The following is a 144,179-nucleotide window of genomic DNA, read 5'->3' on the forward strand; positions in this document are numbered from 1 at the left end:
CTATCTGTCTACATTGTGAATAGAATCCATTTTCTTCTATTAATCCGAACTGAAAAAAATTTTAATTCCGCGCTTATACAAGTCAAGACAAACCATAACGTATCTCCTTTTAATACAAAAAAAAAATTAGAAACGAGCAGCGACCTTTCACGCTGCTTTCAATTTCGGGAGAAGATTCATTCATACGATTTTGTCGATAATGATAAAATAATTGGACAGATATCTTTGTTATACAATATAAGGTGAAACTTAATCAACTCTGCAATCGAAGTTCGTGGTAAATGAAAAAAAATTTAAAAGATCAATTTTTTTAAATCATATAAAGGTTATTGTCTTCTTGGGTAGCAAAATTATTTTTGCACGTAGACGTTCAACTCTTTTTATCTCTGGATATCATAATAAGTAATTTGTGAATATTCGAAAATATTACAAATCGCAAAGGGATAAACTTAAAATGTTCGTGGTATTAAACCGGCAGTAAAAACGGTCTTACAAAAAATTGATAAAAAATTGTATTATTATATTTTCTTAGAGCTTGCAATTACTACTCTTGTATTGTATCGTCGTACAAAGCTATGTCATACATGAAGATGGATTCACATCGACTGAGCAAACAGAAATAAAAACAGAATCAGAAGTATCCAAAGAAACTACGACGAGCGCTAATCAAAATTCCAATGAATCCTTCCAGTCTGATCAAGTAAAACACTTTTTTTTCCCCCTAGGACCTAAAGCTAATCCGATAGGTAAGAAAAAGATTTTTCTTCTCCATAGAAAGGCGCGACATTGTGTCAAAATAAAAAAGAGATTAATTTACAAGAATTTCGAATTGTTACACAGGTCATATTAGAATATCAAGCAATGCATTTGAATTGAAAGAGTGGCTTTCGAAACTGCCCATCGAATGGCAAAATCCAAAGCAAGAATCACTTAAGAAGATTATTCCAGATAATAATGATAGCTCCAAAGAAACATCTGATAAGACTGAGTCTCCATTGCACCCAAAAGACGACGGTCCGATAGGTAAGAAAGATCTTTGTCTTATATGCAGAAAAATATCATTCTATTACTAAGAAAAGTGATTACTTAATTTATTTCCTCCCTTTTAAATAACGGTTATCTTTAACAAAGAATATTTTTTTATAATAACCTTAAAATATACTCATTTTTTATAAAATTTTAAAAATATTTATTATTGTACTTAAAACAAGAATTTCTTTTCTTTTGGAGAATATTATAAAATTGATTTAAGACACGAACTTTTCATAATATAATATAAGCAAATAAAATTAATTTTAATTTAATAAACTTGGTCAAAGTATTAAACTTACTAGAATGCTGAATATATTTTGAATAAATTTAATGTTTGTGATAAACTTATGATAGATTTACAGATATATAAACTTTTGAAATACTTGAAAAATAAATAATTATTATTTGTCTAAATTATTACTAATTATTACTTGCCTATTTTTTGTGTGTAGAACAATATGATGTCACGTTAAAATAAAGAAATATTCAATACAAATAAGTGGAAAATATCATATTTGGTTAAATGAATCTTTGTGCGTATTAATATTTGTATAAATTTATACAATTTCCAGTTTAAGCAAACTGTGTGCCGATTATTTGTCGGTCTTGAAACACTAATATTTAATTGCTTATCAATTTAGTTTATGTTATTACCAGTTAACCATTCACTTCAGTTTCAGTTTAAGATTGTGTCAGTGTAAGATTGTCGGCGCATAGTTTGCTTAAACTGGAAATTGTGTAAATTTACAAAAAATATTATTAAGTATGAAGATTTGCTTTGAATTAATATGGCGTTTTTCATTCATTTAATATTTTATCAGTTGATTTTCACAAAATCTTATTGAAAATAAGAAAATATTTTACAAGAATCTCTATTTTTTACGCAGAGGAAGTGGCAAGCACAATGTTCCCGGAAATCGAAAATCCGGAAACCAAAAGGAATCATACAGAATTCCATTTTGTTTTGTATTTATTTGGCCGTCCAGTGATAACACATCATGAATTCAATGAGCGAACTGGCAGGAAGACCTGGCACGACTACCAAGTTCCATTCACACCATCTCAGTACATCATCTCAGTAGTCGACTATGGATTTAAATGGATTAAAATTTTTATGCGTCTTTTAAGAATATAATTGAATCCAATTGAATCCTGTATTTAAAAAAAACTTATTTTATTCAATTGAATTTTTATTCAAATGAATTTAACTGGATTAAATTGGATTGAAAAATTGCATTTTCTATTTAGAATTTTGAATTGAGCAGTTGTTACGATGCATAAAAAAAGTTAATATTATTTTATTAAATTAAAAGGCATAGAAATGTGCTTCATATAATTCCTATAAATGAATAAAAATACATTTGAATTAAAAAAAATTTATTTTAATGTTCGCGAAATGCGTATTTCTGAAAATTTGAATCCATTTCAATTCATAATTCTGGTTTACTAGGAGGACCCAGTGAGATCTCTCGTTTGATTACCAAAAGGGACCGGTCGATCAAACCATTTCATAATTTCTGCCATGTCGTTTGATAATTATTATCAAATTGTGAAAAACAATAGCACATTAAAAAAGTTTCACATGGAAAACTATACCCCATATTTGTACCCCATAAACTCCATACAATACTTTCAATTACCACTACTTAGGTTCAGTTTTTCACAACTCATGGTTAATTCTTAATCGAGATTTAACTTATTCCTCATCTCTTTCTAATGCTAGAATTGGAAAGAAATGAGAAATAAGTTGAACCAGGCTGAATTAATCATGAATTGTGAAATTGAATCTTACAACGCTTCAAACACGTATGTATATAGCAAATCCTTTTATAATTCCAGAATGTCTCTAACTATCAAATCTCCTGTTAATTATCGTCAAAGTGCAAGAAGTAACAACACGTCAGAGATGCATAAAATAACGCACATACTCGCTAATTACTACAAATATTATTTCATAGTACTTTCGATTACCAGTCATATCGGAAATTTATACAACGTAGTATATACAATCCCAAGTTTTTTTATAATTATAAAATATCTATAATTGCTATCGCCCAATAATTATGTATAAACTGTAGCAAATCACTGCTTGCCAGAAATGTCTAATCTTAGTAATGACGAAGATAGTAATGATAAAGTTGATAAAATCGATCCATCAATTCATAGAACTATCGACTTTCATAATATTACTCGAGATGAGGAAAAAATGTTTAAAATAAATAACATCTACTGTAAACACAATAAAATGGAAATTTATTCTGAATACTCAAAGATTGTAATTTAACGATACGATAAGTATAGGATATAATGTTATTAGAAATTAATTTAATGCTTGACTAATAATTATATGCCATATTTGCAAATGTAGATGATTTCTTTGTACTTTCATTTCGCGGAACAAAAAATTTGATTAATTAAATAAGCATTTATCGTTAATCAAATGAAATCGAACTTTCATTTTATAAAATTTATATTTTTTTATATTAAATAAAATATTTTTCGAGCAATTATTGATGAAGTTTTATATACAAAACTATCAATACATACAATCAATTTGATTGTTAAAGAAATTATTCTGGTTGGAAAATTTTATAAAAATTCAATGAGATACAAAATCGATGTCGATCTGAAATATGATATTCTGTAAACATATCTTATTTATTTTCAAAATTTTAAAAGAATACACACACACACACACACACACACAAATATATAGGGCCCTCAAAATAAAAATAAAATAAAGGAAGAATATAAAGGTATTTATACCATGTGGAAGTAAATCGAAACGTAGGAAATTTTTGTATGTGGAGAGACATGATAATATAATATATTAGATGAATTAATTGAAATTCTTGTTATAATTAATCAAATCAATTTCCGCGCTGTATTTTGGCGCTCTCATTGCCTTTATATTCTTTTATTGTTGTATGATTTATTTTCCCCAATTTATTTTTCCAAAATTTTTTTCTAGCTTTTTTTTATCTTATATTACAATTATATAAAATATTTAAAAACATTTTAAGTATTCACAAATGTAAGTATAAAAAGAAATGTAAATATTTAGAGTGTTTCAATAGCTTTTGCTCAATCCTTTTAAATTAAATAAATACAGATATTTGAAGTGAAACAATATATCGTTGAGCTTCTTTCACATTTAAGCATTTCTTTCACACTTAGCGACTTAATCTTACCACATCGTTTTTCTGATGCTTTCGCAAGTTTTAACGATGTTACGCTCGCATGGTGAAATTTATGCGATGAAATGCGTCCGTTAAATCGGGCACGATGGAGCATTGCCGAATAGGTGACCCGTTTTACAGATCAGATAATTCGTGATACTCGTGATACACTCAGATTGGATGGACAAATGCGCCAATAATGACGAAAGAAACAGAAAAATCATCCTTTTTGTCAATAATGCAAATTAATTTATTAATTTATTTGTATTAATATAGATTGTTTATAATTGTAAATTATATCACCGGAAATAAACGATTGCGTGTATAGAATAATTTATATATGTATAATATCATACGCATAGAATTTATAGCACAAATCTAAATCTCTGTCATCTATTATGATTAGATGCAATACATATCCAATATCGCAGTATTTGTTAGAAATCTATTTTAGTTAATTTTTCGTACTTGTTAGATAATTTTCGCTATAACTGCAAGATTACTTTTTTGAGTGATGAGATTCACTTTAAAAGTTTTAGAGCATATATAAATTAATACCTATAAATTCTTATACAAATTATATACTTACCGCAAGGTTGCTCCGCCGTCACCCGATGTCTCTTCTAGACCTCTTCTCCTCCTTTCAGGCAGAAAAGATTGTCAACTTCGTAGGAGTCCTTCGACGAAACATTCTCCGCGTCGTTATTTCTGCATCATTCGAATAAATGATTCGATTAAGGTTGCGTTCGAAAATTTCACCCAAATGCGGCTTAGTGCGTCATTCTATCTTTATCGTTCATTAGAAAACGTAAAACAAGGATAAAATGACACACTCGGGTGAAGTTACCGCAGTCTAAAAGCTAGGCGATACTTCCATATATATATATCACAAAACATTAATTATACTCACCACTTTATCTCTAAGGTAATCTAGGTTGTCAGTTTCGTAAAATTCCCTCGACGTGACACTCGCGAAAACGCGAATAACGATGACGCGACACTTTACGTGGCATTTGCCGAAGTACAACGCGAAATTAACTGCGAGTCGCATCAACTGCCAACTGAACCGAGCTAACTATCCAAAAATGTAACGCTCGAAACACATTCACGACACAACTTATACCATGTAAAAACCTAATCTACAATGTGCTCTTTATTTCCTATTTCTTGCTTTCTACCACTTTTTACTTCTTTTTACTTCTCTTTTAGCCTCTTACCTAATTTATCGTTTCCTGTCGACCGAAATAAGAGTTGAACTTCGAAAAATGAGACAAGAAACACGTAAAAAGAAACACAATTATCGATAAAATGGTTACAAAAACAAAAAGGTACGAGGTAAAAAGCAAGAAACAAAAGGACATATAAAGAACATATTAAAGAATAGGTTTAAATTCCACGAGAAACCGAATGCAATCGATACGTGAACACATTACTGCATTTCATTGTTTAAATACACGCATATTCCACAATAAGACTGCATTCCATTTGCTGCTCACAGCTCTCTTAAAATTTTTTCTCATCCTTATTATTTATCAAGTGAATAAGGAAATGATGCTCCTAAACGTCGTGATCACCGAATAAAACGCACCCTATATAACGCGGTTCAACTCGTTTATTACTCCACGCTCTCATGATAGTAATGGCAAAATTATTCAGATTAACGAATAATAATTCGTTTGGCTTCAAATATTCTTCGATAGATAATCGTCCGACAAGTAAATTGCGACGAAACATGAATCCAACCATTCGACCTGTACAGATAAACCGTGCAAGATATTCGCTGCGAAATGAACGACCATCGCGATGCAGCGTCTCGTGAAGTACGTCGCGAATCGAACGAATGCTACGAATAAATCAGCGTATACGATAGTAATCTTACAGTAATAAAGAATGCTACGGATGAGAATTTATTCGTAATATCATGATCGTGATATTCATCGCGCAGCCACGATGTTTTTGACGGTATAATCGTATTACGCACAAAAAGGCACGGCCAGGCACGGCCGAGGGTAGCAACGGAATGCGCGGCGACAGTTTTCGTAAACATCGCACGACTCGGTCAACGGCTGATGACGTAGACGCACGCCGGCAGCGCGCCGGGCGTGCGACGTATATTTATGTACACACAACACAATGCCGAGTGCGCGCCGCGTATCAACCGTCTCGTCACCAAGAAAATAATAAAATGTAACATATCTAGAAACTACAGAAAATACAGAATTAAATCATATGAAATATTCTGTTTCCTTTACATTTTCTTTTCTCGAAATGTGATCATATTTTACGAATAATTGAAACCCATCGGCATTTAGAGAAAATAATTAATTTTTCGGATCAACGATCTGCAAGTGACGAGTATTTATTGAATCGGGATAATGACAAATATTTCACACTGAATAATGCGTTTCTTAAGTAGAAAAAAAACTCACTAACGTGAGCATATAATGAGAATAGGGATCATAAAGTTACTGCTCATTAATAATATTTTTAATAATATATTTCGTGAAATATATGAAATATTATTAATGAGCGGAAACGCATTTAATAGATGTCAAAAATGCTGTGCAAAACGCTTGTTGCATTCAAATGTATTAGCATTCATGCGATTATATACGTAATTAAATGTAAGTGGACACTGGATGCAAGTGAATACGAGTGATCACAACAGAAGAAAGTTTTAAAAGACACAATGAGACAACTATAATTAATTCTATCACTATATACATCGTATCATTAAATGCCAAATTATTTTTTATTTCAATTTGAAATGTTGGCTTCATAAATGTATACTAATTTTTATTTATTTTTAAAGTTTCAAAAATTAATGCATAACTTTTAAATTTAATTTTAATAGTGTCAATTTCAAAATTTATTTTAAATTTATATTTAAATTGCTATTAAGATATGAGTATAAAGATATATAATTATATAAAAAATTGTTATATCATTACGATCTAATAAAGATACAAAGTGTTTTAATTAAATGAATCACTGTAAGTGAATAGATAACTTAAAAATCAATATTACATTAAATAATGTATTAAAAAATTTACTGTACGCTAACGCCCTCGTAGGAAATATTGCGGTTAATGCAAGAACCGTTCAATCAAAAGAAGCACCGTTGGTAAGAGCAGAAAGATACACACACACATATATATATATATATATATATATATATCTACGAAAAATAGAATAAAAAATGTAACAAAAATTGATAAAGTAGTGATGACTCACTACTATTTTGCTGTGAATATTTTTTCAAATCTGTCAAAATCTATCGATAAATTTCATTATTAATTACTATAAATTGTGGTTGTAAATTTTCACATAAAGTATAAAAATGCAAATCATTAGTACTGTTTAACAAATTTACAAAATCTACTCATTATCAGAAATAGGAATAAAATAATTTCTTAATCTTGATATTAATGCGAATAAATGACGTAATTAATTAAAATCATTTATGTAAATCATAAATCATTTTCTAGGTTTTTTTTAATTTACTATAAATATTCGCGGTTTATAAATATTTGTAATAAAATTTAAAAGAAATTAAAATTTTATTAAGATAACATAAACGATTTTAATTAAAATTGCGTTGTTTATTTAAATTTATTTATAATTGAGTGATATATTGAGTAATCTACATATAGTGAGCAATAATATTATCTAATTTTCATGCCTCATTTAATTGTATTATTTGGGATTTAATTTTAATATGCAGACTCTATAATTTTCTATAAAACGAAACATTGCGAAGTGAATTAAAATACGGTGTGCGTTGCTGTAAAATCATCAGAGAAAAGGCTGCATTACGTGGCAACTTGAGAAAGAGGATTGTTAGCGTGACATCTTCGCTAATTAGAAACTTTAAACTTGATGAAATCACAGATGGTACAACGCCGACATTTAATTATGCGAATCGAGCTTGTCACGGATCTACGCGTTTCTCACCGAATCTCTAACATTCATATAAAAGTTTCATAATATTGTTACATTAAAAGAATGTAAGTCGAGATGTACCAGTTTCTTCTTATATTACATTACGCACGCAAGCTATATGCATTACAAATTATCATTTTAACGAAAAGTGAAAGTGCATTACAAATTATCATTTTAACGAGAAGTGAAGAGATTATCATTCCTTAAATTCTGGCATTAAACATCTCAATAATTAAATATCTTAGTATGCTTTAAATTAAATTTCTTTCCTAAAGAAAAATTTATATAGACTCAACAAAAAAATTTAACTTCAAATTGTTTTTAAAATTTTTCAATATTAAATAATTTTGTAACTAAATTTGCGAAAACTATTTTATTTCAGACACATTACACAAAAAGAATACTTTTACTGAAATATCTAAAAATTTAACTAGATACAAACATTTAAAACTTTAAAAATAATTTGTTAAATCATAAAAATAATTATATGACACTCAATAATGATAAAATTTTGACTGCAAAAATTTTGATTTTTTTAATAACTAGCTTGAGTGTTATATATGTAATTATTTTGATGATTTAACAAAATTATTTTCAAACTTGTATCGAGATGAATTTTTAGATATCTTAACAAAATCATTGTCTTCATGTCTCTATACATAGGTAACATTTTGAAAAAAACAAATCTGCAAAAAATTAAACAATATCAATAATCCGGTCAGAAATATCGAATTTTTATTCGATCATTACTTCTCAGAAAGTAATGGCAAAAAAGTATTTCTGTCATAAATTGACATTAAAATATATATAAATATGTAGATATATAGGTTCCATATATAGTTCCATATATCTACAAAAAAAATGACGTACTTTACTCTCTAAAACTCAGAGAATAAAATCACTAAATGCAAGTCAAATGTAAGTGTTACTAAAAGTAAAAATTGAGCTCGCACTTGGAGTGTTTCATCACTCTAATTAAAAGTTAAATTACGTTCCATAAGTTGGAATGAAATTGAATTTTATTTGAACAAACTTTTTTTTAGTGCAGTAGATCAGTGTCCATAGAAGTTAATTATGCACTCAATACTTTTAATTGAAAAACTTCATTCTAGAATCATTTGTCAATCAATCTTTTATGAATTGTGTGATTCTATAGTTTTATAGTAAAATCGTATCACTTCTAGAGTAAACTGATTTATTCTTCACAGAATGAAATTCCTATTTATTTATTTGCAATTTAACGGATAATCCGATGTGAAAGGTACAAAGTTGTCATACATTGATTACCGGTTGAAGGACAAGTAAAAGCAAGAGAAAGAATGTGTGATATAAGTTAAATATATAAACGGTGTTCTAAAAGAATTAATTAAAAATTTTTAATAATTAAGTTAATATATATTTTTGTAAATAATTAGATAAATACGTAAAACTGTTCGACTAAAGTTCCAAAATTAAGTTATAATCATTTCCTATAGATTTTTGGATGCTGAATACGAGCCGATTTCCAAATTACTCCATCACGTTAATTTTAAGAAACGTAATTAAAGTTACAAAAAAGGACTATATTTTGTCATAATCACTATATATCTGACATACTGGAGAAATTTTATTACAAAATTAAATATGTTTACTAAAATTAAAAAATTAAATATATTTTGTTAGGACTTTGAGCCCAGAAGAATTTTTTAGTGATTATGGTTAAGATATTTATGATTAAGTTAGTTAAAATATGACAGAGAGAGAGAGAGAGAGAGAGAGAGAGAGAGAATACGTGAAAGTAATTATTTATTATAATGTTTTTGTTGAATATTATAATAAATAATAAAATATAAAGAAATAATAGAAATAATAATAAAAATTTGTAGAAGACAATAATCCTATATAAATTTATATGTAAAAGAATAATTTATAATATACATATTTTACACACACAACACACACACACACACACACACACACACACACACACACACACACACACACACGCACATATATATAATAACATGTAAGCACATAATAGGAAAGAACAGTTCTTGAGGAAACTAAATATATGCTTAATCCTAGGTAGATACGAACTAAAAGATTATGCTTACTCGTAAAACGTTAGAAATGGAACGTCGTTGCCAGTGCAGATATTTCTACATCCGACATCGCCGTGTGAAACCGCAAGCAAAGGGACCGGTGCAACGAGAACCTGGGAGTGCCTTTTTAATGTCACGGAAGAAGTTACCTTTAAGTATCGTCGATGTCGAATCACATGAATCGTTAGATTGGGAGAGAGTCTCCGATAATAAGAGAGTCGGAGACAAAGCTGCGGCATTCTGCGATACAAATTTTTATACCGAGGACCCAACGTGAGATGGGCCTGATGATCTTCGGAAAGCAAAGAATGCTGCTTCACTATTGGCAACTACTATTCTCCTCTCATTCGTAAACGATTAAATTATGATCTGTGTAATCGTAATTATATGTTTCAACCTAACATAATTTATAAACGCTAACATTAATGCGCTATGCGATACCCAGTAATCATAATTATAAATTTTTGTAGAAAATTTCATTACATTTCTGATTTTTTTTTCTTAGTAGAAACACATTCTACTTAAAAGAAAAAAAAAGATATTCGATAAATATATATATATTCGATATATATTTATAAATTTTTGCTACAAGCGAGACTCTCTGTTTGAATAAAATAAATTATTGTCAAATCATAATATTTCCTAAATAATATTTAACACCAAAAACACCAAGTCATAATATTATCACGTTTGGAAAACAAGAGAAAAGACAACTAAAAAGAAGAAAATAAAGAAAATTAAAAAGAAAAAGAAAAAATGCAAAAAATATCGGCAAAGAAAGAAATAAAGAATAAAATAAAGAAGAGAAATGAGAAAATAAAGAATGAGAGCTACGAAAAGAAATTGAAAGATCATCTATTGCATCATTGAATCATATTAGCTGCATCAAGTCTTATATGATATATGTTATATACGCTATATGATATACATTATGTTCAATGAAATATATAAATCGCATATTATTATCAAGATTATCACGAATCCCGGCAAAGAGCGAAACGCATAATGATCGAGATATATCGAGGGTTGCGAAGTACTTTGACTTCTTTTACGAGAAGACGGTTTACCTGAAAATTAATTGCAGCTGCACTGTTGCAGTCGAAAGGGTTGCCCGCGCATCTTCTGCACCATTATCCGGGATGTATCATAGGCATCGTCGGTATCATTGGAGAAAGGAGGGGTTGAGTCGGTGTTTGTTTTAACCTTCCTCCTCGATGACCTTACCCAGCCGTTCATCAGTTCACTATGGCGTGCCGTGCATTGCCCGGACGATTTGCATAAGATCGGAGTACCGAGCGGGAATGTGAGGTTGAATCGCGCGCGTAGAGATACACGTATATGGTTCTTCGACAACGACGTAAGGTCTCGCATCACGGAGACGACCGGCTAATGCATGCATCCTTTACTCACCGACAGAATACACCGTGAAACCTTTTCTATCAGCGTCTTACAAAGATCAAATTAGCGTAAGATCTTCTTCTTGCACATTTGCTCCACTATAAAAATAGTTGCTAGTGCTGGAATAATCCTCCGGATAAAAGATCTAAGATAAATGAAGATAAATAATGAGTGTTAGAAAAGAGAGTCGAGATCGAGCGCAAATGTTGTTGTGCATTTCATTTAGCAATCTTCGTTATCGAATAGAAGGAAATAAATAATTTTATCTATACAGAGAAATCGTGATCATAATATTTTTATTTCCTATTTTGTACCTGTAATATTTGTAATTGTTATGTAATAATTTCTATTCTTTAGTTTCCGTTTTGTTTCTGGAATATTTATAATTATTTTATTGATAATATTTTATTTAATTCTAAGAGCTACATCTAATTTTATCGGGATACGTAATAACCATGATATTAAAAAGAAATGTAATAATTGCAATGTCATGTTAACATCAAAAAGTTTCAAGTACAATAATGAAGCTTGTCAGTACCATAAATAATATTTTGTATCTGATAGAAACCTTTCTCGCAATGACCATATTTAGCCATCGCATGTTGATACTGACGATAAATAAATCACGATGTGTTATCTAATAGTACTTTTTGTTTTAAGTGTTCCTACAATTAAGAAATCTCCATTTTCATCTTAAAAAATTATTTTAAAATCATTTCCTATCGCGCGCTAATATAAATAATTTTATAAATAAAATGTAAAATTAAAATAGAATATTTGGATTATACACTATTAGAAATGTTTGTGAATTTACAATACCTTTACAATAAAAATGTGCAGTAAATTTACCATGTAACGTTTTGCTGTAATTTTACAATATTTGTAAATTTACAATAGAAATTTGTTGTGAATTCACAAAACTGCGTGCCATATATTAGAGATAATGCGTATTAGAAATTTGCATATATAATACTTTACCACAAAATATTATTGTAATTTCACAATATAACCGTTTAAATTTATAGCACATTTTTGTTGGATAAAAACTTCCAACACTTTTGGAAATTTACAACAGAAATTTCTTACAGTGTATTACATTTTATATCATCATTAAATTATTTATTTTTAATGATAAAAATTATCTCTCAAAAATGTTTTTATTCGAATCTTTCAAAATCGTTTAATTATAAATCATAAAGTCTTGAAGTATTATTTAGGAAATATTATTCAAAACACATTAAATTCATCACTGATCAAATGTATGTCGCACTTATTGAGAAATTTGCTATTTAAGGCTTTTGATTACATCTTACCTCATTGATCATCTCTAAACAGAGTTCTAACATCTTCTCCAACGTTTTAAACACAATGGTCTTTTGACAGAGGTCCAATCGTTAGGGCCCTTTTCTTCACAAGCGTTTACTTCACAAGCTCCATACACGGCGCTATTGAGAAAGATGATTGCTTCGATAGATGGATTGCATTAAAGATCTGTTATAATCCGTGATATCTCTATAACAAGCCGATCTTACAATTAGGTGAATGTTGCAATGAAGATCTCCAAATTTAGATTACATGTCGCGATTAATTTTCCAATGTTCATAAACATTAATTATGATCAGTGCGAAATGTCTAAAGTCAGCTATTATATGAGATGATGTGTATTAAATTGTTTGCGTTAAATGTGTGTTATAAAAATTTAGAGATATGTATTTTTTGTTAATATTTTTTTAACTTGGATTGGAAAATTGTATAATCCATATCTAAATATATGTTTATTTCTTTGGTTAATTTGGTTAATTCCAATTATTGTTGATGCTACACAATGCAATTTTACATATCAGCAAATTTTTTAACAATTTTTCCTCTTTTCTCTTTTCGAACTCAGTTCATTTTTAAATACATCTACTATAGCGTACGCATTTATAAATATATTATTTGCAAATTTTTAGAGAAATTAAATTACGAAAACATTTTAGTGATTCAATTTACATAATTGTAATTTAATTAAATTATTGCATTTTTAAATAGTAATAAGTATAAGAATATTAATAAAAATAATTAATTTTAAAAATGCAATAATTTAATTAAATTACAATATAATATTAAATATAATATATTATATTATATATAATTTATTAACTGAATTCAATTATACATACATATATCAATACTTGTATTAGCTTTGGCTAAATCCATCTTAAGCTACCTTTGTATAATAGCTAGGATTTACAATCTGCAAGAGTCATAAATATAAGCGAAGTGTATGGAGTAGCAAATTATTATGCAAGTACTTCAACGAATTAGCTATTAGGCTAATCTGTGATGCCAGAGAAAGTTAATTAAGATTGAATTGATTCGACCAAAATTTTATTAAGTCTTCTTTATGATATAAATTAAAACATTAGACTAATATAAATTGATATATGTATATATTTTTATTACTTTTGCAACATATAAAGTTAATACAATGCAATAATAAATGTAATCAAGAATTAAAAAATTGCATCACAGTAAATATAATACTATTATGAAATATTATATACGTGAACAGTTACATATGATGATACATATAATTTCAAAATATGACATTTATTACAATAATAATGATAAGAAATAATTATATAATAAAAATATTTTTTACATAAATTCAAAAATTATATAATAAATATCTTGAATAAATTTTGTATTATTTACTTTCAAATCCATTCTACTTTAAAATGGAAAATATAATATTTTTATTAAATCTGACCCTGTACACATAAAGATTTTATTAATTTCTATTAGAAGTACCAATTTACTCAAGATGGATATCCATCATAATTAATTCACCTATCGTAATGTTAATAACCGTTTCCAATAATCTTTTTCACTCGTTGACATTTCCGATTGTATCATAAATCAGAAATTAGATGCGATTTCGTGGCGTAACGTTTCGATACGTGTAGCAACGTTACGGTTAATTACAGCCTAAGTCAAATCCGTCGGTTTATTAGCGCGTATACACGTACGTGATGAAATAATGTCGGTCTATCTCGCGTGAACATGTTCAACGTCTTCCGTGGCTCGTAAAATTTTCTTCTCACCTCTACAGTCTGGCGCCGTTAATATCGGCCGCAGTTGACATACCATCGTTGAATTATATTCTAGCATTAATCCTCACGTACATTCATGAAAAGCATGATGATTCAAAACACATTTGCCATACTTGCGAAGAAAGGTCGCGAATAACTTGCGATTGTCCAACTCACGCGCGCGAATACATTGTAATTTTAATATTATTAATGAGAAATATCCTTCATTAGACAAACGTCACGCTACAATCTGTCTTTGTTTAATTTTAAGTCACGCAATCGTATCCTCGCTACTTTAATCCGTGCTGAACATTGAAAGTGACATATTGAAAGTACATCGCGTACGTATGTGTACATACCATCATTCAAATGAAATTCAAAAGGGTATAACATGTGATTCTTGAGATAGCATTTATATAAGAAGATTAGATCTTAATGTTTCCTTATATATAATTTCTATTATATATTTGTTATATATAGAATTATAATTATAATTTTTAAAAATTATACTATTTTTTTAAATTACATTCTACTATAAACCATTTCATGCGGACTAAATATTATAAATGACGCAATATTAAAATGATTTTATGAGTAGTATTTTTTAATTTTATTTTTATTCGTGTTATGTTTATTTTTTAATTGCTCTTCATTAAAAAGTAGTTTGAAAATTCTCTGTGGTTATCTGGATTATACAACTTAATTTATAAACTAAACTTTATCAATATATAGACTTGACGCACTATCAGTATTTTTTTTTAAATATAAGATGTAACAAGGAACAATTATGAAACTTTAAAAAGGAAAAAGTGATTAGACAGTTTTAATTCTTAACGATTACATTTATGATCGGAGCTTAACAATAAGAATTACTCGATGAACTCCTGATCAGGCATCATGACATGCTTATTAAATCCTTGTCAAAGCCATTTCAAAATTTCTGCTCGGAATTTATTTGGTGTGTATATATATTTATATAATATGTTGTTTCTGCTTCTTAAAATATTTCTCTTGAAGATTAAATTTTTTGAGGTATGTTTTGTGCTTGAACAGAAATAATTATATTTTATAGATGTAGATTAAAATCGCAAATCTCAAGATTTTTAAGTAATCTGAATTAATTTTATCTTTCATCTTCATTTATTTACGTTAATTATAGTCCATACTCCGTTTTTGCTCTTTAACTTAATAGTCTTTTTATCTTGAACTCTGTTTGAGTAAGTCGTTTTGTATGGATTGAGGCCGACGCAATACTAATAGTTATTGCGGGCGTTTAGTGTTTGGGACAGTACGTTTTGCAACGGTGTCGTGCATATCATTAGTGCAATCGGTGTGATCCCACGTGTATTAATAGCAGATGCGATCTCGTCGAAATTCGCCGGATGTCTTGCTATGTTCTTTGTCCGCCTGCAATGAAAAAGGCTTCTCCCTCCTTTCGTCACTCTTTCCGTACTTCTGTTCATTTCATCATAGGGCGATGGGAACAATTTGATATTTCGTTCGGTTTCGTACACAATGTGTATCCTCCCATGTTACGGTATATTGCTTGTAGTCGTACTGTCAGAGACGATAAATTACCGTATCCCATTAAGTATTTAAGTATCTCGATTTAATAGTGTTCAGCAACGGGATTATCGATTACGCTTCAAGTAAATTTTAAACCCTAAGTGTTTACAAAATAACCGAAGATTGATTTTGCAATATGGGAAGTGTTTTTTGTTTTGAAGTTATAGATCTTTTCTCACATATCTAAGCATATTTTATACTCTTCTTTAATTATTGTATAAAAAAAATTATTAAGTAAACGGCATAAATCATTGAATCAATTGAATGATCAGCTGATTTAATACATGTATAACTTATATATATTAATTTAACTTCATTTTGCTGTAAATTCGAAAACTATGTATGTAAGTATAGTACTAGTATAAGATAGATGAAGTCATTTATATGCGTTTCTCAAGATTTTATGCATTTCTCAGGATGCATATTTCACCTATCATTGCATGTGATCGCGAGATAGCAAGATCTCATTTGTAACAATGCCAATTGCTACGATTGCAACTGCAATAAATTTGTAACGGAAAGCACAATAAGTGGACGCAACATGTATACAACATATGATTGATCGCAAAGAAGAACGTTATTTACGAAAAATCTTACACTTATTAAGAATCACAATTTCTTTATAACAATAAAAATCCGCGAAATATAAATAATATAAAATAAAAGTACAAATATAGTTTTTATTATAATTATTTTAACTTAATCTTATTTTTCAATAAAAAAAAAGATAATTTTAAAAATTACGGAAATCTTATAAAAAAATGTAATAAACCAAGTTCACAGTTTATAATTAAATCTTTTTTAATGTTGTTTCTGAGTTTTTTTTTATTCAAAATTTACTGTTTCTAAAGTGCAAGTAAACATTTATTTTCGTAATATAAACGTTTATAAATAGGGACAATTAAAAAAAAATTCACACGGTTTTCTCACTCTCCTTTCTCACGTAATTTAAGTAATAACTAATAACTCCAAGCCTTCCGTCTTAAATATCGCAATACATCATGCTCGATCGATGAAACATTCGATTTTTCAAATAAAAGGCTTACGTATCGTGATTAATCGCTCAATCGAACAAAAAGGTTACAGTCGCAAACTGAACCGATGCCCATTCTTGGCATGATGCTTTTGATGTACAGGCCTTGATCTCATAGCATGTTCTGCGATCCTGATGTCGCAAATATTCCTGCGTCCAAGTATGCATCGAAATCTCTTCTATTGTCGCTTTATGTTGTGCGCCGGAAAAAGAAGATCATTAAGGTCGCATCGCAACCAATCGCGTAACTAATTTCTCTTTCTCCGTCTGCCAAACTGCCTGAAAAATTTAAGCAAACCTCTTTCGTGCGAAACTTCCAGCGCGTTATTTTAGTCACTCATATTGCAGTTTTATATGTCGCCAAAATTATACATTCGAGCTCTTCACAAATATTCTTAATATAATGGAATTCTATTGTATTTAGACTAATCAAAGAACAGGATATTCGGATAATTAGTTCTTCCTGATAATTAAAACGAATATATTTCGGTTAGCTGAATATTCAGCTAAACAATGTTCAGATAAAAAAATTGAAAGAGTTGAAAGATTTGTTCACAAAAAAATTTAATAAGAAAAGATAATAAAAACAAAAACAGAAATTATCTAAGCTTTTTTTAAAAACGCTCTGAGTATAAGCACAGATTTTTAATAAATAAATTTTTATCTGAATTGCTGTCAAAACAGTGACAATAAGATTTGAAAATAGGAAATCATCTTTTCTTCCGGATAAAAAAACATCCAATTTATAACAATTGCTGTTTAATTATTAAAGCAAACTTTAAATTCAAATTCTGTAAAAGTAAATTATATACAAAACTAATCAAAGAATATGATTTTATCTATTTGCATTTTTAATGACTAATTCATGAAACGGTCTTTCTTTTTACTGCTATATGCTATAAAGTCTTGAACAATTTTTGTAAAAAAAAATTAACTCCTTTTCAAATTCTTTCTTTAATTAACTTAATATCAAAAGTTGAATGTTAACGACGTTATTAACATATTAGTATAAGATATTCTGCATATATGAATTATGCTGTATGATTAATAGTTACACGTTTCAGAGTTAAGTATTACTTCATTTAAAGTGTTGTAGCATGTTTGCGAGTAGCTCCTGAGAAAGTTAATTTTCCCTTGATGAGACTAGCAAAAGTGTACTACATTCTTCGCGAATGATGTCAAGTAACGTACGGGGGTTTCAAAACGCACGCACGCACACGCACGTACACGTGCAAAATGTGAATATATACTCGGCAGGTGTGCATTCAGAAGCTAATTCTACAAGTATGAGTATGTAGCAGTAGATCTAATGGCATAATTACAATCCAAAGATGAAGTAATCAGGCGTGTGCAGGATTCGATAGTGTTGCAAGCTAGGATATCTTCATGCAACGAAGAAAAACTATGAGAGTCGGGAGTGTCTTGAAGAAACATTTAAAACAGTTTTAAATATTTCTTCAAGACATTCCCGACTCTCATAGTTTTTTTTTCGCTGCTTAAAGAAAATGTTCTATCTTGCAAAATTATCGAATCCTGCGCATGCTTGATTTCTTCATCTTTAGATTGCAATTATGTCATTATGCCGACTGCTACATGGTCATACACCTAGAATTAGCCTCTGCGCACCTGCCAAGTATATTCACATCTCACGTGTACGTTTAATATATAATTACATACATAACGTACATCTGTAAAAAAAAAATGATAATATTGCGTCTTTAATTATTTACAATATTCTTTATTTATTAGGTGTTGGAATTAATTCGTAGCGTTTTACAAGTGATGGGAAGTACTTTCATTAATGTATTTTTTAATGCTCATGTGAAATAAATAACATTCTTTCATTAAAAACGCTACGAATTAATTCCAACACCTAATATATTCAATGTAACTTATTTAAGCGATTTAAGAATTTCATGAGATAATAGAAAATGAATTTGATATTAATTATTTAAATATGGTTCTGAAAACTTAAACGTGATATAATGATTGTTTTTAACTGTATTTCTGCAAACAAAACAATTCAAAGTGCGATACTTTCAAATTATTAAGTACATGAGAAAAGATTTGAAAATTTCGTATAATTATCATTGTAATTATACTTCTCAGCAAATACTAAATTATATGTAACGTACCCATCAGTCCCGTAATTTCCCACTTAACAATTATAATTGTAACATAATACATGTGTTATATTATAATTATATTGTTAAATAGGAAATTATAACTAATAGGAACGTTACATATAACTTGGTGTTTGCTGAATTTACAGATTGAAAATTAAATTTTATTATTTAATTTTTATTAAGCATATGTCTAATACGTTAATAACTAAATTAATTTTGATTTCAATGTTGATTTCAATGCAAATAATATTTTTTTATTTTTGTGAATTATTTGAAAACAATTACAACCACAGCTATATTTGCTTTTTACTTCCAATTTTCGAAAATAATTTCCATTTTGCAAAATTATCTTCTTCGAGTACTGAAAACAGAGAACAAATTTAATGTGATTCATTTTACCTCGCTATAATTTGGTTGTCCAACGTGTAACGTAAATGAGGATTCAGGGCGGGGGAAGCAAAGAAGAGTAAAATGAATAATGTCACAGCGCCATACGCGATGGAGCACCCAGATTCTCGGCAAGCAGTAGGTCATGTCTCGAGCAGAGCGAGGGATTTTCACTTTCATCGCGACCAAGGGAATGCCTACATAGATCCGTTCAACAAAGGCATCGCCGAGCGTAGCGGCGGCTTAAGTATGACACGCGGCTTCGACAAGAAGATCGAGTATTCATAACCTTCCATTGAATTCGCGCAGCCGTGCGAATTCTACGTTCCACTTGGCCCCTTCCGTGCCCCCACCTGCAGAAGATCATCTTATGGTTTTATAGGGAAGAAAAAGTGTTGCGCGAGCGTCCTCCGTATTTCTTTCTTCTTCTTCTTTTTCGCGCCGAAATGATGGGAAGATTCGCGAACAAGAATTGCGTCAAGGTCGATGTCGACAAATGTTGACTAGCATCGATATCACTTCGGTAAATCTTCTGTTTTGTTATTATCAATTTACATTATAGATAATTAAGGATCAAATCCTGAAAAGAGCGACAACAGATCATAATTTAAATCAATTTTACTTAACTAATATTATTGCCACAAGTACAGGTTCTTTAAATATCCTCTGTACGTTATTATTTTAATGTACGTATAGGTAAAGATCAAATCCTGAAAAAACAGAGATCATAATTTATTATAAATCGATTTTACTTAACTGATATTACTGTCACGAGTAAATTCAGATGTCCTCTGTAATGCATAACAAGCAAAGTTGTGGATAGAATTTTATTCCGAATTCCGTAACGAATCTTCGAAAGACAGGAAGAGACAGTAAAAAACCATCGATAATTTCCATTTGTTTCTTTTAATTAAGAATTACATGGAATGATATCCGACTATTCGTCTTCTTCTCGCGTGGATACACAGCATCCTCCCGCAATTCACGGTAGGGCATCGCCACGGCGAAAAAAAAGGATCGTGGCCTCCAACTGCGCTCACTTCTTACGTCACATGATAATAAGCGCGCTCGGCATCGAACGCGCCGTCTAGGCATAGCAGCTCCTCACAGCAGCTTCTCATGGTGCAATCTGGGATGCATTTCTTCTCGTAGGATTTAAACGGATCGGGAAGGAGGAGGTTTACGGAAGATCTTTTGCCGAGACCTCGAGATCACGAGAGGCAAAATTTTAAAGAAATAAATGATTAAGATCAAGAATGCAGTTTAGTCAAAAAGAAAGGAAATATGTATCTAAAAGAATCGTCTCCCGAAAGATCTTTTTAGACACATAAATGTATAAAATTGCTTTGATAATTAATAAATAAAATTAATTACTTAACAAATTTATGATAATAATATTATTATTATGCGCATATATATATATACAAATCAATATGGCTCACAATACAAGTGTAAAATATATTGAGTATTGCACGCAAATGGCGAAGCAACATTAAATGCTGCTTAATGTCTGACCCAGAAAGAATCTTATAACCATAAACATACATGTAGTAATGACGAATATAACGAACACGTAAAGAAAATTACAGAAAGTGACGATAACATGAGGATAGTAAGTCAATCATTGAATTAAAATGAGATGTAACATAAGATATACTTCAACACTGTGAAAAAAAAGAATTAAGAGAAGAGTAGAAATAACGTGATGAAAGATATAGAATTGAAATTTTAATGAATGTGTGAATAATTATCATTGATGCTTATTACATCTCTTACCTTATTATTATTATTCAATATATACACTTTTTATAGTAATTAAAAAATGAAAGTAAACTGAAATAATTTGTTTAATAAAATATAAATATCTATTATTCTAACAAAAAATAAATGGATATTTTTATTAAATAATTTTTGCTACTGTACTTTTTAAATAAAAATAGCAATGTATAATCAATCTAAACACACATACACACACGCGCGCGCGCGCGCACACACATATACATATACGACAAAATCTATTATAGATTTATTGTATATTTATGTACGTACAAAATGAACATATGAAATATGAAGGTAAACATTTTTGAAGAAATATTAATCGCGTATTTAATGTAACGTTTACAATGCGAGCAATGTTTATAATGCGGCAAAGTTGCAGCTCCGATAACCTACGACCAACGGCGCGATCTTGGTACTCAGACTTTAAGATCAAAGAGAATGAAATGTCACGAATGTCTTCGAACAATACGTGTGCGAACGAGAAAGGGAAGGACGAGCAGCAGATGAGAAATATATCGCTCTCATGCCATGGCTAAGGAGAAAAAGAAGAATGCGGTCCATTTAGAAGGGCGCAACCACTCGATCCAGAAGTGAGGTGTTAATGCCACGCACTTCGAAATCAGATGGAATCCGATTCGACAAACCTTGATCTTTAAAGTGCGGCTGTCGAAGTTGCCTCGCGAGAAAGAACATCTCGGTCTTCGCAAAACGCCGACAAAATACCGAAGAAGTTATTTATTGAACAAGAGGAATATCTTCGATATTATAAAGTTATATTACTTTATTGTCTGTAATGAAATTGTGCAAGGTCCTTGACTTCCACTTGTTCACTTCACCTTTCGGGTTACTGCAGTTTGAGATGCGTTTTGTTTCGTATATCCTCTATCAAGAGAAGGCGCCCAAGTATATTGCTAAAAGTAATTAAAAAGAAATATGCATGTGCTCGTATCATACATGCAATAAAAAGTTATAAAGGGAGATCACATTCCTCTTACCTTTAAGCTTTTTCCTTTAGGCGTTTAATTGCGTAAACAACTTTCCATGAAGCTTGATTAACACATTAATTAAGTTTAACACATTAATCATATTGATGACTTAGGAATAAAAATTTTAAAAATATATTTATATTTAGTAAATATTTACTTATGTTAGAATTTTTTTAATATAAAAAATATCTATAAACATATAATCTTTTTCAGTATGAAGTTTCCAAGGAAAGCGATTTCAAAATTTGTTGCCAAATGTCATAAAGACTTGAATCGAGACTTTTAGAAAGATATCTCAAAAGCAATTAAATAATTATAAGCAATCAAAAATATTAATAATAAATTATCAATTAAAAATGGTGAGTCGGCTCTACATATATATATATATATATATATATATATATATATATATATGTTCCTGTGACTGAAACAACTATGCCGTTCACACGATAACGCGACAAGGAAAAGATGGCACGAAGAGCATGTTCGAGCGAGTGCTTGCATTGCTCGTTCCTCTGCGAGTCACGCGTAAATCCGCGGGCAGAAACAAGTAGGCGTAACCGCGATTTCTAATTATTCGATAATTCGTACAACTGCATTCCAACAAAGTAATACGTTTCACAATCGAGAATGCGATTAATCCTACAGTGTCTTCGTCATGTCTTCGTTACACATTCGACTAGATTTAAGCGTTTTTGAAATGTACGTTATTATTCTTTTTTTTTTCCCCGGATCATTTCCCACGACAGCCACTCCACGACAATTCAACGGCGACCTCAGAGAACGTTTCAGCACGTATGATGCATTCGACAATCACATATATAATTTCATACTGACGATCGAAGGCATCATATAACTGTCATTGTGTAATATCGCGGAAGTCAGTGAAGTCAATTCATCAAATAATTTTTTATACCAATTACATTTTGAATATATTATCTCATTTCACTTCACTCAATCAACTTATTGTCAATATTTTCATACCAACGTCATTAAGCGATATTAAATATTATTAACAATGAGAGTATAAAAAATTATTATAAAATATTTTAAATATATTCTTATATATATGTATATTATTTTTATTATTTTAATTATACTAAAAATATTTTATATTATATATTTTAGGTATGCTATTATTACAAAATATTAAGTAGATTCTTTTGGTATCCAGGATACTTTCTATGTTACATATATTGATATCACGAATAACAATTGTTTTTTGTAAGATAACATATTGAGTTTACTTAATTATTTTTTATAATTATTTAATATACAATACTATAAGAATTAAATAACTTGTTAGATTAATTGCTCAATATGGTATATAACATAAAACGAATTTCCATACTTGATAAGCAATAAAAACCCCTAAATATATATATATATATATATATATTGTATACTGATATTTACATATTTAGGGGTTTTTATTGCTTATCTTTATATATATATATATATATATATATATCATATTAATAGAATCATAAATATTTAATTATACCTTTTTGTGGAACTGCGGTTTTTCGTGAAAGACGGAAATGTAGATAATAATACGAAGAAAAAGTGTAATTTCTCTTCGTGCACCTGCTGTCATGCGCGCACGAGCATGCTTGCTTTAATTAATCGTGCCACATTCACCATCATCACGGCGAAGACTTGAGGTAATCTTTGCACTGTGCCCTGCTCTGACCTGCTCTTGCTGAATGCGCATTGAGTGATCAGGAATGAGCGAGGCTGGACACAATAAGGATTCGCTGAACAATCTAGACCGTGCGTACCTTTCTCCGACCATTCGCCGTCGATAACTTCGTGAGGATGCGAAGACAAATTCTACGAAATAAATTTTTCATATCAACGCTTGTCCACTGTTGCATGATAGTTACTAGACTCTACAATTGCCGATTTCGTAATTAATTATAGCTATATTTAAACAGACTTGAAAATATTATTTTATATGCATGCATTTAATTTTTCATTTTACGCTATTGGAAGAAGTGAATATAATATAAATCTCATGAAGAAATATGCTTCATTATCAAATTGCAATAGCATTTATTTATACATTAATAACAGATAATCAATACTTGAATATGGTATTACTTTGTTGCGCTAAGTAGATGTCAAACAAGATTTGTAAGCAAAAATTTTAATTTTCCAAATATAAACGGTGAAGATGTGTGAATAAAAAAATTCTTTAAGCGAATAAATTATGCGATCTATCAATAGACACCATAAAAGACCAATCGGCATTCTAGAAATTCTTTGCAATAGAAAGATATAGCAGATATATCAATCAAAGATTATCATTTTATATTTTATATTTTGATATAGACATAAATATTTTGATGTTTGACAAGATATATACATAAATTATCATACTATATTTTTAAAAGACAATTACTAAAATATAATTACAACATTTAAATATTGTGTGTAAATAGATTATATATGTACATGTACACACACGTGCACGCGCACACACATATATAGGTAACACACTATTTTAATCAATCCTAAAATAATTCAAAATCTTTGAGTTTAAGATAAAAATATTTCAGACAAAAGTTATTCAGTTACTAGGAAAAAAGAAGATGGTAACATCGGTTGGCCTTGGGAAGATGTTCTTAAGGTCAGGTAAAAGTTATATAAAATTCTTTAAATTGAAACCTTCATTTTTAATATTCATATAGCTGATTTAAAAATCCTTTCAAAACACTATAGTAAAGTAATGTTTCAACAAGTACTTTACAAGTCACGGGACTTAAAAGTTAACAAATCAACACTTAGTCAACTCACTACCTTAAAGCAATTAATAATAAATATGAAGAGAAAAACGATGATCTTGGTTAACATGTTTTTCTCAAGCTCAGATATTGAGAATACACTAAACTTTTTCACAATATATTTTTTGTCAAATATGTCGTTATTCGTATCAGAAATTTTCTGGAAAGCGCTAAAAGAATGTTCCGCATTTTCTGGCGTTAGATAATACCGGAAAGCTGTCAATGAAAAGCAATATATATACATACATATATATATATATATATAAAACATATAAATATATTTACTGCACATGTCAAACATTTCGCGAAATGGGATAATTCTCCTTACGTAGACTACGTTCCGTTTCACACATGATGCATCATTTATCCTTATTCAATGAATGTTAAACAAGGATAAATTATGCATTATGCGTGAAATGAAATGCATCCATAATGAAGTAAATTTTACGCGATACTTATTGATAGATAATGTTCATTAAAAGATATTGACACAGTAAAACAGAGAAAGCAAAAAAAATGTATTAAAAATGTAATTGATATCTTTCCATCACAAGGAAATATAATTTTATAAAGATTGAAAATTGTTTTTCGGGAACATAAACAGTTTATTTACATTCGCATCAAAAAAATAATCAAATTAATGGTTTCTCAAAAAATATGTAATACAAATGAAAAAGCATCTCGCTATTCTTGATATTCCATTTTGATTTTAATGATCAAAGTAATGTCAATTATAGATGAATAAAAAATTACGAAATAGAAAATTACATTCATGATATATGATGACGTATCAAAGTAATTCTCATTGCTTTTGCTGCATTCAATTATTAACACCGTTATTTTGCTGAATATATCTATAACTTTTATTAAATTATAAATATATCTATAACTTTTATTACTGATTGCGAACAAAAAATTGCTAAAGTTTACAAAAATATTTTTTTTAATATAAAATTTTTTAGAACTTTTAAAAGATTTCTTTTTCGTATATAAAAAAGACAGTTTTTCAAATAACACACACATAATTAATATTATTTTTAAGTCATATATTATTCAGCAAAATTCAATGTAGATAATAATATAACATATTTATACATTTATAAAATGAATTAAAGCAGGAAAGGAAATTTAATTAAGTATAATCAAAAAAAATATTTTGCATTTTGCACTACATAAAATTAACAACAAACGGAAATGAAGAAATATATTAGGTGTTGGAATTAATTCGTAGCGTTTTACAAGTGATGGGAAGTACTTTCATTAATGTATTTTTTAATGCTCATGTGAAATAAATAACATTCTTTCATTAAAAACGCTACGAATTAATTCCAACACCTAATAAATAAACGCGCTCGCGCAAATCATGATTTATCCTCGAGCGAAGCAACTGCAGATCGAATCGCAATATTTCTCATTATTTACATGTGCGTTTCCCATTTTTCATCAGAGAGCTATTGCCAGTTTCGTCGATTAAAAAAAAATCAAGAAAGAGAATGTCTTCCTTATCCGTTCGATATCATCCTGGCGCTAGTAAGCTTACTTTCTCGTCACAAATCGGCATTCCATGGTGTCATTTCAAGCACATCAGTTATCCATATATAGATAATCATAAAGGATCTATTATGTATTTTTAAACAATTGTAAGATGCTAAATGTAGTTGTATATAATTTTTTATACATTATTTTCGACTTAATCTTCTTTTAAGTATTGTATATTTTATTGTTATGCATTTTCTAATCTAATTAGCAAAATTATATTGATAAGATAAATCGTAATTAACATTTAAATAATTATTTTTAATCAAATTTACAACTATTCTTAAGTATGCAATGCAATAAAAGTCCTCTCAAAATTAATTTGCATCATGTAATAAGCAAAGTATATCTAGTGCGATAAGAAGATAAAGCAAAGTGCGGAAATGTTTTAACATTTTTCAAGATTCAAATGATGGAAATAATATATTCTATTTCTTCCAGAGAAAAATTTACAAAACTTTTATCAAATATTTCAATGATTAGCAATTTATAATTGAAGGAAAAAGAACTATTTATATTTTTATTTATAAGTATGTTTAAACTGCATCCTAAATATAATTAACGTGTAAATATAAAAACGTGTTATATTATAAAAATAAATAACGTAAAAAAATTGTAATATTATTTTAGAAAAATAGATATATTCGATTATTATAATGCATGATAAAAGATAAATGATGAAAGATAGATTGATAAAAAAAGATAAATCAATTTTTTTCCTTATTATAATATAATCAAGTTATTTTTTTAAAGCTAATTAGTCAACGGTAATGATATAAAAATTCATGTATATAAGGAAGCGATTTTATAGCGATTGAATATGATATGGGAATTTCTCTTCGGATTTGCGGAAGAGTTATGAAAGGGTTAAACGTCACGGGAGAAGCACGGAGTCTCAGTGCTCGGTAAATTCGAAACCTCATATTACGCCATCGATTACGCGGATGACCGTATTGGAAACTCCTAGAGCGAACGCCGCGTGCATCAAGTGGTAAAGAACTGTCTTCTTTCGCAGAGAACTAGGCGAAGATCGCCATTCACTGCTACAGAATAGCTACGACGTGGATCTTTGAATCTTGGTTTAGCAACTTCAAATGTTAAATAACTGACAGCTGACAGGAATATAAACAAATCTTACATTACAAAATTCCAATAGCGAATTTAAAATGAACAATGGAGTACATATTTCGACAATAAGGGAAATAATCTTTATTCGAAACAATCTCTTTCGTGAAGATAAAAATGAGATAGTTGTGAAATTAAGATCGTCTCATTTATAATCGAGACTCCGCAATTATTTCAACATCTGTTTAATATTTATTAGAATTAAATGCTGAATATATTTCTGTCAAGAATTGAGAGTAAATGGAATATGATTTCTATGACAAGAATAAGACGTTTTAAAATTAAACTAAACAAAAGAGAAAGTCATAAATATTAATTCACACATACAAAACATTATATTTGATAACTACTGAAAAATCATTTAAAAATAACATTTCTAAAACATTGTTACACAATCTCCTTTATTCAAAAAATCTAATTATCTTTAATTTATCTTTATCATATATTTTGTCTATATTTCAGTTTTAGCTGCAACACAAATTGATATATTTGAATAAAATTAAATTGTGACAATATTAATATACTATTATACAGTACTAAAAAAAAGACAAATGAGATAGAAAGTATGTGCTTGTAGTATAATATTGTGTGATTAGTTGAGAAATGATCATATTAGATCTAATCACGATGATGGACATTTACAGTCTAATGAATCGAAATGGCAATCTTTAATCTATTTAAAGGAATAATAAAAACTAGAAACTGTATAAATATATAAAAGTAGTAAACAAATTTTTTGCGCGTATTAAATGCGAAATATTTATATAAGAGGATTTAGAATAACATAATTTCTCATTAGCTGCCGCGTATTATATGCGGATAACTGCAGAAATCCTCGATCCTCCGCACATAGTAGTTATGTATTATGTCTCTTGTTGATGAAATACTTATTCATCATGTAAGTTTATTATTATAATATAATTCAATAAATACTGCGTTGCATAAATGGGTCGATATAGCAAATAATACCATATATATATATATATATATATATATATATATATATATATTTCTAAGCTGTTTATTGAGTATTTATTTTTTGTGTTTAGTTTATTTGTACATCTACTTATTATATTTTACAATTATCCATCAAGATATTATTTTGTACTATTTATTTGTGTATACACACACACACACACACACACACACACACACACACACACACACACGCACACGCACGCACACACGCACACGCACACACACATATATACATATGTATACCATTTTTGCTTGACAAAGAGTATGTATAACGTTATGTTATTGCATTATTATTTACAGTGTTAAATGAATTAGATCTTGTATTAAATTGTATTTTATCACATGAAAGATGTTTTACATTTTCCAATTTAGCGTACATAATATGAATGCTTTTAAAAAATATCTCCAAATAGAATTATTATTTTAATTACATAGCGATTACAAAGTTTTAATATTTAGTGCGAGATATGCTATTACTTTTTACAACGAGATACTTTTATTTTCCAAAAAGTAGATAATTGTATGCGTTCCCTTCTCTCCTTTTCCTAGTCTAATATCATTGAATGAAATTTTTTTCTGATGTGAATTTGTCGTATACCGAGGAAACACTCTTTCCTAGACATTTACCCTCGTTCCTTACGTTCTCGACATAATATGAGAAACCAGGATCTCGTTATCTCGAGGGAGCGTCTCGAGCGCGTTTTGCTCTCCCGGATCACTGTGAAAGATTCTAAGGCAAGGTAAATAATGAAGCAAGGGTGAGACAAGACAAGGCAAGGCAAGACACGACAAGGTAAGAGACATGGCGAGGAAGCCGCCCCTCCGTATGACGAGGGGCCCCTCTACTTGATCTACCGCCTACCTGTGAATCCCAACACACTGTTCAAGAATCATCTTATTAGAGACCCATGCTATATAAACCCAACGTGCCAGCATACCGAGTAGTTACGTACTGACTTTATTCATAGTCGTGCCGGAGAGTGCATCGACGACATAACAGCACAACACATTTACACGCATCCCGTTCGTATATACATACGCACGTGTACTACATAATGCCGATTGTATCACCTCGTTTTTGTGAAACCCTCCGTTAAAAGTTGCTGATCGCGTAAAATCCTCGAATCGACACGAACGATAGGCGAGATCCCGGTGATATATCTCATCGTGTCTCAGTGATGTATCGTCACCGATTATTGAAATTGATTTATCGAAGTTTTTTTTTTTTTTTTTTTTTTTTTTTTCAAAACAATGCAGCAGTGCACAGTCAACCGAAGAGTTACACGCATGATGTAGTTCTTTTGATTGAATAGTTAAATTATTTGGTGTTTTCGGAAATGAAAAATATGATTTTATTCATATCTGTATAAAACATCGTCGGGTAATTTCTATGTGTGTTATTAAATTAAAAATGTAATATAATTCGCTCTTAAAAAAATGTTGATACAAATAATATCTTTGACTTATTGGAATATTATTCATAAATATTATCTTTTTAAAGTGTTTTTTAGGTGATTTTTTTCTTAAAAAGATAACATATTAATATATAATTAGTAATTTAATAGATTACATCACATAAAAATAATAAATAAAATTTTGTAAAATTTTGTAAAAAATAATAAATAAATTTTTATATTAAAAAAATACATTTTCAAAAATATTAATGGAAATTTTTTTTATGAAAGAACAAAATAAATCATTTTTTTCTAAATGAGTGTAAATTGAGAAAATCAATTTATATGTATTATTTGGATATATTCAAGTTTTGTTATATTAAATCTACTTTAAATAATATATAATTCGTATCAGACATTTATTTACAATTTTACATATGTAATATGAAAATTTTGAAGACTACGTAAGATTTCAGAGTATATAAAATATATATTAAAACATTATACTATATAAAACGTGTCGAAAATAAAGAAGTACAAAAGATAAATATTCATAATCAAATTTTTTTTTCTTGTTTGTACGTTTAAAAAAATATATATAAAGAATTAATTATCTATTTATTGCAAAACCGTCATGTAATATAAAAATAATCATCATCCAACGCATTCGACCCTTTTCCCCGCGCTCATTCGCTCACAATCATAAAATATCTTTCGCGAGCACATATTTTGCGTAAATAGCGAAAGTTGCCGTATCTCTCATAGTGTCCATTTGAAACTTTTTCAGTGCGCGTTGATTTGTCTAAAGGGTTCTCTCGTTGTTGTTTCCGCTAACGAGTACGCGAATTAGCGTGGTTCCAGCACGATCGACTTGTATCACTCGGCCAAAAGATGTATTATTTACAGGTACGTATGAGATCGGTTTAATTTGTTTAGTTTTAATTCGTCTTATATATTCATAGATTTATAAAAATTAAAAATTGATATTTTTATTATCACGGATCGCGTGTATTATTTAGTAAGTATAATTGCAATCACATTACAATAAGACGCGCGGTATACCACCCACGTAGTCAGCATATTCACATAATTAAGCACCAGACATCATAAACTTCAAAAATGGCATAATCAAAATTTTACAATTACGTAAAAAAATTATAAAATTGATTATTAAATTAAAAGACAAATTATTAGAAAGGCCTTTGCATATAAATCCTCACTTCACACTTTATTGTTCATAACGATTGCACTCCTCGTTTATTATCATTATAATTCTAAATAATTTATGATAATTTGTAGCAATAAAAATCAATTGTTAATTTATTGTCATAAAAATGATGAGATATTTCTTGCCTGTCTGAAGAAAAGACAAGTGATCTTATCTTGATAAGATATAAGGTATAAGTTTTTGATACGCATGAAACATTTAAATCTTCAATTGTCAATTATAAATATCGTTTATTAATTAAGGAAGTATAAAATTGTCTTGCACAACGCATTATGCATAAGACAATAAATCAATCAAAGTCTTTCATTTCTTTCCTTTCCGTGAAATAAAAGACTCTGGTTGATTTTTTTATATTTTATGCATTGTGCATTATGTAAAAGTCTGTGCTCCAACCTTATCTTTGCAAGAAAGTATGAAAGAAGTACGAACAAATTCGCGGAGAGAAGGTGCGTAGAACTTGTCTTGTTATACGTGCATTGATTAGCTAGGATTATTCTCCCTCTTTATTCCGTGCGACCTTTACATCATTTGTAAAACTTCACTACGACTCAATCCTTCCCCTCTGCTACCCAAAGAATGAGCGCGTTGACAGAACGGTTTTGTTATAAATCATTGCTGCTGTCGCCTAGTTAATTCACTCGCTTGATTAATCAAACGATCTCTTATCCCTGCGGCAAATCGATGATCATTGCATCTACGTTAAATGCTGTTTCTGATAGATCTAACTAACTGTCGATCATCTGACATAAAGAATTATGATCACGAGATTTAAAATCATCTTATTTGACGGACAAATTTCATATAAATAAGAGAGAGAAAGAGAGAGAGAGAGAGAGAGAGAGAGAGAGAGAGAAACAGAAAAAAGAAAAAAGGGAAAGAAAATGAATTTATTTCACTTTCACTAACAATAACTAAATATCTAACAATAAATTATGTGCAATATAGAAAAAACTCGTGAAAAATTTAGATTTTCCTTTCGAAATTCAGTTCTGCGGGGATCAAAATTATCCGTAAATTCACAATCCAGCTGCCATTGTCATTAGCGTGTCTCATTATTTCTTCTTATTAAAATATGAAGAAAAGCGATTACAACAATAGTCGGTGATATCATCGCCGGGCATAAACGTCAGATACGCGCCCACACGACGTATGCATCGACATTATGAGATATTAATGAACTAACGGGCACATGCAATCGCATTTGTCAGTCCCGCTGGAAGCTTCTCACGCTTCTCCACATTTCGATTGACTACTGGAACGAAGTTGCGACATCTCACGAAGTGTTGCACTGCCGCAGTACAAGTCTTTAGATGCTCACTTTCTTTCTCTCTTCCACAATCCTCTCTCAATCTATCTACATATCTATCTTTCTCATTCTCTTTCTTCCTTTTTCTCTCTCCCTCTCTCTCCCTCCCTCCCTTTCTCTCTCATGTGTGTTTATATTTTATATTTAATACACACATCTTTTCTAGCGGCGCATTGCAATCGAAGTACAGGGTTAAGAGCATAATATAAAGGTCTTGACTGTTGCAATAGAGCACAGATTGCTTGCTTGCTTGCCGCATCTCCGAACAACATTAACGTAACACCGCCAGTATTATTGATTCTGTCTGCTCCTTTTTCACATCGATTTTCTTTCACGTCGTCGGCCGAACTAATGGCAGCGATGAATCGCACGTATTATCGCGCGGTCTGTTATTCCGCGCCGGAAAAAAGATTTGCGATAGAACTCCCGTTGCGTTTATCGTATGCGAAATCGTGGTCTCATCGTTGCGTATGAACAACGTTTGCTAACCGTTCTTTACTTCTGTCATATTAATTAATTCTTGACACTGCGCAAGCGAGTGATCCTTTATGAGTTTACGCGAGCACATTTCTATATTTTTGATTTACAATTAAAATCTGATAGAAAAAAATCGCGATGTTCAATTGCAATGTATGTGAATAACTTTAACACATATACTTATCACGTATTACGTAAGAAACCATAATTATGAAAATTAATAAACAATTTATAAAATTTAACATAAAACTTATGTATTTGTATGTATGTATTATATTCATTTCAAAATTTATTACGCATATCCTTCAAATAAATGCATTGCAATTTGTAATAAAATATATAATTGAAAAAAATTTCTGATTGAAAATGGACGAATCAGAATTTTCTGGTTAAATTTATTAGAATTTTAGTTGAGATAACTGAATTCTGATACAATATATCTGGTAAAATTTACTAAAATTCTTAGACCAGAATCTTTTACCAGAATAATTATATCAATCAGAATTCTAGTTATTAAAATTCTAGTAATCAGAAAATTCTGATTCGTCTATTTTCTACTAGAATTATTATTTAATCTAACCAAATCATTTTTCTCAGTGTATATACAAACATTTTGAAAATAATTAAATGACTGTTAACTAATGGCAAATTGAATAATCTTTTCTTCAAATTTATTGTTAATTTTCGTATGTTATTTTATTGCTTATAATTCATTTCATTTATAATTCATCTCTTGAGTCATGTAGATAAAATTATTGTAGTCATCACATAATAAATAATTCTCTTGTAATAAACCTTTGAAATCTTAATAATATTTATTTTATCTCTTTTACATAATTAAGTGCTTGATATAAAATTAAAAAATAAATTTGTAAAATAATAATATTAATTATATTTGATGTTAATTTATATCTAACATCAATTATCAATATATATGATTTGAAAACGTTAATATAATTTTTTATTTCAAAATAAAACATTTTTTTTCTCATAAAATCACAAAATGTTAATGTCAATTAAAGTTATACAACAGATCAATATCAATTAATATAATAAAATAAATATTGGGTCATTTAAAAAGTATCCGCGGTTTTTTCATTCAAAAATTGAACAAAAAACCGCGGATACTTTTTAAATGATCTAATATATTAATAAAATAAATGCGATATCGAAATATTTAAAAATTGAAAAATTATCAAATATATATTTATGTACGAGTTTATATTAATAATAATTATCAATTTTAAGATTTATGTTATCACTGTATAAAAATATTGTTTATATCTTAACTTATATAATTTCGGAACAAATAATGTAATAATATTGATGATAACTGACATTGAAGATGATAAATATACGATAGATTAGAATTATTTCATCCAACTCGTATGTTTCATCATAGACTATAATTATTTTCATCAATCTCATCAAAAGTCGCAACTCGCGGGATATGTTATACTACAGAAAAAATATTTCCCTGGCATCTTGACGTACTAAATATCAAATCCAGTACTAACAGAGGAGATGTTTGATTTATTAAAATTACACACCTCATAACATGATTCACGGTATGGCTCGTACCTGATAAGCTACGCGACAAATGTCAGTTTACACATGAGAAGATTGTAGCAATTCAACACCGAATCTGAAAGTTGAAGAGCATCTATTGTATATATAGATCTATTGCATATGTGTATGCCGGTGTAATACAGACACAAAATCCTATGGTATTTGACACGCAATACGGTGGATCAACCCGATAAAAAATTGTTCATGCATGATATAGTAAATATGTATAAACATACACGTAGAAATATTCATAAATATAAAATTATATATGAAATACGTCCATATTCATTCGTATGTTCTTCTTTTTTTTTGTAAAATTATTTTATAAAAATTACGCTGGAAAGAGTAACTTTACAAAAGAAAGAAAAATGTATGAACATGTATGGACATATTTCATATATAATTATATGTATATGTTTATGAATATACATGTTTATGTATGTTTACGCATATTTATTATATTCATGCATGACAAATTTTTTATCGGGAAGGCTCGACGAAAATTTGATTTCCGGCCATATGCTAATCTGTCATAAAAACATAATCATTTCGATTTATTTTTGTAATATTTACGTTCAAAAGTTATAATATCAGATATTCTTTCTACGTAATAAAAAAAAATGAGGATAAAATTATGCGTAATATACTTTACATGCTCATAATATAATACTTTGCCTATATATTTAATTACTTAATACTATTTTTTAAAATAAAAATGTTCCTCTATATGATAATATGAAAATATACACATATATGACACTTTATGTTGCGTATATTATGAAACGATGACTGAAATATATCATAAAAATAGATTTTAAAAATGGTCAAACTTCTGCAATAATTTGCATGATAATTAGAAATATAAAAGTAAATGTGGAACCTATGCGAATGTCAATACGCATTTGTGCTTATGACACACTATAAGTTATCTACATCAGTTTACGACATCCTCACAGCTTATTATGTTCTCATTATATAGACCTAAACGATTTCTCAAAATGTCGACTGCTGACATATGTTCCGGTTATAAAAACACGTCTTGGTTGCGCATTCGTATCGCAAATGCGAAATAATGCATTGCCACGATAAACTTGCAACGTCTTCAACTTCATGAAATAACTAATAGCCACATTTGTAATGCTTTATTACGCATCAAGACACGTAATATTACATTTATTTCAGTTTCATTACACTGAAAATACAAGATGTTATTTAAAGATAAATGAGTCTTTTATAAGGTTTGGTAATATTTTTTATCAATAATGTAATACATAACGACAAAATAATAAATAAATTTAAAAAAACTGTGAAAAAAAATAATTTATTATATAAGATTATAAATTCCTAATTTTTTAAATTAAAACTGTGTGATCTACAAATTTTTTAATTTATTTCTATTTATTTCTTTCTAGTAATTTCGAATCTTCTTCTGACGTAATAAATAAAAATTAAGAAATTTAATTTCTTAATTAAAATTATAATATTAAAATTATAAAATTAGAACAAACGATTATTATATTATCGTTTGTAAAAAAACAAATTCGCTAGTGTAACTTAATTTTCGTCAAAATTAAAAATCTTTTATGTCAGATTATTTCATAGAAGTATTTTTTTAATTAAAAAATTTAATCTCACAAGAAATTCCGATCATTTTGTGAGCTCTATTTTCATGAAATATTTTCTTAAATATGAATGCAAAGAATTCATACTTTCTCTCACGTAGTAAATTATACTAAAGTCCTTCAAACTTAATAAAAACTACCCATCATAATGTAAATATAGCAGCGTAAGAGAGATTTCTATCCCTGACACTTCAACAGCCATAACAAAGAATATATCCATTGATTTAAGATCTAAGATTTCACAAAAGATGATAATATTCAATAATATTCAGTTTAAAATTGCCAACATTCTTTTCTCATTATGAAGAATTTCTCATTAGAATAATAGCAATATGCATATTACACAAACTTTACGAGATGCAACTTTTTTCTTAACCGTTTAGATCATTTTCGTGACAATTCTTTAGTCTATTGATGCTCGTTTTGATCAATGCAGATTTAACTTTAATCTTGATTTTAACTTAATATTTACTTTTTTCAGTTCTAAGAATTAGAAAAGGATAAAAAATATGTTAAATCAAGATTATATATAAAGTTATATTGGCAATCTATATTGGCAGAAATAGACAAGACACTCACTTGTTTCGATTTGAAATCAAGAATTTATATTTTTTAATAAATAGTATTCTTTTACACAATTCAATAAAAAAAAAACATTAGAACGAGGCTAGTCTTTCCCAAAATTTTATGCTGAAAATGAATCTGGTTTTCAAATTTTCATTGCTCTATTACGTCACAATTTTGAGAAATTTGCAGTTGCAAAAAGAGTTATTTTTGTATATGTTGTCATAGTATAAATACAATATGTGATCTGTTGAAAAAGTTTTTATGCAATCAAAATTAAATATATCGTTAGGACTTTCAGCCTTCAAAAGAAATGTATTGCGTCGGCTACAGTTGATAAGATATTCATGATTAAATATTGCAAAACAGCTCTAAATTAGATCATTTTACCAAAGAACTTTCAATTAAGATAACTCCAGTATATAAGCCGCACCTAACAAAAACTTAATTTATAAGTATTATTTATTATGTTTAAGATAAATAAACTGACCAGTAAAAACTTTGCACTGTCTACTACTTTTAAAAAAATATTAGAAATCCTAAATACTTATTTTTCGTATTAAAAAAAGAATTTTTTGAAACTCTTGCATTTTTGCTATATATCCCATAGGGTGGGATATTACTCATAGATGAGATGTATGGTTCACAAAAAATTTACAAATAGTTGCTTATAAATAAGACATAAAATGGTATAATAACTTAAAATATGTTTCTAAAATTTTATTAAAGAATGCGAATAATAAATATATATATGAAGTAATAAATAATGATTATAATCTTTTATATACATATATAACAAGTGTTATGTTATGAGGTACATATTTCATGTAATACATTTATTGCATTTAGTGCACTGAATCTAATCTGCGCACTTTGTATATTTTGGGCATAAATCCTATACGCTAAAAATGCGTATATCCCCCTCCCCCCCCAGGGAGAAACAGGTGAAATGTCATCAAGCTGAATAATAACTAAGTTGTTAGTTTGCCATTCCATTCTCTATTATCCTTTTACACGTATGTATCACCAAATAACCATTAAGCCTTTCGCAATCTCTACAATAACCATTTTATGTGAATTATGATATATGATTGCGCTATTCACTACGTTGACAAATCGATTCAACTGATAATAATTTTATTAATACTAAGTAGGAAATCATAACACAATAATATTTAAAAGCGTATAATAGAATGGTTACATGCATATTATTTCCACTCCTTTTAGTTTCTCTGACTTCTGCGGTATAAATCCTCGTGCGGCATAAATACTGGAAGTCACGCCTATATTTATTTAAACTTAAAGATTTTTTTTAATAATTATAAATCAATTATGTCAAAATTGACAAATTCAAAATAGTGCAATCAATATGGCAGATAACAAAACTTAAAAAATATCCGAAAATTTATATAAAAATATAATTTGTATAGATTTTTTTTCATTATTTTTATTCATCAAATTTTTACATCAAGTTCATATTCAGCGATCTAAAAAATCTTTAAATTTAAATGAACATAATTGAAAGCTATTTGGTAAATTATCAATGATCTAAAATTCATAACTTTCTACAACATTTAACTATGAATATTTTATTAATCACAGTCAACACAAAAAATTTCTTGAGAGCTAAAAAACTGAATAACATATCTAACTTTGATTGCAATAAAGTTTATGTAGCACGTAATATCACGTTCATACATATGTAATTATAATACGACAAAGTACAAAGAAAATAATCCTTTTTTTGCAATTACAAGTACAAATTCTATAAAATTATGACGTGATAGAGCAATTTGTAAACAGGATTTGTATTTAACATCCGAAAAAAACTATAATATAAGAAATGGCTAGTCTTGACCTGATGTTTGAAAAAAATTATTTTTTGTTAAACTGTGTTATATAATTTAAACAAGAATATATATAAGCCAATATTATGAGCTGGCAGCGCAGATGTCTCTCACATCCAAAGCATGGTATTAACTGTACTCAGAGTAAATAGCGGTTAATTTCAATCTCTATTCAGATTCTCTTCAGGCCAAATGTTGACCTGCGTATTCTAGTGAGCAAACTGCCTGCATAACGACAATTACAGATTAGCAACAGATTTGCTTGGATGTTGCAAGAGATCATCCATGTCCGCATTAAACTCATTTTGTCGGCAGAATCTGCTGATATAATCTAATAACAGATTGTCGACCGGAATTGAATAAAATTGATCATTTTGTAAACTATGTTAATTTAAATATACCATACAAAACGGTTACAAAATAGAGATTCTGATCTATTCTCTTGTTTCTATAAAATCTGCCATTATATTTTATCATATAGTAGTGTTATATTTCTGTTGCATTCTATCGACAAAAGTTAAGTTACCGTGTCTCCAGATTTGTCACAGATCTTTCCTAAATCTCAACAGATTTAGCTATCCGAATAATCTTTGCTTCGATTTTTTTTTAAGCGAGAGATCAATCTTTATTTTATTTAATTCTACTCCATGATTTTTTCCGTAAAATACGTTCCGAGAGGATATACATCTCACTAAGTGAACTAACGACCCGATTTCTTCTGCGCAGCTGATCGTGCTCTGCGTGACGGTAGCCAGTGTTATTGGTGATCTGCCACCGGGCACACGGCGCAACACTTACTTGCCACCAGAGCCGACGAAAGGTTACACGTACAACAAGCCGCCGGTGTCATTTCCGAAGCCCACACCGACGGGGCCGTTTCCTACTCCGACCTTCCCTAGACCTAGGCCGACGCCGTCCTTCCCCCCAACTAGGCCAACACCATCCTTCCCCGGACCCAGGCCAACCTTTCCCGGGACCAGACCAACGCCCTACCCACAACCTACCAGAACTCCAGGAACTTTTCCGCCGTCAACGGGCACAGGATATCCCAAAATAAGACCAACACCTCCTTTCCCAGACTATACCGGCCAACAAAGCGGTGGTGATAGAACACTTATTGGCCCTGATGTAAGTATACATTGTACTAAACAAAAAATCTGTATCTAATATGTAAGTGATTTTAAAGAAATATAAAACAAATACATACTTTTTTGCTTATAAAAAATCTGCAATTTAGAAACTGTAGCTAAAAAATTAATTTTTCTTTTTTCTAATATAATAGATATAGATCTCTAAAAATTGATAGAACAAACTCTCAAAACTGCGAAAAATCCTATTGCAACAGTTTAAAGTAGAAAGTTCGAATTCCATTTTGGATAAATAATTTAAATAAAACCGTCGATTTATTCAATTGAAAATACAAATATAATTTTCATACACTAAAAAAAATTAAATTTTAATAAATATTTGTTTGAATAGTTCTAAATCAATATTTATTTCGTATTATTTAAACAAATATATATTAATATTTAATAAATTTTTTAGTATTAAATAGAAAATTTTAAATAATTCGGACATTAAAGAAAATTCAAGTATAAAAATAATATAGTACTTATTTAAAAAAAGGAAATAAACAACTCTATTTCTCTGTGCTTACTCCATTTTAGATTTGTAATTAGATCTAATGAACGATCAGATCAAACAGTTCGAAGTGTTCTTAGGCTTGAATTATTTAATCTTCTTACTGTGTTTAGGTTTAATATATCGCAAAAATTGATATTTTAGTTAGCAATATTATGAGAAAACTTTTTAAAAACACTCGGATCGAGAAAGACACAAACACGGTTAGAAAGTTAAATAATTAGGACTGAATTATGTTAATAATACATTGAATTATACATATTGTTACAAATATTATTTGGATTTTAGGATTGAATTATTTAAATAATTCTATCTTAAAATTCATATTGTTTCAATTGTTCACACACATATTTGTATGTAGCGTTGCAGAAAAATGTAAGACATACCATAAGATATTTAACTGGTATAATCTTTCAATTATGAAAAATAAGTACTGACTTAATTCAAATTAATAATTATTTTATACTTTTTATTTTTATCCGAATGAGATGATATAACTGAGGTTTGTATGTATAAAAAAAAGGTTTGTAGGTATAAATATTGCACACGTATTTAATTTTTTAATTAATGAATGCATTGCAGCATGATCATCATCATCACGAACCTGGCATGCCCTTTGACTTCAACTATGCTGTGAAAGAGGACGCTTTCGGCAACGATTATTCACACAATGCCATTAGCGACGGTGAAGTCGTCCGTGGTGAATATAAGGTACAACTTCCGGACGGTAGAACGCAACTTGTGCGATACACCGCGGATTGGCAACATGGTTTTAGCGCACAGGTTTCTTATGATGGAAATCCTCGCTTCGACGGTGGAAATTTCAATCGAGGCTATTAGCTTTAGCGTCGGGTTCTAGGGCTGTTCAATTTCTGTTAAATCAAAAAGACTACAGAACACAACGTCGCATATACTGCATGTAACAATATTTTTAAAGATATTGAAGATTAGTAAGGATATATCATGAAAGTATGATAACTTATGTAGAAGACAAATGTTCGCTATACATTTCTTAATATGATACCGATAATAACGTATTCAGCGTTTTAAAATTCTCACATAACGTTATTCATAAAATTTCAATTTAATTTCTTCCTTATTGAAAATGTGGACAGATAATTTTTGTAACTTTTGAATTTTGTTTTGATATCGATATCTATATATCGATTTGATATTTAAAATTCAAAGGCAAAATTTTACTAAATTCTATTTCTATTTGAAAGATATGAATAATAATTGTAATGTTTATATGCAATTATTAGTCGTGAAAAACTTTTATTTTTCATAGCTCATAGCTGAGGCAAATTATTAATAGAATTTATTGTTATTATTATAATAAACAAAAATCTATTTTTAACACAAAATTTCGTAGTGCTATGTATCTATTCAATCAATTTTACGACAAATTATATATATATTAATGTGATCCAATTTTCCTTTTTTTTTTAGACTTAAATAAATAATTTTAAATAACAAAAAATGATAAATATTTAAGAAACTTAATTCATCTGTGATATACATATAATCATTATACTACAATAATAGTATTATCTACTTCATCTTATGTTCATTAGATCACAAATCAATTTCAACAGTAAATCATAATTGTTGCAAATTGTTGGATCACATTAATCTATACTATAAATAAATCTCCTATATATTTTATTATGCAAATTATATTTTTTAGCACTGCTTTGATAAAAATCACAGAATGAAAAAATAGACATAAAATAGACATATAGTACTCTATTATTTATATTATTCTGTCTTGCTTTATGCACCAAAATCTATTGTTCTCTCTTCAGTATTTGAGAAATTATCACATAAATAATTTAAAACTCTAAATAATTAGTATAGATAATTATCGCTAAGAATATAATATTATAAATATTATAATATAAAATTAATTCGCAATTGAGCTATGTAACAAGGTGGCTACAATCACATACTTGAGAAAAAAAATTTACTTACAATAAAATTTAAACACAATATTAATATCCTCTTTTTCTAAAACACTGCCAGATTTATACAGGGTGTCATGGATATACGGCCCCACTCGTCCCGAGCAGATAGAGTGGACTAAATTAAGTAGAAAAATCCTCTATCATTTTGTAATGCTCGCAATAATTAACGAGATATTAATGTTTAAAGAGAGCCGAATACGCGCGTCCGTTCGACTTACTATTGTCGAAGGTACGACCCACCGAGCGCACGGCGCGCGGGCCGCGAGGAGCGGGATCTAGCAGGCGCGCCGCGTCCTTTGAGCTTAGATGCTCACGATGGGAAGTCCCGCTTCTCGCGGCCCGCGCGCTCGGTGGGACGTACTTTCGGCAATAATTGGTCGGGAGGACGTGCATATTCGGCTATCTTTAAACGTTAATATCTCGTTAATTATTGCGAGTATTACAAAATGGTAGAGGACTTTTCTACTCAGTTTAGTCTACTCTACCTGCTCGGAACGAGTAGAGCCGTATATTCATGACACTCTGTATATAAATAGAAATATTTCTGCAACCAACACCTAGTTTCAACTAATATATAAAATATTTTTTTTTACTAATTTCTGTACTAAATAAAATTGTTAAACTTTATTCCATCGATTATCTTTTACTTGACTATTAATAAAACTAATATCTATATACTTAATAGTTCATTATTTAATACACATAAACATATAAAATTATTTTATATATATATATATATATCTATATATATATATATATATATATATATATATATATATATATATAATTAACATAAAATTATTAAAGCAACTTTTCTATGTTTTTGCTATGAAAAAACAACGACTAAATGTGAATAAAAAATAGAATCATATGATGTTAATTTTAATAAATATTAATAAATATAATCAAACAAATGTGTAATCTATTATTGCATTTATACTATTATGTATAATTTTTTCATACAATTTTTTAAATATTTACATGTCATATCCATATAAATGTCCTTCTGCATATGCTCTCGGCATATCAAATGAATTTCTACGAATTCTTCTGCCAATTGGTTCTAAATCATTATAACACTTTGTAAAAACTCTCTCTATAGCTGCTTCTGCAACTTCTTTTGATACTTTGTGCACAGCCATTACTGATAGTCGTGCTTTATGCTTTACACAATTCTGTATAAAAATATTATAAAAGTACATTATAAAGTAAACAGTATAAAAACATTAGAAATTAGAAATAACGCTCATACAAAAATAAATATATTCTTAAAGAAAGAGAAGAGAGAGAGATATATAATCACTCCAATCAATCTCCTAATCTGGTAATATCTACCTGATGTGTCGCTTTTATATTAATAAAAGATGAATCGCCTTGTAATAGTGAACTCATAAAACTACAGTGTCCAAGATTTGCTGCTCTAATTTCTGTACAGGCTAGATGATCAATATTTTTCATATCTAACTTATTACGGCAGTAATCAAACATATGAATCATTTCATGTAGAAGAACTCCTCGAACCATGTCTTCATTATATGCTGAATTTTGACAGATAACTATCTGTAAAGAAAATAATTTTGTGTATAGCATACATAATTATGGATAATGTATTGCAAATTAAAAGAATCTATTTTTTATAGAAATATAATATAAAATATTTCATTAGTAAAACATTTAGCAGTCCAAAGAAATTTAGTCAAGCAATTTGGAAAAGTATTTACCTGATTAAATTGTGAATCATATCCACCAGTTACAATCGGATTACATACTTCACAAGAAATGTGTCGTCGAATATCTATTTCACTGGAATATCAATAATAATAATCTAATAAACAATGTCTAATAATAGTCTAATAAACAATAATAGAATAAAATTATAGATTTATCCATATAATATATATCATAAAAAATAACTAACAAACCATCCAGAACTCCTCAGTGCTCCCATCATGAGTTTTATTATAGGACCTAGAAATGACATATAATGAAAAAAATGATATTAGATTTAATTAAAACAAAAAAAAAAAATATTATATTTATACACAATAAAAGCAAATTAAATTAATAAATTCTATTTATGAAGCATCAAAAGTAAGTTTATGAATCACACTTTGATTTTTATTTTTTCTTGCATAAGAGATATCTTACTTTCTTTTATACATTTATAAACATTGTGTTCGCATCGATTTTTGTCTATTGATTCACGTCCCTGAGTGCCAATTAATATCTTAAACCAACTGTGCTGAAATTTTCTTCCTCTCCTTTCTGGATACATATCAGATCCCCATAAATCTTCATTATCCAAGGCTGTTCCTTGGCTAACATCACTTTCATTTTTTTTCCCTTCATTCTCATTCTTAACTGTCATGGTCGCGCGAATAGGAAAATTGATACGATAGAAATAAATCTAAAAAAATAAATACTAATCACACTAAAATTTATTATACTATCAATCAAATATTTTCATGCAAATAGTGCATGTGTATCAATGTATATTTTCTAATTTGAGGTTATGGTGAATTACATCATCTCACGTGGTTCATCCACACTGGACACTGTCCACAGTTGTGAAACCGTGAAACCACGTGATCACAATTGTAGCCGAACAATTGATAAATATTTAGAATTGTAGAATACAATTAAACAGGGGGAAATTACTTTACGAGTTGCTCACATATTTTATTTTTTAGGTTACCTTGTATGTATTTATTTTAGAAACTGAGTACAAAAGTTTGAGTATTTTATTTTGTTAATTTTATTATGTTTTATTTGTTCAAATTTCATATTACTTTTTGTACTTAATTTCTATAACTAAATTAATTTCTATAACTTAATTTCTTAACACATACAAGGTAACATGTAATATGTAAAAAATAACTTCCATCCCTGCAATTAAATGTAATTGAATGATTAGGTCCAAAAGCATAAATTCATTATATTCAACTATTATTCATTAACAATATAAATTATAATAGTCGAAAAAATAGTACTTTAAAAAAGTATAAATAGAAAAAAATTGGACAATACTCGATATTATCTCTATTATTTTAAATTGAAATGAAAATCATAAACAAATTCAAAATATTTAAAATACTTGATTTAGAATATTTATAATTTCATAGGTCTAAAAAATTTGCTCACATTTATAATTTCTCCTTCGTTTTAAAATAAATCGATTCCCAATCTTGCAACACTTTTCACGTTTGTTCACCAGACGGCGTGTCGTCATGTAAGCGTTGCGTGTATCGACGTGGCATGTTTAGGTCGGTAGGTGGCCGGTTGGAATTATATTATTGGCGTACTTGGCGCACGTTGGAACTGTTGGAAAGCGCATATTCCAACCAATACTTATAGTGGACAGTTGTCAAAATTGTTAGAAAGAACATCAAAACTTACAAAATGAACAAGGTTTTTTTCTTGTGCGCGTTAACGAGTTTAATTTCTGTGGCTTTCGCTGAGACCTGTCAAAAACCTGAGATTGTCGCATCGTCATATGTGACGGAAGATGCGACGGTCCTCACGAATGTCGCTTTTACCATGCAGTTCGTGTTGAAATGCAACAACGGTATAAAAGGAATCAGTTTGTATGCCGAAGTCGAGGGCAAGACGTTGCCGGCAGTCAGACTGAGCGCCGATAATAAATATCAGGTAATATATACATACTTTTTAACATTGCTTATCTTAACATAAGTGAATCAAATATACATTTGAATTAAACAAAGATTGTAAATTAAACATGCGACAAAATCGAACAAAAATAATAACATTTAGAAATATTTAATAATTTACTTATTTTGATTTCAAATTGTTAATTGAAAATTTCATTTGAAATCATCTAACTTCTATACTTTAATAAAAATCATCAATGATAACACGACACTCTAATCAACATGAAAGTCATCAATGATAATTTAATACTTGTGAAATTATTTTGCCTGTGTTATAGATATCCTGGACAGAAGATATCAAGAAAGCAAGGTCTGGCGATTATTACATAAAACTGTATGACGAGGAAAAATATGTCGCTGTTCGTAAAGCAATAAGGAATGGAGAAGATCCTGATAGTGTGAATCCCTTGGCAGTAGTTGTTCTAAATAATCCGGGAATTTTCCTCGGTCCTTGGGTGAACTCCGAATTCTTAGCCGCTTTCTTAGCTATTCTTGTTTCCTATTCGGCATTTTCTGCAAAATACAAACTTCTAGCGTAGAATATTTTTTGTTATTAAAAAATAAACATTAATAAAATATTTGAAAAGTATTATTTATTTCCTTAGAAATAAAACTTAATAAAATAAAATTATTTTTGTATATTTTTATATATTCACCATAAAGTTAAATTATACATTATGTATATAGGATGCGTTTTACTTGGTACTCACAAGGCTCATGTCAATTCCTTGTTTAATATTTGATAAAAATGAAATGATTTCAAGAGTGTTACGAGTGCCAAGTGAAATAAAGCTATAACTACTTTTATTATAATTTACTGCATTCATATCTAAACCATAGGAATTAAGTTTTTTTTTTGAACAAGTAACCGTTAGTTTTTTTTTTATAAATACTATAATCCTTTTCATATAAATTATATGAAAAATGTTCTAAATTATATTATATTATATATTACATTCAAATATACACTTATATAGCCATAGCAAAAATATTATTATTTTAAGATTAACAAAATAGTACAAAATATATCCAGATACAATCAATACATATCCTGTGATGGTGGCTTCCCAAATAAGTATTTCCAAGACGGTGGATACTTCAAATTACTACTGCTTGTTCCTAATACACATATCCATTGATTTAAATAGCACACCAGAGCTATTGCATCTTCTATATTATCCCCTTCGGAACAGAATTTGAATAAGATAGCGCAAGGAATATCAGTATTGGACAGAAAGTTGAAGATGCTCCTAGCAAATCCACCTCCTGGTATCTGCAATCTTTCCTCTCCAGTCACGTCTTTCGGTTTATGCGGAATCCAGTTGAGGTCATCAAAGAGTTTATCAGTCTGAAATTGCAGACTAGGAGAAGCAACATATCTCAACTTAAGATGCTGCGGTTGGACTTCCTTTTTTGCATAATCATGACTGCTTGCAAGAATTATTACCTGTGAAAAAAAATTCGTAAAATAAAGATAATTGCAATATTATTAAAAGAGTACGGAATTAAAATATTACTTTAGCTATTTTCCTCTCGGTGACAAATTGCGTAATTTCGTTGAAAAATTCTAAAAGCTCGCCAACATACGGCGATCGAATTTGTATAACGACAATACGTTCCTTGATCCCTGCGTAAATATCAATCGCCGTGATAAGCTCATTCGAATGCTCATGATAGGCGTTTGCGCCAACGACAGGTATGAATGACGTGCTAAAAATTTGACCGACTTTTGGAAGGTTAAGATTCGAAATGAGTAAGTCAACAGACAGTTGTCCAACATTTCCAACCGCTACTGATGGCAAGATGAGCGTATAATTCTCCAAATCAATATCCTGTGTTAATTTAATCATTTTCACATTTAATAATATTACTATTTCAGAGTTGAAATATGAGGTAAATATTACAAAGCGATATGTCACACATCAATACTCAACAACTCAACCGGTAATACATAAGTGCGAGTTTACATGCACTTCATGCACTTATATTGATAATGAGTGCATTCCGTTTCACACGCATGATGTGAATGATGCATCATTTATCCTTGTGTTCACTGAATGTTAAACTAGGATAAATGATGCATCATGCACATCATACGTGAAACGGAATGCACCCAATAGATCTGTCGCATTGCTTGCACTTTTTACACTTAATATTTTCGTTTTCTCTTTTCAACGCCTGAATGAATATATATTTATCCTGTTTTAAATGCAAACATTTTTGGAGATTTCAAGCAACGTGAACTAACTTAAGGTTTATCAAGCGTTGCTTGAAATTTCCAAAAATGTTTGCACTTAAAATAAGATAAATATATTCAGGCATTGTAAAGAGAGAGAACAAAGATGCTAAGTGCAAAAAGTGCAAACGCGACAAACCTAATTTAATTTCGATGAATTTTGGAACGTATCAATCATATGAAATAAATGAGCGAATTCAATAACGGCAAAGTGGCTAGGCATAGGGTCTGAACACAAGAATTGTCGTAACACTTGCTTAGACTTAAGTTAGACGTAAGTAAAGCACAAGCTTTGCCGTATGATGCACGATTTATTGCAGTCTCTTAGAGACACTGTGTACCAGTTCCAGAAAGTGAAGCAATAAAAAACAGACCTCATGTTTAATTGTTTGGCAAACAGATCTACCTGCTTCATCGACTTAAATTCGCTCAATATAAACTGTGCATTTTTTTTATTCTTTTTTTTTTACTTTTAATACAACACATTATACAATAAGATACATTACAATAAAATTATTTATACATCTTTCAAATAATCTGGCAAAAATGAAATTACTTGTAGAGGCCCTCCACCCCCCCCCCCTCCCCGCCGATTCTAATCGGCGGTCCTCTTTGGACTGTAGAGACGGAAATAATGCATTGGTGTAAACATCGTTATCATTATTTTTTTATAGTAACGATTTAGTAATGTTACAATTTTTTATAATGGTAACTAAGACTAAAAGTTGGGAAAATCATTTTTGAAAAGTAATATTTGTTAAAAGAAGTACGTAACTCATTATTTTATTAATAAAAAAATAAAAAGTAATGCGTTACTAATATGTTACTCGCTACGTATAACGATTAATGTAACGAATTATTTTTTCTATAAATAACGAATTACTTTTCGAAAATGGCTTTCTCAATCCTGATGCTAGTTATCATTTTAAAAAATTGCAACGTTATTACTAAATCATTATTATAAAAAGTAATAATAATGCAAGTAAAGCATTTCCATTCCTACTTTGGACACATATTTTTTTCGTTTTTTAATTTAACATTTTTCATTTATACAGTTTCTTTTGTATCATAATACACTTTCTTTTATATCTTTCTTTTATATAAAATACAATGCATTCCATGTAATATTAATTATAATTAAAAAAATAAAATTACAAATATATAATAGTTCAATAAAATATACTCGTAAAATTACAAATATATAATAGTTAAGCCTTTATAAGATTACTCCGCACATTTATATCATTGTAATTATTATGCAGCCTATCTAAGATTTCACAATTTCCTTTATGAATGAAATGAAGTAATATTTTAAATTAATTTAAATTAATTTAAATTCAAATTTTATTTGATAAAAACGGATCAATCTTGTAGAAGCCCTCCACCAACTCCGCCAGTTTCGATCGGCAGTCTTCTTTATGATATATTGGCGGCGAGTAGAGAAAGCAGCATTGTAACTGTTGTAAAATTTTTCAATATAATTGGTTTACACATTTAGATCCATAAAGAATCAAAAGCAAGAATCAATCGTATTGAAGAATTTTACAGTTGCAAAACTGCTTTTTCTGCTGAATGCAGCTACTGTTTCACATTTTTATTATTTACATTATTTTGCATACAATTTATTTAATATCAAAATATAATGTATAATGATAATTGTAAAATGAAATATTAAATGTAACATTTAAATAATTAATAATTAAAAATTATTAAAAGTTTTACTGATATCGGGGTACTCAATAAGTTACTTACGGGGTACTTAATCGATTCGTCTCGAATTATTAAGTATCCACACATTTTTAATTATGTTCATTGTATCATTATAATAATCTATTCAAATATATATAAATCTTTTTGAAAAAATTTATCAAGTGAATAAGAACTAAAAATTCCTTCCAATATACACACGATATAATATATACACTATGTATGTATTTTATTATATAAAGCAACCTAAAATATTTAAAAATTAATTAATGTACTGAAATGTGTAAAAATTAATTAATATTCTAGAATAGAAGGACGTCTAGCGCCTGAAAAAATAATCTAGAACACGAACGACCCAACGTGTATAATAACAGGGTATCCAAAATTAAGGGGTGTGTATTAAGAGTTAAATAAAGTTATTTAAAGTATACACTGAGAGAAAATGTTTTGTATTTGTAACTATAATTACATATTATTATAATTATGATTATTACTGCTATAATAATAATAATAGTAATTATGTATATAGTTTTAGCAACAAATGTATATAATTAGCAATCTAAAATGACTATAATTATAGTTATTACCATAAAATAGTTGAAATTAAATAAATATAAAAATGATCAAGTGACTATAATTTTTATAGTAATTTTATGGTAATTATAGTTATAAATACCAAACATTTTTCTCTCAGTGTATATTTTAAATAAAAAATATAAGAGTTGTTTAGTATTTATTATTTTAAATAACTATATTTCTGACTTATTTTTTATTTAGTGTAATAAGTTTCCCGAATCTATTTTATACTTTTTATTTTAAATAAATTTCTGAAACTTATTTTATGTTTTTTATTTTAAATAAGTCATAACAGTTAGTTTACCTAGCTATGATCGGCATTAATTTAAAGAATTTTTTAAATAGAGAATTATTTATTGCAAGTAGTGTCATAAATTAATTTTTTAGCTGAAAAATTAAATAATGATTAACAAGATATTTAATATTTTCAACCAAAGCTGTATTCAGCGTAAATTGTTTCACAATATTAATGAAAAATTGCACATATTTTTATATAAAGGATATATAGAAGGATGTATAGAATATTATCAATATTTATTTAAGTATGAATCATTTTAGAGTATAATGAAAATTGAGACATATCAAAAATACCTCACACACGCGAATAATTACTAATTACGTTAAAAAGAATCGTGTAAGTAATATAGAATAAAACTAGTGCCAGAGAGGCCATAAAGCAAAGCGTGAATATAATGTAAAGCGTACGATATAATGTACGTTTGACAAAATTGTGTAAAATATGAATAATTGAATAAATAATAACTGAATATTTTTCAAACACAATAGTTGGGAATCTAAACGACGCGTGACGAATAGCGAGGGGTGGGAGAACACATCACGCGGTGCGGTGGTTGACTACGTCATCACTATGGCATTCGCTCGGCGACTTCAAAGCGAGATACACGTAGTGTGAAACGTTCCGCGCATTAATCCACAAATTAAATGTCTACAAACGCGAATTGATTAATGCTCATAATTTGTGACATAAATATATCGAGCGACTGCCATTCGTATATAGTTATATTATCACACGCTCGAAATATATGATAGTTTAGAAATTACGAATTATCACGTTTAGACCGGTATTTTTTAATGATCATGAGTGATAGCACGTTGATGGCTTCGCATATCACTCTCTATTTTCGGATCGAAAACACACGATACATAAAAAATTAAATTTATTAAATTATCGGATTACGATTTAAAAGTAACAAGAAGCTAAAATGCGTTAATCTTTTGTTAAAAATATTGCGTATATTGCGCGGATTTCGTGTAACAAAGAGTTATTATAAACTAATCGTTTATTGTAACACAATTTGAAATATCTAAGATGAGTTGTGTGCGTAACGAATTCAAGAAATAAAGTAAAGATCGTGCAATAAAGCCTATTCATCGAAATATCTTAAAAATGTCACGATTAGATTATTTTACTGATTTTATAATATGCGACATTAATATGCGACATAATACAACATTTCGACAGTTAGATGATCGGCGCGCAACCTTGGGGATTGTTTTGGTGTGGAAGGGCGGACCGGCGGACGGGCGACGCGTCACGTTTATGCGAAGTTATCACGCAGTCATTCCATTATCGAAGCTTGTACAGGCAGGTAGCTGTGTCGCGTGCCGTTTTTCTGTACATTTCTTTACGAAACGTAATCGCGACAAATGCTAAATAATATGAAATATTGTACTTTACTGAATATTAAAAGTATACGATTACTAATTCACATGAATAATTATTCATAAAAGAATGGAGATGACAATCATATATCACGGAATAGATATTTCATACGGTTCATTCGTTTGGAATCAAAACGCGATGGAAAAACATAATTTATTACTATTTCGCGATAATTACGGACAACAATTAATTATTTTTTATTAATATAACATTGTGTGCGTTTCGCTTGAGTATAACTCTCAATTATTCTTCGAACGGTATCACACGTCATAAAAAAGCAACGTTAATGAATTATTACTCTCATGCAAAACGCGATTCCTACTTTCACAATTAATATAATTTGCGCAATTAATAATTCAATTAATTTTTCGTTTTCATGCATCTTTCGTGTTATGATAAAAAAGTTGAGTATAATTTTGAAACTATTTATCGATAATAAAAGACATACTTCTTTTTTTTATTAATATATCTTATCTCTAGCTCATTCCATTGATTCTAATCATATCTTACAGACATCGTAATAAAAGAATCAGTCCTTTTATCTGCTCTGAATGTATTTCGCAATAGTGACGAATTAACGTATGCTTGATATTCAGTTCTAAAAGTTAATTGATAATTGCATAGTAATATATATAATTATTAGTTACATATTATGTTTTTCAGATGACATCTTCCCTCTCACGGGTACACCTTGACGTGGTGAGAGGGCTCAGTACCCGGAGAATATACACGAAAAGAACGATTTTTCTCAAGTATCTAAAAATTTTTGGATTTATCTGAATGATATATCTAGATAAATTTTTAGATAATGAGTAAAATCGTTTTCTTCATGTAAAAATCCGACAGGGAAGCTAACGTACCCTCGTCCGCCGATTTAATTGAAAGTGAACGAACCGCAGCCGGTTCGTCGCGTCGCGCGTTTGCTTCGGGAGTGCCGTCAAAGTTATCGGACTAATGGACTTTTAACAAAACCCATTTGAATGGCATTCTAGTTCGACGATGAAATTACATCTCCGATGTTTCGACAGGAAAGCGGAACTCTCATTGGGACGTTGCTTAAGTGGTCACGGTCACTGCAATGCTCTCACGCCAAGTGCCCGGGCACGAGGTGATGCCGGCCGCGTAATGTCACGCACTTCGTCATAGTGCTGTGTTCGCGCGGTTAGCAACTACGTGTTGCTGTCGGCTGATTGAGGACACGCTCTGTCTGCCGACAAACGGTTCGGCCCTTAGCGGTAAGAAACAATCGATTGGCTCGGATTCGTCTCTGGGCCTGTATTCTGTAACCCGGATTATGCAGTTGTTATGAGCACATAACGATTGCATAACGAGTTACAGAATTCCGCCCTGGTGGGTCGCTCAAAAAGGAATTGTATAATTCTGGTCAGGGCGCTCATTTCTCTGCGTTTATCTATCAGCATCTAAATGATTCTCGCGTTTAATATGACTTAGTCAGAGCCTAGCTCTAGTAGTCTTGTAAAAGGCTAGCTCGTGACGAGGGGTTGGAATCCATTTCTTGAATTGTCTAGATTGTTAGACAATCGGCGATGGTACCAACTTTACTCTTATTAGAGGAGCTTGTCACGTCTACCAGTCTCTTGGCATCGCTCGTGGTACAGCACCACTTGTGTCCCACTAGAACTAGCAGTTAGGGCGTATGATTGAGTCAATGTTAAATGTGATGTAGGCGTAAACCAGAGGTGACGGACTTGATACGATCGATTTCGTCTTCTTTCGTGTGGGGTTTAACCCTTGTTTGGCGTTTACCGTGTGTTTTGCAAGTACTCGTCGACTTGTGGTGCTAATTCCACTGATCGAAATAGCAATCCTGTCATGGGTTTTGTAAACGTGGAGTGCCGCAGTGTCGCGCGAAAGACTTTATAAATGAATAGTCCGCGCGCGTTTATAGTGTACTATTCGCGAGTGTTTTACGCGAGTGTCCTGTGCGAGAGGATGTCAACCCGATTCTGAGAGGAGGAAGAGGTCTAGGAGAGGCATCGGGCACCGGCGGAGCAACCTTGCGGTAAATATTTTTTACTTATGTAAAATCAATATCTTTCCTTTATTTATTCTGGAGTCATTTTATTTTACAATGATTTAAAAATGATAATTAGAAAAAGGATTATTTTGAAATTTCATATATACGAATTTTTAAGATCTGTTTTAAAAAACGTATAATTATTTTATAAACATCTAACTCAATGATGAATTAAAAAATTCGATGCTTATAAAAATTATACATTTTGAAAATTATATGATTATTTTAAGAGAACTTTGCGTTTTTTTTTAAATATTGTTTGTGTTCTTTATAGTTTGCTATAATTTATATTTTATATTTTTATGTTACAGAATCATCGTAGCGACGTTGCAGATTTAACTCCGCTGTTGCGCGTCGGATCGGTGAGTGACGAATTAATATTTTTATTGAGGTAACGGATGTGTGATAATTTTAATGTATTATAAATTTATAAATGCATATATGCATTAATTTAACGAAAATATACGGATAAATATATGTATAACATACATCCGTTGTCTTAAAATGGATAAGTTAGAACAGATTAGGATAAACTTAATCCTGGATACCTTCTTATTATTGAATATATTGTGCATGCACTGTTTTTATAATGTCACGTTACACACACCCAGTTTGAGTTATTTCTACACTGAAAAAAGATTGGCTGCTGCAGTAAATTAGATGATAAAATATGGCACACCATTTTTAATTGACTACAACAGTCAATTTTTGGTTGTGCCTATCCGCAATGTCAGTATAGGATTTCGATTGGTTAATGCAACCAAAAATTGACTGCTGTAGCCGATTAAGAATGTTATGCTATATTTTACCATTTAATTTGCTGCGGCAACCAATCTTTTTTTTCAGTGTAATTATTCCTATATGTCGCCACTGCTTTTACACAACATCTCGTTAATTTAATTATAAGAATAAAGAAAAACTATTTAACTCAGGAAGATTATTTAATTTAGCTCAAATTTTATTTATTTATTGTAAATTTGTATCTTAATGTAAACGCTTTGATATGAAGTAACTCAAGCTCGGTTTGATACTAAGTAATTCAAGCTCAAAAATATAATAAAAAATAGATTGTTTCGATGATCATGTTTTATACAATATTAAATTCCTTGTGAAAAAATATTTTATATATAATTTTATATATATGTGTATATAAATGGATATATTTTATATATAATTATATATAAATATATACAATTATATATATGTTCATTTATACAATAAAATGAAAAGTATAAAAGTTCAGATGAGGCTAATATCCATATATACAATTATACATATTTTTATATAATTTTATATAATTATATATAAAATACTTTTTCCTGGGAATACATCTTGACGTACTTGGAAATAAAAATAAAAAAGAATAAAATATTCATTTTTAAAATATATGAAATACATAAAATAAAAAAATATAAAGTTTATATAAAATAATAGTTAGAATGAATGAAATTGTTATCTATAAATATTATAACATAGAAAAACGTTTGTTACAGTGTAACAAACAAATATTATTTTAATTTTCCTATCTATCCTATTCCCAAATATTCATTCAGGATTAAGTTTTATACAAGTTGCTGCAGAAAAGCAGTATCCACATACACATATATGTATAATGTATACTATTTTTTTAATTCCTTCTATTGTTTTATACTTATTTGTATATATGTTACTCATGAAATAACAACGAAAATTCTAATGTAACGTATATAATATTGATCTCGCTTTTATATGAGAGACATTTTATAGTTATGAATTATTATTGTTTATTTCAATGCACTGACTTTAGCCTGATCTTTTATAACTTATCCATATGTAACTGGATTTTATACCAATTAAAGTAGTAACATGATGTAAGATCCAAAGTACATTTTATACCAAGAAATAAAAGAATTTTATTCCATAATTATTTTAAAATCGTGTTCAGGGTTTTGCATATTTAAAATATTTAATTATTTTAATATAATAAATCATACAAAAAATTATTCTAATAGTATACAAAATCCAATAGGGATATATTTATTGACATGAGGGAAAATTATCCTTTTCGGATCTTACATCGTTCATCTGAATTTTTCATCTCCGCATGCTTTGAGATGAGCAACGAATCGTTCGAATCGTTAAAAATACGTATATGGACCTTGAATTTTATCGGATTGTAATCGTTATATATTTTTAAATTAAAGTTTTATTGATTACATTATAAAGTTTATATATAAAGAAATTTAATTTAATTTCATAATATTCGAGACTCTTGAAATCAAAGCATTGATGTGTAGATTTTTTAATTTAAATTTATTTTTAATCGAGTAATTATATTTTTAATAAATGAGAATAAAGAATAATCGCGATATTTATTCGTATATTAAAGGAATTATTATTATTATTATTGATAATTATCCATATTAATATTTAGTTCATTTCATTAATATGATTGCCCCTTCGCGACGCGTTCGCGCATCGAAAGCGTAAAATCTTTACGCTTATTGCTGGCGATGTTAGCCGGCAGCAAAAAGGAGTATTTCTCCTTGTTATTCGATTTCTGGAATATGAAATCAGAATATTGGCCAGGAGCAACGAAAGGTGAGATCAATCTGGCCAGAAGAAAGAAGAGGATCTGTATACAAGGTAGGTTGGTGTGTAACACCAATCTAAATTTTTAAAAGGTAAACTGGATATTCGGGAGGGTAACTTACTCGCAAATTGCGAGTTCTTATATTTTTTGAATTATTGCTTATTTAAAACACAAAAAAAAACAACAAACAATAGGGCTAATGAGAGTCAGCGCAGATAATCAAGCACAAGTTTCGTAGATTTTTTTTTAATCTACATAACTTGCGCTTGATTATCTACGCTGACTCTCATTAGTCCTTTATATTTGTTAATTTTTTTTGTATTTTAAAAATTGAAAGCTGTTTTAATTATTACTCTTTATTACTTATTTATTATTAGTACACTGAAAATAAGGATTTGTTGTTACAACAAATTAAATGGTAAAATATGCATTTTTAATTGATAGCAGCAGCCAATTTTAGTATTAACCTATCGAAATCCTATATTGACATTGCGAACCAAAAATTGGCTGCTATAGCCAATTAAAAATGCTATGCCATATTTTACCATCTAATTTGCTGCAGCAGTAAATTTTTTTTTATCAGTGTATGATCGCGGTTAATATAATCGCGATTCACCCCACTGAATTTATCAGCGATAGAACATGATTAGGTAGATATTGACTATATTCAGCGAAGAAAGTAGCTTTGCAACTGTAAAATTCTTCAACATGATTGGTTTAGATATTTAAAATCCATAAGGAACCAAAGCAAGAATCAATCGTAGTAAAGAATTTTACAACAATTGAAAAGCTTTTTTCTCTGATAAATGCAGTCATTAACGTATTATATTCGCGATTATTGCTCATTTATGAAGTAATGTAGGTGTGGAGATAAGTATATCCGAATAGGCAAATAAATAAAAATACGGATAGGTAGGACAATAAGTATGAATAGGTAGGGACAGTGTAGGTAGAATGATAAGTATAGACAGGCAGAAATAAACACATTATATGTACGTATTTGATAATTGGAAAGGAGGAATTAAAAATTGAATAAAATTTTTAATTTATTTTAAGTTTTATTTAATTAGGAAAGATTAAAGTCAAAAGTAACAAAGGTAAGTTATAACACTTATATAAAAAACGTTATAAATAAAATATGCAAGTGTAAGGAAGAGACAGAAGTTTAATAAATATATTATAAACTTCTATCTCTTCCTTACGCTTTTGTATTTTGTTTATAACGTTTTTATATAAGTGTTACAACTTACTCGTGTTACTTTTGATTCCAGTTTCTCCTATCAGAGTTTCAATTATCAAATATAAAAATAAAATAAATTAATTTCAAATTTTATTTATTTTTCAGCCCTGAAATTAAATTTTTTTGTAAAATTCTGTACGCGTCCAAATTATGTAACGCATTATATTGTATATTATATATTGTATATTGTAATTAATTTTATATTGTAAATAAATGTATGTACTTATAATAATATATATTGTAAAATTTATGTAAACTATGTCCAGATAAATGCTATCATATATATTTACTTTTGTAATTTGTCAACGATTACTAATAAGTTATTCATTTACTGGAATATATTATATATATCCGTATTGAATATCTGTTTAATAGCAGATAGCATTTATTTTGTTATAGTAAACCAAATTGTTGCGTAATTTATAAATATATAAATGTAAATTATACGAAATCGACGAAACATATAATAACAAAAATTGTTTATTAATTTAATAAGTTTTATAAATATTTAATTAAAAAAAATTTTTTTTAATTGGATTTTATTTTGAATTAAGAAGTCATTAATAATTTTAAGTAACTTCTAATTAAAATTTTTATGTTAAAATAATCGTCAATTTTTCTTCGGATTTATTAATATATAAATTTATTAAATAAGTCACGAAAATTGGACCTTGAACTGAGCCAAGTTAAATATTAACTTTTTGCTTGCTTTTTGACATTTACATTTTTAATATTATAGAATTACAAGTATATTTTAGTGATCAATTTATTATATGCAAAAGTTTCGCTGTCTTTCGCGTCAAAGTATGCCAGATTGCGTGCTTTGTACCGATAGAAAGTCGAAATTATTTTCATCGTGGAGAGTTACTCCTCGCTTTTCGCGAGTCCATGAAGTCCATTCGCGAAATCTAGTTTGGTGTCTCTTCGGAGATTCTTATGCAGAATTAGAATTAATAATAAGTTTTTTCGTCTGCAATTACTGGAAATAATTAAAAATAATTTTGTCAATGAGTCTCAGTGATAATTACTATATATTTTAAAGCCAAATTGCGAAATTATAATTCACTAGTATATTTTAGCATACAATTTTCATTGCTTTCTTTGTTTTATTAAATGTTCTCCCACTAATAATAATTTTAGTAACAGTACTGTCTTAATAACAAATAGAATTTAGAATTTATTATATATGATTAATATAAATATATAATGATTATTTGTTTAAATCCAAATTATTAAGTAAACAAATTTAATTTTTATACAAACAATTTGCTTATTTTTTAATGATTGCTCTAATAAAAATGTGATTACGAATGTGTATATTTAATTTTCTAACTGTTATTTTTAAAATCATTTTTAGATATTGGACATCCCGCCAATCCAGAAAATTATTTATTATTAATTTATATGTATATTTTTTATGATAAAATACATGCAGATATTATAACATTATATTTGACAAATTTTAATATTTGTCGATTTAGATAATTTTTGAAGTATTTCATATTCTTTTAATAATGTATCGTGATTATATGAATTTAATTAAAAATGTGTGGGTAGAAAAAATTCGAGATAAGTCGAATGGGTACCCTCATATTAGCGGGATAATTAAAATTTTTTAAGCATACAGAAAAAAGGAATTGTTAAATTTTATATAATAAATTTTTCAGTATGAATGTTCTTTAAAATCCTGTTATTATCGGGTTCGACTTATCTCGAACAGTTGGTACCCGAGAAACTTTTGTACCCATACATATAAAAAATTACAATAATGCATGTATTTTATTATTAAATATATTCTTTCGTAATCACTATTTCGTAAGGAAATTATTCTATTCTATTCATTTTTAATAAATGATGATTTTTAGTGATGGGTGGTTGAATATATTTTCTCACGAATTTTAATATTATATTAAAGAAGTGATGAAAATAGTAATTGCAATTGACATGCTACCAAAATTTAACTTTTTAACTATTTCATTACTATCGTAAGTGGTCTGAAAGATTCGGGATTTACAAAAATCTCCTCTTTTAATAAAACTGCTGGTGTTTGATGGAATACTTAATTTTTTTTTACAAATGGACATTGTGAATTTGACGTAGAAAATTCATTCTCCACTATGAAAATTGCTGTTCTTTATATCGGATACTAACTATAGCATATTAAAAGACGGAGGAACCTTGATTCGTTTACATTGGGATAAGTTATCTTGAACGCGATGAAAGTGCTGCCATAAATATATTGCTAAATGACTTTTTATCACAATATTAATAAGTTTTATTCCGCAAGTTAGTAATTAACAGTAAATACGATTGAATTGTTTCTTCCGCGTTTATTAATATTTCATTAACATTGGTTTAGAAAAATTTATGTTATCGACGTTTTCGTATAATCCTGTATTATTAAAATTTGTTAATTATGCTTCTATTATACTTCTATTATATCAAATTTATATTGTATTTTGTACACAGAGTTTAATAATTGTATATTGTATTATAAATAATAATTATTGTAATATTGAATTGTATAAAGTTACAATAAAGAATAATATTAAACAAATTGTGTAATATGATTGCTAATTATTGTATTGTATTTTGCTATTTATATTGCAATATAATTAGCGAAATATAATAAAATTAGACATAAAAATAAAAAAATACATTAAAAATATATTCACCTGCAAAAACCGGCTACTAAATTTATTAATGACTCGTTTTTTTTTTTACGGGTGAATATATTTACTAAGAAAAGAAAAGAGGACCGCCGATAAAATCGGCGGGGGTGGTGGAGGGCCTCTTCAGGTTGATTTGTTTTTATTTATTTAAATTTTCTTTGCAATTTTAAATTAAATATAATTTGCCTTATACAATTACAAGAATTCCAACTTTATTCAACGGCTTGCAAATATATTTAGTAAAAACAAAGCAACCTTTTGAATACTATCAAAGATTTGTATTAAAATTTGTATTTTAATACAAAATGATTAGTGAAATAAGGTAAAATATTAGAAATAAAAATGTAGAATAATATAAACATAAAAAAACAAATATATAAATACTCGCAAAAAAGATCGTTATAATTTATAGTTTAATTATTGAAATTGCTGAAATAAATATGTCAAATTAATAGAAATATCAATTTCAGCGATTTATTTTGCATCAGAAAAAAATTTTGTTGTTTGACATCCACTTCTTTAAAAGAGAATTGTGCGCGGTAACATTTAGCGATTACAGATTTTTTTTACAGGTTTATTATAGGTTTTTGGGCCGTCGAATCCTCTCTCAGGTTTTTCTCTCATATGAAATAAATGGGCAAGTTCAAAACGGCAAAGTGGGCATTCTTGCTGAGCGAATGAGCATGATTAGTTCTTACCTGTAGATCAACCAATCATTTAATTGTTTGGCAAGCAAACCTAACTGCTTTGCCGACTTGAACTCACTTAAACTTAATTTGTTAAAATTCTTTCTTTTTATTTTTTTTACTTTTAATACAATATACTATGCAAGATATATTACAATTTACATTAAATTACTTATTTTTCAGATAATCTGACAAAAATAAGATTGCTTGTAGAGGCCCTCCACCACCCCCGCCGATTCTAATCGGCGGTCCTCTTTGTACTATAAGGACAGAAATAATTAATAACATTGCTTGTAAACATCGTTACAATTACTTGTTTGTAATAATGATTTGGTAATAACGTTAAAATTTTTTATAACGGTAACTAAGACTGAAGTTGGGAAAATCACTTTTGAAAAGTAATTTGTTATCATTATGAGTTATTTATTGCAAAAGGTACATAATTCGTTATTTTATTAGTAAAAAGGTAAGAAGTAACGCGTTACTAATACGTTACTCGCTATGACTAAAATGACTAAAATGTAATGAATTATTTTTTCAATAAATAACGAATTACTTTTCAAAAATGGCTTTCTCAATCCTGACGCTAGTTATCTTTTTAAAAAATTGCAATGTTATTACTAAATGTTATTATTATAAAAAATAACAGTAACGCAAGTAACGCATTTCCATTCCTACTTTGGATACGTATCTTTTTCATTTTTTAATTTAACATTTTTCATTCATACAATTTCTTTTATATCATAATATACTTTCTTTTATATCAAAATACAATGCATTCCACATAATATAAGTTATAATTTAAAAATATTATAATTAGGTGTTGGAATTAATTCGTAGCGTTTTACAAGTGATGGGAAGTACTTTCATTAATGTATTTTTTAATGCTCATGTGAAATAAATAACATTCTTTCATTAAAAAACGCTACGAATTAATTCCAACACCTAATATAATTAAAAAAATAAAATTATAAATATATAGTTCAGTAAAATATAAAATTACAAATATATAATAGTTAAGCCTTTATAAAACTACTCCGCATTTACCGAATATCATTGTAGTGCATTATTATGTATCCTATAAGATTTCACAATTTCCTTTACAAATGAAATAATATTTTTAATTAATTTAAATTAATTTAAATTCAAATTTTATTCGATAAAAACAGATCAATCTTGTGGAAGCCCTCCACCACCCCCGCCGATTTCGACGGTCCTCCTTTTATGATACATTGGCGGCGTTCAGCAAAGAAAGCAGCATTGCAACTGTTGTAAAATTCTTCAATATGATTGATTTACTCATTTATGGATTCATAAAGAATCAAAAGCAAGAACCAATTGTATTGAAGAATTTTACAGTTGCAAAACTGCTTTCTCTGCTGAATGCAACTATTGTTTCACATTTTTATTAATTACATTATTTTATATATAATTACATATAATTTATTTGATATCAAAATACAATGTATAATAATAACAATTAATAAAATATACTTCAGACTAGGAAAACTATAAAATATTAGGTGTTGGAATTAATTCGTAGCGTTTTACAAGTGATGGGAAGTACTTTCATTAATGTATTTTTTAATGCTCATGTGAAATAAATAACATTCTTTCATTAAAAACGCTACGAATTAATTCCAACACCTAATATAAAATTACATATACAATACATAATAGTTCAATCACATTTTATAAGACTATTCTGCTTTTATCGAATATCATTGCGGTTGTTATGCATTTTATCTAAACTATATTTTATAATTTCTTTTATAAATCTTTTATAAAGTAATATCTAAATTAAAATTTCATCCGATAAAACCGGACTAACTCTGTAGAAGCCCTCCATCATCCCCGCCAATTGCGACCGGCAGTCCTCTTTTCTTTAGTTCTAAAACAATAGGTACAGTAGGCCTCTTATAAAAATTGTCCAATCATAGTCGAATATTCTTTTCACAATCGACTATGATTGATCAATTTCTCAAGGCTTATTGCATCTATTCAGAATTTATGTTTTAGGATTTATACGTTATACTATAAAATAAAGTTTAAAAACTCGGAATAACTAACACAAATTTTAACAATGCCCAAACAATGCGCATATATCCAAATCTAAACATAAAAAATCTTAAAAACATCCTAATTTTGAATATACTTGCTTTCTTAGGCATTTTTCAAAATTTGAGTAAATGATATCTCGACTAGATTAAAATTATCCCATTTCGCGATACATTTTTGTTATTTACATTATATATTCTATATACAATTTCTTTTACATTATATAAATACACAATACAAAAGAATTACATTATAAAATTGAAAATATAGTATAATGTGCAATAAGAATACATGTAAAATTTCTTTACATGTAAAATTACATACGAAACGTTCGGTATGCGTCTAATAACACAATTTTGTTGTATACATGTCGATATAATGTGAAATATGTGGATATGATCGACAAATGTGCCTTATTACGTAACGTTTCTTATATTAATTGAATAGCAATTACAAAGTTTATTTTGCTTTGTTTAATTTATACAAGCAACCAAAAGGTTATTAATAAATTTATAATATAATAACTACATTTTCATAAGATTCAAACAAAATAGCACGCAAAAAATAAGCAAAGCTTTAATGCATAACGATGATCAAATAAAAAAATATACAACAAATAAAATAATTTCATCATTTCTAGTATACACAATTTTTATTCCATTGCAACGTAAGTTAATTATTATTACTCGTATAATTATTATTTTTCTACATGATAACACATATCAAAAAATATTTGCATCTATTTTAATAATATAATCAAAGCAAAGCAATATATTTTACCAAATCAAGCAATATATTTAATCGCGTGTATAAATTCTACGTTTACTTTACTTTATCAAAGTTTTACTTTATCAAAAATCGCGTTATTACTGCATTTAATAGAAGATAACCGACAACAATTCAATCAAATCAAGTCCCTCAGACGAGTGGCTCGTTAAGTTATCCGACAGAGAGAAGAATGATCTATATATATGCTCGAGAACGAGCTGTGCTCTACTTCTATCGAGTTTCACGAGATTAAGCCGCAAAAGGAAGTTAAGTGATCCGTTGAATACCAAGGACTCCACCGTAGGAGAAAACAAAACCTCAAATTTCCGGAATACTCCTGATAGCAGCTATTTCGATAGTGAGTTAACAACCGTAACCTTTTTCCAAATCTTTGCATAATGCAAGTATAATGGAACTTCCAATTTATTTTATTTTGATGATAATTTAATCGATATTCATCAGTTTTTTTATATGAGATCAAGATTCGCGCGAGAAAATAGGTATATTCTTCCATTATCAAATACATTTTTTTTATTACAATACCAAAAACATGAATAGAATGTTTTCATCGAAAAGGTTACAAATAATTATATTTCGAAATAATAAAATACATACTTTAATATAATTTATTAAATGTGTGAGCACAAAATTTCTCAGGTACCGACTGCTCGAGACGAATCGAACCGATAACAATAAGACTTCAATTAATTTCATAATCAAATATTTAGTAAAATAAGATTTACGTTATTTTATACCTTTCTATAACATTTCAACAAATAATTAAATAGGCTTATCTAAATATTAAATGTAACATTTAAATAATTAAAAATTATCAAAGTTTTACTGATATTGGGGTACCCAATCGATTCGTCTCGAATTTATTAAGTATCCACACATTTTTAATTATGTTCATTGTATCGTTATAATAATCTATTCAAATAAATATAAATCTTTTTGAAAAAATTTATCAAGTGAATAAGAACTAAAAATTCCTTACATAATATATACACGATATGTACACTATGTATGTATTTTATTATATAAAGCAACCTAAAATATTTAAAAATTAATTAATGTTCTGAAATATGTAAAAATTAATTAATATTCTGGAACAGAAGGATGTCCAGCGCCTGAAAAAATTTCTTAAAAAAGCTAAAAATTAAAATAAAAAAATATATTCATTTATAACCATATTTTTTTCTCAAAAAAAATTGCGAGAAGCGACCAAACTGGTGATTTTAATTTATTTAATGTAATCCATTCTTTTCTATAACAAATGCTATCCATGTTCAATTCGCTAAGTCTTTTTATTGTCAAAGCAGCATTAATATTAATTAATGGAAGAATATTTAAAAAAAACAATAAACTCTTCTCTTAAAAGGACAAATTATTTAATTGATTTCGCGATTCAAAAACGATTTAAACGCGATAAAAAACATTAATTAACTACGTTATTACTGTTCTCAACTTGCTAAAATCACAATTCCGAGGATTGTAAAAAAAAAACCAAGATTAATTTTAACCCTGTAACGGAAATCTTCAGAATCATCGGGGCACTGAACTAGAAGTTTCAGATAAGTCCCACGGAAAATAACGAAAAGTGTCTTGCCACGTTAAAAATCACTACGACTTTTTGTCAGTACAAACCACGAAATTTACTAATGTCCATTTGACGCAAGAGACAGCAATAAAGCTGCACTATCGAGACAGCAATTGCATCTATAAACGTGAAATAATGATGTTTTCATAATTTTTAACCGATTTAACATATTTCATATAGAACAAAATTTAAGAATTTGTTTAATAAACATTTAATTACTTTTTGAATACGTCGCTTTTTCATCGTAAGAGCGAGATAAAATATGAAATAAAGCGGACAAATATTGTAAATACATATCATAATCATGGTTTAAACAAATGTAATTATGTCTTATAATAAACATACTACAAAAACTATAACTATTAATACGGAATTTTGAATAAAGTACCGAATTTATTAACAATTTTTTGGTATAGAAAAATTTTTTTAAAGACTTCTCAAAACGAATGTTTATCAAATATATTCCGTCTTATCGAACGCATTCGATTACAATAATTAACATTATTTATAATTATTATTCATCAGTGTCATAAATTACAATAACAATACATAGTAATTACAATACGTAATATTTACACATAATATACAATAATATATAATTATTATTACATAAATTAGAAATATACATATATAACATAGTATTTACAATAATGTCCCAGGAAAAAATATTATATATATAATTATATAAAAATATATATAATCATATATAATTTTACATGTAAATTTATATATATTCAAATATATATTTATGTTTATAAAATTATATATAATTATATAGAATTATATTAGGTGTTGGAATTAATTCGTAGCGTTTTTAATGAAAGAATGTTATTTATTTCACATGAGCATTAAAAAATACATTAATGAAAGTACTTCCCATCACTTGTAAAACGCTACGAATTAATTCCAACACCTAATAAAATACATAAAATATGTCTATTTATATACAAATATATAAAATTATACATAATTTTAATAATATATAAAATATTTTTTCCCGGGGTCTCTAAAAATTCCTTTAAAATTAAAACATAGTTTTTAATTGGTATTATTATAAATATAACAATAATAAATAATAATAATAATTATTTCTATTATTATTATATTTAAAATAATATAAAATTATTTAATATTTAAGATAAAAATAATAATAATAAATATATTATCATATTTATTACTATTATATTTAAATTATTATTTTGTCTATACATATACCTACAATCTTTTCAACATTATAAAATTATTATGTCCACCTGTCCCTAGTCTCTACCTAAACATATTCCTACCTATATGTATTTCTACCTATCTATCAGTATCTTTACCTACCCATAGTCCAATCTACATTCCTATTTGTCTAATTTTTCTCTATCTATTTTCCTATACATATATTTTAACTTAATGAAATAAATCTTTAATTAAAACCGACATGCGACTTATTAATTCTCTGTTGGTTAATTCAGCAGGATACTTGAAAGGATACTTATCCGAGTGAGACATCTGAGAAGAATTGCAGTTTCAATACGAGCTCGTTAGAATTTAAGTAAGATATTTTCAATCTCGTACATATATGACAAAATAGGAGAAAATGTACATGAAAAAAATAGAAAAAAATTAAGCAAATGAACTACTCTTCATGTAATGTACATTACCTTATACATCACGTGATCAATATTGTCCACTTACCTTATTCTTTGTATCGTATTCCTTCTTCTTTCTTCAGATCAGATTGAAATTATCTTGAGTAAATGATTAAATCTGGCTGTAGTTTGATTGCATTTTGATCAGAAATCAATATGAAAAAGAAAAAATCCTCCTCTAGCCGATTTGATCATTGTTAACAATATTACATTTGATTGAAATTAAACACGCAAGTCGATATTGAAAAATGTAAGACAAAGAGAAATTAATTTTAAAAAATTAAAAGTTGCACAAAAGTTGCACAAAATTTCTCCGTGACATTATATTAATTTGGAATTATATTTAAGTCTAGAAAAAATTTACTTATCGCATTATTCTTATATATATTTCATTTTGATCAATAGACTTTCTTCTATATATATATATATATATATATATATATATATATATATAAAATTAACAATATCTTTATATATATATGTATATTTATGTATATAAATATATATATATATAAATATATATAGAAGAAAGTCTATTGATCAAAATGAAATATATAAAATTAAAAAATTAATGAAATTAATAAAATTAATAAAATCTTAAGATAAAAAATCAATATATAGCAAAATAGTATAGAGAACATTTTTCGACGCATAATAAAACATGCACATCCATATCAAACTTTCAAAGTACATCAAATAAAATACATAAAATAAATGGCATGAGATCCCAAAGAAATAAATGTCTTGTGCTTCAATGTATAATGACTAATTATAAATTAATTATTATATGTAATATAATAATTATCACTGCATAGATAAATATAAATATTTACAAGTTTGAATATGTGATGCCATTCCTTATTTGATATTACTTTCACATAATATAGTATATTACTATTAAAATATGTATATTTTTTGTAAAACAAGTTATACCAAAAAAAATACTGAAACATTTTTAAATTGTATTTATGAATAACAAAAAAAAACCATTCAAATTTTCCATCAATTAGCATACAACAATATGGAGGTACATAAATAAAGAGAATGTTCACAAACACACTTAAAATGTCATTGACGTATCCAAATTCATTTACTATTAATTATTATGTGTGTGCGTGTACGTGTATAGCAACAAAGCTTATAAAGCTGTAAATAATTCAACAAAATATATTCAGCGAAAATAATTAATAAAATAATTAATCGATTATAAAGAAGGAAACATAGCAAAAATTATAAACAAAACAAAGAAATGGCAATACAAAAAGAAAATGCAGGTAAAAAAATTTAAATAGTATGAAACAAAAAAAATTTAATAGCAACAAAAAAATAATAATTTCTTAAATGTTAAAAAAATATAAATGAAGAAAATGTAGTAATAACAATTTCATAGTGAAACGTATTTTTACTGCATCGCTGAAAATCGAAAGTTTCTATGGCAACACAGAATTTAAACCAAATCTTGTTCAAAATCAGTCTGCTAGTAACAATGACTTCAACATAAATTAATGACGGCGATCATAAAAATACTATTAAAGATAAAACATTATTATAAAAAATAGGTTACCAGAAAACCAATCTAAAAGATTCTATGATCCTAATTCTGTAATAAATCTCTAATATCGCATTTCATACAGGAAAAAAATTATCAATTTGTTGAGAATTACTTGTCTTTACTGCAGTTTCTTTGTGGCACGTGTAAAACAAAAGTGCGGATTAAGCGACAAGAGTTGTAGAGATTTACTATCGACGCGGCAGATGCGGAACCGACAGTGAGATCGTTGCGAATACGGCCGGCTTCTCGTGTTACGTTTAACGCGCGTCTAACGTCGACGAGGCCTTCATAACCACAATACTTTGCGATCCACAGTAGTCTGTGTCACAACAAGTGCGCAAACGCTTGGCTGATAGACGCGACGTGAGGCAATCCACTTTCTGGGGCGGTATTGCCCACATCCCTCGTGCATTAATTGTGGTTAATTCGGCTTATCGGCTTGTTAGACGCTAGTCGTACGAGACAAGCTCGACGGACCGGTAAACGTGACGAGAATTGAGCACGTATTGCAACGATCTCACATATCGGACCGTATCTCGTATGTAAGCAAATTTCGATTTAAAACCGAAAAGAATACCCGAAAAAACGCAATGCCCCTTGCACGAACCGAAAAGAAGCTGCAACAGAAAAATTAAATGATTAGTGAAAATTTATAGAGAATTATTGAAAAGAAACAAATTAAAATAATTGAAACGAAGGAAATGCTAAAGGAGGGAAACTGTAAACATAACGTCCAAAGGAAGAAATTAAGAAGAGTTCTTCGAAAATGTTACAAATGTTTGTTCATTAGTATTAAATATTTGCTCTCATGTCATTTTTCCCCCTATTCTACAAATCGTCAATAATGTGCTTTGATTTCTCTATTGCAACTTTCCTCTCTAATTTCGTTAATGTAGTACGTTTCTCGTTCCGCGTATCTTGATTTCTTTTCTCAAAAAACCTCTTTAACGTCCCGGAAATCACTTTCTATCTCGGCTGTAGCTTCTTCATGGTACATGCAAGAGACAGTGCGAATTGCGCGAAGAAGTAATTTACTACGACCCACGCGGTGGACACGGGACCGACAGTGAGATCATTGCGAAAACGGCTGGCTTCTCGTGTTACGTTTAACGCGCGTCTAACGTCGACGAGGCCTTCATAACCACAATACTTTGCGATCCACAGTAGTCTGTGTCACAACAAGTGCGCAAACGCTTGGCTGATAGACGCGACGTGAGGCAATCCACTTTCTGGGGCGGTATTGCCCACATCCCTCGTGCATTAATTGTGGTTAATTCGGCTTATCGGCTTGTTAGACGCTAGTCGTACGAGACAAGCTCGACGGACCGGTAAACGTGACGAGAATTGAGCACGTATTGCAACGATCTCACATATCGGACCGTATCTCGTATGTAAGCAAATTTCGATTTAAAACCGAAAAGAATACCCGCAAAAACGCAATGCCCCTTGCACGAACCGAAAAGAAGCTGCAACAGAAAAATTAAATGATTAGTGAAAATTTATAGAGAATTATTGAAAAGAAACAAATTAAAATAATTGAAACGAAGGAAATGCTAAAGGAGGGAAACTGTAAACATAACGTCCAAAGGAAGAAATTAAGAAGAGTTCTTCGAAAATGTTACAAATGTTTGTTCATTAGTATTAAATATTTGCTCTCATGTCATTTTTCCCCCTATTCTACAAATCGTCAATAATGTGCTTTGATTTCTCTATTGCAACTTTCCTCTCTAATTTCGTTAATGTAGTACGTTTCTCGTTCCGCGTATCTTGATTTCTTTTCTCAAAAAACCTCTTTAACGTCCTGGAAATTACTTTCTATCTCGGCTGTAGCTTCTTCATGGTACATGCAAGAGACAGTGCGAATTGCGCGAAGAAGTAATTTACTACGACCCACGCGGTGGACACGGGACCGACAGTGAGATCATTGCGAAAACGGCTGGCTTCTCGTGTCACGTTTAACGCGCGTCTAACGTCGACGAGGCCTTCATAACCACAATACTTTGCGATCCACAGTAGTCTGTGTCACAACAAGTGCGCAAACGCTTGGCTGATAGACGCGACGTGAGGCAATCCACTTTCTGGGGCGGTATTGCCCACATCCCTCGTGCATTAATTGTGGTTAATTCGGCTTATCGGCTTGTTAGACGCTAGTCGTACGAGACAAGCTCGACGGACCGGTAAACGTGACGAGAATTGAGCACGTATTGCAACGATCTCACATATCGGACCGTATCTCGTATGTAAGCAAATTTCGATTTAAAACCGAAAAGAATACCCGAAAAAACGCAATGCCCCTTGCACGAACCGAAAAGAAGCTGCAACAGAAAAATTAAATGATTAGTGAAAATTTATAGAGAATTATTGAAAAGAAACAAATTAAAATAATTGAAACGAAGGAAATGCTAAAGGAGGGAAACTGTAAACATAACGTCCAAAGGAGAAATTAAGAAGAGTTCTTCGAAAATGTTACAAATGTTTGTTCATTAGTATTAAATATTTGCTCTCATGTCATTTTTCCCCCTATTCTACAAATCGTCAATAATGTGCTTTGATTTCTCTATTGCAACTTTCCTCTCTAATTTCGTTAATGTAGTACGTTTCTCGTTCCGCGTATCTTGATTTCTTTTCTCAAAAAACTCTTTAACGTCCTGGAAATTACTTTCTATCTCGGCTGTAGCTTCTTCATGGTACATGCAAGAGACAGTGCGAATTGCGCGAAGAAGTAATTTACTACGACCCACGCGGTGGACACGGGACCGACAGTGAGATCATTGCGAAAACGGCTGGCTTCTCGTGTCACGTTTAACGCGCGTCTAACGTCGACGAGGCCTTCATAACCACAATACTTTGCGATCCACAGTAGTCTGTGTCACAACAAGTGCGCAAACGCTTGGCTGATAGACGCGACGTGAGGCAATCCACTTTCTGGGGCGGTATTGCCCACATCCCTCGTGCATTAATTGTGGTTAATTCGGCTTATCGGCTTGTTAGACGCTAGTCGTACGAGACAAGCTCGACGGACCGGTAAACGTGACGAGAATTGAGCACGTATTGCAACGATCTCACATATCGGACCGTATCTCGTATGTAAGCAAATTTCGATTTAAAACCGAAAAGAATACCCGCAAAAACGCAATGCCCCTTGCACGAACCGAAAAGAAGCTGCAACAGAAAAATTAAATCATTAGTGAAAATTTATAGAGAATTATTGAAAAGAAACAAATTAAAATAATTGAAACGAAGGAAATGCTAAAGGAGGGAAACTGTAAACATAACGTCCAAAGGAAGAAATTAAGAAGAGTTCTTCGAAAATGTTACAAATGTTTGTTCATTAGTATTAAATATTTGCTCTCATGTCATTTTTCCCCCTATTCTACAAATCGTCAATAATGTGCTTTGATTTCTCTATTGCAACTTTCCTCTCTAATTTCGTTAATGTAGTACGTTTCTCGTTCCGCGTATCTTGATTTCTTTTCTCAAAAAACCTCTTTAACGTCCCGGAAATCACTTTCTATCTCGGCTGTAGCTTCTTCATGGTACATGCAAGAGACAGTGCGAATTGCGCGAAGAAGTAATTTACTACGACCCACGCGGTGGACACGGGACCGACAGTGAGATCATTGCGAAAACGGCTGGCTTCTCGTGTCACGTTTAACGCGCGTCTAACGTCGACGAGGCCTTCATAACCACAATACTTTGCGATCCACAGTAGTCTGTGTCACAACAAGTGCGCAAACGCTTGGCTGATAGACGCGACGTGAGGCAATCCACTTTCTGGGGCGGTATTGCCCACATCCCTCGTGCATTAATTGTGGTTAATTCGGCTTATCGGCTTGTTAGACGCTAGTCGTACGAGACAAGCTCGACGGACCGGTAAACGTGACGAGAATTGAGCACGTATTGCAACGATCTCACATATCGGACCGTATCTCGTATGTAAGCAAATTTCGATTTAAAACCGAAAAGAATACCCGCAAAAACGCAATGCCCCTTGCACGAACCGAAAAGAAGCTGCAACAGAAAAATTAAATCATTAGTGAAAATTTATAGAGAATTATTGAAAAGAAACAAATTAAAATAATTGAAACGAAGGAAATGCTAAAGGAGGGAAACTGTAAACATAACGTCCAAAGGAAGAAATTAAGAAGAGTTCTTCGAAAATGTTACAAATGTTTGTTCATTAGTATTAAATATTTGCTCTCATGTCATTTTTCCCCCTATTCTACAAATCGTCAATAATGTGCTTTGATTTCTCTATTGCAACTTTCCTCTCTAATTTCGTTAATGTAGTACGTTTCTCGTTCCGCGTATCTTGATTTCTTTTCTCAAAAAACTCTTTAACGTCCTGGAAATTACTTTCTATCTCGGCTGTAGCTTCTTCATGGTACATGCAAGAGACAGTGCGAATTGCGCGAAGAAGTAATTTACTACGACCCACGCGGTGGACACGGGACCGACAGTGAGATCATTGCGAAAACGGCTGGCTTCTCGTGTCACGTTTAACGCGCGTCTAACGTCGACGAGGCCTTCATAACCACAATACTTTGCGATCCACAGTAGTCTGTGTCACAACAAGTGCGCAAACGCTTGGCTGATAGACGCGACGTGAGGCAATCCACTTTCTGGGGCGGTATTGCCCACATCCCTCGTGCATTAATTGTGGTTAATTCGGCTTATCGGCTTGTTAGACGCTAGTCGTACGAGACAAGCTCGACGGACCGGTAAACGTGACGAGAATTGAGCACGTATTGCAACGATCTCACATATCGGACCGTATCTCGTATGTAAGCAAATTTCGATTTAAAACCGAAAAGAATACCCGCAAAAACGCAATGCCCCTTGCACGAACCGAAAAGAAGCTGCAACAGAAAAATTAAATTAGTGAAAATTTATAGAGAATTATTGAAAAGAAACAAATTAAAATAATTGAAACGAAGGAAATGCTAAAGGAGGGAAACTGTAAACATAACGTCCAAAGGAGAAATTAAGAAGAGTTCTTCGAAAATGTTACAAATGTTTGTTCATTAGTATTAAATATTTGCTCCCATGTCATTTTTCCCCCTATTCTACAAATCGTCAATAATGTGCTTTGATTTCTCTATTGCAACTTTCCTCTCTAATTTCGTTAATGTAGTACGTTTCTCGTTCCGCGTATCTTGATTTCTTTTCTCAAAAAACTCTTTAACGTCCCGGAAATCACTTTCTATCTCGGCTGTAGCTTCTTCATGGTACATGCAAGAGACAGTGCGAATTGCGCGAAGAAGTAATTTACTACGACCCACGCGGTGGACACGGGACCGACAGTGAGATCATTGCGAAAACGGCTGGCTTCTCGTGTTACGTTTAACGCGCGTCTAACGTCGACGAGGCCTTCATAACCACAATACTTTGCGATCCACAGTAGTCTGTGTCACAACAAGTGCGCAAACGCTTGGCTGATAGACGCGACGTGAGGCAATCCACTTTCTGGGGCGGTATTGCCCACATCCCTCGTGCATTAATTGTGGTTAATTCGGCTTATCGGCTTGTTAGACGCTAGTCGTACGAGACAAGCTCGACGGACCGGTAAACGTGACGAGAATTGAGCACGTATTGCAACGATCTCACATATCGGACCGTATCTCGTATGTAAGCAAATTTCGATTTAAAACCGAAAAGAATACCCGAAAAAACGCAATGCCCCTTGCACGAACCGAAAAGAAGCTGCAACAGAAAAATTAAATGATTAGTGAAAATTTATATAGAATTATTGAAAAGAAACAAATTAAAATAATTGAAACGAAGGAAATGCTAAAGGAGGGAAACTGTAAACATAACGTCCAAAGGAGAAATTAAGAAGAGTTCTTCGAAAATGTTACAAATGTTTGTTCATTAGTATTAAATATTTGCTCCCATGTCATTTTTCCCCCTATTCTACAAATCGTCAATAATGTGCTTTGATTTCTCTATTGCAACTTTCCTCTCTAATTTCGTTAATGTAGTACGTTTCTCGTTCCGCGTATCTTGATTTCTTTTCTCAAAAAACTCTTTAACGTCCCGGAAATCACTTTCTATCTCGGCTGTAGCTTCTTCATGGTACATGCAAGAGACAGTGCGAATTGCGCGAAGAAGTAATTTACTACGACCCACGCGGTGGACACGGGACCGACAGTGAGATCATTGCGAAAACGGCTGGCTTCTCGTGTTACGTTTAACGCGCGTCTAACGTCGACGAGGCCTTCATAACCACAATACTTTGCGATCCACAGTAGTCTGTGTCACAACAAGTGCGCAAACGCTTGGCTGATAGACGCGACGTGAGGCAATCCACTTTCTGGGGCGGTATTGCCCACATCCCTCGTGCATTAATTGTGGTTAATTCGGCTTATCGGCTTGTTAGACGCTAGTCGTATGAGACAAGCTCGACCGGTAAACGTAACGAGAATTGAGCACGTATTCCAATGATCTCACATATCGGGCTGTATCCCGTTTGTATTTAAATTCCGATTTAAACCCAGGATGAAATTCTGAAAAAAGGCAGTGTCCCTTGCGCGTACCATGAAAAATATGCAACAGAAGTATTAAATACAAAACGTCAAAGAAGATTATGGAAAGAAAAGAAATTAAAAGAGCTGAGACAATGAAAATATTACAGAAGGACAATTCAAAAAGGAATATATGAAGTTGTAACTAACAATTAGAAGGGTTTAATTAAGAAAGGACCTTTCAAAATACTTGAACGCTCGTTTTAAAATTTATGATCTATTCCAATGTATTTCCCTGCTTCTTTTTACCGTAACGCGTCAAAAAGTTATACTTATGATTAGTAATTAATTTGCTCGCGTGCCATAATATTATATATAAATTAACAGTACAATAACATCGATGTTACAATACTTATTATTATAATTATGATGTAACACACATATGTAACAGTTACTTTACAGCGTGATAATTTGGATAGAATAAGAAATTTTAAAATTGTAAAAAGATTGAAGTTGCATGGTATATTCAGGCAAATATACAGATCATATACTATTGGTGCAATAATAAATACACTTTGTGTATTTGATTGAATACACTCTGCGACTTCAATCTTTTACACAATTTCAAAATTTCCATTAACTTGTCCAAATTACTCCGCTGTACCCTATATTGTTAACTGTGAAGTTATATTATTGTTGTTATATTACTGTTTTTTTATTTATAATATGAAAAACTTTAAAAGTATGAAATAATTTATAAAAAATCATTGAAATCGCATGAAACAGATTGCGAGAGCTGCGATGAAGGGAATATTTCAAAAAGAGCAAATTAAAGAAGAAATGTTTGTAATGAAAATTAAGGGAAGCCTTTCAAAGATACATTAAGTATGTGCTAAGCCTTCAATATCGAATAGAAATATTTTGTACATATTTATTTGAATTTATTCAGCAATGTGAAAAAATGTTTATATTTGTCCTGAATGAATAGGCATTATATCGGATATATCTGATTTGATAATCTAAATGAAAAATCTATTTATTATTTTCATATTCCATATTGCATGTCTAGTTTAGGATGAATATAAAAAGTTTTTAAGTTGATGATTAGTATATCCATAATGGATACTTCTTTTTGATGTGAAAGAATAATGACAAGCACACATTATTGGCAAGGATAATATGTGTTCCTTATTTTTCTTTTATATTTCTCCTATTTTTATTTTTATATCACCATTTCTCTTTTCCCGAATTTATTTATTTTTCGGAATGCGTATCTTTTTATTTGTATTGTCAAATCATGTAATGAGCTGAATTCGTGAATAAGTGTGATTTAAGAAATACTTTTTACACGCACAAAATTCTTTAATCACTTTTCAATTAAATATCTATTGAAATAGTTGTTCTTACCGTTCAAAAAATATCTTCATGAAAATTAACTTTTTCAGTGTTTCAGATAATTGTTTTCTCTAATTATTATTTTTAAATCAAAATAAAATAATCCGAATAAACGGGAAGGGGAGGCTAATTTTATTGTAAGTAAACTATAATGCTTACCGCGAAGTTGCTTCACTGCAATTGATGCCTTTGTTTCCTCCTCTTTTCAAATTTTTTTCTTTACCTCCTCAAGTTATCAGATCCTTATTAGGTTGCACTCATACGATACGCAATAATGGAATTGTATTATCTCTGTACAACATTATAATCTGTAACACATACAAATATATTCAAATGAAAATGTCTAAAATAAATATGTTGAAGAATAATTTTATTGAAGTTTACGTACACAAGTAATCTTATTTATGATTTGAAATCAATCTTTTTAATATAAAATTTAATTAAAAAATAAATCTTATATTAATTATAAATATCTTAAATATTTATATATATTTATTCATAACTAAATATTTTACTAAACATTTAAAAAATATAGTATAAAATATTTTATTTATTTGAGATATATTTTATACAGTATTAATTATAAATATCTTAAATATTTATATATATTTGTTCAAAACTATAAATATTTTACTAAATATTTAAAAAATCTTAAAATATAGTATAAAATATTTTATTTATTTGAGATAGTATATTACATGCAATACGGAATTATATTACATAAATCTAAAATGCTGTAGTACGCATATAAATAATTACTTTCACCAATTCATTACTCCAATAGTAAATAATAAAATTAATTATGAAATGCTCATTTCGCGATCTTTCACGCCGTCATCGTCCCAGTTTTAATTTCATTTGTTCTTTAATTGCTATTTCTTCATGTTACATCTGTTTGCAAAAACTAATAAATTATTAATTACAATTAATTGCGATTACAATTAATAACTAGAAGTATAATCGCGCGACTTTATCATACTTTATTTAACAGGCTCGGTGTTAATCACACTTAACGCATATTTAACATGTTACGATAGTGGAAAAATCAGAGTATACGAAATTATGGCACGTTTGATACCCGCGATATTTTATAAATAAAATGAGAACGCAATGAATTGCATTTAATTGTAAAAAAAATAAAAGGGCTCGTTCTCTGCGCGATCAATTTCACGCTAAAAACTATGTGACACAATGATAACGCGTCTCCGCGATGATGCTAAATGTTTTAATTTCCAATCGAACAAGTACTGCGAAATGCGTGTTCGATCGAATTATCAGCGTATTATTATCGAAATCTATTATGCAATATTTCAGTGAAAAAATAAAGAAGTTAATAAATAAATGCAAACTTTACCTACCTATTAAATGACTAACGACGCTACCTCATCCTGAGCGGAGTCAATCTGTCCTGAGTTGTCGCGTCCTGTAAATGAAATGTGAACGCGTTAGGATAATGAAAAAGCTTCGTTTCCTGCGCAGATCGCGAACAACTTCACGTGCCAAAAGTGACGCGGAGCGAACGCTACGCGTTCCACTCTTAACTTCGCGTTTATACATTTTCCGCATTTCGAGCATAAATAGTATACGCGCATTACATTGTAATAGAATAGGCATATTGGCTATGTTTACACCATGCATTTAGGCCGCGACTTATACAATAGGTGTCCTTATTTATCCTGTAGATTAAACAAAGACCTATCGTAAACGTAGTTACGACTATAGATATACTGGCTATAACTAGATATTCACGACATTTGTAATAAGTTATTTTGTCAATCATTCACGCAATACACCTTCAGTCGGATAAATATCGAAATACACGATTTAATAATTATTAGTAATATATAAGCGCCAAATTAATGTTTCGCGTCAGTTAAATATTGCAAGTGAGGAAAGTACAATGATAATATAAGTTTTTTACCAATTAAACGCCATGCCAAAAGTATTTTTTGCAATACTCGTTCCGTAGAATCAAAAGCAGTATGCCGCGTTAACTTTGATGAAGCATAAAGTTGACCGCACGCAAAAAAACGACGCCACTTCGCCATCTTAATGAAATCGCGGCGGACATGGATCAACATCGACGGACGAGACGCGATTGTCACTTGTCACTCGTCTTGTCCATCCCATGTCTGTAGCGATCTCATTAAGATGGCGAAGCGGCGTCGTTTTTTCGCGCGCGGTCAACTTCATGCATCATCAAAATTAACGAAGCGTACTACTTTTGATTCGACTGAACGAATATATTGCGAAAAATACTTTCAACCGAACAATCAGTGTGCTAGTCCTACATTACGATATTTAAAATGTTATAGAAAATTCACGCTCGTGAAAACAACGGTATTAATAATTGCATACATATATTAACAACATTAAATATCTTATTTAATACGTAAGACATTTCAAAACTGTTCAAAAACTAAAAGCGATCCCGCGAATGGTTCTTAAACATTTCTTGCGTCGCGTGAAAATATCAATAATTTAACAATACTTATGTTACCTTGTTAGTGTAATTCGAACGCGCGATCCTTTCGAGCCGTTTTCCGTCGTTTTATTATTCTCTGGAAACAGGAACTAGGATATTTCTGGAGATCAGGATACTTCTCAAGGAAAGGTCCATGATGACTTGAAGCCAGAGGTGCGAACTATTTCAACGTTATACTACAGGACGCAAGCCTATCCGCTGGTCGAGTCGCAAAAGCGCAAGAGCGCCGATTACACGGTATTTATAGGAGCCTTGGAACCTCGAACCCCACCACTCTCAAGCCAACCAATGAGCGCGGGTTTCGCTGCAAGCGCTAGATGCGAGCGCTCATTGGTTCGCGCTAGCTTTCCAGATAAGATATATAAACGCTACGCGCAAAAAATTTCAGTCTTTTTCGGAATTTGAGATCGTGCGTTTCGCGAGGAAGACAGAGAATCTTGTACGTATTCGTAATGCGCTTTTACGATATTAGCACATATTTATCTTTGAAAGCGCATTCTGAATACGGAAATTATATTCTTTCTGAAAATAAAAAAGCAATTAGACTAAAGGATGACTATCGAAGAGATTGTATGAAAGAAAAATTGATCTTATAAAATAATAAAATAATTATAATTTATACAATATTATACTTTTTAAAGCAATCTAACGCATATAATTTAACACTACAGTTTAGTACGGACTCGCTCCACATTTATTTGCGATACCGTGATTTTATCATTAATACGTAATTATGTAGTTCCTAAATCGAAAATATATGTATTGGCGCTAATGTACGGACGATCCTACGTAAAATGTCAGGATGGCCCTTCTCGAGACTGTCCAGTTTCTCTCTGCTATTGTCCAATTGAATTCGCTATTAGCCTCCTAGTGAACGACTGTAGAACTGAAATGAGCTCGCTTTCTATTCTGCCTTGTTACCTTTTGATTCCGCTCTGCAAGAACTGCAAGGAGGTCTACGTGATAGTGGAGTACTGATTCGACGAAGTTCTTATTGTCATTGAACTGTCAAATTAATCTTATACAATCTAATCTAAAACATGGCATAATGATTGGTGTTTGTAGATAAAACACGAGGACGTTTTTCCTTAAAAATGGTAAGTTCTCGAACATTCCGATGTGCATGAAGTAATTTGGGGAGGTAACCTCATCTCTCCTGAGGAATGAAACATCATGTAAAGAAGAAGCTTCGAAGTAAACTCGAAATACGCAGTTTTGAATATGACTAATGTCGTTAGCATATTTTTCCGTACTTGATTCATTCACAAGAAAAAATTCGTTACGTGCACGCTTTATAAGGGGAGAAAAAGTTATCATATGGTGTTCCAAGTGCATGGTACTGTGTTTTATGCGTTTTTTTATATTCATTTCGAAAGCTGTTTCTAGGAATTTCTCAGTTTCTAATATCATTTTGGCATGGTGTAATTGATGTTTTTTTTAACAAATCTTTTCTTTTTAAACAAGAAGATGCAAATCACAAAGACAATATTTGACATAATTTGAGAAAAAACGTTATTCCTCTTACGTCAAATTGATGAGCTATACAAAATTTATCACAGCGTATGGCACACTGGTAGAATCTATAATGAATAAAATATCTGTAATTCTTTGTACCATGAATATATTATTCAAATTATATTACATAGCATCCATTCGAAGGATTAAAGAGGATTATGGAAAAGCCGATTAAGCCACATATTAATGACGTGCTTGTATAGAATATTTAGTACTGTATATGACATTGTGGCTTTCGCTTTCTCTCTGTCATGTAGAATCTTGATAACGAATCTTTACATTCCATTTTGAGACGGCAAAGTAATATTTTACTTGTGTAAAATTAGATTATCATGATGCCATGGAGAGGTTTCCACTGAAAGGTACAGCATCTTTGAATTCGGCAATTCCTCATTCAAATGCAAATGCCGTTACAACATATCATTCAGTTGATGCAAAGGTATGCTGTTAGTTTCAATCTGCATCTTCTTGCCTTACGTATTATACATTTTTGCACTTAGATTAATATATTTTTGTAAAATGTATAATCTTTATTTCCTTAATGGTCTCATATACTATGTTTCTTATGTTTCTTATGTGTATTAATATTTCGTATGTGTACTTGCATATACTAAAATTTGTCAGGAATTAGAAAATTATGTATTTTATCTTTATTAATATAAATGTGGTTTAATGTATCTTTATTTTGCACTAAAATGACTGATCTCTAAGCTATAGCTAAATTATAAAAGTAGATAATATTAAGCATGTAAATCTTATATTTTCAGAATATAAAGTATGGTGATATTACAGAGGATGTACGACTACGAACTGGAACTATAAGACGCGAAACAAATCTAAGTAGTGACGACGACATGTTGGATATCAATCATCACACATCTCATTCGGATAATAACGTGTTATCAGATTGCGTCCGCATTGATGATGCATCTTCCCATCGTAAGTCATTTAAGTTATTTCGCCTGATTTCATGCATGTATTATCTGGTTCCATAAATAATGTTACGTACAGCTTTTATTTATTTTTAGTGAGCATTATAAAGAAATATAGAAGAAATTTTATTAAGTTAAACGTAAATCCATTTGTATAACTTTGAAATTTAGTAATCTCATATCTATTGGTATCTAATTTGAATCCTAGCTTGAAATATCATCATAAATTATCCCTTCCTGCTGAAGAAAATTCTTGAAACATCTGTTCAACTTATCTGTTTGTCTGCTCATCTGATTCGAAGTTTATCCTGAGTGATACTGGTTTAATAATTGCACCAAATTTATTTGCACTTGTGACAAAATGTGTAAGTTAACATAAATAATTGCCAGTCTAATGTCAACTTAATTAATTTAAAGAAAGACAAAACTGTAGATAGATATAACTTTAAAAGACAAATTAATATATCGATCTTAAACCTATATATCCAAATAAAATTTTTTTCAAGCTAATAAAGTATTTATACTGTTATTATTAGTAATTCGTAGCGTTTTACAAGTGATGGGAAGTACTTTCATTAATGTATTTTTTAATGCTCATGTGAAATAAATAACATTCTTTCATTAAAAAACGCTACGAATTAATTCCAACACCTAATAATAATGGAGTTTTATATTCTTAAATGCTTAAATCTATTATGATTTTAAATCCCTTCAATAGACTACTAATATATGTTTATGTGTGCTTTCTAAATTCTAATAACGTATAATTAAAATAAAAAATATATTATTAATTATATAGAAATATTTTCAAAAACTTATTCAATACTTTAAAGATATTTTTTATAGATTATTTTACAACTTATTAATAAAAATAAAAAAATATATGTATGTTGTAAATATTTATATGTATTCCTACATATGTGTGAAATTTGCTTTGTCATACTTGTAACAATAATTAATGTGTATACATGTATAAATAAGTATAAGTTAAAACACTAAAGTTTAAGTATATACACTGAAAAAGATAAATATTGAAATAATGTGCTAAAATGTGTTTTTTTTTTTCGTTTTGTTTTAAAATCTTCGATATATTATACGTAATATATATATCGAATTTTGTAAATAAATTGAAAGTTGTTATAAAAGAAAACGATACAGAGTGTTCTGATTATTATATTTATTATTACTAATTGTAAGAAAAATATTTGCTAGTTTCTGTCTTACATATACACAATATTCTTTTGTCTATGTGATTATTAAATTTTTTATACATATACAGTAATGATTAAAAATGCAATTCTCAAAAATTGTATCAAAAGCATTACATAATAATTTACTATTATTATGAAATTTTAAAATTTATTAGTTTCAGTTGACTCTGATGACATACCTGGTATTGGACAGTATGATGATTTTCATACTATCGATTGGCAACGGGATATCGCACGAGATCGAATGCGGCATCGTTATATCGTGAAAAAGAAGCACGATTCTATCTGGGGTTTGATAAAAGGAGCTCATGACGCATGGTCGGGATGGCTATGCGTTTTACTAGTCGGACTTTTTACGGGAGTGGCGGCTGGTGTTATAGATATTGGCGCTTCCTGGATGACAGATCTTAAATTCGGTATCTGTCCACAAGCTTTCTGGTTAAATAAAGAGCAATGTTGTTGGAGCTATAATGAGACTACGTTTGATGGTGGAAACTGCACACAGGTAAATATATGACTTTAATTTTATGACTCACAAATTTATTATACTTCCGAAGACTATGTTTTTTCTCAATACAATTAATAATATAATATCTTTTTCGCAGTGGTTGACGTGGCCCGAAGTATTATATCAGGCAAAAGAAGGAGCAGGGCCTTATACAATATCATATTTATTTTATGCAGCATGGGCGCTTCTGTTTGCAGCACTTTCTGCATCTCTAGTGCGAATGTTTGCTCCGTATGCTTGTGGCTCTGGAATACCTGAAGTAAATTTATCAAGTTTTGCTCTTTTTTAGAAATATTATAAATATATTGTATGATTCGATAATATGATATGATAAGCATATAAATCCAATAAATATATTTTTTACATTTTATTCATATATGTATATTTTTTCAGATAAAAACAATTTTGAGTGGCTTTATTATCCGTGGATATCTCGGTAAATGGACACTGATTATTAAGTCAGTAGGTCTGATTCTTTCCGTATCAGCGGGTTTAAGTTTGGGAAAGGAAGGTCCCATGGTACACATTGCATGTTGTATAGGGAATATATTTTCTTATCTATTTCCAAAATATGGTAGGAATGAAGCGAAAAAGAGAGAAATTTTATCTGCTGCGGCCGCGGCAGGAGTTTCCGTCGCTTTTGGAGCTCCGATTGGCGGTGTTTTATTTAGCTTAGAAGAGGTATTATTTGGAGATTAAATATATTTCAAAGAGCAATATTTTGTTAAAGCTAAGAATATTCTAGCAAAATATATAGAATATTTTTTAATGTCTATATTTCTAATCAATTTAAAGTTCAAAAATGTTGAAAAAAAATATCCTAAATATGTAATCTATGTTTTGAAAAGCTGTACAAATTATGTATTTGTTTTAGGTCAGCTATTATTTTCCATTAAAAACTTTATGGCGATCGTTCTTCTGTGCTTTGATAGCTGCTTTTGTACTACGTTCCATAAATCCATTTGGAAATGAGCATTCAGTATTATTTTACGTAGAATATAATAAACCTTGGATATTTTTCGAATTGATTCCTTTCGTCATGCTTGGTATATTTGGAGTACGTAATTTTTATTTCATATTACATATTATTAAATTTATTAAAAGTATATATTTATAAAAACAAATTTTCGATAGGGAGTAATAGCAACATTATTTATCAAAGCAAATTTATTTTGGTGCCGATATCGTAAAACTTCCAAATTGGGACAATATCCTGTTACTGAAGTATTAATTGTAACAGTAGTAACAGCAGTAATTGGCTACCCCAATCCATATACAAGGATGAACACCAGTCAACTCATTTACCTATTATTTAGCCAATGCGGTGTATCAAACGCGGATATGTTATGGTTAGTAAATACGCTAAGATTTCACTATTTTATCTGAAGATATCATTTATAACTATAAATTACTAAAATATGCAAATTTAACAATTGCCTATAATTAATTTTTGTCAGCAGGTATAAAATCTATAAAACTATCATATATATTGAATATATTTAAATTATTCAAAAAATATTTTCTGTTCAACAGCGATTACAATAGAAACTTCACTGCTGTGAAATCTGCAATCGAGATTGCTGCAGCTGGTCCAGGAGTCTACAAAGCTATATGGCTACTTGTACTGGCACTGATATTAAAACTCATTATGACAATATTCACATTTGGCATGAAAGTTCCCTGCGGTTTGTTTATTCCTTCTCTCTGTCTGGGAGCGATAATGGGTCGTATTGTGGGAATAGGAATGGAGCAACTTGCTTATAATTATCCTCATATATGGATGTTCAGCGAGGAATGTTCTATGGGCGTTGACTGTATAACACCTGGACTGTACGCGATGGTCGGAGCTGCTGCTGTCCTTGGGGGTGTAACTAGAATGACGGTTTCTTTAGTCGTCATTATGTTTGAATTAACAGGCGGCGTACGATATATCGTTCCTTTAATGGCTGCCGCTATGGCGAGTAAATGGGTCGGCGATGCTCTCGGGAAACAAGGTATCTATGATGCTCACATTGGTTTAAACGGATATCCGTTTCTGGATAGCAAGGATGAATTTCAGCATACAACTCTGGCAGCAGATGTCATGCAACCCAAGTAAGCAAAAGATATACACGTATGCATATATTTTAAGATTTTGCATGCATGCATGCACACATGTGTATCTATTCTTAATTTTTAGGCGAAACGAAGCTCTTCATGTTCTTACTCAAGATTCGATGACAGTTGAAGATGTAGAGAATTTGCTTAAAGAAACGGAGCATAATGGTTTTCCTGTAATAGTCTCTAAAGAATCTCAATATCTCGTTGGTTTTGTTTTACGACGGGACCTCAACCTTGCCATCGCTAATGCTAAAAGAATGATCGAAGATATTAGCAGACAATCGTTAGTTATTTTTACTAACGGAAACAATATCCAAAGTCATTCGCCTCCGCCTTTGAAATTAAAAAAAATATTAGATATGGCCCCTATCACCATCACAGATCAAACTCCTATGGAAACTGTAGTGGATATGTTCCGAAAATTGGGATTACGGCAAACTCTAGTGACACACAATGGGTACATAAATCTCTTGTATTCAAATAATCTTTGAGTTTTTTTATAAACTAATATCGAGGTTTTTTTCTCAGGCGACTACTTGGTGTAATTACAAAGAAAGATGTTCTGAGGCATGTAAAGCAGCTCGACAATGAGGATCCAAATTCCGTTTTATTTAATTAAACTGCTGCAAATAGCCAATTTGAGATTATGAATTCGATGAAATAGCATAATAAAAAAAAATATATATATATATACAGATATATATATATATATATATATATATATATATATATATATATATATATACAAAGATAATTTATATGAATTTAATTAAAATGTATTTTATCTACTCCGTCAATCTATATCTTTCTGCACACTTAAATTATAACATCGTGTAACTATATAGAAGTAAGCGTGCAATAGATTTAGATAATTAAATTTGTATTTATCTTTATTTGAATGAAATAGGAAAATAATTTTTTTCTTTAAAATTTTACCGTATCTGGTCATACTGTGACTGGGATTATATTTTTTACATTATAGTCAATAATGGATTAAGTTGGCAATTTTTGATGTAAATAACTTACTATGTATACAATTTATAAAAAATGTAGTGAATTATTTATATCATAAATTATCAAAATCTGATTCATTATTGGCAATGGTATGAATATTGTTATGATATACAATTTTTGGAATTGTAATTGCATAAATACATGTTATATATGATATTTCTTATATTAATTATGTAAATTAATTATAGGTATATATTGTTTAACAATATGTATCTTATTACATCCTATATAAATGTATTTTTATTCTATATATTTATTTCGTGATTCTGCGTGATCGATCATTCATTTGCTATCATTTATCTTAATACATTTTTTTTATAAATATAGTTTTTAAATATTTACTTATATTCGCGTCTCTGCTGTTCATGAAATAGTGCTATTAATTAAATTATATATATTAATTTATTTTAGCTAAAACATTAAGCATTCCAAAAAAACTTATGAAATACTTTTATGAAGTAGACAACATATATATAGCCAGATAATATCTCTCTTTATATATATTCGTATCATTCAAAAATAATTTTAGCAATCATTATTCAATAAAAATTAAAAATTATTTAATTAAAATATTACAATTTTTTTAACATACGTAGTACAATAATTACTCCATTTTGCATATGTACATGCATGTAGAGCACATAAAGCATCGAATATGAGACAAATTTTACATAAAATAAAAAATTATTTCTCTAACCCACTAAACATAACGAATATATTTCGTAACAACGCAACAAATTATATATATATATATATATATATATATATATATATATATATGTATGTATGTATGTACACGTACATATATAATTATAAATATATATAGGGTATCCCGTTTTGACCAATCACTTTTATGCAGATAGAGCGGACTAAACTAAATCAAAAAGTTCTCTACTATTTTGCAATTTTCGTAATAGTTAACAAGATTAATTATTAAAAATTGCCAAATATTGGTCTTGAATAATTTTTTACTCAAATACTATCAACTTTACAAAAAAATTACAAGAGACAAAAATCATTTATTTTCTTCTCAGAATTTGTTATCAACTTTTTAGTATTGCATTTTCTTATTTTTACTAACATGAGAAAATACGGTATTAAAAATTCTGAAAAAATTCTCAGAACTTTATGAGAAGAAAATTAATGATTTTTGTCTCTTGCAATTTTTCTGTAAAGTTGATAGTATTTGAATAAAAAATTATTCAAAGACCAATATTTGACAATTTTTAATAATTAATATCTTGTTAACTATTGCGAAAATGCAAAATGGTAAAGGACTTTTCGACTCAGTCCGCTATCTACACAAAAGCGATTAGCCAAAATTTACGGGACACTCTGTATATATATATATAATTTTTTTGTCCTATATTACAAATACGTGTACACACGCATTCATAAATACATATATAATATGAAGTTTTATACATATGTACATACCCTTACACATATATACATACATATATAATACTTCATATTATATATGTACATATGTATAATATATGTATGTAATATATGATACATGTGTACGAATAGAGATATAAAACTGTACGTTATATATATACATATATTTATTATCACATTTTAACATGTAGATATAATTCGCGGTAACAATTAACGAACATATAATTCTTTAACACATATAAAAAATAAGAGCATAAAAAACCACAGCACAAGTTATAGTTTGTGATATTTAATTATTATTACATTCATTAAAACATTAAACGTTTCGGCCACAATCTGGCCATCTTCAGTAATTCAATAATATTCTTAAAACGCAGAGTTACATCTAGTTGACATTAAATTCAACAGTCGAGAGTTGTAATTAAATAAACGTGTTCTTTTGTATGTGAAGATGCTTCATGCAGTAATGTTACACGGTCAATTGTCATATCAAGAAAAGTGTAGAACAAGAATTTCCTGATTCTAAATGAAATTATATATATTAAAATCTCCTAGTCAGAATATAAAGAAAAAGAATCATTACCTGTTTTACAGCAAAAAAACCAAACGATGAATCTCGAATATTTCTTTTACACAGTTAGAATTTTGTCGTGACATTATGTGTTGTTATTTGTCCTATCATATATTTTACCACTATTTATATATCTGAGTCAAAATTTTTAGAAAGTTCTAGAATTGTTTATTGACAGAAAGAGACATCCTTTTTTAGAAGAGGAAAATAAACCTCAGGCAAACCTTCCGTGTCACTTTGCTTATTGATACCACTTGATTGTTTTTTTATGTGTATCATTTCCGAAATTCTTCTTTTCGCTAAAGATTGTTCTCTATCTAAAATTCTTATATTATCCCAATCTAATTCATGCATCTCATTCATACGATGGCGTGAGACCACAGAAATTTCGGAAGAAGATTTTCTTATATCTGCCTTATGTTCTTTAATCCGAGTTTTTAATTTCCTTTTGGTTTGGCCAACATAAGAAGATTCACAGTTTAAGCAATTAATTTTATAAACTATTCCGCATTGGTCATCCTTAGGCAAAGCATCCTTTCCTGTCTTAATAAATGTATTCAATTTATTCATTGGTTTATAAGCTATATTAAAACCGTACATATGTGAAAGTTTTTTAAATTTTTCCGAAACTTTGCCCAAATATGGTAACGTGAAAAATTTTTTAGAAGTAACCTTAGAGTCACATTCATTATTAATTTCTTTAAGATTTTTATCTAAACTAGTTCTTTTTTCCAACGTTTTAATTCTATTATTTATTGTAGAAAATATAAACTTTAAAGGATAACCATTACTCAGAAACGTGTGAATTAATTCAGAGATGTTTTTTTCATGAAATATAGGATGGGATAAGAATAGAATTCTATCAAATGGCCCAATAATAACTCCCCTTTTATGATCTAACGGATGATTCGAAAAATAATTCAGATATCTCCCAGAATTGGTAGGTTTTTTATAAATATCGAAGATGATATTTCCTTCCTGTCTCATTAATTTAACATCTAGGAAATGTATGCCGTTATCATCGCCAAAGTAAATTCCACAGTATCCACAGTAAATTTAAGCCTTTCGTGATATGAGTTAAACAATTCTAGAACTCCTTCAACTTTTTCTTTATGTATAGCTAATAAAATATCGTCCACATAACGAAAATAAAACGATAAACTAATGTTATTCTTGGTAATGATTTCTTGTTCAAAATCTTGTAAAACAATGTTCGCCAGTATGGGGGACAAAGGAGAACCCATTGGCATGCCAAAAATCTGTTTAAATATTTTATTATCAAAACTAAAAAATATAGAATTAATTATAATCATAATAGCTTTGATAAATTCATGTAAAGGAATCGAAGTCTTATTCTCCATAAGATTCCACCTGCGTTCAATGCTTTTTGATACTAATTCGTTCGGAATATTCGTGTACATGGAGACCACGTCAAATGATATAATACTAAAATTGGTATCAATTGCTTTTCCATTGAGTTTATTTACTAAATCAAAGCTGTTTTTAACGAAACTGAAATTATTTATATTATTATTGTCAATGATTTCCTTTAAGAAAGTCGCCAGTGGATAAAAAGCACTATTAATGCAACTGACAATCAATCTCAAAGGGTGACCTTCTTTGTGAATTTTTGGCAAACCGTAAGATCTCGGAAGTTCGCCGTCCGAAACGTACAATTTTTTATATAAATTAGAATCAATGTACCCCTTATTTTTCCAATTTTTTAATAATTTACCAATTTCAACAGTTATTTTCTTCGTGGGATCTTTTTTGATTGACTCGTATGTAGTATGATCATTAAGAATTTCATACATTTTTTCTTTATAGCTATCACGACTCATAATTACGGTGGTATTCCCTTTATCCGCTCTAGTAATCAAAATATCAGGATTCTCTGAGATGAATCGCTTAACCTCTCTTACACCTTCGTATAAAATTGAATTTTCACAAGATTTAATATTACAATTCTTAATAGCTTTAAGAATTTGGACAGTTTCATTCCTAACATTTTTTCGCGTTTCATCATCAACCCTGAAAAGATTATATTCCACGTGTTTGATGAACTCACGTGTGATACCATCCTTACGTTGTTAGGCAAATTAAACTGTTGACCTAATTGTAGTAAGGCTAAGGCTTTATCTGAAACTTTAGCATTGCTCAGATTTATCAGCCATTGTTTATTAATATTACTTATATCGAAATTGCTATTAAAACTTTCAGGAGTGATATTAATCTTGTATGATGAATGAATTTTGTCAGGATTCATGATTTTATTTGAAACTATATTCAATTTTAAAGGTGCACAAGAAGTATCACAATTCATCTCAGAGGTCACACATTTCGTAATATTATAATTAATACGTTTTATATTCACAATTTCTTGGCGAATGTATTTAGCCCGCAAATTAGAGATTTTTTTACCGATTCTAACTTGTTCCTTTTGCCACATAATGTCAAAGTTAAATTCCTGTCTTCGAAAGAAAGAATAAGCTATATTATTCGGTAGAATTTTTTCAATTTTTCTACACATTTAGCTTATAATAATATAGCTTATTCTTTCTTTCGAAGACAGGAATTTAACTTTGACATTATGTGGCAAAAGGAACAAGTTAGAATCGGTAAAAAAATCTCTAATTTGCGGGCTAAATACATTCGCCAAGAAATTGTGAATATAAAACGTATTAATTATAATATTACGAAATGTGTGACCTCTGAGATGAATTGTGATACTTCTTGTGCACCTTTAAAATTGAATATAGTTTCAAATAAAATCATGAATCCTGACAAAATTCATTCATCATACAAGATTAATATCACTCCTGAAAGTTTTAATAGCAATTTCGATATAAGTAATATTAATAAACAATGGCTGATAAATCTGAGCAATGCTAAAGTTTCAGATAAAGCCTTAGCCTTACTACAATTAGGTCAACAGTTTAATTTGCCTAACAACGTAAGGATGGTACACACACGTGAGTTCATCAAACACGTGGAATATAATCTTTTCAGGGTTGATGATGAAACGCGAAAAAATGTTAGGAATGAAACTGTCCAAATTCTTAAAGCTATTAAGAATTGTAATATTAAATCTTGTGAAAATTCAATTTTATACGAAGGTGTAAGAGAGGTTAAGCGATTCATCTCAGAGAATCCTGATATTTTGATTACTAGAGCGGATAAAGGGAATACCACCGTAATTATGAGTCGTGATAGCTATAAAGAAAAAATGTATGAAATTCTTAATGATCATACTACATACGAGTCAATCAAAAAAGATCCCACGAAGAAAATAACTGTTGAAATTGGTAAATTATTAAAAAATTGGAAAAATAAGGGGTACATTGATTCTAATTTATATAAAAAATTGTACGTTTCGGACGGCGAACTTCCGAGATCTTACGGTTTGCCAAAAATTCACAAAGAAGGTCACCCTTTGAGATTGATTGTCAGTTGCATTAATAGTGCTTTTTATCCACTGGCGACTTTCTTAAAGGAAATCATTGACAATAATAATATAAATAATTTCAGTTTCGTTAAAAACAGCTTTGATTTAGTAAATAAACTCAATGGAAAAGCAATTGATACCAATTTTAGTATTATATCATTTGACGTGGTCTCCATGTACACGAATATTCCGACCGAATTAGTATCAAAAAGCATTGAACGCAGGTGGAATCTTATGGAGAATAAGACTTCGATTCCTTTACATGAATTTATCAAAGCTATTATGATTATAATTAATTCTACATTTTTTAGTTTTGATAATAAAATATTTAAACAGATTTTTGGCATGCCAATGGGTTCTCCTTTGTCCCCCATACTGGCGAACATTGTTTTACAAGATTTTGAACAAGAAATCATTACCAAGAATAACATTAGTTTATCGTTTTATTTTCGTTATGTGGACGATATTTTATTAGCTATACACAAAGAAAAAGTTGAAGGAGTTCTAGAATTGTTTAACTCATATCACGAAAGGCTTAAATTTACTGTGGACTTTGGCGATGATAACGGCATACATTTCCTAGATGTTAAATTAATGAGACAGGAAGGAAATATCATCTTCGATATTTATAAAAAACCTACCAATTCTGGGAGATATCTGAATTATTTTTCGAATCATCCGTTAGATCATAAAAGGGGAGTTATTATTGGGCAATTTGATAGAATTCTATTCTTATCCCATCCTATATTTCATGAAAAAAACATCTCTGAATTAATTCACACGTTTCTGAGTAATGGTTATCCTTTAAAGTTTATATTTTCTACAATAAATAATAGAATTAAAACGTTGGAAAAAAGAACTAGTTTAGATAAAAATCTTAAAGAAATTAATAATGAATGTGACTCTAAGGTTACTTCTAAAAAATTTTTCACGTTACCATATTTGGGCTGTGGGTTACTATAACTTGTGCTGTGGTTTTTTATGCTCTTATTTTTTATATGTGTTAATATTATAACCACGTTAGTTTTAAGATATTTTATAATTCTTTATTTTGGTACTATTAGCCCCTTGAAAAGATCATAACTATTTCCGTCTGATTGTACAGAAAATAAGCCTTTTTTTCCTTGCACCAACAGATATCCATAATCATCGATACCCAAGATTGTGACACTTTCTCTTCTTCCATTTATTCTCGTTACCATCACATTTGCATTCCTAAAAAATATGTATGTGTGTATGTATGTATGTATGGATAATGTAAAAATATTATATTAACTTTAACAAAGTGAAATTATTTAAAGTACGACTTTACGTGTGCAACCAATATTTGTAATAGAGTTGATAGAAGTGTTCTGTGTTGCCGTTCTGTAGAATATCTAATAAAGTTTCCATTTCATTGAATATCAATGCCAAGTACTTTTCATGAGACAACGTTTCCAATTTTGTACCATATTTTTGATTATATTGCAAAATCGCATCATTGATGCAAGTTGTGGGTTTATTATTGGAAAGGTTTACACCAGCACCTAAATATAAAATATATATTAATATATTATTTGTTTTAAATGAATTAAATTACCATAAATTTCATAAAGTTTATATTTGTGATTATTACGTACCAATATTGCAAATATACTTTGCTCCAACATCTTCTGATCGCGTAGAAACGATTATACCACCAATCTTAATCGAGTTACCTATATATATGTCGTTAGGCCATTTTATTCTGAGATTAATATCCTACAATAAGTTAATTAATATTAATTATCAGTATATTATTAATTTTCGTATTATATGTACATACTATATTTTGTATATATACTACATTTTTTTATAGAGATTAAAATTATAATTTATAATAGGAAAATATAAAAATACCTCATATCCTTTAATAGATCTTACAGATGATACAAGTGCTACAGCAGCAACATGTTGAAGAAGTGAGACATAACGACCGAGACTCGACATTATAGAAATGTGTACTTGTAAAGTAAACATAGCACAACCATTTGGACTGAGCCATTTATTATTATATCGCCCTGGAAATAACGCAGTCATTATACTATTTCTGCATATAATTAAAAATGAAAAATAATACCTCGTCCGTATATTTGTTGCCGTGGAATAACTGCCAGTCCGTGTTGTAATCGGGCATTACTCGCATGCATAGATGATGTCAAGATATCGGCGTATATCACTAAGCGGCCCAATTCTTTTGTACACAGATTCTGTGAAAATAAATTTTGAATTTATATGAAAATATGATAAAAATAATAAAAATTATTTTTTTAAACTTTAAATTACATGTAGCGCTTTGTGTTTAAGTGAATCTCTAAATATGTACAATCACTGCTAATGTTTAAAAGGGAATTTACTTCAAAATAATCTACAGTCGAGAAATTAGGCGGGCACATATGCATCATAATAGGGAGAAACTTAGCAGATGGTGAATGCGCGTCATCATTGTTTGCGCAAAATTGAATTTCCATGTCTGACATTTTTAATATGTTATTTTTATCCATTCTATCCTTCAGTTTTTCAAACAGCTTCATCTTCATCTGTAAATATATATACTGAGTAACTATACGTATTTTAATAATAAATGATTTTATTAAGACCGTAATGTAATAAATACTGAGAGTAAAAATAATCACTATAACGATCAAAGCTAGATCTTTAATGCTTAAATAATTATATATATATATATATATATATATATATATATATATATATACATACACATATATATATATACATACACATACATTATATATGTACAGGCATATATATATTTGTAACTATTCAAGCAGCACGCCGAATTGGTTTTCCGGACTTACAAACGCAATTAAACTACTGGAATAATCACAAATTAAATTGTCAAGCAAATTTTGATATTCAATCCGGTATCATATTAGAACTATGTTAATGTGCTGAAAAACTTTAAATAAATTTATATGATATACATTCATATAATTTATATGATGTACTATACATGATATATATACATATATTATATATATATATATTATATATATATATAATTCACATTTGAATTATTTAAGCATTAAAAATCTAGCTTTGACGGTTATAGGCTTGATTATTCTTATTCTCGGTATTTATTACATTATGATCTTAATAAAATCATTTGTTATTAAAATACGTATAGTTATTAATAAATCATAGCATTTTATTGCTAATTGTATAATTATTATTAGGATTATTCATTCTTAATATATTTATGTACCTCAAATTTGCCTAAAAAGTAACCTGGAGTATACCGCATAGATTTTTTATCTGATACTTGACTTAAATCACGATTTACATCCAATCCTAAATGTGTGCTCAGTAGATCGCTGATTATTTCCAATCGTGCAGTATTACTTTTTTTCAGCTCGTTAAATTTATCTCCCTCATATACATATTTCATTGGATCTATCTCTAAATGGATTTGAGAGAACACCACTTTACCATCACTATTAGGCAACGTTGCGAGTAATATGCTTGGACTGTGCCATGTTTCTTCTCTGCCTAATACTTTTACATCAAACGAATGTAAATTTCCCTTTTTGTCCTTAACACTAGTTGACGTTGGAGTATTCAATGCGGACGTCCTAAAATATAACATATATAGGTGGATATAATTGCAATATTTTTTCCAGATTTATTTTGATCTAATATTTTTCTTTTCTTTTCACGATAATATAATATATTAGGTGTTGGAATTAATTCGTAGCGTTTTTAATGAAAGAATGTTATTTATTTCACATGAGCATTAAAAAATACATTAATGAAAGTACTTCCCATCACTTGTAAAACGCTACGAATTAATTCCAACACCTAATATAATATTTTATTTTATTTTATTAATACAATGAAGATATTACCTTGTATCTTCGTGTTCTTGAGAAAAACGAGTTCGTACGGGAGATGCATGATAGCAAAAGATGTGATGCATCATACGCACTTGTTTCCATTTACCATATGAAAAGTGTACGAGTTCATTCTCACGTACTTCGGCAGTCTTAAACGATGGTAGCAAAATATGTAACATATCAGAGCATAACGCTAAGAGTTTGCCTCCTTGTATAATGTACTCTACAAGCTGAGCACCGAGCTCTGCGCCAACATTACCACAAAGAACTACTAAAGAAACCTGATCTATCCAAATTTTGCAACTATTATAGTCCCCTTTACAAAATACATGGATGTCATACCTGTAACATCACATGAAAATTATATAAAAAATTATGTTATCTCATAACAAAAGTAATGATTTATAACTAATAATTAATGAAATAAATAACTTAATTATCTGCAGAAGCAAGTTGTTAAAATTTATTATGTTTCGATACAACTTACTGACAAACTTATAGATCCTAATATAATATAAAACTTAACATAATATACCTATCTCGCTCTAGCACTTTTGATAATAAATTTTCTAAATTGTCGGTCGCACCTAGAGTATCTGCACAGACGAGAACATTTGGTGGTTTAATCACCTTACTGGGAATTTCCCCTACCTCCAATTCAGAATTTCTGTAAATTAATATAATACAAATAATTTTATTCTTTTATTGTTCATTACATAAATATAAATACAGTAATCATTAAATATATCCTACATATCCTTTTTATTATTTTTGGATATATTATACTCACTTGCAAGTTGCTTCTTTAGTAAACTTATTTTGATCAATATTTTCAACTTCTTCATTAGTATTGTCTTTTTTCTCCATGTTGTCAGGTAAATAAATTTTGGTTAAATCAGGTTTGTATCCTCCAGTAGCGGCAAGAAGCACGTCGCTTGGTAATGCTCTATTATATGGATTTTTTATCAATCCTCCTATACGTTCATCAGTTGGTGACGAATTACATGTTGCTGGTGCTGAATTAGATGTTTTAGCACCTAAAAGATGTAAAATTAAAAATACTTACAAAAATTTTTAGAGACAATTATACATAATGCTGGTATATCTTTCTTACTTGTTATATAGAAGTCTTCCGTAAATGCTTCAGAATTCACATTTTTATCTTGTGATCGTACACTCACACCACATATAATCCCTTTAGGCTTATTTTTCTGGGAAGATACTCGAGCTGCTTCACACTTTGCATAAAAACTATCTGTAAAAGCATACAATTATTTCACACGTTAAAAGATATATTACAATTAAATACAAGAGTTGAATCATTATAACTTACTTTTATTTGGTGGTGGACCAAGGTGTCCAGTATCATTATAAATATACGGTTTTCCCGATATTAAAACAGCTGAAAAAATAAAGTAAAATGAAGCAAATGAATGTCAAGTTATTGAAATATGTTATGTTTTTTTGAGATGCAAGAATAATATATACATTGAACACGTGTTAAACATAAGCCATGATTAATACAATATTGTCCTTGCATGACTCCAGTTATTAAGCTCGTAATATGTTCTATATCCGTTTCTAAAATAAAGCTCATATTCGTATCTGATGTTGTCCATGCCATGATTAGACCATAATCCTCAAGCTGTAAAATAATATGTATAAGTAGAACATGATAAATTGATTTGCAATTAATCACAAAATAATAGTTTCAAAGCTTACATAAATTATACATGCAGAATGTATAACAATAGAGCACAGAATGTATAACAAATAATTAAAGACTTGAGCATTGTACTTTTGCAGAGACTGTTGAGATCCGAGATCTATAAGTTTCCATATCAACTTCGACAAGAATATGCAGCTTGAGATCAGATTTGCTTGAAATCTGACAGCAGTTATTCGCATACAGGGGAAACGACTTTCCACTTGGATAACTCAGCCAGTCGGATATATCAACTTTTTGCTGATAAAACAATAATCATCAATTTTGTTTCACTTTTATAAATATAAGTGAAATAATATTTGTCATATTGTACATACTTGAGGATATATAGTATATAATTTTGCATTTTCTTGAAACCATACTAATTCGTCGAGTTTCGCAAGATGTTTGTTAGTACACAAGCGAGAACTCATAAAATGTTCATCGTCATATCGTGATGCGTTGCGATCTTGAAATCATTATAAAATATATATATATATAATGCATATTTCAATGCATATTTATTTAATAAATATAAATTTAAATTAAAAATTTTAACGTATAAGAACATGGAATGAATTCGATTCAAAACACTATTATTGCAATATTATATTTATAATATTCATAAATCATATTATATATATAAAAAAAACAAAAATAATATTATTTGTTAATTATGTCATAAAATCTATACGTATATATATACAAATTACCTTTATTTAGGTGTCGAAGTGACTTAATCTTAAGTGCAATAGAAGGATGATTCTTGCTTTCCTTAAAGATGGTATTTAAATGTGCTTTCAGAAATGATATCCTGCGTGCTTGCATGATGGTGGCTATCATGTAAAGAAACGTTAACAGCATACTTTTTTCATAAAAATCGTCAATAATTATTTAAAATACTTGCTAGTTTACTTTCGAATAGAAATTCCTGCCACCAATTTTAAATCTGAAAAATAAGATGCTTCCTATATAGAAAAACATATAAGATATAAACACACTTGGAGAAAATTTCGTCTCAAATTATCCCAATAAAAATATATATTTCTTGAAATAAAATGTCTAAGAAAAATCATATAAAGAGAAAATAAGTGGCTTCCACAACCTAAACAAATATTAAAATCAATCTGCAATTGTGTGTTAAAATCACACATGTGAATGCACAAATATATTTATGAATAATACTTATATATACAAATATATTTATGAATAATACTTATATATAACAAATATTGAATACACAAAATTTAATGTTTCTAAAGTGATGGCATTGCAGTAAAGTGTTGTAAAGAACAATTATAATCACAGACTTTTATAAATCTTTAGAAACATGTTCCCTTACACTCAAAGATTTCATAAAAATTAACACGTAACGTAGAGATGATAATCCTGATTAATTTCTGTTTTTTAACCGTACATACGAGCGACATGAAAAGCCACTTGGCAAATACTAAAACACGTTATTAAAACAAATTATAATTGCAAATTTAAATCGGTGGAATATCCATACGCACCATAATCGTGAACCATCGCTTTTCGCTTACAGTGGGATTAAAGTAGAGCGCAGAATCGGTAACCCCAGGTAGCCCATTCTCGAAAATATCGATAGTTACTGTGGCATTCCTAAAGACAGCCAGGAATGTGCTAAACTAGACATGATTGGACAAAACGCTCTGGACGTTCGGCAGAACAGAGCGTTATGTTATCGCTCTGAAACTAATTTATTGGATGCAATTAAATTATATGCTGAATTGCACAATTGTCATCTCTATCAATAGCAAATACATATAACAGATGCTGTTCAGCAAAAATATACATGTCACGTGATTAGTTGCAAAATAAAAAAAATTTTGAGACTTGAAATGTTATCTATTCGACAGTCAACTGCACATACACAAGTCTGTTCATAACATAATACATATAATACATACATATTCTTTCTTATATTTATCTATTAATTTATTCATGATTTAATAGCACGTGTTAACCGTTAGACTTATTCGTTGTACTTTTGCACTTTGCAACACTGTCTATACCTGAATGAGATGAATATATATTCTCTATTATTCTGCAACCTTGGAGGAAGAAAAAGAGAGAATCTCGAGTGCAGGAATTGAGTGTACTCGTACGACTTACGAGTGTAATGTCAGGTATCATATGGTACTGTTTACCTGATTGTTTTTTTTTAATTGTCTGCACTTGCAGGCATGATACGATGGCCTACAAAACTCTTTGTGTGAATATCATTAAAGAAAATCGAATATTAGATAGATATTTAAAAGCTGCTGTAACTATACGTGGTTATTCGAAAACAGCAAGCACATCTTCAGAGAATGAGAGATCAACACACTTTGGTTTTCAAACGATTAAGGAGAGTCAGAAGGCACGGGAAGGTGAAAATTCTATTATTTTTATCGAATGTTTTTCTTTTTTATTGTATGGAATACTAATAGTTGTCACAATGAATTAGACAATATTAGCAACAGTTATAACTTCTTGAGAATTACTATATATAATTTTATAATTATTGTAGCTTCTTGAATGATTGGATGTGCAGTGTCAAAGTTGATTCGAAAATATTTCTTGCAGTATACACCGTATTTGAAAATGTTGCCAATTCTTACGACATGATGAATGATGCAATGAGCATGGGTATCCATCGCATCTGGAAAGATATTTTTGTACAGGAATTAGGACCTACTCATGGTACCCATCTTTTGGATTCTGCTGGTGGCACAGGCGACATTACATTTCGGTATATTAATTTTCTGAGGAATACGCCAAATCCGCATAATGTACGTAGTCATGTAACTGTATGTGACATAAATCAACATATGTTGGACGTTGGGCAAAACCGAGTAAGTGGACTAGGTTTATCAGGGGACAGTAATTACGATATTATGTGGAAGCAAGAAGATGCAGAAAAGCTTTCCTTTGCAGATGATTCTTTCTCTGCCTATACCATAGCGTTTGGAATAAGGAATGTAACACATATTGATAAGGTACATTGATTTATTACTTAATCAATTATAAGATCTGTTTTCTGTGGTTGAAGTATACACTGTTGGAATTTAAAATGAAATAGGTATATGTTTGATATTTATCGAAAGCAAGAATGAGATCATTCTAATGTAGTCTAGTACAGGAACAGAAAACAAGCCTTATTTGTGTAAAAATACTGAAATATATTTGAAGTACATTATACATTACAGAATTTACATTTATTAATCTCTACTTATTATATATAATACCTATTTCGCATTTTAAACTAAAAATTATAAGTATATCTGAATATTAAATTTATATTAAATATAATTAATTAAATTTATTTGTTAATTTTTATGTCATAGGTATTGTCTGAGGCATACAGAGTATTACAGCCAGGAGGAAGATTTTTATGCCTAGAATTTAGTCACATTGATAATAAACCTTTACAATGGTATACATGCTAAAACAATAGAAAACTTATAAAAAGATGACATACATGTAATTTGTAGCAAAATTTCATTTACTATCTGTTTTAGGTTATACGATCAATATTCCTTTCAAATAATACCTGTAATGGGGGAACTGATTGCGGGAGAGTGGAAAGCTTATCAATATCTTGTAGAAAGCATAAGAAGATTTCCAAAACAAGAAGATTTCAAGGTAAAATACATTTTTTAAATATTCATTTTATTATTTCTTATACATAAACTGCAATAATGATATTAAGGTTTTTTGAAAACTTCCCTTGATATTATTGTTCTTTATTGTAATCCTATGCTCACACACAAACACATACACGCGCGCGCGCGCGCACACACACACACATTAGGCTTCCTTTTTATTATACTATGTTTTTTCGATTTTTAGTTATATTTGCTCTTCATGTTCTTCATTATATTTTCAGAATATGATCGAATTCGCAGGATTCAGAAATGTGACCTATCAAAATCTAACGTTTGGTGTAGTTGCTATTCATTCAGGATTTAAATTATAAGTAAAATATTTTGTTGGAGCTGATTATTTTTTTGAGGAACGAGGAAATTACAATTTTAATTAACAACATTGTCAAACAACAAATTACAGTAATATCAAAGTACAAAGAAAATGTATGTATAAAAATTTACATGTTTCCCTTTAGTTATTTATTACTTTTTATTAATTAGCATTTATTTTTTTCAGAAAAATTATGTATTGTTTCTTGATTATATTAGTTACTCGATCGTTATAAAAACTAAATATGTTGCTTAAATATACAATTATTACAATTTTATTGATTTACTATCATTTTGATATTGCAATATACGTATGATGTGTCTCGTCAGTTTATTATACGATCGTATTTCTATCATAATAATTACTTTCTACAATCGCATAAAACTTCTTTGTAGTATTTACGCGATATCACAAAGATACTGGTTAAAAACCTATTTCTCTATGCTAGTATATTTCGGCCACCTATCCGAGTGTGAAATTTGCTTGCTTACTGCGTAATCGCTTTACACCTGCAATCTACCATATTGCGTAAGAGTCGTGCGACTCTTTGGTACCTCGAACATGAGGTGACGCGACTAACTGTGCCTATCGCGATTTACGTTACTACGCATTTCTACGCTTCCGTAGATCGTTCTTTCGTAATTTCGTAGACCCGAGAATGCAAATAAGTACAAGAAAAAATTCTAAAAGACGATTTAAATGCAATAAAAAATGATTTATTTTAACAATTTTCAAGGTGGCTTATTATTCCTCTTTAATTAATATTGTTTATTTATCGTATCATTAGAAAAATTTTATTTTTTTAGAGCTTATCATTTATATTTTCTTGTATCCGATTCAATCCTAGATAAAAATATTATTTGGATCACAAATTTTTCAGGTATAAATTATATTAATTAACTGACTTAATTAAAAATTATTAATATTATAAAAGTGTGTGCATGAATAACAATTATCTCTTCCACACGCACAAGTGAGCTACAATATATGTGTATATAATTTTAATTTGACGGAGGACAATGAGAAATGCGAACTTTTTTTGAAGAGATAAAGATATAATCTCAAATTTGCATAATGCGTTAAGAACATCATAATTTTCGAACAGTTTAGAAACATAAAATAGGATTAATAGCAGGTTTGGGTAAGTTAACTTTTTTTTAAACTAAATTAAGTTAAAGTTAACAGTCTTGAAAATTTAATTTAATTTAAATACAAGTTAATCCATAATAAGATTAATTGAATTAAAGAGAGTTAATAAAAAATGTAATTAAAAAATTAAAAGTTAAATTTGGTTCAAACAAACAACCAAAAAGAAAAGAGAAAAAGTTTGACTATTTTACATAATTTTTCGTTTTTTTCCTTTCTTACAGCTTATTTATTTAATCTAGTTACTTTTATTCACAAATAACGATTATACAATATAAAATTACTAAATTATATACTCATTAGCCTCTCGCATTGTATCTAAGGATTGACTTTAAAAAAATCAAATTAAAAGTTAATAGTTACTGATAAAATGTAACTAAATTAAGTTAAAATGTATTAGGTGTTGGAATTAATTCGTAGCGTTTTACAAGTGATGGGAAGTACTTTCATTAATGTATTTTTTAATGCTCATGTGAAATAAATAACATTCTTTCATTAAAAAACGCTACGAATTAATTCCAACACCTAATAACTAAATTAAGTTAAAAAGTTAAAGAGTCTAAAATGTAACTAAGTTAAGTTAAAATTAATTAACTTTTTAACTTTTTAACTTAACTTTTATTTTTTTAACTTAGCACTATCCAACCTTGATTAATAGTGATGAAAGAAGAGTAAGAGCATTTTTTAAAAATAATTTTTGTTATTCAAAATTGTGTCACTCAAAATAATGTTTGTCACTCAAAATTCTTATTTGACTTCTGTTTATATTTAACCTAATTTATCTTTTGTTCTACGATCTTTCTTTTTTTTTATTTTGTTCATTGCATTCTTATTTTATATAATCCATTCAACTTTCACTCTGATCATCTTGTTTTTATTATAGAAAGATATAGTAATAACTTTGCTTATCTTTACTCATTTTTATTGATATATTACATTTGATGTACTATTTAGATACAAATAGTACAATCTATCCTGATTCATAGTCAAAGCCTTATATTTAAGATTATCTTAAGTGCAATCCTAACCCTGGTAAAAAAAATTGATAGAAAAATCCTATTGTTCGAAATCTGGTTTGTGAATTAAATCTTCTAGAAATATTATATAAATCTCATAGAATTCGATAAAATTTGATAGATTCATATCCGATCAATCTAATCTCGCGAAATTAACGATAAAAAACAATATAACTTTTATAGAAAATCAATTGATAGAATTCCTATCGTTCTCAATCGTTCTCTATCAATTTTTTTTATCAGGGAAAATGTCATAAACCAATCAAACGGTCGCATTAGCATCTTAAAACATTATTTAAGACGGTCTTAAAATAATAGATTATGAATACCGATCTACGTGTTTGGTTATACAAGAAGTTAGAAAACAATACAATAAAAGAAGGAAGTTTCAACGCGCCGATAGGAGACGACCCAGTGAGAGAAGATGTATTGTGTTAACAGCAGCAAAGATGATACCAACGGATCGAAGGCCGTCGAGGCAAAGGGGGAAATTCATTCTACGTGGCGTAATATCTACATGCGTCATGCGGTGTGCTTTCTCTAGGAGGTGAAAATTCTTAACTTTCTTCGACCATAGAAACATACCTATCGTCGCCAATGATGCTTGGCACCGCGCTCCCACAGCTTTTCACGACTCGTCGGTTTGTCTATTATTGACGCATCTTCTCCTCACTTCCCGGTATGTTACTGGCGCCAACGATTTCGCTTCGATCGACGTTCACAATACGTTATGTCACCCCCACGAGAGATTCCTCTTTTTCCTCTTTTCTAAGACCCAACGATTTTCTAACTTCGTCAGCGTGGGAATTCACGGTTGCATGCGAATTTATAACTTTGTAACATGAACTTTTCGAGATTCACTTTTTTCAACATACATTTGTAAGTATCTCTTTTTATAAATTATTTATAAACTATTATTATAACTAGATAAGAAGACTTATCAAATGGTATAATACATACAAAATATCGTTAATACATTACGTAATTTTGCCGTTCACTCTTAAAAAAAAAAAAGAAATTATCCTTCATGCCGGAAACTTAATAAATAATTAATGCAAACAGAGGTCAAATTCGCCAAGTGATAAATTGGGAGAGATATTTCTTACAAGAAGAAATCGCGCGATACCGGTTATACCGAACGAAGAAGCAGAATCGTGATGCAGCTTCTTGCGCACGTATCGATTTTCCTGACCCCGGTGACCACGTACCCTTTCCGCCTTGGATACTTCCTGGAAAGTATATAATGCTCCGCTTCAGTCTACGGTTTATATCCGTCTACTCGTAAGGATCAGTACAACGCTATTATACAACACACCATTTCTCACAATACTCCACGTAGTTCATCCGATTGATAAACATTGCTCTTATTAGATTTATGAGTGAGCGATGTATTAAACCAGCAATTCATCGCTATTAAATAAATTAACATACAGCGCCTGTCATGCAAGAGCATTGTATACGCGATTATTATATTATTGTCCTAAAATAAAAAAAGATTTTTTTTACTCGATTTGAAAGATCATTAGGTACTCTGATATAAAATCTAGTCTTCATTATCAATGATTGTGTATATTCTATTGTGAAGCTATTTTGATTTTATACAATTAAATCAATAGAATTTTATGGACATGAGATTAAATACATATCGGAATAATCAATTTTAATATATTAAATATTAAATTTTAATATATTAAATATATTTAATATATACTTAATAAATTATATTAAAATATTTTGGGAAGAAACAAAATAAAATATTCAAATTCTATAATGTTAATGGACATTGTTCTCAATGTACAATGAGAACTACATTGAATTTATTTATATATACTTATACATTTTGTAATATAGTAAAAATATTAACGAGCGAAAGAGTTAACTATTCGCTTGGAGTAAATTATGATATAAATATTTGGCTTAATTTATTAAAGGACGAATCGTATTGCATCGGCGTTCTAGATTACATCAGCAAACGTGAGAATTACGCGATGATTGCGCCGATTAATCGAGAGTAACAACGCGAACTTCCGAGTCGTGATATAAAGTTCTTGGGATCAGGTGGGATCAAAATGCTTCCATTTCTTTGAACTTATACATAGCTTATATAAAATTAGATTTATTCTAATAAAAATATATAAATTGTATAGCTTATTTCGAAGTTTTAGAGCTGATTCCACCAATGTAAGATTAACTTTTGATTGATTTTGATTCAATTTATTCTTTATCTTTTTGTGTGTAATTCTTTAATAACATACCTCGAGATATAGAAAACTCTACACAGTTAATATTACCCGTCTGGATCAATATCTTAAATCTCTTAAAAGAACGAGTATCGCAGTTTGGTGTGATGCAATATTATATTTAATTTTCACGTAAATCAAATTATAATTATTTTCATAACAGCTCTCTCTCCATATTTTTTTCTCGGTAAAAATTTCACAAGATATAGAGAGAGAGAGCTATCGTAAAATTATTTGATATGTACAGTTTTTTGATATAGTACAGTAATAAATAAGGAAACATGCGATTATAGACTTCTAACGTTACGTAATTAGTCTGTGTTGGTTTAACCAAAAATTTACAAAGGTGATTCTACTTAATACCCGAGAGATGAGCGCTCGATGGCGTACGGATACTGACGACAGTATTGGAAAGGAGAGAAAGTGTTAGATAAGGATAACTTGGCATTCGGACAAGTCTCTCTGCATAGAGCTTCTCCTCGCGGCATTACAATTATAACACGATTATCATCGCGAAAATATAAATGCCAGACTGACAAATCGATTGAAATGATAAAGAAAATATGAAAGAAAAATCGCCGTATGAATTTATACTCAATATCGCGTCGCTTTTAATCCTAAAGCTTACAACACAACATTGCTTTATATCTTTTTTTTTTAAATTATGATTTAATCCTAATGATTTAAGTCTATTACAATTTATTTCATATTTTAATTATTTTATGTTTAATTTATATATTTTTTTAGTGTCTTAATATATTTCATAATTTTTATTTAAAAAATTTTATTTTTAATTTAAATAAGTTCTTTTTATAAATTTTATTTATTCTTACTATATTTTTGATATACATATATTATCTTTTAACAAATGAAATGATCAAATTAATAAAAATAAGTAAGTATTGATCTGAGGTATGATAGGAGGTAACGAAATTCGTGCATTTCGTGAAAGATGTGACAGACAAAGAAACGAGATGAGAAAGGAGCGAACGAAGAACGGATGTGCTCTTACTGAGCTGAGAGAGTCAGCTGAGAGTAAGAGCGAAGAGGCTTGTAATTAAGTCGCATAAGGTCCGAGGTGAACAGGAAAATTTCGATCACACGCGATTTAACCGGATGTCCCGAGATATGCCACAGCGCTCGAAGGTAGAAAGGTCTTTCTTCCTGGGTCAGCGAAGAGACTTATTCTTCGTCGAGAAACATTTAGCCCACGCGCGGAACGCATATATATATATATGTATATATAAGGTATTTCATATATCTCAAGATGCAATTTTTACTTATATGTATATGTAATGTACTTATACATATAGGGTGATACACATACAAGTATTATAAAAATTTAGCTAGATACATCTGAAATAATTTTATTGGACCATCAAATAATTAAGTATGCACAAATCTCAAACATGAAATGAAATTCTCTTATTGACGGGCTTATGACGGTCGAAGCTAGATCTTTCAATGCCTAAATAATTCGAAATAATAGCTCAAGTATCCTACACAATTATTTTTGTATAGTCATGATAAAATTATTTTTAAATCTGTATCTAGCTAAATTTGTAGATACTTGAGGAAAATCATTTTTTAATACTTTGTGAGCGTGTATTTCTAGATAAAAAGGAAGAAATGAAAACATTTGAGATCTAATGTTCATAGAAATATTTGTTCTTCCATTTTATCCAAGAATACGCTCACGAAATTTTAAAACATACTTATAATGAATTATGACTTACCCTGTACATACATACATAAAATATTTCGGTTAAAAATCTAAATGTTGTGGAAAATGTTCAATTCCAACTCGGTCTAAGTTGCCTCGCATTAGGAAATTATCTAACGGGGCGGAATATACGGGAATATACGGTTTAAAGGAGTGTTTATAGTGTCGGAACATATTTCGTCACGAATTCAATCGCTTATGAAACGTTATTTGCATGTAACTCATTTGCCGAGTGTCATGCCAAGTGGTTGTGTACAAGCAACGTGTGCATCACAGACATATGAAAGAAGTCATCATGCTCGACTACGACGATCAAGACTAATGCTCATTTCCACCAATGTAGATTAATTTTAATCTCGGTTCAATTTAATCTTCATCTTTTTCTAATCTTTAGAACTAGAAATAGACGAAGAGTAAGTTGTGAACCGAGATTAAAATCAATCTATATTGATGGAAAAGGGCATAAGAAGAAGAATTACTATTAAGACATATAATTTTCTTTTCACAATCATTTCGATGACATATTCTAACTTCACGAAACAATTTATGCTCAATATCAAAATTTTCTTCTAGGCATTTAGATTATCGGTAACCACTGAATACTGTATACTAAATTCATGTGATGTTTTCGGTAAATATTTGCTAATGGTATTACATTTATATAAACATCACCATATATCAAAATTAATCATTCGTCCAGAACGGTTAATTCTGTATATCAAAACCAACAGTTTCCAACAAAATAATGAATGATGAAATGTCATTATTCATCAATATTTATTCTCCAAATCTTATCGAACTCATAAAATTTTTATAGAAAAGCAGTAAGTATAGGATTTCGAGAATAAATATTAAATTTTGACACATTGCCTCTCGAAAGGAAACGGCAACCTATCGAGAATATCTTTGCCAAGAATGTTTCTTTAACAAAATGTCGTCGTTCGGAATCGACGTTAAACTATAGACATACGACTGTATACAACCAGCGTGTGCACCACAGACATATGAGAGAAATCACCACGGTCGGCCACGAGCAACAGGAGTGGGCACAGAACTTGGAGAAAAAATAATCATGTATTACATCATAAGATACCACGGTGAGATACTCATTTTGTTGGGTACTATTACTTTTGGAAAACTTGGACTCAAACGCTACTGATGTACTCATTTCCTTGTAATCACTGGCACACTCATTATGAATATGAAAAAAAAGTATTTCTTATATTTCCCAAAACATATAGAAATTGGATTGAAAAATTGCATTTTTTATACAGAACTTTTAACTGAGTAATACACTTAAATATAAAGAATCTTTCTTTAAATTTATAAAGATAAAGAAATTGCTTCATACAATTCCTATAAATAAATAAATAAAAATGCATTGGGCTTAAAAAGGATTCATTTCAATGTTTGCGAATTTCTGAAAATCTGAATTTCTAATTGAAATCTACAATATTTCGCGTTAACAGGTCATCTCACACCGTACCTTCAGCCACGGAAACGAAGGTGCTATCGCGGCCAGATCGAGCGAGTTCCTATTTCGTTTCACCTTAATAATCTAACGCAATAAATATCGCAATAAATATTGCGCAACCTTAACTTGTATCCCATGCTCTTTGGACGCAACGCAAGGAGAAGGGGATGTGACAAAAATTCTCCCCGTCGATTGTCAGACATTCTCAACAAGGAAACTATTGGTTCCTACTGATAGTCTATTATGTATGGTATTTATGTTCGCGAAGCAGATCTGTTACGCAAAGTCGACTTCTACGCGCGGGACACGCTATTCGCCATCATCTTGGGGAATCTTGGAAGATTTCACTGCCTCGTAGGCGACCCGTCGGTTTAACGTTTTACCTCGAGGGACCGTAAAATTTACGAGGCCGTATCCTATCATTATCATTATATTCTAAGATACTTACGCATAATAGCTGGCACAAAGTTTCGTTATATACATACATACACATGTTGCACAACGCTCGCGGAAAAGGAGGCACTATTCACGGTATTCCACATTCGCGACGAGCGTGACGTCTAATCTGCTCGTAATGTACATGACGCAAATTACGTTACGTTTACATTACACGCTGGGACGTTTCGCGGAAAAAGTTAAGACATCCGCTGGCCAATGATATTTCTTCCATGATATGAATTTCTGTACGTGCTCGCGAGAATCCGTGTTATGGAAAGCATAAAAGCAGGATTTAATTATACGACGCTTATTTCATTTAAGAGCATCTTTTAATTAATAAATTATAGTTGCATTTAGTAAAATTTTAATTAAACAATAAAAAGAGCAAGTTGATCTTATTATTTATCTGTTTAGCTTAGTTGTTTTATTAACATCTTCAAAAAATAAGAGATTCTGGTACCATAGAGGGACATGTTATATTTTGGGACGTACTAATTATTTCTTTAATAGTATAGTTTCTCTATTAGAAGAAATGGTATTAAATTTTTAATAGTATATCTAGGAATGTAGGACATGTAAAATGTATTAAATTTAACACAAATTTTCCAACGGTGTAGTGAAAAAAAAAGACGTATGTTTGAACAATGACGAATTCTATAAACAATTTACGTCGACTACGATTCTTTACTTCAAGAGAGCTTCATTTCAAGAGGTATTGCCGACTCTCTCTCATGTCCTCAGCCTCAATGGCTGCTGCCGATCAGTGAATTCCGAATGATAGATAAAGATCTATATCCGTTGAATTCGTTCAGACAGAAAGAAGAGAACGCGACACACACAAAAGGAAGGAAGATTCCCGTACTACTTCCTTGATCAGGAAAGTTTAATTCCTCCTCGACAAGGAAACGAAAAAGAAAACAAGAATCCGCGTTGAATCGAATATTCGGGTCAAATGGGTTTCGAGGTCCCTTTCTTCCTCTCTTTCTCTTTCTCTACGGCCAAGGAAGACTTTCAATTTCGCAATGAAGGCCAACGATAATTTCGTGACTTGCCATGAGCTCTAGATTCTCCGTCGAAAATCTATCAGCTAAAAGAAATGTCCACTTTTACTACAATCTATCATTCCAGTTATATGTAAGAAGGAAATATTCTTGGAGAGAAATTCACAAGTATGACTTTTGCGATCGAAATCTCTTTCACTTGGCCATTATTTTAAATCGACGTTTTTCTTCTGTCTCTTTGTTTTTCAATTAATTTAATTATTCTGCAAACTGCAGACAGAATTAATTTTAACGATTATATTAATCGTAAATCAGTATTAACTTTTAACGATTATTAATCGTTTACAAATAAGATAAAATTGTGAAATTTCACAACAAAGTCTTTCTTGATTATTCTATTTTTGTTTGATTTATACAGCCATTAATTATAGGAGCCGAATGATACAGCATTTATATATACGTGTCGAGGTTACAAGAAGAAGAGCAGAATCTACATGGAAGAATAGAATCTGCCTATATTAGTTTTATTATTATGTCATTTTTTAATTGTAGTTTCAAAACGTAGCTTCTCTTTGTCTGTATCTATACACGTTAATCAAAGGGAAAAGGAGAGATGGACTTCAAACGTGAGAGGATAACGTCACTCAAGGCTAACTTTTCGTCTACCGATATACGATGATCAACAGTCCGAATTGGGGAACTCGTTCTGCTCGTGATCTACTTTTCTGTATGTGGCAAAAGCATCTTGTATCATTGCAGTAGAAGTTGATATGTATTTGCAGAATTATACCTTTCATAATTTTCTATAATTTTGTGTCAAACGTATAATTAAAAAAATCTAGTTCCGATTTACGGATCTCTCTCTCTCTCTCTCTCTCTCTCTCTCTCTCTCTCTCTCCCCTCCCACGTTGTGTTTCGCTCTTTTTTTTTCTTTTCTCTTTCTCGTCTCTTATGTAGTATGCATAAACGCGAGGTATTTCTGAGGAAGTTGCAATCGAAATTTTTAACTTATTTTCTCTTCCTGCCTGTTTCTCGACCTCACCAGATCGCGGAAACAGCCAATTCCATTGTTTCAACCACCAGTGGCGGAAAGCATTCGGTTACCGCGAATTAAGTACTTAGTCAATCGCAAAACGTCCGCATCTCACTTGAAAAAAATGAGATAAACGTTTACGCAAATTTCTACATATAGTATATAATAACAGAGAGAAGTCTCGTCCGAAATTTAGATATATGGGTCATCTTAAAATATTATACAAATTTTATATATTGTTTCATTATTGTATCTGAATATTAAGTATAAGGTACAATTCTCTTATTGTTTTAAAAGCTATTTAAGTTTTTGTTAGTCTTTCTTATGTAAATTAAAAGTTGTTGACTAAAACTGCAGAAAGATATAACCATTTTGTTGCGTAAAACTATTTGTAAGCCAAATTATTTGTTTTATTTTTGCAATTGGTTTTAGAGCTAATATCAAAATTTTTTAAAATAATATTAATTGATATTGGTTTATTTTGATTGATTATTTGATTGCTACTTTTAATTGAAATTGTATAGATAAAATTTTGACTAAAAGAACATTCTTAACGAGATTCTTGTCAATTTAATAATATTCAATATAAAAATAAGATATAATAAATAAAATAAAAAAAAAGCAGATTTAGTTTATTATTTTAAATTCTTTTACAATTTTTTTTTACGAGGAAAGATTAATATTTTTGTCAATAGCAGTATTTAAAAAAAATTTTTTACAAAATAGAATTAGAGTAGCATTAAGTTTTAAAATTTTCATACATCACATGTACAAATTAGAATTGCATAATTCTCTCAAATGGCACATCAATATAATAACACATCAATCGAACACATCAATACAACATAATCGAACAAAATTTGTTCAGTCAAACATTTTTATGGATTCAACAAGTTGTTAGATGTTCGCGACATGCCAGTTACACTTTCTATGCAAGATGAGCTGAAAATCACGCTTTTTAAACGCATATTGTAGACCACATAATTTTTTTTACGATAACCTTCAAAATAATAATTCATTGTAATAATTATTTAGAATACGATCCGTCCCCTCACCTAAAATCTCAATAAAAATATATTCATTTGACATGTTTTCACTCAAAACGAAAGAAAAACGCGATGACTTTGTGAATCCTCACCATCTTATAATTATATATTTTATAAATAAATATTTTAAAATATAGCAAAACTAAAATAACAACAATTCGCATAAATTTAGTTTTATAAAACATGTAGTTTATTATAAAAAATAGCATGGTTCTTAATGTACACACCCCTTGTACACAATAAACCACTTCCTGATTTTTTTAAATAATCTAAATTTAAAAAATAACTTAAAAATTATTGTTTACAACTTAAAAGTTATGTAGCCAACTAAATTCATAAACTGTATGCCAAAATTCAGATCTTCAATTCAATAAGTGAAAGAGATATAAGCCTCTGAAATTTATATGATTCATTGTTCATTGGACAACTTACCCTATGCGATGCATTGTACCTAGGACTCGTCTTCACGTCTTCTAGTTGGAATCAAGCATCGCAGAAACTGGCACTCAACGTTTATTCCGATTATTCTTTTTTATTGTACAATAACATTTATACTTCAGCAATGATTTTCACTATGACATAGAAGTACAAATTATTTCATTAGAAATACCCTGGATATCTCTTATGATTTCCACACTTTATGATTTTATGATCATCAAATCTAACTTTTGTAATTAAGCAATTCAATATATCCCGTATTTTTCTATTAGTATGATTTTACTCTATCACCACATAAAGAATTTGTTGCCAAATATTTACTTATTAAATAATAAATAAGGTTTAAAGGCTCATCTCAACAAAACTTGAAGATATCAAAATTCTAAAATCTATTTTTGCAACGACACGATCTAGTAATAAATTTTCACTAAATGATTTTAATCCAAAGGCAATAAATTTTTGGTGGAATCAATAGATAGCGTTTATTATAACAGTTTAGTGGAAATACTACTATCTCATATTAGGCGCCAATCTCATATTAGATGCCTATCTCATATTAGATGCCTATCTCATAATAAAAGACTTTCCTCTATGTATTATACGTCCACATGGAAAGAATGATTTTGCTGAAATAAATAAAAATTTAGATAGATACAGATCTGAAAATAATTTATTGAAAAAAATCATGTAGGAAATTCAAGCATAATGAGCTGTAAAATTAAAGCTTTTGCATTCAATTATACTCCACATAATTATTTTGATAGTTCATAAAATTATTTTCAAATCTATATCTAGCCAAATTTTTAAATACTTCAACAAAACTGTTATTTTCATTCATAAGATACGAAAAAACTACCCTGCTTTGAACAATATCTCTGAATAATATATCTAAATACATCAATAATATATTAATATTAACATTTCCAAATTAAATTCTCAATAATTAATCGATAATTTATTTAGCTGTGAAAAAATTTTGGATTAAAGAAAGCGGTATTTTTGTGGGTGGACATTGACTTATATAGGAAGTTGCAACCAACTGGTTAAGAAATGGGCTAAAACTTGTATGGCAAACTGCAACATAATTTGCGGGTGGTATAATATTGTATCTGCATTCATAATCTTTCTTTAAGTATTCATGAAACATACATTGTCTTTCCATAAAATTCTTGTAATGGAAGGGCTATGCGATATCATTAAAAAGTTTGTCATTAACAATTTTATAAATGTGCCACTTGAAGCAATAAAATCAATAAATATATTTTTTTAAAATATAGTAATAATAAAGTCTCATTTTGTGATATTTTATTTATAACAACATATACATCGTTTATTAGAAATAATACATTCTTTATTAGGAATAAAGCAACATATAATATGCAAAATACTTTTTATCTAAATTTATACAATAACTTTGTGCAGCCACTAAAATTATTAAGAACATCACAAGTAAACAATGAGTAACAATAATAAAAATTATTTCGTTGAGAGACTGGTTCATTTTATCAACAAAATAACCATCTTGTTATGATATAACGTATAATGTCGAAGCAGTTAGATAAATTCTTGCCATCTTTGTGATTATGTGACATAACATGTCATATAATCTATTTCTCACGTTTATTCGTCATTGAATCGATGCTACATGACACGTATAGTCATGTGGACGCAATCTATCTGAATAGATGGATTTTGGAATGAAAGTACAAAGACAAATTTGAATAAACGCATATGGCTTTATCTCAAAAAGAGGTAAAAATTAGTAGAAAGGCAGAGGAAGAGAGATTCATAATAGGTGCGTCTCATAGGACATAGGTCATAGATGATTAGTCGAAGTATCGAGTGGGGCTCCCATGCTGACTTGTATAAAAAGGAGCTTCAAGACATCCGCGAAGCTTCAGTCCTCATATCAAGGAACAGCATCTATCATGAGGGCATTCATAGTGAGTAGTTCATGATGATTTCTCCAATTTCTCGTTTCCTCCTCTCTTCCTTTTCTCATTCTCTCCTCGATTCCTTCATCTTCTTCTCTCTTGTCTTCTCGCTTTTTATTCGGGTCCTCCTGTCTGTTTCTCTTTTCGCGAAAACAGAAAAGAGAAAAACAGAAAGAAAAGAACTTAAATATTGAGATTCTCTCCCGAGTTTATGTAACGCTAACACCATAAAACATTAAGTGCGGCCAGTAACTGAAAGAAAGGGATTATACATTCCACGTGCTCGTAAATCCGTGCACTTCCGGAAACACTTCTGAAACGTTTATTGCTTGCTTTTTAGATATGTTTATTGCAAGTACGAATAGAAGAATATCGAGGATTATTGTTCACTTGAAAAAAAATTAGATGAAAGCATTTATATTACCTTTGAGAAAGATGTACCTAATTTTTCTTCAATTAAAAACGTGAAAATTGTATATGTATTAATGTAAAAAAATAAATAATGTATTTTTTTCGCACATGTACATTTCTTGTATATAAGAAATATTTAGAGTTCGACTTTAAAGAATTCAACTTGACTTATTCACGAGATTATTTATTAATTTTATAATAGCACATAATTTTAGCATAATAATTATACTAAATTGCAATGAAAAAAAAGTGAAGTACCGAAAAATATTTAGAACATTATGATCTTGTTCCACCAATGTAAATTAACTTTAATTTTGGATCAATTTACTATTTATCTACTTCTAAAAATTAGAAAAAAGTAAATAGTAAATTAAACTGAGATTAAAATTGATTTTACATTAGTAGAACTGAGCTTTTAAAATCATAATAAAATAAACGTCCCAGTGTCCGGATATGTAATACCTATATATTCGGATATTTACACAAAACTGCATATTTGTTCATATTATTATTAATCTCAAATGCTTTCTTAAATATAATATTAGAATTTAATTGCAATCTTTAAATACCGTTAAATTATAATATTAAATTATAATAATACAAAGAGCATTTAAAATTAATATCTAATAATAAATTTTGTGCATATTCGGTTACGAGGGAATGTTTATCATAAATATATTAAAATATTTATAAAAGAAAAATAATAAAACTAAGCTCAAATATCAAAGTCGAAATCTCGATTTCAATATTTAAACACATCGGGAAAGTAAAATTGAATTGTAATTGTAGATCCTGGCCCTCGCCGCGATGGCGATGGCGCGGCCAGAAGCCGGATACTCTTATAGCCAGCCAAGCAGTAGCTACGGTGCTCCTTCCGGTGGATATTCGCTCGTCGGTGGTGTTGGTGGTATTAGTGGTATCAGTGGCATCTCAGCGGGGCGTCCCAGCGCAGGTTTCGGCGCAGGCGGTGGTTTCGGCGCAGGCGGTGGTTCCGGCGCAGGCGGTGGTTTCGGTGGTGTCGAGACAGCCTCGTTCAGAGCTAATGCTAACAGAGGTGCTGATAGCATTATCGGCGGTGTCGGCACTGGAGGTATCGCCGGTAGAGCTAATGCGGAGGCGGCAGCTGGATTTGGTTCTGCCACTCAGATTGTTAGAAATATCTATGTTTACGGACCATCTAAAGATCTTGAGCCTACCGCAGGCCGCGGCGCGGGAGCTGCAATCGTTCCACCACAGAAACACTATAAGATCGTCTTCATCAAGGCACCTACTCCACCAACTCCGACCGTTCCGGTGATCCCGGTGCAGCAACAAGATGAGCAGAAAACACTTATCTACGTTTTGGTCAAGAAACCCGAGGAGGCGCCCGAAATCAATCTGCCTACCATAACGCCCACACAGCCCAGCAAACCGGAAGTCTACTTTATCAAATACAAGACTCAGGTAAAGGAAAGAAACTTAAGCATAAGAAATGAGAAAAAACGAAAATCCTAAACCGATCTAATTACTTAATTTTTGTTTCTTTACATTGCAGAAGGAAGTCACTGGTGGCATCGGACCAAGACCCAGGCCGAGTTATGGGGTACCCGATGAATCCGGACCATACTAGTCAATTCACCGCTACCCCCATCGCGACTGTTCCGTCCTACCCTCCCGTTCATCACACACGTACACGCACTCCGTTCACATACATCTAACATGATCAACGATAATAATACTTACCGTATTGACGTATCACTGTTATATGCGCGATCGCCAAGAAAAGAAGTTGTCAACAAAATTGAAGACGGCGATGATGATAACGTGTTGAATACGATAACGACGACGACGATGATGACGATGATGATGATGAAGATGATGGCAATGATGAGAAGAACGATGATATCTATCACAACGACGACCATTATAATGATGATGACGATGATGAAGATGATGATAATGATGATGATGATGATGATGATGGTGTTTTTTTATGACGACTAGAGCGAAGGAGAGATATTTTTTATTCTTATTTTTTGCAAGAAAACGGTGGCGAAATAAACCTTTTTTTATGTATTTTTATATAAAACTATCTACGCTTGTTAACTTATGGTATACCTTTCCAATTCGAATTGATTCTGGAATCCGATTTCGTGGAATTTGTACATTTAAATTTGCCTAATGTCCGGTACTACCAATTAAGTAATAGCAGTATTAATAAATAATGCAGGTGGAACTATGGCAGTCGCCTAGTGTGACCTAGATCTCTAGAATTCCATTATTTCTCCCTACTTGTTTCCTAAGTTAAACGGTCCAGCCCTGTACCAGGCTTATGAAATCGTCTATTTGTGCCATTTAGATCCTAGGATATTAAAAACATGGGACTCCAGGATATATATCTTTTACAGACAAGCAGAATAGCGATATAGAAGATGCACGATGACCTTACTTTCCTCTCCACATAGCCGACAGTCTTTCTGCTCGACCAGTCCAATGTTGAATAAGTGAGCTCTCTGAGGAACAAGTGTCCAATAAGAAGGCCTATACTCGTTGTTAATTTGTCTCTTCCCATTGATGCCAGCTCTTTTGTTCTACCCAAATTGGATTGTTTCGTTAATTTCCTGGCTCACCGGCCCTTTGCTTCTCTCCAAGATTTTAAATGTTTCTTTCAGTATTTTCATGATCTTTCTTTTACCTAGTGAATGAATCTCCGACAATCTGCAGTTCAGTCGCCCAGTCAGAAATGATAATGAAATCAATATTGAATCGACGTCGATTTGATGCTTTTGACATCGAATTGACATCGAGGTTTTATGCGTTCCTTAAAAAAATACTTAGAAATATTCGAAAAGTTTATATATTCTCAAGAATTTTTCATACAAGTGAATTCCGAAATATTCTGAAATTTCTCATTCCATAATTTTTAAAAAGTATTTTTAAATTTTTTAGTTGTCATATCTATGAAAGGTCCCACGAGTACCGCGGTCGCGCGATCTTACCCAAGCCGCAAATGCCCGAGGTTTGGCTATTTGTTTCTGGAGGACACCCATCCTCCAGGAGGCATTGTTCGGAACGCAATTTCCCTTGCATTATGCAGCTCCAGGCACGGTAGCTCACATCCTAGCGTGAGGAATTTCTCTTAGTTGATCGACCACAGGCCCACCCTTAAGCCTCGCCACTCGCTATAGCCAGGGAGCTTATGACCTCCAAGGACGCTAAGCACGCATTTCCTTGCTCGATTTTAATCTTATCAGACGTTTGGCGATGAAGACATCGTAACAAGTCAAAATTAAGCTTCGTGATGTATTGTTGTGAAGCATTCAGACCACGTGCCCTCCAAGTTCACGCGCCCCTCGGCCCGCGAGACCCGCCCAATAACTATTGCAAGGTGAGAATTTGATGAGGAGGAGGGAGGCAGAGGGGGTAACTGAAATTGTATAGACAAAACATCCTTAACTGATTCTTGTCAATTCAATAATATTTAATATAAAAACAAGTCTTAATAAATAAAATAAAAAAGCAGATTCAGTTTATTATTTAAAATTTTTTTATAATTTTTTTTACGAGGAAAGATTAATATTTTTGTCGATAGCAGTATTTTAAAAAAATCTGTTTTGAGAAAAAAAATTGCAAAAATCGAAAGTTATATGTCGATATACACATGACATTACTAAAATTGAGATTTCTTTTTTTTTAATTGTGAAATGCATAAAAGGGTTACGAATCATAACTATTTGCTTTACAATATTGAATAATTCACAATTTTTATGTATTTCCCAATTTATTGAAAAAATATTTCAATCTTATTTAGTACAATATACGCGCCCCTAAAATATATGGCATCCTCTGGCCGTGCTGAACTCGCTTATCATGTTCCGCCGCTCCTTGTGATGTGCCAGGTACGCTTTCTACAAGGTGCGCCGAAAATCACGCTTTTTAAACGCATGCGAACGCATACGCACGATAATGAGTCTACACAGAACCATAAAACACAATTTTAATTTTTCTCACGGATTTGAATAGGCGGGCGGACAATATCAGTTATAATCATCGTTCTACAAATCAGTTCGTTTCAAGTCAAAGTAGAGGCTCTCGCGATTCAGCCTGTCCTCAGCTCTCACTCATGTTTTCCAAAACACGTAGTTGCATTTAAATGTGATTTAACTACCCTTCGCAGGATCCATGCTTACTTATTATTTATCATACTTATTATTTGTTTATCCGAATGTATACGTATTATACGTCCGCATAGAAAGAATAATTTTGCTGAAACATATAAAAATTTAGATAGATACAGATCTGAAAATAATTTCGTTGAAAAAAATAATCATGTAGGAAATTCAAGCATGATGAGCAATGTTGTAAAATTAATGCTTTTAAATTCTATCAACTATACTCCAACAATTATTTTGATAGTTCATAAAATTATTTTCAGATCTGTATGTAGTCAAATTTTTAGATATTTCAATAAAACTGTTATTCCTATCCATAAGATGAAAAAAAACTACACTACTTTGAACAATATTTCTGAATAATATCTGAATAATATCAATATTAACGTTTCCAAATTAAATTCACAATAATTAAGCAAATTTATTTAGCCGTGAGAAAATTTTGGATTAAAGAAAGCGGTATTTTCGTGAACGGACATCAACTTATATAGGAAGTTGCAGCCGACTGTAGGAAATAGGCTGAAACTTGTATGGCCAATAATTTGCGGGTGGTATAATACCTGCATTGATCTTTCTTTAAGTATCCAATAAACGTACATTGTGTTTTCTTTTCGTAAAAGTCTTGTAAAGTAAGGGCTATGCGATATTATTAAAAATTTGTCATTAACAATTTTATAAATGTGACACTTATACCTGTGAAGCAATAAAATCAATAAATATATATTTTTTAAATATAATAATAATGAAGTCTCATTTCGTGATATTTTATTCACAATGACATATACATCATTCTTTATTAGGAATAAAGTAACATATAATATGCAAAATACTTTTTATCTAAATGTATACAATATCATTTTGCATCCACTAAAATTATTAAATAAATGAATAACAATAATAAAAATTATTTCGTTGAAAGACTGGTTCAGTTTATCAATAAAATAATCATCTTGTTATGATATAGTGTATAATGTCGAAGTAATTAGATAATTCTTGCCATCTTTGTGACATAACATACAGTACATTTCTCATGTTCATTCGTCATTGATTTGAATCGATGCCACATGACACGTATAGTCATGAGTGGACGCAACCTATCTGAATAGATGGATTTTAATGAAAGTGTAAAGACAAATTTAAATAAACGCATATGGCTTTATATCGCAAAAAGGTAAAAATTAGAAAAGAAGATGAAGAGACATTTATAATAGGCGCATCTCATAGGATGTGATGACCTATGTAATAGATGATTAGTCGAAGTGCATCGAGTGGGGCTCCCATGCTGGCTTGTATAAAAAGGAGCTTCAAGACATCCGCGGAGCTTCAGTCCTCAAATCAAGGAACAGCATCTACCATGAGGGCATTCATAGTGAGTAGCGTTCATGTTTGTTCATGATGATTTCTCCAATTTCTCGTTTCCTCTTCTCCTCCTTTTCCTACTCTCTTCTCGATTCCTTCATCTTCTTCTCTCTTGTCGCTGTCTTTTTATTCGGGTCCTCTTTTCCGTTTCTCTTCTCGCGAAAACAGAAAAGAGAAAAATGGAAAGAAAAGAACTTAAATCTTGAGATTCTCTCCCGGGTTTATGTAACATTAACATCGTAACGTTAACATCATGAAACGTTAAGTGCGGCCGATGACTGAAAGAAAGGGATTATACATTCCACGTGCTTGTAAATCCATCGCCGTGTCCGGAAACACTTCTGAAACGTTTGCTCCTTGCTTTTCAGATATGTTTATTGCAAGTACGAATAGAAGAATATCGAGGATCATTGTTCACTTGAAAAAAAATTAGATGAAAGTTTATATTATCTTTGAGAAAGATGTACCTAATTTTTCTTGAATACGTGAAAACTGTATATATTAATGTAAAAATATAAATAACGTATTTTTTTGCACATATACATTTCTTCTATATAAGAAATACTTAGAGTTCGACTTTGAGGAATTCAACTTGACTTATTCACGAGCTACATTATTTATTAATTTTATAATAGCACATAATTTTAGCATAATAATTATATTAAATTGCAATGAAAAAAAAATGAAGTATTTAGAACAGTATTTAGAACCGAAAAGTATTTAGAACATTATGATCTTGTTTCACCAATGTAAATTAAGTTTAATTTTGGATCAACTTTTACTATTTATCTACTTCTAAAAATTAGAAAAAAGTAAATAGTAAATTAAACTGAGATTAAAATTGATCTTACATTAGTAGAACTGAGCTTAATTTTAGAATCATAATAAAATAAACGTCCCAGTGTCCGAATATGTAATACCTATATGTCCGGATATTTACACAAAACTGCATATTTGTTCATATTATTAATTTCATATACTTACTTAAATATAATATTATAATTTAATTGCAATCTTTAAATACCGTTAAATTATAATATTAAATTATAATAATATAAAAAGAACATTTAACATTAATATCTAATAATAAACTTTGTGCAGGTTCGGTTACGGGGGAACGTTTATCTTAAATATATTAAAATATTTATAAAAGAAAAATAATAAAACTAAGCTCAAATATCAAAGTCGAAATCTCGGTTTCAATATTTAAATACATCGGAAAAGTAAAATTGAATTGTAATTGTAGATCCTGGCCCTCGCCGCGACGGCGATGGCGCTGCCAGAAGCCGAACAGTTTTATAACCAGCCAAGTCCAATCTACGTTGGACAAGCCTATCTCCCCTCCTATCCTAAGGTCATCAGTGGACCTTCGAACGCCGGTGGTGTTGATCCTACTGGTGGTATTCAAAACATTCCAGCAAGGCGTTCCCGCACGGGTTTTGGCGCAGGGGGTGGTTTCGGTGGTGGTTTCAGTGGTTTTGCTGCAAGTGGCGGCCGAGATCAACCTGCCTACCATAATGCCCTAGCAAACCGGAAGTCTACTTTGCCAAATACAAGACTCAAGTAAAGGAAAGAAACTTAAGCATAAGAAATGAGAAAAAACGAAAATCCTAAACTGATCTAATTATTTAATTTTTGTTTCTTTACATTGCAGAAGGAAGTCATCGGTGGCATCGGACCAAGTAGATCCAGGTCGAGTTATGGAGTATCCAATGAATCCGGGCCATACTAAAGAATCTACAATCAGAGTGACCCCATACGAGTATCACTTGTGATTGGTCCGCCATGTTTTAGCCATTCCCTCTAGTTTTTTACGCATTATTTTCTAAATTTTGAATTCATGCTAAAAAATGCTCAAAAATTGTGACAAATTAAAAAATGATAATAAATAAATATTGTATATAAAATAATAAAATTTTTATATATATTATTTATTATAAAATTTCATTTATTTTGTATTATTGCAATATTGCACATTTTGTAATATTGCACATTACTTTATACAACACGTTATTTATTGCACATTATTTGCGCTATTAAATGCGCTAGTTTATTATCCATTCTCTGTTCCTACATCAAGGAGCAAAATGCATCTGTAATAATATAAAAGAAATCAAAAATTCAGAAAAATATTATATATGTATATACCATTTCATAAAATATTATATATTAAATATCGTAATTATCATATTATTTGATTTAGACTTACAATGCAATGATATATAATTGAAAAAATTACGATAAAAAGAGAAAGAATTAAATTAACCAATGTGATGACTATACATATACTTAGTGCCAAGACACCGTGTCTTCAGATATTATAAATTAATCTGTGTATATTTTATGTTAATTTTTATTTTAATATTTTAAATACATTATTTATAAAGAATAAATTATTTTACTTCACATATAGATGAATTTTTTAACAGTGTACAATTTTTATATTTGCCATTTATACTCTTTAACTAATTCGGCGTTCTTGTCTTTCGGAATTATTTTCATAACATATCTTTTTTTTAATGAATTATTACAAAACGGTATTGTACATCCAACCATCTAAAATAATTTCGATAATTTTATTTTTATCAATGTACCTTTATGTATTTATGTCGTTCAATGCTGTTGCACTTAATCCTAAAACTGACAGTCTGTTGGATAGACTAAGACCGTATATCTCTTTCTCTCTCGCAGAATTTCGCTAAAATATGACGTCATCTCTCGGCGCCACTCTGATTATAGGCTCTCTAGGGCCATACTAGTCAATTTACCGCTATCCCCATCGCGTTGTTATATGCACGATCGCCAAGAGAAGAAGTTGTCAACAAAGTTGAAATCGGCGATGATGATAACGATGTTCTATACGATGACGACGACGACGACGATGATGATGATGATGATGGCAATGATGAGAAGAACGATGGTATCTATCACAACGACGACCATTATAATGATGACGATGATAATGATGATGTTGATGATGATGATGATGACGATGTTGATGATGATGATGATGACGATGTTGATGATGATGATGATGATGATGATGGTGATGATGATGATAGTGGTGGTGGTGTTTTTTTTATGACAACTAAAGCGAAGGAGAGATGTTTTTTATTCTTATTTTTTGCAAGAAAACGGTGACCAAATAAAACTTTTTTTATGTATTTTTATATATAACTATCTACACTTGTTAACTTATGGTATACCTTTCCAATTCGAATTGATTCTGGAATCCGATTTCGTGGAATTTTTACATTTAAATTTGCCTAATGTCCGGTACTACCAATTAAGTAATAGCAGTATTAATAAATAATGCAGGTGGAGCTATGGCAGTCGCCTAGTGTGACCTAGATCTCTAGAATTCCATTATTTCTCCCTACTTGTTTCCTAAGTTAAACGGTCCAGCCCCGTATCGTGTATCGCTTATGAAATCGCCTATCTGTGTGCCATCTAGATCCTCGGATATTAAAAACATGTGATCCCAGGATATATATCTCTTGCAAACAAGCAGAGTACAGCGATACAGAAGCACGATGACTTCGCTTTCCTCTCCACATAGCCGGCAGTCTTTCTGCTCGACCAGCTCCAATGTTGAATAAGTGAGCTCTCTGAGCAAGTGTCCAGTAAGAAAGCCTATACCCGTTGTTAATTTGTCTCTTCCCATTGTTGCCAGCTCTTTTGTTCTACTCAAATTGGATTATTTCGTTAATTTCTTGGCTCCAGCCCTTTGCTTCTCTCCAAAATTTTAAATGCTCCTGTTTCAGCATTTCCTTGATCTTTCTTTTACCTAGCATGAAGGAATCTCCGACAATTCAGCCGCCCAGTCAGAAATGAAATCAATATTGAATCGACGTCGATTCGACATCAATCGACATTGATTTGATGCTTTTGACATCGAATTGACATCGAGGCTTTATGCGTTCCTTAAAAAAATACTCAGAAATATTAGAAAAGTTTACATATTCTCTCAGAATTTTTCATACAAATGAATTCCGCAATATTCTGAAATTTCTCATTCCATAAATTTTAAAAAGTATTTTAAAATTTTTTAGTTGTCATATCTATGAAAGATCCCACGAGTACCGCGGTCGCGCGATCTTACTCAAGCAGAGCCGCAAATGCCCGAGGTTTGGCTATTTGTTTCTGGAGGATGCCCGTCCTCCAGAAGGCATTGTTCGGAACGCAACTTCCCTTGCGTTATGCAGCTCCAGGCACGGTAGCTCACATTCTAGCGTGGGGGGTTCCTCTTAGTTGATCGACACGGGCCCATCCTTGAGTAAGCCTCGTCACCCGCCATAGCCAGGGAGCTCACAACCCCCAAGGACGTTAAGCACGCACTTCCTTGCTCGATTTTAATCTTATCAGACGTTTGGCGACGAAGACATCGTAACAAATCAAAAGTAACTTCTGTATTGTTGTGAAACATTCAGACCACGTGCCCTCCAAGGCGCCACACAGTGATTACTACTTGTAAAATATTTGTTAAAGATTTTTCAAAAAAATTAAATTAAATTTTTCGATTTGAAGAATTAAACAATAAAAAAAAAATAGGAAAGTTATATTCGATTATTCACCGATTATTCACGCGTATATCTCTACTCGAACTTCGTAAAACAATCATTAAAAAAAAACAACAAATATTATGTAAAGGAAAAAAAAGAAGAGTGTTGAGAAAAAAAATTGCAAAAATCGAAAGTTATGTCGATGTACACATGTTACTAAAATTGAGATTTCTTTTTTTTTAATTGTGAAATGCATAAAAGGGTCACGAATCATAACTATTTGCTTTACAATATTGAATAATTCACAATTTTTATGTATTTCCCAATTTATTGAAAAAATATTTCAATCTTATTTAGTACAATATATGCGCCCTTAAAATATATGGCGTCTTCTCGCCGTACTGAATCGCTTATCGTATTCCGCCGCTCCTGGTGATGTGCCAGTTACGCTTTCTACAAGGTGCGCCGAAAATCACGCTTTATAAACGCATGCGAATGCATACGCACGATAATGAGTCTACACAGAACCATAAAACACAATTTTAATTTTCCTCACGGATTTGAATAGGCGGGCGGACAATATCAGTTATAATCATCGTTCTACAAATCAGTTCGTTTCAAGTCAAAGTAGAGGCTGTCGCGATTCAGCCTGTCCTCAGCTCTCACTCACGTTTTCCAAAACGCGTGGTTGCATTCAAGTGCGATTTAATTACCCTACGCAGAATCCATGCTTACTTATTATTTATCGTACTTATTATTTATATATATATGTTTATCCGAATGTATATATATTATCCGCATAGGAAGATTAATTTGCTGAAATATATAAAAATTTAGATAGATACAGATCTGAAAATAATTTCGTTGAAAAAAATAATCATGTAGGAAATTCAAGCATGATGAGCAATGTTGTAAAATTAATGCTTTTAAATTCTATCAACTATACTCCACATAATTATTTTGATAGTTCATAAAATTATTTTCAGATCTGTATCTAGTTAAATTTTTAGATATTTCAATAAAACTGTTATTCCCATCCATAAGATGAAAAAAAACTACACTACTTTGAACAATATTTCTGAATAATATCTGAATAATATCAATATTAATATTATAACGTTTCCAAATTAAATTCACAATAATTAAACAATAATTTATTTAGCCGTGAGAAAATTTTGGATTAAAGAAAGCGGTATTTTCGTGAACGGACATCGACTTATGTAGGAAGTTGCAGCCGGCTGTAGGAAATAGGCTGAAACTTGTATGGCAAACCGCAGCATAATTTGCGGGTGGTATAATACCTGCATTTATCTTTCTTTAAGTATCCAAGAAACGTACATTGTGTTTTCTTTTCGTAAAATTCTTGTAAAGTAAGGGCTATACGATATTATTAAAAATTTGTCATTAACAATTTTATAAATGTGATACTTGAAGCAATAAAATCAATAAATATATATTTTTTTAATATAGTAATAATGAAGTCTCATTTTGTAATATTTTATCCATAACAACATATATATATATATATATATATATATCATTTTTTATTAAGAATAAAGCAACATTATCGCGTATAATATCGAAGCAATTAGATAAATTCTTGCCATTTTTGTGGCATAACATGTCATATGGTCCATTTCTCACGTTCATTCGTCATTGAATCCATGCTACGTGACATGAGTGACAACCATGTAGGACGCAACCTATCTGAATAGAGGAATTTTATTTAAAGTACAGAGACAAATTTGAGCAAACGCATACGGCTCTATATCGTAAGAAGAGGTAAGAATTGGAAGAAAGAAAGAGAAAGAGAGAAAGAGGGAGAGAAATTTGTAATAGCTCCGTCGCATCTCATAGGTGATGGGTCGGGACATCGAGTGGGGCCTCCATGCTGGCCTGTATAAAAGGGGGCTTCAAGACATCTGCGGAGCATCAGTCCTCAAATCAAGGAACAGCAGCTACCATGAGGGCATTCATGGTGAGTAGCCCGTCCACGACGATTTCCCCAATTTCTCGTTTCCTCCTCTCATCCTTTTCTCACTCTCTTCTCGGTTTCTTCATCTTCTTCTCTCCTGTCGCTGTCTTTTTATTCGGATCCCCCTCTCTGTTTCTCTTCTCGCGTATACGGGATCTTTTTCGGAAAATAAGACCGTGAGAGAAACGAGGAGAATTCGTGATCAAGATCGAGATCGAAGGTTTCATCCGGGGGCGGGAGGCGGGAGAACGCGGGAGAAAGTAAAAGAGAGGGGAGGGTGCACAGGGAATATTGTGTGCGGTGTCAATGTACTCCATGATAGTGACTAACCCGAGAACCGGTTCAGTGATTGTGCCACTTCTCTAGTTCCGTTTGCGCGAAAACAGAAAAAAGAAAAACAGAAAGAAAAGAACTTAAATGTCGGAATTCTCTCCCGGGTTTATGTAACGCTAACACCGTGAAACATTAAGCGCGACCGATGACTGAAAGAAAGGGATCTACGTTCTACGGTGTAAATTCACCACCGTGTACTTCCGGAAACACTTCTGAACTGTTTACTGCTTGCTCTCTAGATACGTTTATTGCAAAAACGAATAGAGGAATACCGAGAATCATTGTTCATTAAAAATAAAATTAAATGAAACATTTATATTATCTTTGAGGAAGAGGTACCTAATTTTTCTTCAATTAAATACGCGTGAGAATTCTTTATATTAATGTATACAAATAAATAATGCATTTTTCGCATATGTACATTTCTTCTATGTAAGAAATACTTGGAGTTCAACTTTACAGAGAATTCAACTTGATTTATTCACGAACTACATTATAATTTTATATTAGCACATAATTTTAGCACAATAATTATACTGAATTGCAATGAAAAAAAAGTGAGATATCGAAAAGTATTTATAGAACATTATGATCCTATTCCACCAATATAAATTAACCTTACTTTTGTTTCAATTTACTGTTTATCTACTTCTAAAAATTAGAAAAAAATAAACACTAAATTAAACCGAGATTAATCTTATATTAATGGAATTAATCTTAATTTTAGGACCTTATTCTGTAACTCTTAATGACTGCAACGATATCATTACATTGTCATTGCGCAGATTTCGTATATAGTAAAAAAGTTACGCAACGACAATTTAATGATATCGTTAGAGTCGTTAAGAGTTACAGAATAGGATCCTTAGAATCATAATAAGTAAACGTCCTAGTGATCGGACATGTAATTACTATATATCCGGATATTTTCATGAAATTTTATATTTGTTTATATTATTATTAATCTCAAATGCTTTCTTAAATATAATATTATAATTTAATTGCAATTTTTAAATACCGTTAAATTATAATATTGTAATAAAAAAAAGCATTTAAAATTAATATCTAAATAATAGATTTTGTGCATGTCCGGTTACAGGGATGTTTATCTTAAACATAATAAAATAGTTACAAAAGAAAAATGATAAAATAAAACTCAAATATTAAAGTCGCAATTTCGGTTTCAATATTTAAACACATCAGGAAATTAAAATTGAATTGCATTTATAGATCCTGGCGCTCGCCGCGACGGCGATGGCGCGGCCGGAAGCCGGATACTCTTATAGCCAGCCAAGCAGTAGCTATGGCGCTCCTTCCGGTGGATTTCCGCTCGCCGGTGGAGTTGGTGGTATTAGTGGCATCGGTGGTTTCGGCGGCGGCGGAGTCGGTGGTTTCGGCGGTGGTCCAAGTGTCGGCGGTGGCACCGGAGGTATCGATGGTATCCAGGGCATTTCCTCGTTCGGCGGTGGAGGTGGCGGAGGTGGAATTGCTAGCATTGGCGGCGGTGTCGGCGGTGGAGATGGTATCTCTGGTGCATTCGGCGGCGGTGGCGGTGGATTCGGAGGTGGCTCGCTCATTCAAAAACACATCTACGTTCACGTACCGCCTCCAGAGGCTCCCGAGGCAAGACCGGCTAGGCCCATAAGCGGAGGATATCAGGCACAAAAGCACTATAAGATCATCTTCATCAAGGCACCTACTCCACCAACCCCGACCGCTCCGATAATTCCAGTGCAGCAGCAGGATGAGCAGAAAACGCTCATCTACGTTTTGGTCAAGAAACCTGAAGAGGCGCCCGAGATCAACCTGCCCACCATCACGCCCACTCAACCCAGCAAACCGGAAGTCTACTTTATCAAATACAAGACTCAGGTAAAGGAAATAAACTTAATAAAGAAATGAGAAAAAACGAAAATCCTAAATTGATCTAATTACTTAATCTTTGTTTCTTCACATTGCAGAAGGAAGTCACCGGTGGAGGTGGTGGTGGTGGCATCGGTCACGGAATTGGTGGCGGTGTCGGCGGCGGTGTCGGCGGCGGTGTCGGCGGCGGTGTCGGCGGCGGTGTCGGTGGCGGTATCGGTGGCGGTATCGGTGGCGGTATCGTTGGCACCGGACCAAGTGGACCCAGCACGAGTTACGGGGCACCCGGTGGATCCGGGCCATACTAGTCAATTCACCGCTACCCCCGTCGTGGCCCCTCCGTCCTACCCTCCTGTTCATCAACACACACGCACACACCGCTCACATACCTCTAACATGATCAGCGACGATAATACTTACCGTATTGACGTATTGCTGTATTATATGCGCGATCGCCGAGAGAAGAAGATGACAACGATGACAAAGTTGAAGACGGCGATGATGATGACGATGTTGAATACGATAACGACGACGACGACGATGATGATGATGATGATGGCGATGATGAAAAGAACGATGATATCGATCACAACGACGACTACCATAATAATGATGATGACGACGATGACGACGATGATGATGATGATGATGATGATGATGATGATAATGATGATAATGATAATAATGATGATGATGATGATGATGATGATGATGATGATGATGATGATGATGATGATGATGATGATGATGATGATGATGATGTTTACGACGACTAGAGCGAAGGAGAGATGTTTTTTATACTTATTTTTTGCAAGAAAACGGTGGCGAAATAAAGCTTTTTTATGTATTTTTACATAAAACTATCTACGCTTGTCAACTTACTGTATACCTTTCCAATTCGAGTAGAATCTGGAGTCCGAGTTCGTGGAATTTCCACATTTAAATTTGCCTAATGTCTAACTCTACCAATATAGATTAATTTTGATCTTGGTTTAACTTATTTTTTTATCTTGTTCTATGTAAAGAATAAATTTTAAGCTGAGATTAAAAGACTTACATTGATAAAAATATTTATTTTTGTCAATGTAAGATTAACTTTAATTTCAGTAAGATTTATCCTTCACTCCTTTTTAATTTTTTAGTTTTCAGAACTGGAACAATTGTTTATTGTATATACTTATAAGTATAAGAATTAAGTTATACTTCTCTTTCAAAAAGTTCTGAAGAAAGAATCCAGGTAGATTTGTCAATTTTCCAAAGAAGTAAAAACTCCGTTTTTCAAACAAAAGAAATTTGAAAATTATTTAAAAAAATAATCGCAGATGAGCGCGCGATTTTTTTTCTCCTCGTAGAAATTCGCAGCGCCATTTTTACGGATTAATCTCACGTCAATCAGTACGTGTCAACGCGGCATTTTAATCCCGATTATACTCGAGCTATGTGTCGTTTTACGCACGAGTAATTGACGTATTTTGCGTACGATAGTATTAACTGACATTTCACAGAACGTTTGGTGAAAAGGGGGTGAAAGGGTAGACGCCAGCTTGATCCCGATTTCGTCGGACAGATGGGCCACAGGGTTAATTCCTCGTGGCGACGATTTCCTTTCTCAGTGCGTTTCCGCATGAGAACGCATATTGCGCGACAGCGACAACAATTCTCTCATCAATTCTCGTCATGAAAAAGAGAGAAGGGGTCGCAGGTTGATGGGTAGAAAGGAGGAGGGGGAGGCGAGAAGACGAGAGGAAGCCGCGTTTATCTCTTTCCAAAAAGGCAGCGCATCTCTCGCGAGCGGAGAAACTTTCACTGTTCCTAAACAACCGCTAATCAAGAGACGAGAACGACGCTCGTCGCCAGATTTCGTTCAACCGTTTCCCTTACTTTTGTCTCTCTTTTTCTTTTTTCTCTTTCTCTTTTTCTCCCAAAGAGCGCTTCGCGAAGAAGACTCGCGAGTTACGATGAGATCCAATGGAATCCATAAAGTAGCGCAGAAGGATTTCCCACGATGACTAGATGAAATAATGCTTGTGCGTTTCTTAGGCGTCAATGCGCATGGGAAATGCATAGGACACGCGCGAAATTTGCACGTGTGTTTCTATAATGTATTTATAGGATGCGAGACAACTAGTAGTTCAATTATTAAGGCGGCATAATTTCCCGCGAAATTAAGATCTGTTCGCAAACGATGGTATTTGATTAATTCGCTTGTGAATTAACAAAATCTATCCAGTAAACATTAAGACATCTTAATTAAAGAAATCTTTAATTGAGACAACTTAAAATTCTCTCAGACGTCCAAAATTTTTTACTCAACTGTGTTTAAATGCAGACATAAGACGTCCTAAAAACGTTATATATTCCAAATCCAAATGAATATAATTATAAATTAATACAGGCGATTGAGAGCAGAATTGCGACGCAGTTATTCGAGAATTATATGTAAATTATATTTCTTAAACCTATATTTATACAATATCGAAAGTTTCGGCTCTGTTCAGCGATCAAGTATCAGTTTTAATATCATTTATTATCGTTTTCAAATTCAAGATTGCAGTATGGAGAGCCTCTTCAATTTCATTGTTGGGAAGCCTCTTTATCAATTAGTAGCAGCTAGATGATTACCGCTGCAATCTTCGAATCACACATTAAAGAAGAAAATTATAAATTGAAACGAAAAATTATGAATTAAGAAAACTTGCGCTTACAGAATATAACTTTGAAATGACAATTACAGCATGAGCTTGAACAGTGAAGCATTGTCGAATAACAAACCAGATTTAGACAACTTTTAAGTTGTCCTTCAAAATATTTTTCAAGAATAAAAAAATAAAAATAATATCATATTGAATCACGACAAATAAATTCGGTCAATAATCGGTCAATATAACGTCAAAATTGACATTATTTGACTTTCTTCTTGAATTCAGACACGCATGTTTACTATAGGTACATATATTGTACGTAATATTCTTTCTATCTTTCATATGATGGAATCAAATTGGGCGTTACGTGGCGATATAGCTGAATGTAACATATAAAGTTGATGACTTTGCAAAACACATTTATATAATATATCTCTTTATATTTGCTTAAATTTTTTAAATACTATTTGTCAAACGTTCCTAAGACTTACATATGTTGTAACACCTAATATTTACAATAGTAAGCGAAAATCGGAGTAATATTAATTTTCTTTAATGAAGAAAAAAATTTTGTGTTACTTTAATTTTATTTACAATTTATGTAGTCTTTAAAAAGAAAGAAATGCAAATTACAGAGAAGGTGGGAAGAGAGTTGGATGTCTCGATGTTTCACAAAGGATTAAGAGATAATGCCATAATACTCGAAAGGAGAGAAAATAGCATCTTGGCTATCGTTTACCGAGCGACAGACATGCGTGATGAAAAGCGTATACACGTCGCACGCATCAACAGCACCGAACAGCTGGCTGCTGCTTGAAATTGGAGGGAAAGATGAGACGATGAGCGAAAGCGAGGCTCTTCTTGCTCATTGACACGAGAATTTAACAGGAGAGAAGCCGAGAAAAACGAAGAAAGGGAAGAAAGGGAAGCTCACTAACATGTTAACGCGACAGTCTGTATGTGTGCTTTCTCTCTCTCTCTCTCTCTCTCTCTCTCTCTCTCTCTCTCTCTCTCTTTCTCCTGAGGCTCTCACGTGCACGTGACGAGAGTAATGATGAGAACAGACGATTCAAATCGCTTTGAATTCACGAAGTGAATAAGTCAAGCGTCCTATACGCGCGAGGTCGTGAGTTTTAGTTGCTTTGTTTTTCCGCGTTACGTCGTGTGTGAATGAACCGAAGCAGAATCTCCAAAGAAAATTTATAAGGAGAGGACACAGTGAACTCTTCACGAATTTTGATCTCCCTTAGTATGATGAATCTACATCGAAAATAAATTATGCCATGTCTGAACGTTTTATTGAATGGGCTTAGTAAATAGTATTATTCTCTCCCCTCAGTTGATCACACACAATTCTTAAATAGGAGTTTATGACTTTTATAAATATAATATCGTGATTTCGTATAATTTTTAATATACTGGTAGGTTTATTAAAAACAGATGCAACTCAAATTACTTTCCCAGATACAATGAAACATCTTAAAGACGTAACGAAAAAATGTTGGTGTAATTTTGAAAAAAAATGGCGAAGAAACTTTGTATGTGAAATAAGATCGAATATACTTGCGAGCAAAACAGGATAAGAGGTTGAGCACAGCGAAGAAGTCGGGGGGATAAGTTAGGGAAGATCACCGGGAAGCCATGACGGCACTTCGTAGTAGCCAGAAGGCAACTTTCACGGGAACATCGCTTCTTTTTTTTTCTATCTGAACGAGAAAGAGAGAAGGCTGACACGCAGTGGCAGCAGGGAGGAGAAAAAACACTTTCGAAAGGTTGGAGCCGGCCTCCTTCAAAAATCGGACAACTCCGAGGCCATTATTCGGAGATTGCGTGTTTTCGATTATAATATCATACTCCTTTTCTCTCCATCCTAGTGAATGACAAATAGACAGATCTATGCATTATTTATAGATTTACAAATTTTTTTATACATTTTGATTTCTTGGATACGATAAAATTAAAAAGTTATTCCATATACGTATACGGAATTGCGCCGTCACACAATAGAATTTTTTAACTATACATTCCATTCAAGTTCCATTTTATAATTTTCGGGGTTACTTTATAATTAAAGTGGGAATATGATGATATTTTTACAAAATTTTTAAATTAGTAAGTTGATGATGAAAAATGTTAATAAAAATTGTAAACAAATGGAAAATGATTTATTTATACGAAAATGATAAATTAAAAATAACCTATCCAGAGAACAATTTAAGATTTTTTAAATTAGTGTCTTGCATTTTTTAGCACTAATGATTTTGGACGATATAATAATTTGAATGTTCGCATAAACAACATTTTTTTAAATTTCTGCAACTTACAACAGTGAATAACTTTAAAAAAAAAATCTCAAATTTATTTCGCGAAACATGTGTCTCATATTTTTATCTGTAGAATTATGTCAATAAATTTTTAAAAAATAAAAAATGACAATGTTTCAAAGATGCTCGCTGGAATGCCTCATATACTTTCACAACTTTGCTAATTTCATATATAGCAATATAAACGAATCTAGTATGATGCACGTGACAAACTCGCTTAATTAAGCTTCTTCATCACTCCACATTAACTCTTGTGTCATCATCAAACTACAGATTAAGGAGCACTGATATAATGTTTTAAGAGTAGTATTATATGCTATTAAAACATATTCTTTCGTTTAAATCGCATCGATCTTGTAGAAATTAGAAATAAATTGCACTTAGTTTCTAACACAAGATCGATAATCAGGCGATAATAACGTGTAATGGAGCGTGAAATCACGACGTTTACACGAGGCGTTTACGCTAACGCGTTACATTTGAACAACGATGTGTTTAATATCACACTACTATTATTACATTACACTATTATTACATTTAGATACTTTGCAACTTCAATTGAGGAATTGACTATATTATAATGCTAATGCATTCGTGATTAATTATTCATGAAAAATGAACCTCCCACGAGTAACTCTCATTGTGCTCTATGTATGAGTGTCGATCAAAAATAAAGGATTCTAATTGCTATATTGATAAAAGTTATCGTTAATAATTACGGAAAAAACAGTTTTGCTAAAGTATCTAAAAATTTGAATATATGCAGATATAAAAATAAATTTTATTAAACCATCAAAAATAATTATGTAGGACGTTCCAACTGGTTGCTAAAATGTCATCACTTTTTACGGCGTTGTTCATTATACTTGAGTGTCCTACATAATAATTTTGACCCAACAAAAATATTTTCAGATTTGTAGCTAAATTTTTAAATACTTCAACAAAATCATTTTTCCTGTGTAATATTTAATTAAAATGCGATATAACACAGGATAATAATTAATTAAAATGCGATATAACACAGGAATTATTGCAAATTATACAAGTTTTACATGCTCTATAAATCAATAAAAAATAAATATTGTGATACCATGTGATGAGAGAATTTATTATTAATGATTATTTATTAACTATTTCAATAATTAACTAGATACTTTTTACCAATTAAAATAGCTCATTTAAAAATTGTTACATGGCATCGCAAAATTTTTTTATTAGATTTTTTACTTCTATACTTCTGTAATAAATTTAGTGGACCGAAATCTAATGCAAAAGAATTTGATTTTATATCTACATAATTTTATTTCCAATTGTAGTAATAATATTATACTTTATATCATTATCAGTGGGAAATATTATACTTTGTACGAAAAATAGATTTAAACAATTTAATGAATGTATTTATATACGGAAGAAATTTTAACGCGAGAGATTTCTTTCCGCGGATCTCATCCCACGGGTATAAGAATGAATGCGTGATTGGCGTGCAACTAATTTATTAGTATTAAAACATCAGAGGTACATTCGCTGGAGTCGAGGGATAACTTTCACTGTCCTGAGTTCCCCGATACTGTTCCATCGCGTAATTTCATCTTTGCGGAAACGATGAATTGAAGAGCTCTTCACGAGATCTCCTAATAATAATACCATTATCTGCGCAAAATTAGCAATTGGCACCATTACGGATATTCAGCGAGGTCGAAATTTACATTACCTATATTGAGAAAAATGTCTGGTTGGAAATGAACGAATCAGAAGATTCTAATATTATCAGAATTTTAATTATTTCAATTACAATTTAGTAGATTTAATCAGAAAATTCAGATTCGTCTATTTTCAACTAAAATTAATCCAATTAACCAATCAGACATTTTTTCAATATATTCACAGTCAAGATTTAAAAGATTTCTAAAGCTTTTCATTTGTTTGGCTCACATTCAGTCCGATTCATAATCAATTCTTAATATATTTGAGACTGTTTTGAATATAGTTTTAAAACGTCACGAATTAATCAGAAGTCATATTAGCATTTTAAGACATTACTTAAGACAGTCCTGAAATAAGAACGGCTTATGAGTATACCGGTTCCAATCACTCTCAGAAATTTTTTTGCGCTCACGCGCGATCGTCAGTCTTGATAAATAATCTGAATTATTATATCCCTCGCGGCGTCTCTGCTGCAACAGCTAATAAGCGGCTGTCGATCTCGGTTAATCAAGATCCACGTTCGAGATTCCAGTCTCCGGGTCGCTTCCTTCTTCATGAGGAATGTAAGAAAAGCGGAATTGATCGCGCTTTACGCGTGTCATTACGAGGGTAATATTCTCCAGTTGGAGGCAGTAAAAAAAAATGCGATTATGCGATCTTTGTATAAGGAGAACCGTGGCTTTTTCCCGCGTACATTCCTTACGTAAGACCAGGGCACTGTTTAACACCAGAATCTATGTGTCGAACGAGCGTCGTCGTGGACACGATATTATAGCTCACGGATCGTGCAGCAAGAGCTCTCAAGACGAAGGCACGTTAAGATCACGATTTGCAAGCGAACGCTATACAATCCTTCCGAATATGATGGACCGTGATGACACGCGCTCGGTGAAAGGTGCCGAGAAATTAGTATGTACATGGCATGGTACCGTACGTTCGTCCATTTTCGCGGTATTCACGAGATGCGACGTTAAGATAGAATCGTAGGAGATGTATAACTTTAGTAACGTGTGTGAATTATCGCGATTACATTGGTCGCACATTGAAATGCGTTACATCAGCAGCCTGACAAAGACATTTTAGATAGGAAGATACACGCTGACAGACATATTTTATGTATTTCTTGTATATATGGTATGGCACAATCGGTTAAATTGGGCAAAATATATTAATAATTTATGAATAATTTTTTTTTTTAATTTCCGTCTCGTTTCTTTCGCCGTAAAACTTTTAGAAAGTATCTCATTCTAAAGAATCTCATTCTTAATCTCTCATTCTTAAAGATTAAAAATTGAACCATTCTTTCTCAAGATTGGTTCAATTTTCACTCTTTAGAGTGAGATTTCACTTTAAATATGTCTTATATATCAGTATAAAAATATTATATTTTTTTCTCTTTCGATAAAACAAAGATATATCCTTTTATGATAGTAAATTAATTTAACTGTTATACTAGCTGTGAAAATTTAATCTTTGAAATGTATATCTAATTTCTAATCGATCTGATCATCACTGTCATGATGACTCGTAATGAAAAATGATGGTAATTAAGACATTGCCGCGCTGTTATGACAAAGTGATCATCCATGAGTAGCATAATCACGTAATAACAAATAGCCAACTATTACATCACGCACACCACAACGCTAAAGTATAACTCACAAGCCACCCAGGAAAAGCCATTCGCTTTTCTTAATTTGATCTTCGATATTTCATTAATTGATTGCGAACTTCGAAATAATTCGGTTTCGTAATCATTTGCAGACCAGAGTTGCGTTATGAAATATTGCGAGAGATAATGAACAACGCCAAAGTAGTGCACACGAGGTCCGCTAGTGTGACAGAGATACATACATTCCCGCTTTCTCATACAGGTCTCTAATCTATCTCCGTAATCTAACAAACCTTAATGTAACTTTGGTGTAATCTGCTAGACTCCGGGGTATTCTTCTTTGCTTTTGCTTACGACAAGCCTTTGCTAACTCCTCGCTTTATTTTTAATCATTCAGATGACTAATTCTATTATACATACATATCTATTATACTGATTATTATATATTATTATGTATTATATTATGTATTATATATTACTATGTGTTACTTTTTTGTAAATGTGTGTTATATCCTTCATTCATTAATTCTTTTTATAAATAAAAATTTAAAGAAATCAAATAAGAAATTAAATAATTGACAAAAAGTTAAGCAAATAAGAATACGATACGGTACTTAGTGCGTAAACATTTGAAGAGTTTAGATGTATAAGTAAATTATATTTAAATTGTTATTACAAATTTGTATATTTTACTCGCACATAAATCGTCTAAAATTAAATTTGTATGTTAATAGCGTAATAAATGTTAAAATTATGGTATAATCCACAGAAATTTATTTTATATTTAGTTTAAAAATTTAGTATTTTTTCTTTTCATTTTTTATTATTATAGAATCAGAATTATGAACTAATGTATTGGGTCTATAATCTGTTGATTTATGCTGTGTTCTGACAAGATGATCTAAATCAACAATAACGATGATTCAGGATAAACTTTCCTTTTATACTTTATAACGAGCATGTCTATTCATTACGACATAGAATAAAAGGAAAGTTTATCCTGAATCATCGTTGTTGTTGATTTCGATTATCCCATCAGAACATATATCAACGATAAGAAAAAATATCAGCGATATGGCGGCGATTCGAGATATTTAAAATTACAAATGAGTTTATCGTGTTCCCATGTTCTGTTTTGTTCACATTCTATTTGCTTTTTAAATTATGAACGTCTCATTAACTCTTTCTTTAATTTTCTGTTAGACATCATAGCCGCCTCTCTAAAGTCTTATCTTTTGCGTGTATCTCTATCATGTTCGCACAGCACATTTATCCATCAACTTATCTGTCAACTATCATTATCATCTCGCACATAAAATAAACTATTATTATTATTAAATTATTATTATAATATTATTATTACTTTTAAATTTCAAAGACGAAATTTTTTCATTGGCAAGTTATTGTTTCTGGAATAATTTATTTTGATAAGAAAGAGGGAAATTCTTCTCAAAGAGGGAAACCAATTTATCAATCATGAGATTTGCGTCTGAAGGATCTCATAGAAAAATTCAATAACGACAAGATTCAGTGTTATTCGCAAATATATATCCCTTCATACAGATATTACATCACGGCTGTCTAAGTAGGTGACCAGCGAGGACGAATCCGCGATGAGGGCTACAGGCTAGTACGGGGAACGCAGGACGAAGTGAGTCGACGAGACGAAGACGCTACCGGGTGAAAGCATGGGTCAGCGTAAAGGCCAGGTACCGCATATCTGCCTGATACATACAACCCGCATATATCTCTAACTCGCGCAATTACACGCGCGCGTGAGTTCAGTTCAGTTCGGCTGAAAGAAGAACTATTTCCTTCTTGCTTTCCTCTTCTGATGCGAATTCGCGCGCGCGCGCGATGTATTGCTACATTCGCATGCGAATAACGTGTGGCACGGAACGGTATCTATGTACACATTAGGAATTATGTATTGCGATTTTGCAGTAGATAATACGTGGACGGTTCACGAATGTATTGTTTCGTCGCAACGATGTGGGATTTTATTTCGTCGACTTGTATCCTGGCGTTTTAATTTTATGCTACAATAAAGAAATTTCATTATTGTATCAAATACAAATAATATATTTTGTCAAATATAAGAAAGAATAGAATAACAATGGTAATATTAAATATATTAGATATATTTAAATATTAAATATTAATATGTTTGTATATATATATATATATATATATATATATATATATATATATATATGATACAACTTAGGAATACATAATTAATGATTCACTGATCATCTTGGAAAAAGCATCCAAAGGTATTAAAATCATCAAAATGTCATTAATTTATAAGATACTTTATATTTTATTTTGACATGATAAAATATGAAATGTCTTATAAAATATATTTTACTTTTTAATTATCTTGTCTTTAGGCAACATAAGTTTAAGATGTATACATATGAAATATAAATTCTAATCTTGTACTAATATATATAGATATATACTGGTACAAGATTATAATTTATATTTCATAAAAGACACAAAATAAGTAAAATTAAATATTTTTTACGAGACATTTCATATTTTATTATGTTAAAATAAAATGTAAGATATCTCATATATAAACTATTGATGCTACTGTTTTGACGATTTTAATACTTTCAGGTGCTTTCTCCAAGATGACACAGTGTAACACACTAAATCGTTATGTATTCCTAAGTTGTTTGCTAATGTTAAACAAAGATGAAATGATTCACTGCGTGTAGCACTCGCTGTGTCATTATTATACGTGTTTCTATCTGGAAAGCACCTTTTTGTCTACAGAATATCTGAGAAATTGATTTATATATAATGTACAAAAATCTTTATTTAAATAAATACATCTAAAAAAAATGCAATTGCATTTTTTACGATATATTATTATATATACATTTACAAAAAAAATTTGAAAAAATAAACATATAAAAAGATTGATTTTAATTATTATAGTACGTACAGAATCTTTTTTTATACTTTCTATACTTATCTTTTTGCTACTTTTATTTCTTTTCTTTTATTTATTTTCTTTTCCTCGCTCTATCAAATATATTTTGTACTTTTGATGCAATTAATGACGCATATAACTGAGTAATATTTTTTTATATCAATATAGATTAAATTTATTAATCTTAATTTAGGGTAAAAATTAAATTAAACGAGATTAAATTTAAGTTAACCTATACATTGATAAAAATGAATATAAATAAGATATATTCTTAATTTTCAAGTAATATATAATACAATTAAACATATATATTCATTTAAAAGATATATATGCATATTCTTTTGGAGTACGAGTCATACTCCAAAATCAAGAGATTCAAACATATAATTTATGAATGACGAATTATGAATTACGAATAATGAATTGATGATTGTATACCGCCAGCGCCATCCAACATTCTCATTCAGAACCAGCGATATGTACTCACGACACTTCCATTCTAGATTGTATACCGCCAGCGCCATCCAACATTCTCACTCAGAACCAGCGATATGTACTCACGATAACTTCCATTCTAGTGGCGCTTTGCTCGTCCCAACAAGATTATCCGTGCAGTGCCCTTCCTTCGGTTTGATACGGGAAATGGGGGGCGATTCCCGAGGTTGTTTGAAGACAATTTGAGTAAACACGTACTCGTGCGCGAACTTGTAACGTTGATTAAATGTGCCCTGACAATAATGTGATAATCACTCTCATGTAATGAAAAAATTATGTGTCGACTGTGTGCGATGGCAAGCAGAGTAATGACCGGCCATCAGCAGCAGTTCGTTGAAGAAATCGATTATAATGAAATCGAAACGGAGCAGGTAGTTCATTCTCTACCTTTTATTTTCTTGATCTCGCTCCGCGAACGCTCGTCGGATGTTTCTTATAAATTTAACGTCGTTTCGATTGTTAATTCTCACAGCCGAAGCTTGTTTTGCAATGATGTTGTCCCTGCGAAACATTTGATCTCAGCAGGATAACCTCAAATGAGAGAGAACAGATCATTCGTACACAAGAGAATACAGGATGATTTCGACGAAACTTCGACTTTCTTTTTAAGTAATGTCTGTAATGTCCTGTTAATGTAAATAAAATTGTCAATTTTTTATCATTTGATATATGGGAAGAAAAATTAAATTATGAAACAATGAAGTTTAATTTTCTGATAAAAACAACGATTCTCTCGATTGAATCGATCGTCATTTAATTGGAGTTTGATCAAAGTTAGTTCATAGTAGAATTCCTGAGTTAGTCACTTTCTTTAAAAAAGAGTATAAAGATCAGATGACATTCTTTTCTATTTCACAGTTATGTCATACAAACTTAATATTTAAATATACAAGATCAAAACGTTTAGTTAAATAATGTCTATATTTCCATCAATATCGATTAGTTTTAATTTCGATTTAATTTACTTTTTAGTATTGGGAAAAAAAAATAAGTCAAGGTTTAAGTAAATCTACTCTCTAAACTCTAAAACTTAAATTCATTCTAAAGAGGAAAATCTCATTATTAAAGATCAATCATTAAAATAATCAATCATTATTAAAGATTGAAAATTTATTAAGACTGGCTTGATTTTCACTTTTTAAAGTGAGACTCGACTCCAAAGAATTTAAAAAGTACATTGATAGAAATTAAGAGTATCGCTGATTTATGCTTGATCCTTATTTGATTATAGGTAGTTGGTAAGGGATCCTTTGGAGTTGTTTGGAAAGGAAAATGGAGAGGACAGGATGTCGCTGTGAAACATATAAATTCAGAAGGAGAAAGAAAAGCCTTTACTGTGGAAGTTCGGCAGTTGTCTCGAGTCGCTCATCCCAATATTGTTAAATTGTACGGTGCATGCACCAAGAATCCAGTATGTCTAGTGATGGAATATGCAGAAGGTGGATCATTGTATAACGGTAATGTCTAGGAAGAAATCATTTCTTCTAATTAAACGAACTAAATGATCCTATTAATTTTTTGTGTTTATATGGACAGTACTACATTGCAATCCTCAACCACATTATACTACCGGTCATGCTATGAGTTGGACCCTTCAGTGTGCGCAAGGTGTCGCTTATCTTCACAATATGAAACCAAAACCACTGATACATAGGTAAGAAAACATTAACATGCTTGTGATTGTCCTTTTGAGAAATGGAATTGAGCAGTAAATTTTATAAAACTTTATCCCACAGAGACCTAAAGCCACCTAATTTGTTATTAGTTATGGGTGGACAGAGGCTTAAAATCTGTGACTTCGGCACAGCCTGTGACTTAAATACATATATGACTAATAATAAAGGCTCGGCCGCATGGATGGCACCAGAAGTATTTGAAGGATCTAGGTATACAGAGAAGTGCGATGTATTTAGTTGGGGTATTATTTTGTGGGAGGTTTTAACACGCAAAAAACCCTTTGATGACCTTGGTGCTTCAGCCTATAGGATAATGTGGGCTGTTCATGTAGGGCAGAGACCCCCTTTAATAGAAGGATGCCCAAGACCAATCGAAGATCTTATGACTAGGTAAGAAATATGCAAAACACAAAGTGTCTGCTAACGTATGATATTGTATATCTATACATCTAAGTTTACTATCCAGATAGCAAAATGCTAGCAGTTTGCTAATAGATTGGTAGCAAATTTTATTAGATTTCTATTGTAGATCTCCATAGCCATCTATATATATGTATTGAATTCCTGGATTTGTGTCAACAGAGTCTGGTGATATGCTATGCCAGCAAATTGATAGCAGAAATCGAGTAGGATCTACATGAACAAATAATATAATGTCACATTAGCAGTAAATATCGAGTAAAAATAGTACATCTTGCTCGGTTTCTGGATTTCTGCAGACAAAACATATTAGCAAGTCTTATTTTTGGCAGCAGTTTGTAATATCAGATATTACAGACTGTG

At 30.5% G+C, this 144,179-nt stretch overlaps 12 protein-coding genes and 3 long non-coding RNA genes across 38 annotated transcripts in view; 10 read left to right on the top strand and 5 right to left on the bottom strand.

Moving 5' to 3' along the window:
* LOC105150997 (uncharacterized) overlaps nt 1–3,303 on the top strand; it is a 6,213-nt gene extending 2,910 nt beyond the window's left edge. Inside the window, exons 3-5 of the mRNA XM_011064424.2 lie at nt 533–746; nt 841–1,023; nt 1,920–3,303. Coding sequence (XP_011062726.1) covers nt 533–746; nt 841–1,023; nt 1,920–2,167 — 645 coding nt within the window. The 3' untranslated portion in view covers nt 2,168–3,303. The remainder of the gene's footprint in view (nt 1–532; nt 747–840; nt 1,024–1,919) is intronic.
* Nucleotides 3,304–21,726: 18,423 nt separating this feature from the next.
* LOC105150993 (mitochondrial inner membrane protease ATP23 homolog) lies at nt 21,727–45,902 on the bottom strand. Of its 7 annotated transcripts, XR_015544258.1 has the most exons (11): nt 45,762–45,902; nt 45,145–45,506; nt 44,769–45,027; nt 44,543–44,588; nt 44,342–44,423; nt 43,956–44,180; nt 43,602–43,795; nt 41,261–41,545; nt 24,088–24,416; nt 22,593–22,644; nt 21,727–22,508 (listed from the first exon to the last, which is right to left on the bottom strand). XR_015544258.1 is itself a non-coding variant. In XM_011064415.2 (7 exons), the coding sequence occupies exons 2-7, from the start codon at nt 44,986–44,988 to the stop codon at nt 41,512–41,514; spliced, it is 801 nt and encodes a 266-aa protein (XP_011062717.1). In that variant the 5' UTR covers nt 44,989–45,027; nt 45,762–45,901; the 3' UTR covers nt 41,099–41,511. The 7 variants fall into 7 exon arrangements, 2 of the variants coding, with proteins under 2 accessions (XP_011062717.1, XP_011062720.1); XR_015544259.1 differs by lacking the exon at nt 45,145–45,506 and having other exon boundaries at nt 41,261–41,528; nt 45,762–45,901; XR_015544256.1 differs by lacking the exon at nt 45,145–45,506 and having other exon boundaries at nt 45,762–45,901.
* Nucleotides 29,920–42,651, top strand: LOC105150992 (uncharacterized). The gene is made up of 4 exons (XM_011064414.2): nt 29,920–30,031; nt 31,190–31,308; nt 39,742–40,143; nt 41,239–42,651. Exons 2-4 carry the CDS (start codon nt 31,294–31,296, stop codon nt 41,494–41,496), a joined length of 675 nt encoding a protein of 224 aa, XP_011062716.1. The 5' UTR covers nt 29,920–30,031; nt 31,190–31,293; the 3' UTR covers nt 41,497–42,651.
* A 117-nt stretch (nt 45,903–46,019) lies between the features above and the next one.
* Nucleotides 46,020–46,866, top strand: Tapdelta (Translocon-associated protein delta). The gene is made up of 2 exons (XM_011064420.2): nt 46,020–46,268; nt 46,567–46,866. Exons 1-2 carry the CDS (start codon nt 46,020–46,022, stop codon nt 46,825–46,827), a joined length of 510 nt encoding a protein of 169 aa, XP_011062722.1. The 3' UTR covers nt 46,828–46,866.
* A 391-nt stretch (nt 46,867–47,257) lies between these two features.
* Nucleotides 47,258–48,391, bottom strand: LOC105150996 (proteasome assembly chaperone 2). Of its 2 annotated transcripts, XM_011064423.2 has the most exons (3): nt 47,806–48,391; nt 47,552–47,735; nt 47,258–47,470 (listed from the first exon to the last, which is right to left on the bottom strand). In XM_011064423.2, the coding sequence occupies exons 1-3, from the start codon at nt 48,136–48,138 to the stop codon at nt 47,328–47,330; spliced, it is 660 nt and encodes a 219-aa protein (XP_011062725.1). In that variant the 5' UTR covers nt 48,139–48,391; the 3' UTR covers nt 47,258–47,327. The 2 variants fall into 2 exon arrangements, with proteins under 2 accessions (XP_011062725.1, XP_011062723.1); XM_011064421.2 differs by having other exon boundaries at nt 47,258–47,735; nt 47,806–48,390.
* A 5,534-nt stretch (nt 48,392–53,925) lies between these two features.
* On the top strand, nt 53,926–56,113 carry LOC147910635 (uncharacterized). The gene is made up of 2 exons (XR_015544263.1): nt 53,926–54,514; nt 54,841–56,113. It is a non-coding gene; the product is annotated as an uncharacterized LOC147910635 (long non-coding RNA).
* A 4,939-nt stretch (nt 56,114–61,052) lies between these two features.
* LOC105150990 (uncharacterized) lies at nt 61,053–79,908 on the bottom strand. 3 transcript variants are annotated; one of them, XR_015544262.1, is made up of 5 exons: nt 79,674–79,908; nt 78,532–78,596; nt 77,333–77,481; nt 67,809–67,861; nt 61,053–67,622 (listed from the first exon to the last, which is right to left on the bottom strand). It is a non-coding gene; the product is annotated as an uncharacterized LOC105150990 (long non-coding RNA). The 3 variants fall into 3 exon arrangements; XR_846782.2 differs by having other exon boundaries at nt 67,809–67,884; XR_015544261.1 differs by lacking the exons at nt 61,053–67,622; nt 67,809–67,861 and adding an exon at nt 74,367–75,017 and having other exon boundaries at nt 79,674–79,907.
* Nucleotides 79,909–80,478: 570 nt separating this feature from the next.
* On the top strand, nt 80,479–87,101 carry ClC-c (chloride channel protein 3). 5 transcript variants are annotated; one of them, XM_011064410.2, is made up of 11 exons: nt 80,479–80,755; nt 81,500–81,612; nt 81,941–82,112; nt 83,478–83,821; nt 83,922–84,083; nt 84,218–84,505; nt 84,699–84,881; nt 84,959–85,173; nt 85,358–85,918; nt 86,004–86,381; nt 86,453–87,101. In XM_011064410.2, the coding sequence occupies exons 2-11, from the start codon at nt 81,514–81,516 to the stop codon at nt 86,541–86,543; spliced, it is 2,493 nt and encodes an 830-aa protein (XP_011062712.1). In that variant the 5' UTR covers nt 80,479–80,755; nt 81,500–81,513; the 3' UTR covers nt 86,544–87,101. The 5 variants fall into 5 exon arrangements, with proteins under 5 accessions (XP_011062712.1, XP_011062711.1, XP_011062714.1 ...); XM_011064409.2 differs by having other exon boundaries at nt 80,481–80,755; nt 83,472–83,821; XM_011064412.2 differs by lacking the exon at nt 81,500–81,612 and having other exon boundaries at nt 80,483–80,755; nt 83,472–83,821.
* Nucleotides 87,102–93,379: 6,278 nt separating this feature from the next.
* On the bottom strand, nt 93,380–99,594 carry Hcs (holocarboxylase synthetase-like protein). 7 transcript variants are annotated; one of them, XM_087403523.1, is made up of 19 exons: nt 99,447–99,586; nt 99,275–99,382; nt 98,848–98,881; nt 98,646–98,768; nt 98,271–98,401; nt 98,026–98,193; nt 97,716–97,872; nt 97,561–97,629; nt 97,342–97,482; nt 97,018–97,264; nt 96,763–96,894; nt 96,240–96,569; nt 95,600–95,966; nt 94,731–94,913; nt 94,454–94,583; nt 94,234–94,394; nt 93,975–94,095; nt 93,668–93,881; nt 93,380–93,570 (listed from the first exon to the last, which is right to left on the bottom strand). In XM_087403523.1, the coding sequence occupies exons 4-19, from the start codon at nt 98,758–98,760 to the stop codon at nt 93,402–93,404; spliced, it is 2,835 nt and encodes a 944-aa protein (XP_087259649.1). In that variant the 5' UTR covers nt 98,761–98,768; nt 98,848–98,881; nt 99,275–99,382; nt 99,447–99,586; the 3' UTR covers nt 93,380–93,401. The 7 variants fall into 7 exon arrangements, with proteins under 7 accessions (XP_087259649.1, XP_087259648.1, XP_011062708.1 ...); XM_087403522.1 differs by having other exon boundaries at nt 98,840–98,881; XM_011064406.2 differs by lacking the exon at nt 99,275–99,382 and having other exon boundaries at nt 99,447–99,594.
* A 332-nt stretch (nt 99,595–99,926) lies between these two features.
* On the top strand, nt 99,927–102,026 carry Coq5 (ubiquinone biosynthesis protein COQ3, mitochondrial). Of its 3 annotated transcripts, none has more exons than XM_011064408.2 (6): nt 99,932–100,072; nt 100,138–100,325; nt 100,522–100,934; nt 101,283–101,371; nt 101,457–101,580; nt 101,825–102,026. In XM_011064408.2, the coding sequence occupies exons 2-6, from the start codon at nt 100,148–100,150 to the stop codon at nt 101,912–101,914; spliced, it is 894 nt and encodes a 297-aa protein (XP_011062710.1). In that variant the 5' UTR covers nt 99,932–100,072; nt 100,138–100,147; the 3' UTR covers nt 101,915–102,026. The 3 variants fall into 3 exon arrangements, with proteins under 3 accessions (XP_087259653.1, XP_011062710.1, XP_011062709.1); XM_011064407.2 differs by having other exon boundaries at nt 99,943–100,082; XM_087403527.1 differs by having other exon boundaries at nt 99,927–100,325.
* A 1,831-nt stretch (nt 102,027–103,857) lies between these two features.
* On the bottom strand, nt 103,858–110,159 carry LOC147910636 (uncharacterized). Its single transcript, XR_015544264.1, has 3 exons — nt 109,961–110,159; nt 105,391–105,555; nt 103,858–105,304 (listed from the first exon to the last, which is right to left on the bottom strand). It is a non-coding gene; the product is annotated as an uncharacterized LOC147910636 (long non-coding RNA).
* Nucleotides 110,160–115,154: 4,995 nt separating this feature from the next.
* On the top strand, nt 115,155–117,881 carry LOC105150985 (uncharacterized). Its single transcript, XM_011064403.2, has 3 exons — nt 115,155–115,411; nt 116,603–117,256; nt 117,348–117,881. Exons 1-3 carry the CDS (start codon nt 115,322–115,324, stop codon nt 117,420–117,422), a joined length of 819 nt encoding a protein of 272 aa, XP_011062705.2. The 5' UTR covers nt 115,155–115,321; the 3' UTR covers nt 117,423–117,881.
* Nucleotides 117,882–121,299: 3,418 nt separating this feature from the next.
* Nucleotides 121,300–123,222, top strand: LOC147910637 (uncharacterized). Its single transcript, XM_087403305.1, has 3 exons — nt 121,300–121,333; nt 122,570–122,886; nt 122,978–123,222. Exons 1-3 carry the CDS (start codon nt 121,319–121,321, stop codon nt 123,096–123,098), a joined length of 453 nt encoding a protein of 150 aa, XP_087259431.1. The 5' UTR covers nt 121,300–121,318; the 3' UTR covers nt 123,099–123,222.
* A 4,509-nt stretch (nt 123,223–127,731) lies between these two features.
* Nucleotides 127,732–130,859, top strand: LOC105150984 (uncharacterized). Of its 2 annotated transcripts, XM_011064402.2 has the most exons (3): nt 127,732–127,803; nt 129,364–130,005; nt 130,095–130,424. In XM_011064402.2, the coding sequence occupies exons 1-3, from the start codon at nt 127,789–127,791 to the stop codon at nt 130,302–130,304; spliced, it is 867 nt and encodes a 288-aa protein (XP_011062704.2). In that variant the 5' UTR covers nt 127,732–127,788; the 3' UTR covers nt 130,305–130,424. The 2 variants fall into 2 exon arrangements, with proteins under 2 accessions (XP_011062704.2, XP_087259295.1); XM_087403169.1 differs by lacking the exon at nt 127,732–127,803 and having other exon boundaries at nt 129,790–130,005; nt 130,095–130,859.
* A 10,743-nt stretch (nt 130,860–141,602) lies between these two features.
* The window catches only part of LOC105150983 (mitogen-activated protein kinase kinase kinase 7), an 8,874-nt gene continuing 6,297 nt past the window's right edge, over nt 141,603–144,179 (top strand). Inside the window, exons 1-5 of one of the 2 annotated variants that reach the window (XM_087402699.1) lie at nt 141,766–142,091; nt 142,193–142,329; nt 142,952–143,177; nt 143,257–143,374; nt 143,457–143,786. In XM_087402699.1, the coding sequence (XP_087258825.1) occupies nt 143,144–143,177; nt 143,257–143,374; nt 143,457–143,786 (482 nt within the window). In that variant the 5' untranslated portion in view covers nt 141,766–142,091; nt 142,193–142,329; nt 142,952–143,143. Of the gene's footprint in view, nt 142,092–142,192; nt 142,330–142,951; nt 143,178–143,256; nt 143,375–143,456; nt 143,787–144,179 lie in introns of both variants that reach the window. The other variant, XM_011064401.2, reaches the window with a different exon arrangement.

Source organism: Acromyrmex echinatior, chromosome 2 (genome assembly GCF_024713525.1).
Source record: "Acromyrmex echinatior isolate Ae372 chromosome 2, ASM2471352v2, whole genome shotgun sequence".
In the NCBI taxonomy this organism is placed as follows: Eukaryota; Metazoa; Arthropoda; class Insecta; order Hymenoptera; family Formicidae; genus Acromyrmex; species Acromyrmex echinatior.

Coding starts and splice junctions, on each gene's coding strand:
- LOC105150992 (XM_011064414.2), top strand. Junction 40,144..41,238: donor GAACACTTATTGGCCCTGAT/GTAAGTATACAT, acceptor AATGCATTGCAG/CATGATCATCATCATCACGA.
- LOC105150993 (XM_011064415.2), bottom strand. CDS start 44,988: ATGACAGTTAAGAATGAGAATGAAGGGAAAAAAAATGAAAGTGATGTT. Junction 44,589..44,768: donor TTATAAATGTATAAAAGAAA/GTAAGATATCTC, acceptor TGTCATTTCTAG/GTCCTATAATAAAACTCATG. Junction 44,424..44,542: donor GCACTGAGGAGTTCTGGATG/GTTTGTTAGTTA, acceptor TTGATATTCCAG/TGAAATAGATATTCGACGAC.
- Tapdelta (XM_011064420.2), top strand. CDS start 46,020: ATGAACAAGGTTTTTTTCTTGTGCGCGTTAACGAGTTTAATTTCTGTG. Junction 46,269..46,566: donor GCGCCGATAATAAATATCAG/GTAATATATACA, acceptor CCTGTGTTATAG/ATATCCTGGACAGAAGATAT.
- LOC105150996 (XM_011064421.2), bottom strand. CDS start 48,138: ATGATTAAATTAACACAGGATATTGATTTGGAGAATTATACGCTCATC. Junction 47,736..47,805: donor CCGAGAGGAAAATAGCTAAA/GTAATATTTTAA, acceptor TTTTTTTCACAG/GTAATAATTCTTGCAAGCAG.
- ClC-c (XM_011064409.2), top strand. CDS start 81,514: ATGGAGAGGTTTCCACTGAAAGGTACAGCATCTTTGAATTCGGCAATT. Junction 81,613..81,940: donor ATCATTCAGTTGATGCAAAG/GTATGCTGTTAG, acceptor TTATATTTTCAG/AATATAAAGTATGGTGATAT. Junction 85,919..86,003: donor GCAGATGTCATGCAACCCAA/GTAAGCAAAAGA, acceptor CTTAATTTTTAG/GCGAAACGAAGCTCTTCATG.
- Hcs (XM_087403520.1), bottom strand. CDS start 98,796: ATGCTGTTAACGTTTCTTTACATGATAGCCACCATCATGCAAGCACGC. Junction 98,194..98,270: donor TATATACTATATATCCTCAA/GTATGTACAATA, acceptor TTGTTTTATCAG/CAAAAAGTTGATATATCCGA. Junction 94,096..94,233: donor GATCTATTAAAGGATATGAG/GTATTTTTATAT, acceptor AACTTATTGTAG/GATATTAATCTCAGAATAAA.
- Coq5 (XM_087403527.1), top strand. CDS start 100,076: ATGTCAGGTATCATATGGTACTGTTTACCTGATTGTTTTTTTTTAATT. Junction 100,935..101,282: donor ATGTAACACATATTGATAAG/GTACATTGATTT, acceptor TTTATGTCATAG/GTATTGTCTGAGGCATACAG. Junction 101,581..101,824: donor CAAAACAAGAAGATTTCAAG/GTAAAATACATT, acceptor TTATATTTTCAG/AATATGATCGAATTCGCAGG.
- LOC105150985 (XM_011064403.2), top strand. CDS start 115,322: ATGCTGACTTGTATAAAAAGGAGCTTCAAGACATCCGCGAAGCTTCAG. Junction 115,412..116,602: donor CTATCATGAGGGCATTCATA/GTGAGTAGTTCA, acceptor TTGTAATTGTAG/ATCCTGGCCCTCGCCGCGAT. Junction 117,257..117,347: donor TTATCAAATACAAGACTCAG/GTAAAGGAAAGA, acceptor TTTACATTGCAG/AAGGAAGTCACTGGTGGCAT.
- LOC147910637 (XM_087403305.1), top strand. Junction 122,887..122,977: donor TTGCCAAATACAAGACTCAA/GTAAAGGAAAGA, acceptor TTTACATTGCAG/AAGGAAGTCATCGGTGGCAT.
- LOC105150984 (XM_087403169.1), top strand. CDS start 129,878: ATGAGCAGAAAACGCTCATCTACGTTTTGGTCAAGAAACCTGAAGAGG. Junction 130,006..130,094: donor TTATCAAATACAAGACTCAG/GTAAAGGAAATA, acceptor TTCACATTGCAG/AAGGAAGTCACCGGTGGAGG.